At 56.0% G+C, this 130,554-nt stretch overlaps 7 protein-coding genes and 2 long non-coding RNA genes across 12 annotated transcripts; 7 read left to right on the plus strand and 2 right to left on the minus strand.

Moving 5' to 3' along the window:
• Positions 1-11,348: 11,348 nt before the first annotated feature.
• LOC100086048 (serine/threonine-protein kinase PDIK1L) lies at positions 11,349-26,363 on the plus strand. The gene is given in 4 exon segments (XM_001516191.4): positions 11,349-11,578; positions 17,231-17,394; positions 17,396-17,533; positions 22,429-26,363. Coding segments are annotated over 4 exon segments (1,182 nt in total). The 5' UTR covers positions 11,349-11,442; the 3' UTR covers positions 23,173-26,363.
• Positions 26,364-47,403: 21,040 nt separating this feature from the next.
• FAM110D (family with sequence similarity 110 member D) lies at positions 47,404-49,210 on the plus strand. The gene has a single exon (XM_029080433.1). It carries the CDS (start codon positions 47,612-47,614, stop codon positions 48,377-48,379), a length of 768 nt encoding a protein of 255 aa, XP_028936266.1. The 5' UTR covers positions 47,404-47,611; the 3' UTR covers positions 48,380-49,210.
• Positions 49,211-54,648: 5,438 nt separating this feature from the next.
• Positions 54,649-57,645, minus strand: C16H1orf232 (chromosome 16 C1orf232 homolog). Its single transcript, XM_029080295.2, has 4 exons — positions 57,562-57,645; positions 56,766-56,849; positions 56,451-56,548; positions 54,649-55,039 (listed from the first exon to the last, which is right to left on the minus strand). Exons 1-4 carry the CDS (start codon positions 57,643-57,645, stop codon positions 54,757-54,759), a joined length of 549 nt encoding a protein of 182 aa, XP_028936128.1. The 3' UTR covers positions 54,649-54,756.
• A 3,946-nt stretch (positions 57,646-61,591) lies between these two features.
• Positions 61,592-64,463, plus strand: ZNF593 (zinc finger protein 593). The gene is made up of 3 exons (XM_007656104.3): positions 61,592-61,927; positions 63,221-63,283; positions 64,163-64,463. Exons 1-3 carry the CDS (start codon positions 61,731-61,733, stop codon positions 64,284-64,286), a joined length of 384 nt encoding a protein of 127 aa, XP_007654294.2. The 5' UTR covers positions 61,592-61,730; the 3' UTR covers positions 64,287-64,463.
• A 5,159-nt stretch (positions 64,464-69,622) lies between these two features.
• CNKSR1 (connector enhancer of kinase suppressor of Ras 1) lies at positions 69,623-81,841 on the plus strand. 4 transcript variants are annotated; one of them, XM_029081362.2, is made up of 21 exons: positions 69,623-69,854; positions 71,849-72,006; positions 72,258-72,442; positions 73,234-73,318; positions 74,139-74,180; positions 74,279-74,398; positions 74,813-74,902; positions 75,228-75,299; positions 75,428-76,372; positions 76,470-76,504; positions 76,661-76,716; positions 77,008-77,111; positions 77,522-77,552; positions 77,755-77,930; positions 78,608-78,681; positions 78,844-78,915; positions 79,086-79,159; positions 79,502-79,563; positions 79,670-79,799; positions 80,039-80,220; positions 80,878-81,841. In XM_029081362.2, exons 1-21 carry the CDS (start codon positions 69,644-69,646, stop codon positions 81,055-81,057), a joined length of 3,084 nt encoding a protein of 1,027 aa, XP_028937195.2. In that variant the 5' UTR covers positions 69,623-69,643; the 3' UTR covers positions 81,058-81,841. The 4 variants fall into 4 exon arrangements, with proteins under 4 accessions (XP_028937195.2, XP_028937196.2, XP_028937199.2 ...); XM_029081363.2 differs by having other exon boundaries at positions 77,758-77,930; XM_029081366.2 differs by having other exon boundaries at positions 77,008-77,081.
• A 2-nt stretch (positions 81,842-81,843) lies between these two features.
• On the minus strand, positions 81,844-82,487 carry LOC114817455. Its single transcript, XR_003765314.2, has 2 exons — positions 82,320-82,487; positions 81,844-82,108 (listed from the first exon to the last, which is right to left on the minus strand). It is a non-coding gene; the product is annotated as an uncharacterized LOC114817455 (long non-coding RNA).
• A 98-nt stretch (positions 82,488-82,585) lies between these two features.
• On the plus strand, positions 82,586-93,109 carry CATSPER4 (cation channel sperm associated 4). Its single transcript, XM_029080296.2, has 11 exons — positions 82,586-82,683; positions 83,163-83,249; positions 83,726-83,869; positions 84,573-84,674; positions 86,035-86,132; positions 86,764-86,884; positions 87,947-88,080; positions 89,057-89,246; positions 89,977-90,188; positions 91,133-91,295; positions 92,585-93,109. Exons 1-11 carry the CDS (start codon positions 82,612-82,614, stop codon positions 92,639-92,641), a joined length of 1,380 nt encoding a protein of 459 aa, XP_028936129.2. The 5' UTR covers positions 82,586-82,611; the 3' UTR covers positions 92,642-93,109.
• Positions 93,110-99,636: 6,527 nt separating this feature from the next.
• On the plus strand, positions 99,637-101,152 carry LOC120638895. The gene is made up of 2 exons (XR_005660927.1): positions 99,637-99,833; positions 101,043-101,152. It is a non-coding gene; the product is annotated as an uncharacterized LOC120638895 (long non-coding RNA).
• Positions 101,153-108,198: 7,046 nt separating this feature from the next.
• On the plus strand, positions 108,199-115,798 carry LOC103167669 (pancreatic secretory granule membrane major glycoprotein GP2-like). Its single transcript, XM_029080297.2, has 7 exons — positions 108,199-108,555; positions 109,131-109,294; positions 111,358-111,603; positions 112,944-113,106; positions 113,704-113,785; positions 114,969-114,995; positions 115,461-115,798. Exons 1-7 carry the CDS (start codon positions 108,472-108,474, stop codon positions 115,517-115,519), a joined length of 825 nt encoding a protein of 274 aa, XP_028936130.2. The 5' UTR covers positions 108,199-108,471; the 3' UTR covers positions 115,520-115,798.
• The last annotated feature ends 14,756 nt before the right edge of the window (positions 115,799-130,554 follow it).

The following is a 130,554-nucleotide window of genomic DNA, read 5'->3' on the forward strand; positions in this document are numbered from 1 at the left end:
TCCGTGGCCTCCGGGCTCCCGCTAGATGCTCCGGGCCCTTCTCCGGCAGGCTGCCCGGGATCCGACTTCCCGGCCCTCTGGGGCTGGGACCGGGGGCTCTACCCGACCCCCTGACCCCCCGACCCAGGACGGGTCAGCCTGCCGCTCCCTCCCCTGTGCATCCCTCCACCCCAGCAGCCCTGTCTCCCTCTTGGGCAGGCATGACAGTGGAGGTGGGGGCTGGTGAATAGTGCTCCCTGCCTCAGTTTCCCCCCTCCTTGAAGAAGAGACCCCTTCGTCCAACCCAGTGGTCAGAGAGGTTTCTGCAGTGGGGTGGAGGGGCCCAAACCCACAGAGAGTGCAAAGGTTCTAAGGTCTCAGGCTACGGACACTTACCTCTCAGCTTTCCTACTACAACCCAACGCACACACTTTGTTCCTCTAAAGCCAACATACTCATAGAGAAGCAGCCTGGCTCAGTGGAAACAGCCCAAACCTGGGAGTCAGGGGTCATGGTCCGAATGCCGGCTCGGCCACTTGTCAGCTGTGTGACTGTGGGCGAGTCACTTCACTTCTCTGGGCCTCAGTGACCTCATCTGTAAAATGGGGATGAAGACTGTGAGCCCCACGTGGGACAACCTGATCACCCTGTATCTCCCCCGGCGCTTAGAACAGTGCTCTGCACATAGTAAGCGCTTAACAAATACCAACATTATTATTATTATTACTCGCTCACTGTACCTCCATCTCATCTGTCTTGACGTTGACTTCTTGCGTCGCCTATACACTTGGATTCGTATTTTTGGAGCACCTCTTATTTGCCCCCTCTCAGCCCCACAGCACTTATTTATATAATAATAATAATAATGATCACAATAAAATTGAATGAATGAATGATGGTATTTGTTTAGTGTTTACTAGGTGCAAGGTCTTGTACTAAGCACTGGGTGAACTGTTAATGAGGTGTCCATCCCCTTGATTCTATTTATTGCGATTAAGTTGTCTTGTTTTTGTCCCTCTGTCTCCCCCGATTAGACTGTAAGCCCGTCAGTGGTCAGGGATTATCTCTATCTGTTGCCAAATTGAACATTTCAAGCGCTTAATACAGTGCTCTGCACATAGTAAGCGCTCAATAAATACTACTGAATGAATGAATATCCTAGTCCCCCTGTCACTTTCCTTATCTATAATTTATTTTACTATCTCCCCTTTAAGTATAAGATCCATGTGGCCAGGGCTCATATTTACCAACTCTGTTGTGTTGTCCTCTCCCAAGCTCTTACTACAGTGCTCTGCGCATAGTGAGTGCTCAATAAATGCACCTGATTGATTGATTGAATAGCTGGTGAGGGAGGGTCGGGGCGGGACTCTCAGTGTGGTCACTCCCCAGGGCCCGGGTTTGGCTAATTCCTGCTGTCCAGTAGACCAGTTAGAAAATGTTTACGATAAGGAACAGGTCGCAGCAGGTGGGATTAAGGTTAGACCTAAAGAGCAGACAGGTTGGTAGAGAGCGGGACAGGTGGCCGAGGGTGTCACTCGGTGTCAAGACCGAAGTGCGATCCGGGGGCAACCTTGGGAACTCCACAAGTCAGGGTGACCGAGGAGGGTGGAAGAGCCAGAGAGAAAGTCCTTTAAGGGCCCGGGCCTGCGTCTAGGAAAAGCGGCTTCCGGGCCTGGCCTCGTCTCTTTCCTGTCAGGCCTGCAGGCCAGGGCGTCCGCCGGGCCCGGAGTCCAGGACAGAAGCGCGATGAATCCAAGCTCTTGCCCGGTCACCGAGCTGACCCGGAACCAGTGCAGAGGGAACGGGGAGGGAACACGGCCGTTCGATCGGGCCCAGGAGCTGGCTTCCTGGGTCCCCTGGATCTCCATCGAGAAGCAGCGGGGCCTAGTGGATAGAGCACGGTTCTGGGAGTCGGAAGGACCTGGGTTCTAATCCTGACTCCGCCCCTTCATTATAATGATGGTATTTTGTTAACCGTTTGCTATGTGCCAAACGCTATTATTATTAATAATAACGATAATAATAGTATTTGCTAACTACTTTCTATGTGCCAAGTACTGTTTTTCATAATAATCATAATCATAATGGTATTTGTTAAGTATTTATGTGCCAATCACGGTCCAAGTGACATGAAAATGGTACTTGTTAAGCGTTTACTACGTGCTAGGCTGGAGGATAAAAGCAAATTGAGTTGGATAGAGTCCCTGTCCCACGTGGGGCTCACAGTCTCAATCCCCATTTTACATATGAGGTGACTGAGGCGCAGATAAGGGGAGTGACTTGCCCAAGATCACACAGCAGACAAGTGGCCAAGCAGGGATTAGAACCCATGACCTGACTCCCAGGCCTGTTCTCTATCCACTACTCTATGCTACTTCTCTGTACCGGAGTAGATTCAAGCTAATCAGGTGGGACACGGGCCCCGTCCCACATGGGCTTCACGGTCTCGATCCCTAATTTACAGATGAGATAACTGAGGCCCAGAGAAGCGAAGTGACTTGTCCAAGGTCACTCAGCAGACGCGCGGTGGAGCCGGGATTAGAGCGCTCTGACTCCCAGGCCCGGGCTCTTTCTACTGTGCCACGTTGCTTCCCATTTGTCTGCCCTGCTTCTCTGCCCGCGGTCTGGTGGGAAAAGGCAGGCGTCCCTCCAGACTCTAAGCTTGCTGTGGGCAGGAACGGGTCGACCAATTCCGTTCTCCTTGTACTCTCCCAAATCCTTGGGGGGTGCCCGGGGGAGAGCGAGCGCTCGATAAATAGGAGGGATCGACTGAATTGCAAGGGGGGTCCCGCTCACGGAACGGTCAGAAGGGGGAGGTTGCTTCACGTAGGAGCTGGCCGTGCGGAATAAACAGGTCACTGCCCCCTTCCCTGTGCCACAGAGAACGTGGGAAATCCTGGCAGGGAAGGGCAGGGCAAGGGAGGGGAGAGTGGGGAGGGAGCGGGGGTCACACGGCTAACTTATATATCATGACTCAGTCTTGGGGCCTGGCGGAATAGAGCTTCTTGTCCTTAAGGGCCTGTCGCTTCTCAGAGGCGGGCGGCTGCTTAAAGGGGAAGCGAGGCAGCTCCGAACCCCTCTGAGGGGACCCCACCCCTCGCGAGAAAAGAGGAGAGGCCTAAGGGCGCCCAGGCCCTCTGTGTGATGGGGAGCCGGTCTCTCAACCTCTCCGAGCCCCATTTTCCAATCTGCAACGTCCACAGAGTGCTTCAGGTAAAGTTCCCCAATCAATCAATCGATGGCATTTATTAGGAGCTCACGAGGTGCGGAGCAGTCAGTCGAGCAATCGTATTATTGAGCGCTTACCGCCTGCAGAGCAGTCATGAGGCGATCGCATTTATTGAGCGCCTTAATGTGTGGCAGAGCATCGTACTAAGCGCGGGGGGGATACAACGGAACTGCCCATAATGAGCTGCATGGCTCAGTTTCCCCACCTGTCTTGGGGAGAAGGCCGGGGGGCCCAGAGATCAGCCTGGGAGGGCCAGTGCTCTAATGGGTTCACGAGCCACCCGCCTCAGGCCCAGCCCACTCACAGGCGGGCACATCTGCTTCCCGGGGGGCCGAGCTGGGGGTCAACTGAGAGCCAGGTGAGCAGAAGTGGAGCCGGGGAAGATTTCCCGCCTTTCTCCCCACCCCGGGCTGCGGGTTAGGGGTGAGGGGGCAGCGAGGACCCCCGGGCAAGGGCCTGGGAGGCCGAGGTCGCAGCTGACAAAAGGCAGGCACGCAGGGAGGGCCGGAGCTGGAGCCCTGCCCGTGGGATGGGGCAGCTGCAGGGGCTCCAGCTGCAGCGGCGGAGAAGCAGCGTGGCCAGTGGCTAGAGCACGGGCCTTGGAGCCAGAAGGACCTGGGTTTCTAATCCTGGCTCCGCCTCCTGGCTGTTGCCTAGCCTTGCCAAGTCATTTCACTGCTCTGTGCCTCAGTTTCCTCATCTTTCAAACGGGGATTAAGACCGGGAACCTGATGTGGGCTAACATGATTTACTTCTATTAATGTCTGCCTCCCCCGCTAGACTGTCAACTTGTGGGCGGGGAATGTCTGTTTATTGTTCTACCTAGTCTCCCAAGTGCTTAGTACAGTGCTCCGCTCACAGTAAGCGCTCAATAAATACGACTGGATGAATGAACACGGACTGTGTCCGCCTGATTACTCTGTATCTACTTCGGTGCTTAGAAAGCGCCTGGTACGAAGTAAGCACTTATCAAGTATCAAAAAAGAAAGAGAAAAAAAAAAGACACCCGCTTCCCCAAGCTCCCCCCGGGCCGAGGCCATCCCAGGGGCCGCGTCTTCCTCCCGGTCCGGACTTCGGAGAAGGGGCGAGACCTGAGGAGGCCTCCCCGGGAGGCCGAGGGCAGAGCGCAGCGACCCCGGATATAAATAACTCCTCTCCGGCTGCGATAAGGGTGGAATTTGCTCCTTTGCAGCGAGTTGGCGAGGGGGCCGCCGGGGGGTCAGCGGGGGCCGGACCCAGAGGGAACCCGGACGACCTGGTCGCCGGGCTCCACGGTCGGTCCGGGGTCCGGCCCCCGGGGCCCTCGGCTTCCAGGAGAGGAGCCGGGCCCGGCGGGCCGCAGCCTTCCAGGAAGCTCGAGCCCCCCGGGGGAGGGGAAATCTGGGCCTCGTGACGGCCGGGAGGCCCACGGCCAACGACGCCAAGGACTCCGGGCACCGTCCGAGCCCGGAGCCCGGGCTGTTTGTCCCCTGGGGAATCAGGTGACGGGAACATCTGTTCCCGCCTGGGAACAGTTCAGCTGACGGAGTGCAGGGCCCTGTCCCCACCCGTCCACCAGAGCGGAGCGTTCCAGAGTTCACCCGGGGCCCAAACACTCCCTGCCCTTCCTGCCGAGGGGCACGGTTCATTCATTCAATCGGATTTATTAAGCGCTGACTGTGCGCGGGAGCACTCTTCTTAGGCGATTGGGAAAGTATTTACAATAGACAGTGACACTCCCTGCCCGCGACGACCTCGCAGTCACCAGCCCCCTGTTTTTCCCATGCTGGGCTTGTCAATCAATCAGTCGTACTCGTTGAGCGCTTACCGTGTACGGAGCACTGCGCAGAGCTAATAATAATAATGGTGTTTGTTAAGCGCTTACTACGTGCCGGGCACTGGCTCAGTGGAAAGAGTCCGGGCTTGGGAGTCAGAGGTCATGGGTTTGAATCCCGGCAGCTGTGTGACTTAACTTCTTTACCTCATCTGTAAAATGGGGATGAAGACCGTGAGCCTCACGTGGGACAACCTGATGACCCTGTATCTCCCCCAGCGCTTAGACAGTGCTCTGCCCATAGTAAGTGGCTTAACAAATACCACATTATTATTATTACTAAGCGCTGGGGGTGGGTACAAGCCGATCGGGTTGGACACGATCCCTGTCCCACGTGGGGCTCACTGTCTCAGTCCCCAGTTTACAGATGAGGTAACTGAGGCCCAGAGAAGTGAAGTGACTTGCAAGGTCACACGGCAGACCAGTTGAGGCGGCGGGATTAGAACCCGTAATCTCCTGACTCCCAGGCCCAGGCTCGATCCACTACGCCTTGCTGCTTCTGAGTACTAAACAACAGAGTTGGTGGAAACATTTCCTGCCCAGGTGCAGCTCACAGGCTAGAGAAGCGGCACGGCTTAGTGGACAGAGCTCGGGCTTGGAGCCCGGCAACCAGGTTGTCTGCAGGTTGCAACGGAGCCCACCCTAAAACGCTCCACCTGGAAGGAGGGGAGGATAATAACGAATAATAATAGCGAAGAATAACCATAATTGGTTTGATTGATGGAGTACGTTGGAGCACTCAATGAGTATGATTGATTATTATTGTTATTATCATAACCCCCTCCCCACGCCCTCAAGCTCTCCTGCCATGTCCACCCCCTTTGCCATTCCCTGCCCAGTCTGGACATAGTACAGTGCTCCGAAGTGGGAGTTGTACTCTCCTAAGCATTTAGTATAGTGTAAGTGTACGGTAGGTACGACTGAATTAAATGAATATAATATAAAAGAGTCGACAGACACGTTCCCTGCCCACAAAGAACTTGAAGTGACTTGCCCAGGGTCACACGGCAGACATGTGGCAGAGCGGGGCTTGGAACCCAGGTCCTCTGACTCCCAGGCCCGGGTTCTTTGCCTTTGGCCAGGCCGCTCCGTGTGGCCTAGTGAAAGAAAAGAAAGATGTTACAAATACGGGGAAATTGAGAATGGAAAGGTGGCGTTCAGAGAGTTGAGTAGGTAAATCGATATTTACGAAACGCAACAGGTGATGGCACGGTGCCTAGGTTGTGGTTGGGCGAAGATAATCTAGGCTAGTGTTTAATGACGGTCATATTCTCTGCCCTCTCCCGCCCCGGTCACCCTCTTGGGGGAAAACCCGGCCTCTGTGCTGAACTTTCCCCGGGGCCCTCCCCTGATCCTGCCCCGACTCTCCCTCTCCGGGGAAAAAACCAGTTATTATTGTATTTTTTAAGCGCTTACTAAGTACCAGGCCCGCAATGGGCTCAGGGTACCCACTGGTGTTCCCGAAGGCAACGCCTCCTGCGACTATTATTATAATAATAATTATATTTGTTAAGCGCTTACTATGTGAGAAGAAGGAGGAGAATGGACCCGGGGGTCAGAAGGTCATGGGTTCTAATCCCGGCTCCGCCACTTGCCTGCTGTGTGACCTTGGGCAAGTCACTTTGCTTTTCTTTACCTCAGTGACCTCATCTGGAAAATAGGGACTGAGATCGCGAGCCCCCCGTGGGACCGGGACTGTGTCCAACCCGATTTGCTTGCACCCATCCCGGAGCTTAGTACGGGCGCCTGACACATAGTAAACGCTTAACAGATATCACAATTATTATTATTAGGGGAAAAGAGAGGTTAATCAGGGAAGACCTCTTGGAGGAGATGTGAATTTAGTAAGGCTTTGAAAGTGGGGAGAGTGGTGGCCTGTTGGATAGGAAGCGGGAGGGAGTTCTAGGCCAGAGGGAGGATACGAGCAAGGGGATGGCGGCGAGACAGATGAGATCGAAGTTCGGCGGGTAGGTTGGCATTAATAATAATAATAATGTTGGTATTTGTTAAGCGCTTACTATGTGCAGAGCACTGTTCTAAGCGCTGGGGTAGACACAGGGGAATCAGGTTGTCCCACGTGGGGCTCACAGTCTTAATCCCCATTTTACAGACGAGGTCACTGAGGCCCCGAGAAGTTAAGTGACTCGCCCACAGTCACACAGCTGACAAGTGGCAGAGCTGGGATTCGAACTCACGACCTCTGACTCCAAAGCCCGTGTTCTTTCCACTAGCCACGCTGCTTCTCATTAAAGAAGCGAAGTGCGCAGAGTGGGTTGTGGTAGTGTTGAAGCAGCGTGGCGTAGCGGACAGAGCACAGGCTTGGGAGTCAGAAGGGTCGTGGGCTCCACCGCTGACTGTTCTGCTGTGTGACCTTGGGCAAGTCACTTCACTGGGCCTCGGTTACCTCAGCTGTAAAATGGGGGGGATATAGACCGTGAGCCCCTTATGGGACAAGGATTGTGTCCAACCTGATTTGCTTGTATCCACCCCAGCGATTAGTCCAGGGCCCGCCCAGAGTAAGCGCTTAACAAATAGCTCAGTTATTATTATTATTGGTAGGACGTGAGCTGGACGCCCCCGCACCCTCTCCCGCCATAACAGCTTGTGTCCACTAGGGGGCAGACTTGTCCTAGTCAAACTACATTGGCGGCGTATTCATTCATTCAGTCGTATTTACTGAGCGCTCACTGGGCGCACAGCACTGTACTAAGCGCTGGGAAAGCACAATTCGGTGTCAGTTAGAGACAATCCCCACCCAACAACGGGCTCACAGTCTAGAAGGGGGGCAGGCAACAAAACAAGTAGACGGGCATCAATACCAACAAAATAGCTAGATAGTAATAATAATGTTGGTGTTTGTTAAGCGCTTACTATGTGCAGAGCACTGTTCTAAGCGCCGGGGGAGATACAGGGTACTCAGGTTGTCCCACGTGAGGCTCACAGTCTTAATCCCCCTTTTCCAGATGAGGGTAACAGGCACCGAGAAGTTAAGGGCCTTGCCCAAGACCACCCAGCTGCCAAGGGGCAGAGCGGGGATTCGAACCCATGACCTCTGACTCCCAAGCCCGTGCTCTTTCCACTGAGCCACGCTGCTTCTCTATACACAACATCATTACTAAAATAGAGTAATAAATAATATATACAAATATACACCAGTGCTGTGGGGAGGGGAAGGGAGTCGGGGCGATGGGGAGGGGAGGAGGAGCAGAGGGAAAGGGAGGGCTCGGTCTGGGAAGGCCTCCTGGAGGAGGTGAGCTCTCAGAAGGGCTTTGAAGAGGGGAAGAGGGTTAGTTTGGCAGAGGTGAGGAGGGAGGGCGTTCCGGGTCAGAGGTAGGACGTGGGCCAGGGGTCGACGGCGGGACAGGCGAGAACGAGGGCCGGCATAGAGGGCTGGCAATCTCCTTTTTATGGGCCCGGGTCAAATTCCGGGTGCTGCCGGGAAGAAGGGAGGATGGGCAATCAATGAATCAATCGGTGGTATTTATTGAGCGCGTGTGCAGAACACTGTACAGAACGTTTAGGAGAGTCCACCAGAGTTGGTGCCCACAATCCCTGCCCACAAGGAGCTTACAGTCTAGAGATAGGGCTAACGGGTCCCTCGCCGCCAAAAGAACAAATAACTGAGGCCCAGAAAAATCAAGCGACTTACCCGAGGTCCCACAGCAGACAAGTGGCAGAGCCGGGATGAGAACCCCAGGCCTTCTGACTTCCAGGCCTGGGCTTTATCCACTAAAGAAGCAGCAAGGCCTAGTGGCATGAGCCCGGGCTTGGGAGTCGGAGGTTGTGGGTTCTAATCTCGACTCTGCCACTTGTCTGTTGTGTGAACTTGTGCAAGTCACTTAACCTCTCCGTGCCTCAGTTACCTCCTCTTTAAAAAATGGGGATGAAGACTGTGAGCCCCTCGTGAGACAACCTGACTACCTTGTAACCCCTCCACTGCTCACTACAAGGTTTGGTACAGAGTAAGCGCTTAATAATAATGTTGGTATTTGTTAAGCGCTTTCTATGTGCAGAGCACTGTTCTAAGCACTGGGGGAGATACAGGGTCATCAGGTCGTCCCACGTGAGGCTCACAGTCTTCATCCCCATTTTATAGATGAGGTCACTGAGGCACAGAGAAGTGAAGTGACTTGCCCACAGTCACCCAGCTGACAAGTGGCAGAGTTGGGATTCGAAGCCATGACCTCTGACTCCCAAGCCCGGGCTCTTTCCACTGAGCCACGCTGCTGAACAAATACCATGATTTTATTATTATAGGCCAGGCTGCTTCTCACTCAACCCAGGATCCCCTCTCCAACAGCGGGAACAAGTCATATGGAAAACCACACAACAGCTGCCTTTCCGGACAAGGTCAGGAAGCACATAGTAGGCGCTCAATAAATACTACTGAATGAATGAATGGGCCATCCAACTTCCCCAACTTTCTTTCCCAGTAACCTATTCTGGACATTTCTACTAATGCAGATCCCAAAGTTTTAGGTGAGGGGGTGAAGGATGAGAGGGGGCAATAAATCACATTGATTGAGGGGACCACCCTTCATCCCTCTAATACTAACCTTCTCGCTGCGCCTCGATCTCGTCTATCTCGCCACCTGATTAAACCCTCCTCTCCTCTTCTCCCACTCCCTTCTGCGTCGCCCCGACTTGCTCCCTTCATTCATCCTTCCTCCCATCCCCCCAGAACATATGCCATTTATTTACTTATATTAACGTCCGTCTCCCCCTCTAGACCGTGAGTTCGTTGTGGGCAAGGAATGTGTTGGTTGTTCTGTGGTACTCACCCGAGCGCTTAGTACGGTGCTTCGAAGGACCTGAGTTCTAATCCCGGCTCCACGACTTGTCTGCCGTGTGAACTCGGGCAAGTCGTTTCGCTTCTCCGTGCCTCAGTTACCTCATCTCTAAAATGGGGATTAAGACCGTGAGCCCCACGTGGGACAGGCACTGGGACCAATCTGATTAGCCTGTATCTAGCCCAGCGCTTAGTACAGTGCCCCGGCACATAGTAAGCGCTTGATGTAACACCATAAAATGAAAAAAAGAGCATGGGCTGGTGAGAGGGGAAGGAGCCAGCTCCTCTGCAGGAAGGCGTGAAAGGATGAGATGACAGATGGCCTCTGATAGACGGGGCGGACTGGTGTCCGGGGTTTGACCCCCGGGCAAGGGGACCCGGGTGACTGCGTCCGGGAAACCCCCATTAACCCTCTTTGGGCTGCAGGAGCTGATTGTCCCTTCCCTCCTCCCAGCTCCACGTCATTCATTCATTCAATCGTATTTATTGAGCAATTCCTGTGTGCCCAGCACTGTACTAAGCGCTTGGAATGTACAAGTCGGCAACAGATAGAGACCATCCCTGCCCAACGACGGGCTCGCCGTCGTCACTCAGACAGGGGCATGGATCCGAACCAGGCCCTAGCCGGAGAACCAGCACGGCCTAGTGGCTACAGCCCCGGCCTGGGAGTCAAAAGGTCATGGGTTCTAATCCCCTCTCTCCCACTTATCTGCCGTGTGACCTTGGGCAGATCACTTCACTTCTCTGGGATTCCCCCATCTGTAAAATGGGGAGGGAGACTGCGAGCCCCTCGCGGGACGGGGACCGTGTCCAACCCGATAGAGAAGCAGCGTGGCTCAGTGGAAAGAGCCCGGCCTTGGGAGTCAGAGGTCACGGGTTCGAATCCCGGCTCGGCCACTTGGCAGCTGGGTGACTGCGGGCAAGTCACTTCGCTTCTCGGTGCCTCAGTCACCTCATCTGCAAAATGGGGATGAAGACTGGGAGCCTCACGTGGGACAACCTGATGACCCCGCAAGCAGCGTGGCTCAGCGGAAAGAGCGCGGGCTTGGGAGTCGGAGATCACCGGTCACCGGTTCTAATCCCGGCTCTGCCGCTAGTCAGCTGTGTGACCTTGGGCAAGTCACTTAACTTCTCTGTGCCTCAGTTACCCCATCTGTCAAATGGGGATTAAAATTGAGAGCCCCACGTGGGACCAACTGATCACCTTGTATCCCCCAGCGCTTAGAACAGGGCTTTGCACGTAGTAAGCGCTTAACAAATACCGCAATTTGATTTCTTTTTACCCCAGCGCTTAGTACAGTGCTCTGCACATAGTAAGCGCTTAACAAATGCCAACATTATTATTATTTGCTTGTATCCACCCAGCGCTTAGTACAGTGCCTGGGAGCAAACACCACCATTATTATTATTAGCGCTGAGCCCCAGGGGGCCTGCAAGTCTCCCATTCTGGAAGAACAATGGGAAACTGCCCCTTTAAGGGAAGATACCAACGCGCTCCCCGCGGGGGGGGGAGGAAGAAGGCCCTTTCCAGATGATCGCACCCTGCAAAGTGCCTCGCAGCCGCCTCAGGCCCCGAGTGGCGTGTGACCATGGCCCAGTGACAGGGACAAAAGGTGCAGTCCTCCCTGTGGGATGGGGGCCAATGCTCCCCCGTCCGGACTGCGCCTCCCCACCAGCCCCAGCCCCTCGGACGCCTCACTCCCCAGGGCGGAAGAAAATGCAAAAAGCGTTAAATTGCGGAGAACCCTGCAAAAGAGGCGGCAACACGGTAGGTGCGAGAAAAAGGGGGGAGGCTTTGTCAGGGAGCTGGGGTGACCCGTCTGCAGGCCCAGCTTGCTTTGTGCAATTCAAAAGAGCTCGGGGGGAGGCAGGCCTCGTTGCAAAGTGCAGAAGGGGCCCGTGGCGGTAGCCTCGAGGTGGGGCGGGGGGGGGGAGGCAGGAGTCGTCCGTCCCCCCCTCCCCCGCTTCTCTGGTCCTGTCCGGGCCTCCCCCACGGGAGGGCCCGAGTGGTGCATTCCGGCGCGCGTGCCCGGCCTCCCTCGGGTAGGCGCGCGCGGGCGCCGCCGGCCAATGGGGGAAGAGGCGCCGTCGTCCGGGGCGCGCGCCGCGGGCCCCGCTGAGCCACCGGGGGGCGCGCGGCGGGGGGGTGGGGAGGGGGGGGCGCGCGCCGGCCTCTGACAGGCGGCGCGAGGCGTCCGATAATGGCGGCCGGCAGAGCCCGCGAGAAGGAGAAGCGGCGGCCCTGAGGTAAAGCCTGCCCGCGCCCGTCGCTTCCCGGACAGAAGCGATACCGGGGAGACCTGCCGGGCCCGGGGAGGCCGAGACGGGGAGAAGAAGAACCGCGTCCGCAGCCTCACACCCCACCGGCCCTGTCAGGGAAGAGGGGCCTGGGCCTGTCAGGACTGGTCAGGGCCTTGTCGGGCCCTGTCGGGGAAGGGACTTCCGGTCATGCCAAGGGAAGGGGCTTCCGGTCATGCCAAGGGAAGGGGCTTCGCGTCATGCCAAGGGAAGGGGCTTCCGGTCATGCCAAGGGAAGGAGCTTCCGGTCATGCCAAGGAAGGGGCCTCTGGTCATGCCAAGGGAAGGGGCTTCCCGTCATGCCAAGGAAGGGGCTTCCGGCCATGCCAAGGGAAGGGGCCCCCGGCCTCCATCCCCCTCCATCTCCCTCCATGCCCCCTACCTCCCCCAGCCCGAGCTGGGCAGCCCCGTCAGTGCCCACTGAAAGCCTGGGGGCGGGGGGCAAGGGGGTGCCCACCCCGGGCACCCCCCTTCCATCAATCAGGGGCATTTATGGAGTGTTTACCATGGGCAGAGCAGCAGCGTAGCTCAGTGGAAAGAGCCCGGGCTTGGGGAGTCAGAGGTCATGGGTTCGAATGCCGCTTCTGCCCCTGGGCAGCTGTGTGACGGTGGGCAAGTCACTTCACTGGGCCTCAGTTTCCTCATCTGTAAAATGGGGATTAACTGTGAGCCTCACGTGGGACAACCTGATGAGCCTGTATCTCCCCCAGCGTTTAGAACAGTGCTCTGCGCCTAGTAAGCGCTTAACAAATACCAACGTTATTATATTAAGCGCCTGGAAGAGGACAGCTGTGCCTTATAATGGTGGTATTTGTTAATAACAACAATAACAATGTTGGTGTTTAAGCGCTTACTAGGTGCAGAGCACTGTTCTAAGCGCTGGGAGAGATACAGGGTCATTAAGTTGTCCCACGTGAGGCTCAGAATCTAAATGCCCATTTTCCAGATTGAGGCACAGAGAAGTGAAGTGACTTGCCCACAGTCACCCGGCTGACAAGTGGCAGAGCCGCTTGTTTTTCGGTGTTAAGGACTTACAGCGTGGCTCGGTGGAAAGAGCCCGGGCTTAGGAGTCAGAGGTTGCGGGTTCTAATCCCAGCTCTGGCTGCTGGGTGACTTTGGGCAAGTCACTTCACTTCTCGGTGCCTCGGTCCCCTCATCTGGAAAATGGGGATGAAGACTGTGAGCCCCACGTGGGCCAACCTGATTCCCTTGTCTCTACCCCAGTGCTTAGAACCGTGCTCGGCACGTAGTAAGCGCTTAACAAATACCAACATTATTATTCTTCAGTCAGTAGTATTTATGGAGCACTTACTGTGTGCAGAGCACTGTACTAAGCGCGTGGAATGGACAATTCGGCAACAGATAGAGACCATCCCTGCCCATTGACCGGGTTACAGTCTAATCGGGGGAGACAGATGGACACATTTTTACTATGTGTAAATGGTAAATAATGTGCACTTTACTATGTGCAAAGCACTGTTCTAAGCGCTGGGGTGGGATACAAGGTGATCAGATTGTCCCACCTGGGGCTCCCAGTCTTCATCCCCATTTGACAGATGAGGGAACCGAGGTCCAGAGCAGTGAAGCGACTTGCCCACAGTCACCCAGCTGATAAGCGGCAGTGTGGGGATTAGAACCCATGACCTCTGACTCCCAGGTCCAGCACTGAGCCACGCTGCTTCTCCTTTATGGCGGGAAGGGGTTAGGGGTACAACAACCTGGCCACTCTAGGGCTCTGGGTAATAAGCGTGGCTCAGTGGAAAGAGCCTGGGCTTGGGAGTCAGAGGTCATGGGTTCGAATGCCGGCTCCGCCACTTGTCAGCTGGGTGACTGTGGGCAAGTCACAACTTCTCTGGGACTCAGTTACCTCCTCTGTAAAATGGGGATTAAGACTGTGAACCTCAAGGGGGACAATCTGATTACCTTGTATCTCCCCCAGCGCTTCGAACAGTGCTCTGCACGTAGGAAGCGCTTAACAAATACCAACATTATTATTATTATTATTGTGGCATTTGTTAAGCTCTCACTCTCGGCCAAGCAGTGGGATGGATACAACGGAAGATCGGGCACCATCTTCTGGCCCGCCTAGGGGGCATAATCTAAGAGGGAGGGAGACTAGGTATCCCCATTTTTCAGATGCGGTAACTGAGGCACAGAGAGGTGAAGGGACTTGCCCCCACAGCAGGCAAGCGAGGGATCCAGGATTAGAAAGAGGTTTTCTGAGTCAGGCCTGTGTTCTTTCCACCAGGCCATGATGCCTCTCGGTTTAGCCTCCTAGGCCGAGCCCTCAGAGAAAGCCCCTGCCCACCCTTCTGGGTGTTACATAAACAGCTGGGGTTTGAACCGCTCCCACCAGGAGTCAAGACTCTGGTGTTGATCACCGCTTGGCCCTTGACTTGCATCATCCGAACGAGTCATCTGGGCATTATCTTTTGCCCATGACCCAGGAGCTCAGATCTGGGCTATTTTTCGGCTGGCAAAACGCCGCCGTCGCGAAGACGGCATTTGGAGTGGGGCTGATTCCTGATTGATTTGCTTTAGGTCCCGTAGAGTGGCAAGCCGGTTTAGGATCAACCAAGTATCCGTTGTGTGCTTAATTGGGATAGTCCAACAGAAGCCAGACCAATAAATCAATCAGTGGTACTAATTGAGTGCTTATTATGCGTGGAGTATTGTACTAAGCGCTTGGGAGAGCACAATACAGCAGAATTAGCGGACGAGTTTCCCTGACGGTCATAAGCTTGCAATCTAGAGGGTAAATTCAAATTACAAAGAGCGGGAGCTGGAGGGGAAAAAAATGGTTAGATCAAAAAGTAGGTGCCGAAGTTTAGGTTGGACCCTTCTAGGTAGTTGGGGGAGAATGGAAGAGTAGAGCAGCTCTCATAAGAAAGTCATCATCCTCAGTGGTATCTGAGTGTGTACTAGGTGCAAAGCATTGTACTAAGCGTCTGAGAGAGTACGCTGAGAAGCAGCGTGGCTCACTGGAAAGAGCGCGGGCTTTGGAGTCAGAGGTCATGGGTTCGAACCCCGGCTCTGCCACTTGTCAGCCGTGTGACTGTGGGCAAGTCACTTCTCGGTGCCTCAGTGACCTCATCTGTAAATTGGGGATGAAGACTGTGAGCCCCACGTGGGACAACCTGATTCCCCTGTGTCTACCCCAGCGCTTAGAACGGTGCTCGGCACATAGTAAGCGCTTAACAAATACCAACATTATTATTATTATTACAATGCAGCAGAGTTGTTCGGGACACATTCCCCGCCCACGGGGAGCTTCCAGTCTAGAGTCCCAGAGCAGCAGAAAATCTCTGGCAGAGCAAACGGTGGTATTTATTAAGTACTTTCTATGGGCGGAACACCTGGGAGAGTGCATGACAGTAGAGGTTTAGATACTATCCCTACCCTCAAGTAACTTACACTCAGGTGGGCTCGAACTAGGAGGTTGGAACTGGAAGATTCAGTAGCTTAAGCCAAAGAAAAAGAGGCAGGGAAGGGGGAAATTAGGCGTGCTCAGCTTCTAGCTGCTCCTTCGGGGTGTCCCAGCCTCATTTGGAAGGGTCATCCAATCATAAAAACAACTGTGGAAGAGAAGCAGTGTGGTTCAGTAGAAAGAGCCCGGGCTTGGGAGTCAGAGGTCATGGGTTCTAATCCCTCCTCCGCTGCTTGTCAGCTGTGTGACTTTGAGCAGGTCACTTCACTTCTCCGGGCCTCAGTTACCTCATCTGTAAAATGGGGTTTAGGACTGTGAGCCCCACGTGGGACAACCTGATTACCTTGTATCTTCCCCCCCCCCGCAGCGCTTAGAACAGTGCTTGGCACATAGTAAGTGCTTATCAAATGCCATCGTTATAAGGCTGTGGGTGCTACTGCTGCTTCCCGATTCCTCTCCCTTTCCCACCCCTGTGATCAGCTGCTACCGCTGGGCCTTCCCAAGATCTGACAGAGCGGAGCTAGCCTAGTTCACGACAACAGGGTTATATGAAGGTAGGGATGTGTCTGCTTACTCCATTACACTCTCCCAAATGTTTAGTACAGTGCTCTGAACACAATAAGCGCTCAGTAAACGCCATTAATTGATCGGTCGAAGGCAGCCTCTTGTTCGGAATTCTCTCGTGGCTTGCGGCCACTCTTTCTTATCCTTTTCTGGGGACACTCCTTGGGTTTTCCGGTCACTTCTGAGCCGTTTCTCACTTCTCCATCCGCTGCAGGTTATCTGGTATCGTCAGGTTGTGTTGGAGAGGCGCTGTATCGGGCGCTCCTTAGCTTGGGTAGGTCTGATCTTGCCCAAAATGCCCTGAAAAAGCCGTCTTTATTATTAAGCAAAGAAGGGAGGTAGAGTTATCACAGGGCATATTCACTGGCTGTCTGTTTAGAGAGGCCCCATCGCTTCCCCCCAAAAGAAAAATTCCACTTGAATGTCATTTGGGGATCCTAGAAATCCGTGCCAGAGTCGAGGGAGAAAAATAGAAATGCGTAGAAGTTGGAGCAAAGGCCTGGGAATCAGAAGGTCAGGGGTTCTAATCCCAGCTCCGCCACTTGTCTGCTGTGTGGCCTTGGGCAAGTCGCTTCACTTCTCTGTGCCTCAGTTACCTCATCTGGAAAGTAGGGATTGAGACTGAGCCCCACGTGGGAGAGGGATCGCGTCCAACCCGATCTACTTCTGTCCACCCCAGCGCTTATTGCGATGCCTGGCACATAGTAAACACTTAACAAATAACACATTCAGAAATCTGTTTTTCCTCCTGTGGCACGGTTTGCTTTCCGTTCACTTTAAGGAAAACGACCGAGCGGTTTCGTGTTCCATGAATAGGCAGTTTCACTTTCAGGGGCTCCAGGACTGAGCTCCAGCCAAGTATGTGCAGCAGAACTTTTATTCCGCTTCAGAGTGCCCCTTCGTGACCATCTCCAAAGCCGCCCCCCCGGAGGGAGACGGTTTCCCCACAGTCCCCCCCGGAGACAGCACATGGCATGGAATCAAGCAGTCTGGCCCGCCTGCATCAGGACCCCTCCCAGGAGGGAACCGGGAGATGACAGCCCGTGGCGGGGGACGGGCGGGGGTACCCGGGGCACCCCCTGACCAGGAAGGATCCTCCACCTCACCGGCCCCTCTCTTAAACATCCCCAGGCGCCGGGACCTTGAAGATGGTGAGCAGCCAGCCGAAGTACGACCTAATCCGGGAGGTGGGCCGAGGAAGCTACGGCGTGGTGTACGAGGCGGTCGTCAGAAAGACCTCCGCCCGGGTGGCCGTGAAGAAAATCCGCTGCCACGCCCCGGAAAACGTCGAGCTGGGCGCTGCGCGAATTCTGGGCGCTGAGCAGCATCAAGAGCCAGCACCCCAACGTCATCCACCTGGAGGAATGTATCCTGCAGAAAGACGGGATGGTGCAGAGGATGTCACACGGCTCCAGTTCTTCCCTCTACTTACAGGTACGGAATAACCGGGATAACCACAGAGTGCTCTGTGGGGAGGTGGGGCTGGCGGGGGGGGTGGGAGAGAAAAAGAGAGGGCAGGAGCATCGGGTGCGAGCCTGTAAGGAAGCTGCATGGCCCAGAGGGAGAGAGCACAGGTCTGGTAGTCAGAAGTGCTGAGTTCTAATCCCAGCTCCGCCCCTTGCCTGCTTGCTGTGTGACCTGGGGTAAGTCACTTCACTTCTCTGGGCCTCAGCTTCCTCATCTGTGAAATGGGGATCCAATACCCGTTCACCCTCCTATTTAGACTGTGAGCCCCACGTGGGACTGGGTCCGTGCCCAACCTGATCTAACCCCAGCCCTGAGAACAGTGCTTGACACATAGTAAGCGCTTAACAGATATCATTAAAGAATAGTCATCATAATAGTACCGAGTTCGGAGTAGTAATAATAATAATAATAATGTTGGTATTTGTTAAGCGCTTACTATGTGCCGAGCACTGTTCTAAGCGCTGGGGTAGATACAGGGTAATCAGGTTGTCCCACGTGAGGCTCACAGTTAATCCCCATTTGACAGATGAGGTCACTGAGGCACAGAGACGTTAGGCAGAGGGTTGGGTGGACCGTTTCGTAGGTCCGGTTTCGATCTGGTGGATCCCTGGTCAGTCAGTCGTACTTATGGAGCTCTTACTGCCTGCAGAGCATTGTACTAAGCGCTTGGTAGAGAACACTACAGCAATACAGGGACCCATTTCCTGTCCACAACAAGCTGACAATCTAGAGAGAGCTTTTCTGAGTTGTAGCCTCCTCGTGCCCCGACAAGACTAGCTTGCAGTAACAGTGCTATTTATTAAGTGCTTCTTCCCCCCCAGGTGGTCGGGCTGAAAGCTGGGGTACAGCGTGGCTCAGCGGAAAGAGCACGGGCTTTGGAGTCAGAGGTCATGGGTTCGAATCCCGGCTCGGCCACTTGTCAGCTGTGTGACTTTGGGCAAGTCACTTAACTTCTCAGTGCCTCAGTTACCTCATCTGTAAAATGGGGATGAAGACTGTGAGCCCCACGTGGGACAACCTGATTCCCCTGTGTTTACCCCAGCGCTTAGAACAGTGCTCGGCACATAGTAAGCGCTTAACAAATACCAACATTATTATTATTATTATTAGAGGCTAATCAGGCTCAGGCCCACTCCACATGGACCACACCAAGTGGAGGGGGGAGAGGTGTTGTGCCCAGTGTACAGGTGAGAAAACTGAGGCCCAGAGGTGACAAGCCCAGGGTCACTCGGCAAGGCTGGCATTAGAACCAAGGCATCTTGACTCCCCGGCCCGTGCCCTGTCCATCCTGAGACAAGGGGAGGGCTGGGCCGCAGGGGACAATCCCAGCGGAGCTCCTTCCCAGGGTTCTCCCCCCCGACCCCGTGATTCCCGTCCACTTCCCCGGCTTCGGCGTGGCTCGGTGCTTGAGCCCCTTTTTTAGAAATTTGGAAGCCTGGGTTAATCCCGGGAGATCGACGGACAAGGTTGATGGCCCCCCTCAGGGAGCGTCCCGAGGCCCAGACGTCCCAGCACCTTCGAACTGCTGAACTGACCCAGGCCGGTTAACTGAGCTCGAACTGCTTGTTCAGAGAGAGATTTTCAACCGCCAGCCGAGTTTGGGAAAAGGAAGGGACTCTCTTGGAGGAGAAGATCCTTTGGGAATCCGGTCGGGAGTCCCCCAATTTACTGACAGTGGGGGAGGGGGAGAAGAGGACCAAAGTCTGTTTTTCAAACAACCGGGAACCTTTGGCGAGCTAGCCAGAGAGCAAAAGCAAACACCGTCACCTGGGCAAATAGAAAGTCGCATGGCGCAATGGGGTGTCAACACAGCAGGGGCACACGGTGTCTCCCCCGATCCCGTCGCTCGTTTCGGCTTCCACGCGTCGAGGGGCCTCGCCCGGAGAAACGGGTCGGTGAGAAGGCCGTCCAGACTCGTCGCATGCTTCCCAGACCCTCGGGGGGAGGGGGGCTCTCAGGAATTGTGGGAAGTGATCTGACCCAGTGATTTCCCCCTCCCTCAGCCCCGGGGCAGAGCTCGCCCCGGGATTTAAAGGCCCCGAAGCGCCGGCCTTCGGAGCCCGGCCCCTGCCCTATCAGGATGGTGGAGAGGAGATCACTCCTGTGTTCTTCCCCAAAGGCCGGGCGCCTCTTGGGTCTCCGCAGACCTCTCCCGAGGCGCCCCTTGGTTCATTCGAGCATCTTTAGGGCTTGAGCAGGACGCAGGAGGAAGGGGCTGCCATCAAGGAAGGGCACCGATAACGTCTACCCCTCCGGCGGTGCGGTGCCGAGCAGTCTCTGCCCGGGTCTTTTCCGACCCCACCGGCCTCCATTCGCCAGAACCAAAGGAGGCCCGATTTTGGGAAAGGAGCTTGTTTTGGCGGGGCTCCATACCCTAGCCGGGCAGCTGCAAACCGGGATGTGAGCTCCCTTTTTTCTCCTCCCGTCCGTTCATCGCCGCCGTGCCACAGCGCTTGCTGGGAAGTGGAGACAAAAGGGCAGAGGGCAATCCAATCCCGAAGACTGACTGTCATCCACAGCAGCGGGAGATGCTGCCTTGGACATCTCGAGAAGCAGCACGGCGTGAGGGGCAGCCTGACTTAGTGGATAGAGCACGGGCCTGGGAGTCAGAGGATCATGGGTTCTAATCCCTGCTCCACCACTTGTCTGCTGGGTGACCTTGGCCAAGTCACTTCACTTCTCTGGGCCTCACTTCCCTCATCTGTAAAATGGGGATTGAGACTGTGAGTCCCACGTGGGACAGGGACCGTGTCCAGCCCTATTTGTTTTGTATCCAGCCCAGCGCTTAGTACAGTACCTGGCACATAGTAAGTGCTTAGCAAATACAGTAATAATTGTTATTATTATTATTAAGGGCCAGGGTCAGATGAGGAAGTGGCATTTCATCCAGAGGTGAAAAAAGGTCGCTCACTTGGCCAGTCGTCCAGTTTCTCTGCTACTTAGTAGCTAGCTGGACTAAAACGTGGCCTGAAGAACGGTTTTCTAGCGTCACTGCCCAAAATGTCAGGCTGCCGCAGTCTAGGTGGGCAGCTTGTTTTTTCACTGAGGGATTGTGCTGTGGGGTCAGAGGGGGTTGGAAGGGATGCTTCCGACACATCCAGGCCCGGTGCCTTCCCTACCCTAGAACGGCAACCACCGAAAGGGCTGAACCGGGTCCCCTGGGAAGCAGCTTGGCCTAGTGGCAAGAGAACGGGCTTGGGCGTCAGAGACCGTGGGTTCTAGTCCCAGCTCCGCCACTTTTCTGCTCCGTGACCTTGGGTGAGTCACGTAATTTCTCTGTTACCTCATCTGCAAAATGGCGATCAAGACTGTGATTCCCAGGTGGGGCAGGGACTGTGTCCAGCCTGATGCCCTTGTATCTACTCCAGTGCTTAGAACAGTGCTTGGCACATAGTAAGTGCTTAACAAATACCGTAATTGTCGTCGTTATCATCCAGGGCAGGATTTTTTCATCCTCCGTTGGCAGACACGCGAGGACTCCTTGGCCTCCCAGATTTGGGACGGAAAGGCCAAAGCGTGGGGCATAAAGTCATGCTCCCCCCCCAACGCACCCTGGGGATTGAGCAGACATCAGAGAGCATCTCCATTTCGCCCGCAGAAGTGGAGCCGGCCGGTAGGGTCACCAACCTCGGATCGGTCGGGCAGCTGGGGTCACCGGTGTCTCAGCCGGGTCCCTGCCACCGTAATGGCTGGGTCCTGCCCGTGACCCTCCTTGCCCCTGCAGGGTGCGAGCATCATGGCGATAACAATAGTCATAATACTAATAATAGCGGTATTTATTAAGTTTTACTACTATGTGCCGTAGTAAGTGCTAGGGTAGATACGAGCAGATCACGTCGGACACAGTCCCTGTCCCATGTGGGCTCACATCCCCATTGCACAGATGAGGGATCCGAGGTACAGGGAAGTGAAGTGACCTGACTAAGGTCACACAGCAGACAAGCGGTGGAGCCCACCCACGGCAAAATGGTGCAGGCAGAGCCTGGCTCGTGTTCCAAGAGGGCCGGACGCTTCTAGTGCTCGGGTTCAGTGACCCAGTTGAGCTGAGAAGGACGGGCGATTAAGAAACGGAGGTAGTCTGGGTGGGGTGTCTTTCCCAGTAAAGCGTGGGCAGCACGTTCCGTGCCCTGTTCGGCCAGGGACCCGACATCCGCGTGCCCTCATAGCCTGTGCCTCTCCTGCCGGGCTCTAGGTATAGCCGAGGGATGTGACCAGCCCCAAGCGCTACCTCAGCCCTAGAGTTCCTGGGGCAGGTCCAGGGGCACAGTCAGGGATGCCCAACTCCAGACCCCCGGGCCGGTTCCCCCCAAGCAGTCCCCGGGCTGAGTTTGGGCCGGCCCCGGGCATCAGACTGAGCCCAAGTGTGCATCCTCTGTGGGAGGCTTCTCCTCCAGGGGCAAGAGTGGAAGGTTCTGCCCCTGGAGTCTGCGCAGAGAGGGAAGGGGGGCACTTCCGGCAGCCACACACGTCTCTCGGGGCCCAGCCAAAGCCCCAGCTAACCGCCGGCCGGATCTCGCTGCTGGCGTTCGATCTCCGCCTGCAAGCCGGGAGCCCAGAGGGTGGGTGAGCGGGTGGGTGGGCGACTGGCAGGACCGGGCCGGCAACCCGGGGCTCTCCAGAGCCCGCGCCTCTCCCTAGAAATGACCCGCCTTCCCTCTCAGGTAGCCCTCGGCGGGGAGAGAGGCCCGTGGAGGGCGGCGGAACTCTATCGAGCCCTCCGAGTGAATAGAACAGAGGAGGAAGAATCGGTCGGTTTGGCCTGGGTGTTTGGGGGACTTTACCGGGCCCCGGGCCCGTGCCCGAACCGCGTCTCCCGGATTGGCGGCTGAAACCCCCTCTGTTCTGTTTTCCCCCGGCGGCAGCTGGTAGAGACGTCGCTCAAAGGAGAGATCGCCTTCGACCCCAGGAGCGCCTACTACCTGTGGTTCGTGATGGACTTCTGTGACGGAGGGGACATGAACGAGTTTCTGCTGTCGCGGAAACCCAACCGCAAAACCAACACCAGCTTCATGCTGCAGCTGAGCAGCGCCCTGGCCTTCCTGCACAGGAACCAGATCATCCACCGCGACCTCAAGCCGGACAACATCCTCATCTCCCAGAGCCGGGCGGACTCCAGCGACTCGGAGCCGACGCTCAAGGTGGCCGACTTCGGGCTGAGCAAGGTCTGTTCCTCCGCCTCCGGGCAGAACCCGGAGGAGCCGGTCAGCGTGAACAAGTGCTTCCTGTCGACGGCCTGCGGCACGGACTTCTACATGGCCCCCGAGGTGTGGGAGGGTCACTACACGGCCAAAGCGGACATCTTCGCCCTGGGGATCATCATCTGGGCCATGGTGGAGAGAATCACGTTCGTGGACACCGAGACCAAGAAGGAGCTCCTGGGCAGCTACGTGAGGCAGGGGGGCGAGATCGTCCCCGTCGGGGAGGCCCTCCTGGAGAACCCCAAGATGGAACTGCTCATCCCCGTCAAGAAGAAGTCGATGAACGCCCAGATGAGGCAGCTGATCAAGGAGATGCTGGCCGCCAACCCCCAGGACCGGCCGGACGCTTTCGAGCTGGAGCTCCGTCTAGTCCAGATCGCCTTCAAAGAGAGCGGCTGGGACACGTGACGGCCGGGTCGCGTGACGGTAGAGCCCCCCCCCGCCCCGCCCAGGCCGGTCCGGTCGTGTGACGTCGGACGCCCCAGCCCCCGTCGAACGGGGCTGACGATAGGGGTGAAGCCAAACTCCGCCTCCGGAGGGTCGAGTTGGCACGGCGGGGTGTTCTCTCTTTTGGTTTTGTCTCTCGATCTCGTTGCGGACCATCCACCCGTACACATTGGCCATTTTGCCCCCAGGACGTCGACGAGGGAATCCCCCCGAAGCGTTCCGCCTAAGGCGTGTAAATAGAAACGACCCCCCGGGAGGCCGCCTGAGGAAAGACAGGAGAGCGCCCCCCCGCTTCCTGGGAACAGAGCCTGAAGGATCTTCCACATTCCGCTTCCCCGTTGGTTCCCTGTCTGGTCCTCCCGCGGAAGAGAGTTGCATGCTGGCAATGCAGAACACGGGTCTCCGGGAGACGACAGACCCGCCTGTACATATTTGTGGATAAGTCGGCCCGGGGATGTGGGCACTGCGCATTCCCCAGGAAGAAAATGCCACTTCTGTTTAAGTTATTTGCCGTGGTGCCGTGGTGAGGCGTTTGGGATTTGCTGGTGAATTCGGGATGGCCCACCCACCTCCCGCTAAATGAAATTATTCTGAGTTTTTATTCTAGAGTCCCGAAGGATTTTGGAGGGGCTGAAAGGTCCAGATCCCCGGACACAGATGAATACGAAAGAGCTGCAAGGTCTCCGGACAGGCCAGAGGGGACCTCTCGCTGCTCGGCCTGCCGGAGAGCGAGGGAGTTGAATTTCAGAATCCGGCATCCGGGGGTGTGAGAGGAGGGGAGGGGTGCGGAGGTTAGGTAGGAGGCCGGCCAGGCTATTAATCATTCAGCCCGACTCTCTTTTGGGTAACCGGACACTTGTTTAGCCGATTAGACCCAGAGCCCGTCTTCACCCGTGGGCCCACGATCAGGCCGAAACCAGATCGCTGGAAAGTGGTCACCCCGGCGAAAACGGGCAGGTGAAGCCCTTCCAGGTCCCGATGCCACGACCCGGGGACCTGAAAACATTTCCGGAGGTGCCTCCGGGGGAGGCGGAACCCCGAAATGGCCCCGCTCCGTCTTACCCCCTCCCCCCGCCCCTTTTCCCTGGTCCCTTCTCTCGTTCCCCCTTTGGGTCTCCTCTGTTCCAGCTGGCGCTGCCGCTCTTTGGTGAACCGGCGATCGAGGCTTCCCGCCGCCTCCGTCAAGGAAGCCCCTTCCCCTAGCCGGGGAGGGCAGCGGGAGGCGCGCGTTGGGAACTGAGCCAGCGCACCACATCGCTCAAGCGGCACCCGGCCGACTCTAGCCCGCCACTTGGTCGACCGATAACATCGTCAGGGAGCGACTGTTGGGGTTTGGGGGTCGCTTTCGTTTTAACTCCAGAAGCGACGGGGTTGACTCTTGGCGCTAGGTAACCCGTATCTAACGAAAGGGAGCCGTCCCAGAGCACACTACTAGTCTTTTAAGATGGGCTCGGGGACCCGTCGGTGGTTGAGTCGGTCTTCGGAAGGCTTTGCTGTCCTAGGATAAGGATGTCGTAAAGGGATTTATCGGAAGGTGAAAGTGAACTTTAGTTTTGTCTTGTTTCCCCCGTTCTTTTTCAACTTCCGGAAGTTCTTAAGGACTTCCTCCCCAACCACCCATTTACCTGAAGTGGGCTCTGGTCTTGTGGTTGGAACAAGGCCCGGGAGCCGAAAGCATGGAGCTTTCAGGCATTTGTTCAGCGCTTCCTTTGCTCAGTGCACTGTACTAAGCACCGGGGTAGATGATATAAGCAGATCGGACACGGTCCCTGTCCCACGTGGAACTCGCAGTTCGGGAAGGAGAAGCGGGGACTTATTCCCATTTCGACAGATGAAGAAACTGATGCCCAGAGAAGTTAAGTGACTCACCCGGGGTCACTCAGAGGGCAGGCGGCGGAGCCAGGATTATCACCCAGCTCTCCTGACTCCCAGGCCCGTGCTCTTTCCGCTAGGCCTCGTGGCTTCGGAGCAGATGCGAGGTTCGGAGCAGTGAGCTTTGAATCCACCCCAACGAGCCCATCCGTTTGGAAGGACGGAGTGGTTGGCTTCTGTCGTCTCTTTAAATCAGTTCGAGGGACAGACTGGAAACGTCCGCGCCGTGCGTGCACCTGGGGCCGTTTCCCATTTCTGGCCGGGAAGGTCTTGAGGAGAATTTATCCCTGTCCCGAGAGTCCCCCGAGCCAGGCTCGGCACCCGACTCCCGTCGCCAGCCCCTTCAGACCTCCTCTCCCCCGACGTGGAGGGATGTTTTTAGCGCGTTAGTAAATTTGGAACGTGTTTCCCTGTGTTCAGAGATGACCCTGGTACGTAGCAACGGGCTTTCCTCCTGGGACGCAAAAGGTAGTCCTTGGAAACTTCCTGGTAGTTTAAGATAGAATCAGAACCGAGGCAGGAATGAGAGTCATTTTTATTGGTCTCCAATGAAGATGCCTGAGTCTTAGGAGAGACTTCTGGACTGACTCACAGAGGCCTGACCTCAAACCTCTTGGTGATAGCGATGGTATTTATCGAGCCTCCCGGGGGCTCGGTGCGCTGAATTGAAGTGCACCAGAAGCACTAAACACATTCCCTGCCCACAAAGAGCTTCCACTCCGAACGGGGGTGACTGTTACGGAAATCTTTTCCCAGAAATCCAGAATAAGCAATCGCGGATAACGGTGGCTACAGGCGAGGGCAGAGGGACGGTATGAATTCATTCTAGCGGGGTTGACGCGGCCCACGTCGAACCTGCGGAGACCCGAGATCGAACGTGGTATAAAGGAACCGGCCATCGGTGTGGGTCGTAGCAGTGGCGATGTCTAGCGTTCCTAGGGAATGGTAGATTCACGCCTGTGGAGTTTTTGCTTTCCAGTATTGAACAGCGTAGCCCGCCGAACACTTTTGCATCTGTCCTCCGTGTCTCCCCCCCAGCCCCAGAATGACGTTTCACAAATCAAACTATTGTAGCAGCTACAGAATATTTCACCAGCATGACAGAGCGGTCAAAAAAATAAATCAATCATCAGCACTTCAGAAATGAAACAAACTTTTGAAATTTTTCTTTCAAAGTTGTAAATTATATTTTATGAAGAATTTATAGAAAGGGATGGGAAATGATTGTAATTTATTGTTCATGACAGTTTTCTAAAATAAAGTCTGACTTCAAACCAAAACTCCTGAAATTCTCCATTCTTTCCCCTCCCCGAAGGCCAGAGGCGCGGGAGGGCTGCCCAGTTTTAATCTATTTACTGTTCGTAACCTTAAAAAAAGCCAACCAAACAAAAACAAACAAAAGATGGTTCAGGCTGATGGGCTCTCCTATCTTGAAAGATGGATAATAACTATAATGATAATATTCGTTCATTCAGTCGGGTTTATTGCGCGCTTAGAATGTGCCCGAGCACTTGGAAGAGTACGCTAGAATAGTAAACAGACACATTCCCTGCTACAGTGAGTTTACAGACTAGAGGAGGAGGCAGACGTTAATAGAAATAAATTACCGATATGTACATGAGTGCTGGGGGGCAGAGAAGGGGGATGATGATTGTGGTGTTTGTTAAGCTCTTACTATGTGCCGTGTACTGTACCAAACGGGTAGATACAAGCTAGTCAGGTTGGACACGTCCCTTTACCCCATGGCATTCACAATCCCCATTTTAAAGATGAGATAAGTGAAGCGCAGAGAAGGGAAGTGACTTGCCCAAGGTCACACAGCAGACAAGCGACAGAGCCGGGATGAGAACCCACGGCCTTCCGGCTCTAGGTCCGTGCTCTATCCGCTAGGCCGACTTGGCAGCAGAGAATCCGGGTGAAGGAATGAATTACGGTTCTAGTGGTTTGCACGCTGGTTAGGTGTTATCATCGGTACGGAATTAAGTACTTACGTGTCCACCTAAGCCCCCCGGGGTAAAGGCGTGATCGGGTTGGAACCAGTTTGTGTTCCCTCATGGGACTCCCAGTCCACGGGGATCTTATCCCCACTTCGCAGATGAGGTAAACGAAGCCCAGAGAGATTAAGCGACTTGCCCAAGGTCACCCTGCGGGTCCGGGGCCGACCTGGAACTAGATAGCAGCCTTTCTGTCCGGGGGTAAAAATCACCGACCAGAAAGTGGGCCGCTTCCTGAAATTTGGACAATTGAATCTCCCATCTGTGTTACCCTTGTGACTGCTTCCTTCTGGTCTCAGAATAGGCAAGCTGTGCTGACGTAGCATACGCTATCCGCCCATTGAGTCAGTGCCGTGTTTTTTTTTGTTTTGGCTTGGTAAACTGAAACCAGAGTTTTTCATCCGTGAAAGAAAAGTCCCGGGAACCACCCTCCCCGCTCTTTTCAAGTATGCACTAGCCCGAGAGGAGGACGGAGGCCTAGTGGAAAGTGCCCAGGTCCGGGTGTCGGGAGACCTGCGTTCTAATTCCGGCTGTTGCGTGACCTTGGGCAAATCACTTTACTCCTCTGTGCCTCAGTTCCCTCCTCTGTAAAATGGAGATCGACACTATGAGTCCCATGGGGGACAGGGAATGTGTCCAACCCGATTATCCCGTATCTACCTGAGCTCTTAACTACCTAGCAAGTAGTGAGCCCTTAACAAATACCAGATATATAAGCAGCGTGGCATAGTGGATAGAGTCCGGGCCTGGGAGTCCGAGGGCTCTGGGTTCTAATTCTGCCTCAGCCGCATGACCGCGGTGTGTCCTTGGGCAAATTGCTTGCTTATCTGGGCCTCAGTTACCTCATCTGTGAAATGGGGATGAAGAGTGGGAGCCCCGTGCGGGACGGGGATTGCGTCCAATCTGATTAGCTTGTATCCACCCCAGTGCTTAGAACAGTGCCGGGCACATAATAAGGGCTTAAAAAGTACCATTATTATCTATGTATATGTACATTTATTTATATCAAGTTCATCTCTCTCCTCTTCCTGTTGTTTTCGGATTAGGGATCTGTGAGATTGGCTTGGGTGGGCTAGAGGAGCTCTATCTGCCCTATCCACTATGTGCTTCTATCCACCTCACTGTTCAGTACAGTGCCTGCTACATAGTGAAGGCCTAACAGATATCGCAGATTATTATTATCATCGTTCCATCCGGCGCCAATTTCTCCATGATGCCCAGACAGGAGGAGCCCGCGGCCCGAGGAGCACTTGGCAACTGAACCTTTGCCCGGTTGCTTCATCTCCGACTCCCCTTTAACCCGTGTTTACTGACCGGGCTCCTCTGGGGGCGCGGGGTTATCTCGGCCGGGGAAGGCCCCGACTTGGTTTCTGCTTTTCCTTTTGATTCAAATGTTGCAGCTTCGGGCAGCCAATCGTGGGCACTCCGGAAACTGCAGCGTAATGGCAGAGGGCGTTGCGTGGTGAGATAAACGGGTCCTGTTTGAGGAACCCCCAGATAGGAACGCCCCTGGGCGGGAAAGTGCATCTTTTGAAGGACCGGGCGGACGATTCTTGTTTTGGCAGGAGGCTGTTCGCGCCACCCCCGATGAATCTGGGCCCCGACTAACTCTCTCTCGCCCTCCCGACTCATAATCCCCGCTCTGCCACTTGTCTGCCGTGTGACCTTGGACGAGTCGCTTCACGTGGAGAGGCCTCATGGCTTAGTGGATGGAGCACTGGCCTGGGAGTCCGAAAGACCTGGGTTCTAATCCACGATCCACCGCCTGTCCGCTGTGTGATCGCTGGGCAAATCACAACTTCTCTGTGCCTCAGTTACCTCTAAAATGGGGGTGAGGACTGTGAGCCCCATGAAGGACAGGGATTGTGCCCAACCTGATCAACTTGTATCTACTCCAGTACTTAGTACAGTGCTTGGCACACAGTAAGCGCTTAACCAGCGTCGTAATTATTCATTGTTATTCTCTGGGCCACAGTTCCCTCATCTGTAAAATGGGGAATAAGATGGGGAGCCCTTTGTGGGACAGGGACTCTGTCCAACCTAATTTGCTTGGGTCTACCCCAGCGCTCAGTACAATGCCTGGCACATAGTAAGCACTTAACAGATACCACTGAAGCCCGTGTGTGGGTAACCCGGACCGGAAACCGGCCTCATCGCCAAACCGATATTTAAAAATGCCACTCGAAAACTCCACTCCAGACAGTAAATTCCTCCTCCAGACTGTAAAGCCTCTGTGAACAGGAAAGGAGTCTGCTAATTCTGTTGTCTTGTACTCTCCCGAGCACTCAGTACAGTGGTCTGTACATAGTAAGCGCTCAATAAATACCACTGATTGATCTAAAAACTCCTCTCGAAAAATTACCGCCCCTCACGTCACAAAGCAGGTGGAGCCTTCGCTGGTGGAAACCTTAAAGGGACAGAGACTCCAAAACCCTGTAGGCGGAGGAGTAATCAATCGATCGTACTGAGCGCTCACTGTAGAAATAGTTATTAAGCACTTACTGTGTGTGCAGAGCACTGAACTAAGCGTTGGGAGAGAGTGTACAGGTAGGAATGGGACACACCGTCCCTCGATCTCTTACACACACAACAGGGGAGGCAGAAGTAAAGATATTTACAAAGATATGTACATGCATTGGCTAAAATTCAACTGAAAAACCAAGTCGGTGGGATATCGAGCCGCGCTTCCACTTGTCTCGTGTCAGGAAAAAAGAAACGATATCAACGTCACAGTCAGAATTCCATTTCCTGTTCAATTTCCTGTTGTCCTCCCGTTTCCTAAAGCTGTGAAGGACCTCAGGAATTCAGCAGTCGAATCCCACAGGGAAACTCAGAGGCTAAGGCCTGGGTTGTATTTTGCCGGAGCGTTTCGCTTTCTTGTCAGCTGGGCAAATGAAGTCGTTTCCACGTGGAGTCAGCGGGCCGAGCATCTGGCTCAGAGCAGCCTGGCCCAGTGGAAAGGGCCCGGGAGACAGAGGAGCCGGCGGAATGGCTTAGTGGAAAGAGCCCGGCCTTGGGAGACAGAGGTCGTGGGTTCTAATCCCGGCTCCGCCACTTGTCAGCTGCGTGACTTTGGGCAGGTGGCTCAACTTCTCTGGGCCTCAGTGACCTCATCTGTAAAATGGGGATTAAGACTGTGAGCCCCATGGGGGGCAATCTGATTACCTTGTACCTACCCCAGCAATTAGAACAGTGCTGGGCACACAGAAGGGCTTAACATCATTATCCCGGCTCCACCCACGTGTCTACTGTGTGATCTTGGGCCAGTCACTTCACTTCTTTGTGCCTCAGTTCCCTCATCTGTAAAATGGGGATTCACACTGTGGGCTCCATGTGGGACAGGGACTGGGTCCAGCGTGATTATTTTGTGACTGCCCCAGTTTTTAGAACTTAGCTTGGCACATAGTAAGTGCTTAACAGATGCCATTTATATATATACGTGTATATATATATATATATGGGGCCGGAGGGGCGTTTGTGTGTATATATATATGCATCGTTAGTCTCCTCTTTCTGTGGTTTTTGGATTAGGTATCTGTGGGATTGGCTTGTGTGTCCGAGAGGAACTCTATCTGTCCTGAGCGGACGATCTGCCCTGTGTATCTGCTGATTAGGGACCCAAGGGAGCAGTTTCTGTGAATCTGTTGAGAGCAGACACATTGGGAAGGGGCTTCAGGGTCCCTGCTGAGGGTAGGAGCATGGGGGAGGGTCCCGGGTAACTGCTGCAAAATCTGCAAGACGGGCTTTTAGTCGAGAGCCACGGGCAGCGGGGAAAGAGGTGGGTTTGGCCAGAGGCAGTGTGGCTCAGTGGAAAGAGCCCGGGCTCGGGAGTCAGAGGTCGTGGGTTCTAATGCCGGCTCCGCCGCCCGTCAGCCGTGTGACTTTGGGTGAGTCGCTTAACTTCTCTGGGCCTCAGTTACCTCACCTGTAGAATGGGGATTAAAGACTGTGAGCCGCACGCGGGACATGGACCGTGTCCAATCTGATTGGCTTGTATCTACCCCGGCGCTTAGTACAGTCTCTGGCACGTAGTGAGTGCTGAACAGATGCATAAAAAATGAGGAATCTGAGGCACAGAGACGTTAAGGAATCTGCCCAGGGTCACGGGGCAGGCAAGCGGCCGAGCCGGGATTAGAACCCAGATTCCCTGACTCCCAGCCCTTTTCTCTTTCCTTTAAGCCACTCTGTTTCCCAGTCATGTCCCTGGCTGAGATTTAGTCCAATAAACAATAATAATAATGCTATCTGTCAAGCCCTTCTGTGTGCCAAGCACTCTACTAAGCCCTGGGTACATAGAAGATAATCAGATCGGACACAGTCTCTGTCACACATGGGCACAGGGTCAAAAGAGAAGAAAGCCCAGCTACTTAATCCCCATTTTGCAGTACGCCGAGAAGCGGCATGGCCTAGTGATTAGAGCCCGGGCCTGGGACTCCAAAGGACCTGGGTTCTAATCCCGGCCCCTCCACCGGTCTACTGTGTGACCTGGGGGAAGTCCCTTCACTTCTCTGGGCCTCAGTTCCTTCAGTTGTAAAATGGGGATGAAGACTGTGAGCCCCGTGGAGGGCAGAGTCAGCGTCCAACCTGATTAGCTCGTATCCACCCCAGCGCTTAGTACAGTGCCTGGCACCTAATAAGCGCTTAACAAATACCATAAAAGAGGAAAGGGGGCCGGGACTGGGCAGTAGATGGCGCCTGGCGGCCACCGAGGACTTCGCAGGGGGACTGGAAATGGCCTCCTTGGCCTAAGGCCCTCGTCGTCGTCCCAACCTTCAAAGCCTCACGCCGCTACGTCCTGCTTTAATAATAATAATGATGTCGGCATCTGTTAAGCGCTTACTATGTGCAGAGCTCCGTTCTAAGCGCCGGGGTAGATACAGGGTCATCAGGTTGTCCCACGTGAGGCTCCCAATCTTAATCCCCATTTTCCAGTTGAGGTAACCGAGGCACCGAGAAGTGAAACTTGGCCACGGTCACACAGCTGCCAAGTGACAGAGCCGGCACTCGAACCCGGGACCTCGGACTCCCAAGCCCGGGCTCTTGCCACGGAGCCACGCTGCTTGTCGATAATAATGTTGGTATTTGTTAAGGGCTTACTATGTGCAAAGCACTGTTCTAAGCACTGGGGGGATACAGGGTCATCAGGGTGTCCCACGTGAGGCTCACAGTCTTCATCCCCATTTTACAGGTGATGTCACTGAGGCACAGAGAAGTTAAGTGACTTTAAAACAGCATAACCTAGTTGGTTACGAGCGGGGAAGAGGTCTGCTGATTCTCTTGTGCCGTCCTCTCCCAAGCGCTTAGTACAGCGTTTGGCACGCGCTCCCTTCTGCGTCGCCCCGACTCGCTCCCTTTGCTCTTCCCCTGTCCCCAGAGCACTTATGTCCATATCTGCCATTTTATTAATTTGTATCGCTATCTGTCTCCCCACCTCTAGCTCGATGTGAGCAGGGAATGTCAGTTTATTGTATTGTACTTTTCCAAGTGCTTAGTACAGTGTTCCGCACACAGTAAGCACTCAATAAATGTTGGTATTTATTAAGCGCTTACTATGTGCAGAGCACTGTTCTAAGCGCTGGGGGAGATACAGGGTCATCAGGTTGTCCCACGTGAGGCTCCCAATCTTCATCCCCATTTTAAAGATGAGGAAACTGAGACACAGAGAAGTGAAGCGACTTGCCTACGGTCGCACAGCTGCCGAGTGGCAGATCCGGGATTCGAACCCATGACCTCTGACTCCCAAGCCCGGGCTCTTTCCACTGAGCCTCGCTACGACTGGATGAACACATGAATAAATACCACCGATCGATCGATTGACTGATGGGCCCGATCCTGTACTCCTTCATTCATCCCTTCAATCGTATTGATTGAGCGCTCGCTGTGGGCAGAGGACTGGACTAAGCGCTTGTCTAGCTCAAACTCGGTGGGTTCAACCTTCAAGACGTCGCTAAAACCCTCCCTTTCCTCGACCTCAAACCGTTACCCCTTAATCCACAGTGAAGCGCCACAGTGGTGTTCATGTCAGGACGGAGGGGAGGCGTGTGAGGTGAGAAAGAAGGGGTGCTTAGCCCCAAAATCTCTGGAGCAAATCGTTACCAACTGTCAGATGACGATAACATTTGGTAAGCGCTTACTGTGTGCAAAGCACTGTTCTAAGCGCTGGGGAGGATACAAGGACATCGGGTTGTCCCACGTGGGGCTCACGGTCTTCATGCCCATTTTATAGATGAGGTCACTGAGGCCCAGAGAAGTGAAGTGACTTGCCCGAGGTCACACAGCTGACAAGCGGCAGAGCCGGGATTTGAAATCAGCACGCTAATCCATCTGTCAATCAATGGTATTTATTGAGCGCTTGCTGTGCGCAGAGCACTGGACTAATCTCTTGGGAGGGTCCAGTGTAACAGAGTGGGAAGACACACTCTCTGCCCACAAGATACTTACAGTCAAAAGACTTCCCAGATGGTATAAAAATATATATATTTATATATATAACATATATAATATAATGTATATATATAAATAAAAATGATATTTGTTAAGCGCTTACTATAGAGAAGCAGCGTGGCTCAGTGGAAAGAGCCCAGGCTTGGGAATCAGAGGTCATGGGTTCTAATCCCGACTCCGCCACTGGTCAGCTGGGTGACTCTGGCCAAGTCACTTCACTTCTCTGTGCCTCAGTAACCTCATCTGTAAAATGGGGATGAAGACTGGGAGCCCCACGTGGGACAACCTGATGACCTTGTATCCCCCCCAGCACTTAGAACAGTGCTTGGCACATAGTAAGTGCTTAACAAATACCATCATTATTATTACTATGTGCCGGGAACTATACTAAGCGCTGGGGTGGATACAAGCAAATCGAATTGGATACAGTCCATGTCCCACGTGGAGCTCACATATAGTAAGCGCTTAACAAATACCATCATCATTATTATTATTATTAAATGGGGATGAAGATCGTGAGCCTCACGTGGGACAACCTGATGACCCTGTATCTCCCCCAGTGCTTAGAACAGTGCTGTGCACATAGTAAATGCTTAACAAATACCAACATTATTATTATTATTATTATTATTATTATTACAATGGGGATTATGATCGTGAGCCCCACGTGGAACATGGACCGTGTCCAACCTGATTAGCTTGTGTATACCTCAACGCTTAGTACAGTGTCTGGCACACAGTAAATGCTTGACAGAGATCATTTTCAAAAAAGAAAAAGAAAGAGCACAGGACTGGGAATCAGGGGACCTGGGTTCTAATCTTGACTCCTCCACCTGCTGGATGGCCTTGGGCACATCTCTTGTCAACTCTGTGCCTCAGTCTCCTCACCTGTAAAATGGGGCCGAAATGCCCGGTCCCTTCCCCCGCCTTAGACCGTGAACCCCATGTGGAACAGAAACTGCGTCTGCTCCGATTGCAGCGTATCTACCCCAGGATTTATCCCACTCCTTGGTCCTTTATCAGCTCTTAACAAATGCCACAGTTATTATTAGAAAATTATGTGAGCCCTCTTCAGCTCTAGGGGAAGAAATTGAGTACAGAGGAAATGAGGCGGGGAGGGCCGGGGGAGGTGGAAAATGCTACTAATTGGCTTTTCCCGACAAGGGAAAGGAGGTGTGGGAGACCCTTGAGGTCTCGGCCCGGGCATGGGAACAGACAGCTTCCGCCCGCGGGCGGGAGAGACGAAGAGCCCGGAGTCAGGGCCAAAAAGGCGGAGGGTTCCACGCTAACGTTTCCCGATCTGCCCGGTGGTGCAGGCACGAGACACCCCCACCCTCGCCTCCTCCCGGGGCAATCCAACCACCTACGCGCCAGGGGATCCAGCCGGGCAGGCCCGAAGCTCTGTTGGGAGTGAGGAGGGGTGGTGCCCCTTGAGGTCAGAGGTCAGCGGGCTCCTGAGGGGGTGAACGGGGTCCCCCGCCACCCAGCCCAAACCGTCGAAACTTTTCTGAGAATCGAAAGGATCGAGAGCCACTTTCCTCTGTCTAGACTGCGTTGAGGGTGAGGGGCCCGCCCAGGGGCAGGAGGATGATGAGGATGACCCCCTCAAAGGCCCCAGAAGATTGAAGGGAAGTGTGGGAAAGCGGTCCGACCTATGAGCCCGTGAAGGAGTTAAAGGCCTGGGCCTGTGAGAGATGTGTTTGGTCCCGGGTTCGGGGAGCCTGCCCCGCTCCCCTCTCCCGCCTCCCTCACCAAGCCGCCCGCCCCCGGGGTGGTTTGTAAATAGCAGGAAATCAGTGGTGAGTGCTCCGGGCAGATTGGCTATTTTTAAATCTGACCTTTGCCCACAGCTTCTCCCGGGGATTCCGGTGATCCCTGGAGGGGCAGTCCTCTCCGGTGGCCACCGCAGGTTCAGACTGGCCCAAATGGTCCCAGGTGTCCTGCCCCTCAGCCGTCTTCCCAGTCTCCCGGACCTCCAGGGCCAGCGGGAAGCTGCGAGGCGTCCGCAGAGCGGGACCCCAGAGGGACCCCCAGCCAGTCGGACCCTAACTGAACTTAGAGAAGCAGCACGGCCTAGTGGAGAGAGCCTGGGCCTGGGAGTCAGACGACCTGAGTTCTAATCCTGATCTGCCAATTGCTGGCTGTGTGACCTTGGGCAAATCACCGACTTTCTCTGTGCCTCAGTTTCCTTAACTGTAAAATGGGGGTTCAATCCTACTCCCTCCTACTTAGACTGTGAGCCAGGGACTGTGTCCAACCTGATAACCGTGTATATCTACCCCAGCGTTTAAGAACGGTGAGGCAGCGCGGCCTAATGGATAGATCACAGGCTTGGGAGACAGAAGGACCCCGATTCTGATCCCGGCTCCACCGCTTATCTGCCGTGTCACCTTGGGCAAGTCACGTCACTTCTCTGAGCCTCAGTCGCCTCATCTGTAAAATGGGAATGGAGACTGTGAGCCCCATGTGGACTGTGCCTGACCTGATTGCCTTGTAGGTACCCCACTGCTTACAACAGTGCTTGGTGCACATAATTACATGATTACATTCCGCTATGGCCTGATCCCCTCTCAGGGTCGCACCTGGAGAATTTCCAGTACTCTTCCAGTCTTGACTACGGGAGGGAGAGTCAAGAAGAGGCCTACCCATTCCATTCCTAGCTTGGGCAGGGGCTAGGGAAGGCGATCTGCTACATGTCAAAACTCACCCGTGCTGGGCAGCAGCGGCATGGGAGAGAATCGAGGGCGGAGGCTCAAGTCGACCGCACGGAAGAAGGGGATGGTAAACCACTTCCGTATTTTTACTAAGCAAACTCTATGGATATGCTACCGGAACGATTGCAAATGGAAGTGGGACGTTCTGGGAGAGGTACGTCTATGGCGTCGCTATGGATCAGGCACGTCTCGACAGCATAAGACAACAACAGACGGCCTGATGGGGCTCCCAGGCTCCTGCCAGAAGGCTTCTGGCCATAACTGACTCACCCCGGTTCCCGTTGCTCTTGTCAGTGAGTCTGACTAATGGGGGGCCCAAACGAGTGTCCTCTAAGCCACCGTGGAAGCCACCAGGAAGGAAAAGACTGTCTGCCCCATGTGGGACGGGGACTGTGTCCGACCTGATTCACTTGTATCCCCCTCAGGGCTTATAAGTGAATAATAGATACCATTTTCCAAAAAAAAAAACTGGTCTACCGACCTCTCCCCCGTCCCAGTGCCCCCCCTCTGGTTCCATCCCGGCACACCAGGCCTTCCAGGAGAGCCGGATCCAGTCAGGGCTCCGGGAATTGCCGCCGGAGGAGCTGCCGGGATCTGGGAAGAGGGAACTCCCGGAGAGGGGTTTGGGGAGTGAAGGGACTTCTGGGAAGGGCCCGGGGGGTGGCGGGTGGGGAGGGGGCAGGGGATTCTGGCCTCTAGTGGGGCCTGGGGTTGGGGGGTGTCCTGTTGGGGCAGTACCCTCCGGCCTCTCTCACTTTTTGGCCTGAGGCAGCAGAGGAGCCCCCTTCCCAGCCCCTTCTTTTAATGGAGACATCGTGGGTATCACTCCCACTTATATACCCCGCCCCCCACCCCACCCGCCAGCTCCTTCCAAACAATAGCAACTCTGGCTCAGACGTCAAACACTTCCCTTCAAAGCGGGCTTCCTCTCTTCTTCTTATTCCTTCCTCCCCCCTCTCTCTCCTCTCTCGTCCCCATTTCCTTCTCCTCGTTCCCTCCTTCCCATTTTTCCCTTCCTCCTCTTCCCCTTCTCCCTCCCTCCTCCTTAATAATAATAATAATTATGGTATTTGTTAAGCGCTTACTAAGTGTCAAGCACTGTTCATTCATTCATTCAGTCATTCGTATTTATTGAGCACTTACCATGTGCAAGGCACTGTACTAAGCACTTGGGAGAGTACCACAATAAACAGACATATTTCCTGCCAATGGTGAGCTCACTGCTCTAAGTGCTGGGGCAGATACAAGGTAATCCAGTTGGACGCAGCCCCTGTCCCACATGGGGCTCACAATCTAAACGCCCATTTTCCAGATGACAGAACTGAGGCCCAGAGAGGTGAAGTGACTTGCCCAAGGTCACACAGCAGACAAGTGGCAGCGTCGGGATTAGAATCCATGACCTTCTGCCTCCTAGGCCCGTCTTCTGTCCACTACACCACGCTGGTGATTGGGGTATTTGTTAAGTCCTTACTATGTGTCAAGCACTGGGGTAGGTACAGATAATCAGGTTGGATCCAATCCCTGTCCCCGATGGGGCTCATAGTCTTCATCCCCATTTTCCAGATGAGGGAACTGAGGCCCAGAGAAGTGAAGTGACTTGTCTGAGGTCACACAGCAGACTTGTGGGGGGAGTCGGGATTAGAACCGATGCCCTCTGACTCCCGGGCCTGGGTTTTTTCCACTTCACCCCGCTGCTTCTCCTCCTCCTTCTCCTCCTCCTCCTCCTCCTACTCCTCCTCCTCCTCCCCCTCCTCCTCCGTATTCCTTCTTCCCTTATCCCCTGGTCCCTGCCCCTCATCCGGTCATCCTGCCCCAGCCGCTGGGGCACGCTGAGCCACCTGGGCATTTGGTTGGCACCGCTTGGGGTGGGTGGGCAGTGGCCAAGAGGTGGGCAGTGGATGGGTGTCCTCGGCCTAGCGAAACCCCAGGCTCTTCCCCTGCGGAAGGAACCGCAGAGTCCGGGCCGCAACAATAGCCCAGACCCCTGTCCGGCGGGGTGGAGCTTCCTGCAGGTAGGGGAGGGGGATCCCCTAACAAGCCCCCCGACCCCACTGCTAATAGCCCTGCCCCATCATTCATTCATTCGTATTTATCAAGCGTTTACTGCGTGCAGAGCACTGTACTAAGCAGCAGGGCGTAGTGGATAGAACATGGGCCAGGGAGTCAGGTCAGGGGTTCTAATCCTGACTCCGCCACACATAAGCATTCAGTAAGTGCCACCGCTTGATATAATAATAATAATAATGTTGGTATTTGTTAAGCGCTTACTATGTGCAGACCACTGTTCTAAGCGCTGGGGTAGATACAGGGTCATCAGGTTGTCCCATGGGAGGCTCACAGTTAATCCCCATTTTACAGATGAGGTAACTGAGGCCCAGAGAAGTTAAGTGACTCGCCCACAGTCACACAGCTGCCAAGTGGCCGAGTCGAGATTCAAACCCATGACCTCTGACTCCCAAGCCTGGGCTCTTTCCACTGAGCCACACTGCTTCTCTACTGATAGAGATCCGTGATAGAGTCAAGCCCTCTCAGCCCCAACCACCTTCGTGACTTCATTGAAATGTTAAAGGAGATAAGGGATCAGGGGGCTGTTTTCTGGAAATGGCGGGGAAGGGCCCAGGGAGCGGGGGAGACGCTTCTCTGGAAGCCTCAGCCGCCACCGGGGAATGGAAACTTCCTCCCGGGGCAGCTGAAACAATACGATACCGGGCGGATGGAGGAAGAGAAGCAGAGAAGCAGGGAGGGAGACGAGACCCATTCATTCATTCATTCAATCGGATTTATTGAGAGCTTACTGGGTGCAGAGCACTGTACTAAGCGCTTGGAAAGTACAATACAGTAATATTTCACCTCTCCACCCCCAAATGGACAGACACAGCCGCCCCTCTGCAACTCTGGGAGTGGGTGCGGGGAGTAGGATCGACCCTGTCTGACCTTATTCTGCCAGTCCTCTTTATTGAGCGCTTACTGTGTGCAGAGCACTGTACTAAGCGTTTGGGAGAGGGCACTGTAACAATAAACAGACACCTCCCTGCCCTCAACGAGCACTGGCCTAACCCTCCACGGGATCGCCCCCCAGCTTCACCCGCCCCCTCAGTTAACTGTCCGGATGTGTTTGTTATATCGTTCATTCATTCTTTCGATCGTATTGATTGAGTGCTTGCTGTGTGCAAAGCACTGTATTAAGCGCTCAATAAATAATAATAATAATGGTATTTGTTAAGCGCTTACTCTGTGCCGGGCACTCTACTAAACGCTGGGGTGGATACAAGCAAATCAAATTGGACACAGTCCCTGTCCCATGTGGGGCTCACTGTCTCAATCCCACTTTGCAGAGGAGGTCACTGAGACGCAGAGAAATGAAGTGACTTGCCCACAAGCAGACAAGTGGCAAAGTGGGGATTAGAACCCATGACCTTCTGACTCCCAGGCCAGTGGTCTCTCCACTATGCCATGCTGCTTCTAATGCAATTGATTGCATTACAATTACCTCCAGGCGTGTCCGCACCCCGAAAGGCCCAACATCTGTGGCCAGCAGCTCCCCTAACCTTTCATTCATTCAATAGTATTTATTGAGCGCTTACTAGGTGCAGAGCACTGTACTAAGCGCTTGGAATGAACAAGTCGGCAACAGATAGAGACAGTCCCTGCCGTTTGACGGGCTTACAGTCTAACCTGTTAGGCAGGGGCTGGGGGCTGGCATGGGGGACCAGGGAGGACCAGCTCCAGGCCTTCCTGGCAGGGGCAGGGGCTTCTGAACCAGGGGAGGGGCTTCCCAGTGAGAGCAGTCTCTCCGCCATGGCATTGATCGATCGACCGATCGATATCCCCAGCCTCCCTGGGTAAGGGAGGGACAATGGCGGGGGAAGTGGGCACCTCATCCAAATGGGCTGCCAGGCTCTATCAGCCCTGTGCCACCTTTGACCAATAATGACCAATATAAGAGTAATAACAATTTTGGTATTTGTTAAGCGCTTACTATGTGCCAAGCACTGTTCTAAGTGCTAGGGGAGATACGAGGTAATCAGCTTGTCCCATGTGGGGCTCACAGTCTTAATCCCCATTTTACAGACGAGGGAAGTGAGGCCCAGAGAAGGGAAGTGACTTGCCCGTGGTCCCTTAGATATGTGGGGGAGTCAGAATTAGAACCCACATCCTCTGACTCCCAAGCCCATGCTCCTGCCACCAGGCCATGCTATTTCTCTATAATAATAATAATAATAATAATAACAACAATGCTTGTGGTATTAAGCACTTACTATGTGCCAGGCACTGTACTAAGGGAAAGGGTAGATACAAGGTAATTAGTTCGGACACAGTCCACGTCCCACATGGGGATCACAATCCTTATCCCCACTTTACGGATGAGGGGACTGAGGCCCAGAGAAGTAAAGTGACTTGTCCAAGGTCACACAACAGTAAGTGGCAGAGCCGGGATTAGTAACCGGGTCCTCTGCCTTCCAGGGCCTGAGCTCTTTCCACTAGGCCACCCTGCTTCCCTGAATCAGTGCATACTCTATGCGGAGGGCGCTGTACTAAATCTTTGGAAGAGTACAGTACAAAAGAGTAGGTAGACAGGACCCTTACAGCAAGAAGCTTACAGAATAGGGGGGGAGGCAGTCATTAAGATAAATTACAGATACATATGTGCATAAGACCTGTGGGGGCGGGGTGAAAATCAAAGTACTTTAAGGGTTACAGACCCAAATGTGCAGTTAATGCAGAAGGGTGGGTAAATCCGGGAAATGAGGGATTAGGTGTGGAAGGCCTCTTGGAGGAGATGTGCTTTTAATAAGGCTTCCAAAGTGATCCTCTACTGGTGTTAAGAGGGAGGGAGTTCCAGGCCAGAGGCGGGAGTCAGCGAGGAGATAAGAGATAGGTCTATATCCATCTATGTAATAATAATGATAATGATGGCATTTGTTAAGCTTATACAATATTGAGGTACGATGAATAGTTTGGTGTTAGAGGAGCAAAGTGTGCAGGCTGGGCTGTAGTAGGAAATCAGTGAGGTGAGGTAGGAAAGGGCAAGGTGATTGAGGGCTTAAAAATGTTGGTATTTGTTAAGCGCTTACTAGGTGCCGAGCACTGTTCTAAGCGCTGGGGTAGACACAAGGGAATCAGGTTGCCCCACGTGGGGCTCACAGCGATGTCAAGGTCTCTCTCTCTATCCTGGGGGAAGGGGAAAAGGTGAAGGGGGATTTCTGGCCACGGGATCCCTGGGCCAGGAGGGCTAGTTTAATCTCCTCCTCTGCCTACATCCTAGGTTCTGATCCCGCTCGGCCACTTGTCTAATGTGTGACTCTGCTCAAGTTCATTCATTCAGTAGTATTTATTGAGCGCTTACGATGTGCAGAGCACTGTACTAAGCCCTTGGAATGAACAAGTTGGCAACAGATAGAGACAGTCCCTGCCGTTTGATGGGCTTACAGTCTAATCACTTCCCTTCAAGTCACTTCCCTTCTCCAGGCCTCGATTACCTCATCTGTAAGGTGGGAATTAAGACTGTGAGCCCCATGTGGGACAGGGACTATGTCCAACTTGACTAGCTCGTATCTATCCCAGGGCTTAGTACAGCGCCTGGCACAGAGTAAGCGCTTAACCAATACTATTATTATTATTATCAGTTTGCAGGAAGGGAATTAGGGTTCTCTTAAATCCAGATGGGTTTAATTTGATAAGGGGTAGAGGGAATTACCCTCCTGGCTGTGTAAACGAGATGAACTTCAGGATTTTGGAGGGGTTCTTGCCTTGACTTGATGCAGTCTGTGGCTCACTCTTGGGGGGGACAGGTAAACTCAGAAGCAAGTCACCTCTCCCCTTTCCCTCTCCTTTTTCCTCTCCGCTCTCGCTCTCCTCACTGTCCAATGGTGACCTTGGAAATCCACCCATTCGTTCATTCGCTCGTATTTACCGAGTGCTTACTGTGTGCGGAGCACTGTACTAAGCGCTTGGGAGAGTACAGTATAATGATAAAACAGATTCCCTGGCCACAGCGAGCTTACAGTCTAGAGAGAAAGACTTTAATATAAATAAATTACAGAAATAATAAATTGCAGATATGAAATCCTAATTCAGTCCATCAGGGGTGGGGGTCGGAGTCGTCCCCTCCCCCGGACCCTGTAGAGCCCAGCTAGAAGGTGGGTTGGAGGGCAGGGAGGGAGTGTTGAGCCCAGCCGCCCATTTCGACGGTCCATCCATTCTGGAGAGACCCCAGGAGAAGGCAAAGGTTGAAGAAGACAGGTGAGGGGGAGAAAAGGGGGGGCCAGATGTACCACAAGTGCCCCCTTGGGAGGGTATTCCCGAAGAGGGAATGAGGAGTCAGAGACATGGAGGGAGCGGAGCCAAAAAGACCTGGAGGGAGGGGCTCAAAAGGACAGGAAAGGGACAGGAAAGATCTGGAAATCTCCCCCTGGGCCCACTGAGTGATGAGGTGGAAAATGAGAAACAGCTGCGGCGCCCCTGACTTCCAAATGCTCCCTACCGGGAGGTGGGGAAGGGGCAGTGAGGTAGGGGCAGGGGGTCTGCAGGGCGGCGGAGGCCAGGCCCACCGAAGTCCAGGCCCGTTTAATGCCTTGTTAATTGAGGGGCATCTTACCCTGGCTCCGACATTTGGTGGAGACCGGCTATAGGTGGGGTTCAGTCTGACCATCCTCACCCCAACGGCATCCTCTGTCCCCCAGGTCCCCCCACCCCCAGACCCAAAGGGAGGGTAGCTGGGTGGTCGGGGCTAGTGGAATCTCCCCAGCCCCTTCTCTCTGCCCCTCCCACATGCAGCCCAGAGACAATGAAGCAGCAAGAGCCCACTCCCTACCCCCACCTCCAGCATTCATTCATTCATCCAATCGTATTTATTGAGCGCTTACTTTGTGCAGAGCACTGTACTGAACGCTTGGAAGAGTACAACAATAAACAGACACATTCCCTGCCCACGATGAGCTTACAGTCTAGAGGGGGGGAGACAGACATCACTACAAATTAAAAAAAATGACAGATAAGTGGTAAGTTAAGGCGGGAACCTTAAGAACTCGGGCGTCGAGGAGTGGGTGAAAGCATTCATTCAATTGATTCAATCGAGCCTTTACTGTGTGCAGAGCACTGTACTCGGCGCTTGGCAAAGTGCAGAAGGACAATAAATAGTGACCTTCCCTGCCCACAACGAGCTGAGAGTCAAGAAGAGGGGGAGACAGATATCCATACAAGGGACAGAAGGGATCTTGTTGGCAAAGAGGTGGGGGTTGGGGGGGAAGGAAGGGGTTAATGTAGGCTGGGCTGAGAGAGGAAGGGGTTAATGGGGGGTGGGGTGGGGCGGGGAGAGAGAGGTTTTCCTGCCGGCGGCCCTGGGGGATATTAGAAGGAGGAGGAGGTGGAGGTTGGGGGTGGCTGGTGGTGCAGGCTGCGGCCTCTGTTGTTCTTGTCCATTGCCCGGTGCCCTTGCCCGTGCCCACCTGCCCGGAGTCCGTCCCCTGCAGGTAAGTTAGTGGGTCCTGGGGCCGAACGGGGCAGCCCCGGGGGCAGATCTGGGGGGACCAGTGGTCCGGCTCCCCGCGGTTAAGGCGGGGACGGGTCCCCAGGGGCAGAGGGGTTTATTTTGGTGACTGGGTTTAGTAAACCGGCAGTTTGGGCCTTTTTATAGGCAGGGAGGGTCTCCCCGCATGGGCGGCGGCAGGGTCCAGGGGCAAACTTGGGACAGACGGCCAGGGACGGGACGGGCACCCCTTGGAGAGCGGCGGGCCGGCCAGCTGGAGGTGGGCACAGGGGGGACGGAGGGGCTGCCAACCGCAGTGCCAGGCTCCCGGGGGTGGGGGTGGGGGTTTGGAAGCCAGCGGGCAGCGACCCCCTTTCAGGGGGAGGTCGTCCGTCTCCTCCCCACCCCACGCCAGCCTGGAGATCTTAATAATCGTGGCCTTTGTTAAACGCTTACTAGATGCCAGGCACTGTTCTAAGCGCTGGGGTAGATACAAACTAATCGGGTTGAACCTAGCCCTGTCCCACTTAAGTCTCACAGTCCTAATCCCCATCTCACAGATGAGGGAACTGAGGCACAGAGAAGTGAAGCGGCTTGCCCAAGGTCACCCAGCAGACAAGTGACAGAGCCGGGTTTAGAAATCATGACCTTCTGACTCCCAGGCCCGGGCTCTATCCACTAGGCCACGCGTCTTCCCGGGCACCCCCTTTCCGGGGCAGAGAGGGTAGGTTGGCTCAGCCCCAACAGGCTGGGCACTGTCCTCATCTCCCGGCCACCAAATTCCCAGCCGGGCTGCGCGGGAACGGACTTCGAGATGGGGGACAGAATGGACTCCCAGCTGGGTTGGGATTTGGGGTTGGATCTGAGCTGGAGAGGTGGAAAGGAGAAAGTTGGCCACCCCTCTTTCCTGCCCTGGGATGAGCCAGGTCCCCCACCGGGCCTCGGACTCTCCCTCCACCGATCCGGGCAGGATCAGAGGGTCTGGCTGTCTCTGGGGGGGGGGGTCCCCCCAGCTGAGCCTTCTTAGCCAGGACTCGTGGGACTTGGGGGGTGGCTAGGGGTGGGGCAGGGAGCCACCCCCCGAAGATATGGACCCATGTTTCCCAGCCGGAGGTTAGCAGAGGAGTGCTCTCAGGGGCGAAGAGGTGGCCCGCTCGGCCAAACGGTGTAGGTGAGTGGCTAGAGCCCCGGCCTGGGAGTCGGAAGGACCTGGGTTCTAATCCCAACTTCGCCACTTGTCTGTTGGGTGACCTTGGGCAAGTCACTTCACTTCTCTGGGCCTCAGTTCCCTCATCTCTACGATGGGGATTAAGACTGGGAGCCCCACGTGGGACAAGGACTGTGTCCCACCCAATTATCTTGTATCTACCCCAGCGCTTAGTATTAAATCTTATATTAACAAAATACCATAATTATTATTATCAATATTGTTCTCCGTGCTTAACTCCTATGAAATGGGGATTAAGACTGTAAATTTACGTGGGACAAGGGCCGCGTCCAACCCGATTAGCTTGTAGCCGGGCAGCCTCGCTCGCCGATTCCCAATGGGAGGCCTGCAAGGCCCTGAGAGGGTTTGGGGTCGGGGGACACGGGAGGGAGGGGGCCGGGGACGGCCCCGCCGGCTCCTGACTCTGCCGTCTCTCACTGCTTTCTGGGTGGCCCAACCCGCCGGGCCCGGACCCTCAATAAGAGCCATTGTGGGGTCGGGAGCTGGGAGAGGTCTTGGGGCTCATCTCCTCCCCAGCCTCCAGCCTCACTGAGGGCTTCCACCATTCCCCAGCTCCAGGCGGCAACGGTTCTATTACTGGCCTCGTTTATGGAGGAAGAGAGGAGGGGGTGGCGGGAAAAGGGTCTTGAGGGTTGAGGCGGGAGAGCACCGCCATTGTCCTCTGTGTCCTCTGAGCTCGCCTCAGATGAGAGGGCCGGTGCTGCAGCAGGAGGGGTTGGGGTTAGACTCCTGGAAGGACTCCCCGGCGGGGCTGATGCTGAGGGGCGGGGAGACGGCTTCGAGGGAGACCGAGGGAGGTTGAAGACTTTCCCCTTGGGAGATGGTCTTATCTCTCCGAGCTGGGTGAGCTGTGCGGCTGCCCAAAGGTGGCAGGGGGATGGACCTGCTGCTCCAGGCCCTTTGGGGAGTGGGTCGGGTCGGGGGGTGTCTCTGATTACCTGGAACGGCCCCCTGGACACTCTCCCACCGGCTGGTTTCTGGCCTCCGGCCACCTTGGCTAGAATGGGGGTGGTGGTCGGGGGGAGGGGGTGAGCTGGCACTGGGCCCCGGGCAGGCCGGCGCCGCCCCTCGCCGCTGGGCGGTCCTCCTGGATCCCGGTGGGAAGGGGCCGGGTGGACTGGATGGTATTTTTTCCTGTCTGAAGCTACTCTGGAATTTTGGAGGAGCCGGGGACTCTCACAGGATGTGTCCTTCCCTGACCCCTCCGAGGTCAAGGGCGACTGCCTCACTTTCCCTGCCAGGGCCGGTCGTGGCACGCCGTTAGCGGGAACTGGCAGTCCAGAGAGCAGGGAGAGGGCACGGTGGGGGGAGACTCTCGGGCCCCCTGATTCTCCTAACATTCGTCAAAGCCTCCCTACTTCCCGTCAATTGTTTTCCAGGGATGGAATGGCCAGCTCGGGTTGGGAGGCCCTTGTAATATCTGTCTGCGGCAAACACAGCCCGGCCTTAGTTTTTGGAGGTGTTTTTTTCCCCCCTTGACCTTCCTGCTCGCCTCCCGGGGCCCAGAGAGGTTGAGTGACTTGCCTGGGGTCGCCCAGCACGCGTCATGGGGGAGTGGAGCCGGTGGGAGACCTTGGGGCCGAGGGACCTTGAAGGGTCCCTGGGTTGGTGACAGAGGAGGGGAGGAGTTGGTATCCTCCTCGTGCCCTCGGACGAAGAGGTTGGTGGATCGAGCAAGGGCCTGAGTCAGAAGGACCTGGGTTCTGATTCCCATGATCGCCGCTTGCCTGATGTGTGACGTTGGGCAAGTCACTTAACGTCTCTGTGGGGGATTAAGACTGTAAATTTATGTGGAAAGGGGACTGTGTCCAACCCGATTAGCTCGGATCTTCCCCAGCGATTACTACCGTACCTGGCACCTAGTAAGCAAGTGCTTAACAAATCAATCGTATTTATTGAGCGCTTCCTGTGCGCGGAGCACTGTTCTAAGCCCTTGGGAGAGTATAATACCTGGGAAATCAGCAGACCGCTTTCCCCTGCCCGTAACGAGTTTACAGCCAAGAGGATACTGTAAACTCGTTCGGGGCAGGGGAAGCGTCTGCTGATTCTGTCGTATTGTCCTCTCCCAAGCGCTTAGTACAGTGCTCTGTACACAGTGAGCGCTTACTAAATACCATTGACATAAAAGCTTCATCCCACTGACATCGTCTCTTTCCCGTTCCCAGGTAAAGTGCGAAGACCCTGCCCCTCCTCCTCCAGCGTCCCCCAGCTCTACCGACACCCACCCGGAGACCACCCCCTCCTCCCCGAAGACCCTGCCTCACCTCCTCCAGCGTCCCCCAGCTCTGCCGATACCCAACCGGAGACCCTCCCTCCTCCCCGAGGACCCTGCCCCACCTCCTCCAGCTTCCCCCAGCCCTACTGTTACCTACCCGGAGACCCTCCCTCCTCCCCGAAGACCCTTCCCCAGCTCTGCCGATACCCACCCAGAGACCCCCCTCCTCCCCGAAGACCCTCCCCCGCCCCCTCCAGCTCTGCCCATACCCACCCAGAGACCCCTTCTCCTCCCCGGAGACCCTCCCCCACCTCCTCCAGCTCTGCCCATACCCACCCAGAGACCCCCGCTCCTCCAGCTGTGCGGCCCCCCGGCCCCGCCCCCGGGCAGTGTCCCCCCGGTCCGGCGGGGGACGCCACGTCGTGCCGGGCGTGTCCCCCGGGGTCCGGGGGGGGCTCGGGCGCCATGCGGGCGTCCGTCCCTCGGGGGGCCCTGTGCCCGCTGGGCGTACTGAACCGCGGCCCGGACTATCTTAGACGCCACCTGGCCGGGGCCCGCGGCGCCCGCAGCCCCAGCGCCGTGGAGCGGCTGGAGGCCGACAAGGCCAAGTACGTCAAGACCCGGCGAGTCATCGCCAACCGCCAGGAGCCGGTCCTGCTGGCCGGCCCGCCCCCGGGACCCCCGGGGACCCCCCCCGGGACCCCTCCCGGGACCCCCGGGACCCCGGGCCTCGCCCGCAGGGGCGGCGTTGGCAAGAGGGGGCTGCGCCCCGACTCGCTCATCATCTACCGGCAGAAGCGGGACTGCAAAGCGCCCGACAAGGAGAACGGCAAGGGGCCGGGCCTGGTGTGGCGCCTCTTCCAGGGAGGACCCCGGGGGACCCCGGCCCGACGCCCGGAGGCCTCCCCCGAGGAGGAGGAGGAGGAGGAGGAGGCCGGGCCCGCCGGGCTGGTCCTGGCCGAGGACGAGGAGCGGTGGTTCTTCGAGTCGTGCGGGCTGGAGCGGGCCCTGGCGGAGGGGCTCTGGGGCGGGACGTCGGGGGACGGGGCCTCCGGGGGTCCCCGGGTCCCCAGCTCCGACGGCGGCAGCCGGCCCGACCCCAGCGAGCCCGGGGACGGCTCGGAGCCCCGGGGGCGACCGCCCGTGTCCGTGGTGGAGCGCAACGCCCGCGTCATCAAGTGGCTGTACGGCTGCCAGCGGGCGCAAGGACCCGCCAGGGAGGCCCACCCGTGACCCCGGGCGGGCCCCCTCCACCGCCCACCCGGGGAGGGGGCCCTCCCGGCCGGGCACGGGCCTGGGGGACTGTTGGCACGGGGAGGAAGGAGGGACGAGCTGGCACCGGGCCCTCTGCCGCCCACCTCGACTCCCCGTGGTCCCCTCCGAGCCGGACACGGGCCTGGGATGCTGTTGGCACGGGAAGGAAAGCGGGACTGAAGGAGGGACGAGCTGGCACCGGGCCCTCTGCCGCCCACCCCGAGGCGCCCGTGGGACCTCCCGAGCCGGGCACAGGCCTGGGGGGCTGTTGGCACAGGGAGGAAGGAGGGGAGAGCTGGCACCGGGCCCTCTGCACCTCAAGTCGCCCGTGGTCCCCTCCGAGCCGGACAGAGGCCTGGTATGCTGTTGGCACGGGGATGGAGGCGGGACTGAAGGAGGGACGAGCTGGCACCGTGCCCTCTGCCGCCCACTTCGACTCACCCGTGGTCATCTCCCCCCGATCCGGGCAGAAACCTGGGATGCTGTTGGCACGGGAAGGAAAGCGGACTGAAGGAGGGACGAACTGGCACCGGGCCCTCTGCCGCCCACCCCGAGTCGCCCGTGGGACCTCCCGAGCCGGGCACAAGCCTGGGGGGCTGTTGGCACGGGGAGGCAGGAGGAGAGAGCTGGCACCGTGCCCTCTGCCACCTACCCCAGCCGAGGGGCCGTGCCAAGTCGGCCGTGGTCCCCCCCCCCCGAGCCGGGCAGAGGTCTGGGAGCCCCCCAGGGAGGCTAATGGGGGACCCGGGGTGGGCGAGGGTTTGGCCAGCGGTGTCTCCCGCGGCGTGTAATAAAGTGGATTTTATTTAAGTGGATTTGCGTCCATTCATTCCATCGTATTTCTTGAGCGCTTACTGTGCGCAGAGCACTGTACTGAGCGCTTGGGAGAGGACAGTACAACAATAAACAGACCCATTCCCTGCCCAGAGGGAACTGAGGGTCTAGAGGGAGGGGGCTATGCGTTCGTCTCGGGTGGGAGAGGTTGAAGACAACGGTCCGAGGCTGGGGGGGGGGTCCCCCTTTTCCCGGACCCCCCTATGTAGGAGGTTCCCTAGGTCGAGGCCGGACAGAGCCGGGACCACGACGAAGCCCCCCAACCTCGCCTCACCCCCAAGGCCCACCCAACCCTACCTTCTGCTTCCCACCGACCACAGGACCCCGGGAGGGCCCTCTGATATAGTAATAATCATAATGGCATTTGTTAAGCACTTACTATGTGCTAAGCACTCTTCTAAGCGCTGAGGGATTTACAAGACAATCAGGTTGCCCCACGTGGGGTTCACAGTCTTCATCCCCATTTAACAGATGAGGGAAATGAGGTCCAGAGAAGTGAAGCGACTTTCCCAAAGTCACACAGCTGACAAGTGGCAGAGCCGGGATTGGAACCCACGACCTCTTGACTCCCAAGCCCGGGCTCTTTCCACTAAGCCGTGCTGCTCCTCATTAAACTCTCCCAAGCTGCGCACGTACTAAACGCTCAGTTCATTCAATCGTATATAATGAGCGGTTGCTGGGCGCGGAGCACTTTAATAATAATAATAACGATGGTATTTATTAAGCGCTTACCGTGTGCCAAGCATTTTTATAAGCACTGGGGAGCCTACAAGGTCATCAGGTTGTCCCAGGTGGGGCTCACAGTTTTAATCCGCATTTTACAGATGTGGTAACTGAAGCCCAGAGAAGTTGTGACTTGCCCAAGGTCACACAGCTGACAAACGATGGAGCTGAACTAAACGCTTAGGAGATTACAATGTAACTTAGTGGGTAGAGCACGGGCCTGGGAGTCAAAGGACCTGAGTTCGAATCCAGGATTCTCTCTATCTGTTGCCAAATTGTACTTTCCAAGCGCTTAGGACGGTGCTCTGCACACAGTAAGCACTCGATAAATACGATTCAATGAATGAATTGATAATCCCGGCTCCACCGTATATCTGCCGTGTGACCTTGGGCAAATCACTTCTCTGTGCCTCAGTTACCTCATCTGTAAAAAATGAGGATTCAGAGTGTGAGCCCCACGTGGGACAGTGACTGTGTCCAACCTGGTTAAGTTCTATTCATTCAATCGTATTTATTGAGCACTTACTGTGTACAAAGCACTGTACTAAGTGCTTCTACCTTCCCTGGTGCTTAGAACTGTGCTTGGCATATAGTAAGCGCTTAACAAGTACCATACTAATAATAATAATTATTTTTATCATTAGACAACAGCAATAGACACATTCCCTGTCCACTCCCCGGGGTGATGGAGCATAAGGAGGAGGAGTCCGGGCGCCCAGTTCGGAAAGAGGACCCAGGCGTGCGGGTCTCCGAATCTTCCCCGCCCCTCTGCCCTGGCCCGGCAACCAGCAGCTGGGAAAATTTAGGCCCTTCTAGACTGTGAGCCCCTTAATGAGTAGGGATAGAGAAGCAGCGTGGCTCAGTGGAAAGAGCCTGGCCTTGGGAGTCAGAGGCCATGGGTTCGAATCCCGGCTCTGCCATTTGTCAGCTGTGTGACTGTGGGCAAGTCACTTAACTTCTCGGTGCCTCAGTTACCTTGTCTGTAAAATAGGGATTAACTGTGAGCCTCATGTGGGACAACCTGATTACCCTGTATCCACCCCAGTGCTTAGAACAGTGCTCTGCACATAGTAAGTGCTTAACAAATACCAACATTATTATTGTTGTTCTTGTCTCTGCTGCTGCATTGTACTTTCCAAGCACTTAGTACAGTGCTCTGCACACAGTAAGCGCTCGATAAATACGGTTGAATGAACGAATGAAGTTTCCCCGTGTCCCCCCACAGCTCTGGCCACCCCTGGGGGTCGGTGGCCCCAGGCCCGCTTTTCCATCCGGGCGCCTGCCGGCCTTCAGGGTGACCCGCACTGAGGCCTTGACCTTTTCACCGAGGCCTGGGCGGGCTGGTACTGTTATGGTACTTGGTAAGCGCTGGGCGGCCTGGGGGGGTCTCCCCCAATACACATACACTCACCTTGCATGCTCCCCGCTTGCCCTCCCATGGGGTGACACTGCCCGGACTGTCCCCCCACCCCCCATGCAGGGGTACGGTCCTGTTGCCCTCCCGGGGAGGAATGGACCCTACCTCTCCATCCCACGGCTCAGAACAGTCACCCACAAACCCATCCATCCTCCACCTTTCCTACAACCCTCCTCGACAAAGCGGGTAACCTAGCGGGAAGAGCGAGGACCTGGGCCCTCATCCCGACTCGCCCAAACTGCTCCGCCACCTGCTTGCTCTGTGACCTTGGGCAAGTCATTCCCCTGTGCCTCAGTTTCCTCAACTGTAAAATGAGGATTCAATACCCGTTCTTCCTCCTACTTAGAATGTTGAGCCCCCTTGTGGGACAGGGATTGTGTCCCATCTAATTAACTTGTACCAACCCCAGCGCTTAAAACAGTGTTCGACGCATAGTAGACGCTTAACAAAATACCATAAAAACAAAAAAGTGGGGCGCGGTTGCCTAAATCTGTCTGGAGTCGCTGACGCTTTCTTCCCGCCCAGCTTCCTGCGGGAAGGGAACCCGGGCGTTCATCCCGCACTGGGGAGGAAACGTTTCCTCCGCCGTCCCCCCACGCCCCCATGGCCAGTCCCCTGCCTCCGGCCGGGTCAGTGCCACTGGAAGAATAAAAATTCGGGGTTTGCCCTTGCTCCCGGCCCGCCGGGGGGAGCTCAGTACAAGCACTCAGCACAGTGCTCTGCACAGCATAAGCGCTCGAGGAAGCGCTATCCTAATGGACAGAGCAGGGGCCTGGGAGTCGGAGGACCTGGGTTCTAATTCCAGCCTCTGCCACTTGTCTGCTCTGCGATCTTGGGCAAGTCACTTCACCTCTCCGGGTCTCAGTTACCTCATCTGGAAAATGGGGATTAAGATTTAAGACTGTGAGCCCCAGGTGGGACATGGACTGTGTCCAACCTGATTACCTTCTATCTACCCCAGCGCTTAGAACAGTGCTTGGCATATAGTAAGCACTTAACAGTTACCACTATCATTATTATTATTAACAAATACAACGAAAATAAATAAAATGAATACAAATGATAATGATAATCACCCTAAACTTGTCCCTGGGCTAAAACCACTTTGTCCTCTCCCGCAAACCACCATTCCTTTAGATATCTGTAATTTTATTTATCTCTTTGCTCTTCCTCCCTCCCAACCCCAAAACACTTACGTACATATCGGTCATTTTATTGATTTGTATTGATGTCTGTCTTCTCCCCTCTAGACTGCGAGCTCGTTGCGGGTGGGGAAACTCACTGTTTTTTGTTAATAATGTTGGTATTTGTTAAGCGCTTACTATGTGCAGAGCACTGTTCTAGGCGCTGGGGTAGACACAAGGGAATCAGGTTGTCCCACATGGGGCTCGCAGTCTTAATCCCCATTTTCCAGATGAGGTAACTGAGGCACAGAGAAGTTAAGTGACTTGCCCAAAGTCGCGCAGCTGACAAGTGGCAGAGTAGCCTACTCTCCCAAGCGCCTAGTACAGTGCTCTGCACACGGTAAGCGCTCAACACATACGTTTGAATGAATGTCTGAACCCCTTCCCCAGCGGATCCATCTCCCTCCGCTCACTGCCCCCGAGCTGGGGGGTTGCGGGGGCAGTGTCCGCTCCCGGGAAAGGGAGGAGCCTTCCTTCCCCCCTAAAAAGAACTTTTATTGATTTGAGAGACGCACCCCCGGCCCTAGACCGAGTCCATCCCAAGGGAGTGAGCAATCATCTGGTTATCTAGAGAAGCAGTGTGGCTTCGTGGGGAACGGCCCGGGCTTGGGAGCCAGAGGACGTGGGTTCTAATCCCGGTTCTGCCCCTTGTCTGCTGTGTGACCTTGGGCAAGTCACTTTAACTTCCCTGTGCCTCGGTTATCTCATCTGTAAAATGGGGATGGAGACTGTGAGCCCCACCTGGGACAACCTGATTACCTTGTAACTACCCCAGCACTTAGAACAGTGCTTGGCACATAGTAAGCACTTGACAAATACCATTATTATTATTATTAATAATAATTTGCACAGTGTAGACGGTTTCTCTCCTGCAGAGTTGCCCTTCAGGGGGTTGTGCGACCCGCTTCCGTCCAGGCTGGGCCTCGAGAGTCCCCGAGGGTGGACACCCCGCAAAATCCTCCTCCTCCCCGTCTTCCTTGGTTGGGCTCCAGGTGGCCGCGCTGACCCTTGCCGGTCCCTTCGTGGCCGCGCGGAGACGGGGTCCCCCTTCTTGCCCCCTCCTGTCCCTTGGGGGATTTGGGGAGACCCTCCCCACCAACCACGCTCCAGGTCTCACACCCCCAATCGCTCCCGGACTGGCCTGACTTAACCACTGTCAGTCTTGGGGAGAGAGGCGCGTAGCCCGTCTAAGGGATTGGGCTCCTTGTTAAGCGCTCACTATGTGTCAAACACTGTTCTAAGCACTGGGGTAGAGTACCAGAGAAGTAATGTGGCTTAGTGGCAAGAGCCCGGGCTTGGGAGTCAGAGGTCATGGGTTGGAATCCCGGCTCTGCCACCTATCAGCTGTGTGACTTTGGGCAAGTCACTTCACTTATCTGTGCCTCGGTCATCTCATCTGTAAAATGGGGATGAAGACCGTGAGCCCCACCTGGGACAACCTGATTACTTTGTTACTACCCCAGCGCTTAGAACAGTGCTTGGCACGCAGTAAGCGTTGAACAAATACTAACATCATCATCATCATCAGTTAATTGGCCACAATCGCCGTCCCGCATGAGGCTCACTCTAAGGAGGAGGGAGAACGGGAGAACCGTGGCCCGGAGAAATAAAGTGACTTGTCCAAGGTCACGTGCCAAGCATTTGGGAGAGCCACGATGAGAACCCAGGTCCTCTGATTCCCAGGCCCGTGCTCTTTCCACTAGGTCAGGCTGCTCCTCCCTCCCTTTCCTACCCAGCTGACTCCATTCGCTTAGCGGAAAAAGCCCGGGCTTGGAAGTCAGGGGTCGTGGGTTCTAATCCCGGCTTCGCCACCTAGCAGTGTGACTTTGGACAAGTCACTTAACTTCTCTGGGCCTCAGTCCCCTCATCTGTAAAATGGGGATGAAGCCTGGGAGCCCCACGTGGGACACCCTGATGACCTTGTATCGCCCCCGGCGCTTAGAACGGTGCTTGGCACATAGTAAGCGCTTAACAGATACCATCGCTATTATTGTTATTCTCCCCAGAGCAGCCCTCCCAACCCCGCCGCCGAAAGAAAACCCCCGAAAGCAGAGGAGGAAAGACACAGAGGACCATGCAGTCTCGGGACCCGCAGGAGGCTTTTATGGGATTTTGGGGTAGGGTCCGGGGAGCACGTGGCCAGCCCAGCCTCCCCCCCGGACAGGGAAAGGTTAGAGGACGAGGGAGCGACTTGCTAGCTAGGTCTCCTTGGGGTAGGCCTTGCTCCTTATCTCGGCAAGTTTGTTGGTCAGAAAGCCCCACTTAAAGCTGGGCTCCTCGGGGTCCCGGGCGTCCGCGGGGTCCCCGGCCTCCTCCTCGGCGGTCCCGGCTCCCGGCTCGGCCGGACCCTCCGGCTTCAGGGTCGCCGCCTCCGCCGCCGCCTGCTCCTGCTGCTGTTGCTGCCACCGGAAGGCAAAGGAGTCCCAGAAACCAGGCCCTCTCCTCTCCTCCGGACCCTCTGGGGGCTGCGTGGCCAGGGGGCTGCGGGGGTCGGGGAGGAGAGGGGGTTAGGGGAGGATTTGGAAAGGGCATCCAATCATAAGAACGACTGTGGAGGAGGAGAAGCAGCGTGGCTCAGTGGCAAGAGCCGGGGCTTGGGAGCCAGAGGTCGTGGGTTCTGATCCCGGCTCCGCCACTTGTCAGCTGTGTGACTTGGAGCAAGACATTTCACTTCTCTGGGCCTCAGTGACCTCATCTGTAAAATGGGGATGAAGACTGTGAGCCTCCTGTGGAACAACCTGATCACCTTGTATCACCCTGCAGTGCTTAGAAGAGTGCTTGGCACATAGTAAGCACTTAACAAATGCCATTATTATTATTATTATTGTTATTACCCCCGGGCTTAGAACAGTGCTTGGCACATAGTAAGCACTTAAATGCCATTATTATTATCCTGGCACTTAGAACAGTGCTTGGCACATAGTAAGTGCTTAACAAAGACCATCATCATTATTATTTGGTAAGCGCTTATTATACATCTGGCACTGTGCCAAGCACTGGGAGTAGATATAAGATACTCAGGCCCTGTGTGGGGCTCACAGTCTAATAATAATAATAATGATATTTGTTAAGTGTTTATTATGTGACAGGCACTAAGCGCTGGGGTAGATACGAGATCACCGGGTTGGACAGTCCCTGCCCCACCTAGGCTCACAGTCTTAATCCCCATTTTACAGAGGAGGGAACTGAGGCCCAGAGAAGTAAAGCGACTTGCCCAAGGTCACACGGCAGACAAGTGGCGGAGCCGGGATTAGAACCCAGGTGCTCTGGCTCCCGGGCCTGTGCTTTAGCTGCTTCCCTCCAATCCCTCTTCCCTCCTCCATGCCCTTAAATCCAGCCCAAACAGTGAGGAGGTTCTGTCTGTCCCTCTCCCATCTGATACCAGCAGCTCGCTCTTCTCCTCTGCCACCAAACCGGTCCAGGAGAGAAACAGTGGTGGCCCAGTGGATAGAGCACGGGCCCGGGAGTCACAAGGACCTGCGTTCTAATCCCGTCTCCCCCACCTGTCTGCTGGGTGACCTTGGGCCAGTCGTTTCACTTCTCTGGGCCTCAGTTATCTCGCCTGTAAAATGGGGGTTAAGAGTGTGAGCCCCACGTGGGACAGGGACTGGTTCTAGCCTGATTAACTTGTACCCACCTCAGGGCTTAGAACAGTGCTGGGCACATAGTAAGCCCTTAACAAGTCCCGTAATTATTATTATTATTAATCACTACTAGGAGCCCCTCCCGAGTTCCTACGCCCGTTCTCCCCGCTGCCCTGGGGGCTCGAGTCGGAGAATGGTGGGGAGGTAGACAGAGGCTTCCCTAGCACCCCCTCCCAACTCGGGCCCGAGCGAGAGAGGTATCCGGGTGGCCGGTGGGCACCCGTGCCCCCGACCCTGATCGCACATACTGGTCAGCGCGGGGCTCTGCGGGCAGCAGCTTGTCCTCGTCTTCTTTGCTGAACAGAGACGACATGGTTCTCCAGCCCTTGACCCCGGCCCCCTGAACCTGTGAGGGAAGGTTAGTGTTGGGGAGAGGGGGCTCCCCCAGGTTCCTGCCTCCTCTGCCTCCTCCCCAGCCCCCCCAGAGATGCTCCAGGAAGTCCATGACCCTGCTCGGCCAGCACCATGTCAGATATCGAGAAGGGGCCAGGTGCTGACTTCTTGGGGTCCCTTACCCGGTGAACCCCTTACCCAGTGGGCACCTTCCCCGGTGGACACCTTACCCGGCGGGCCAGCTGGGATACGGCATTGGCAGCCTCCTCTGCCAGTTCTGGGGCCTCCAGAGCCTCCTGCCTCGGGCCGTCTTTCTGCAGCACAAGGGGTGGACGTTGCGGGTCGGGGGGTAAGTGGGTGTGGGGACCCTGGGGGTGGGCAGAAGGGCTTGGGGGGCGGTGAGAAGGACACATTGCAGGGGTCCTTGCGGGACTTGCTAGATTTTGAAAGCCACCTGCCACCTCCACCCTCCAAACCTCACGTTAATTCCCATCCCCGTGGCAGGTCAGTGTCCTAGGCTGGCCGCACACGTGCTATGCTCACACATACATGTACACACACATAACCACACACCTGTACACGTACACCCTTAGACCCACACACATCTCATTTCTACTGAGCAGGAAGCTTCCTCCCAGAACGGTCCCCTCCCTCCCCAGCCTCTTTCTCCCTCACTCCAGTTAGTAGGTGTTGAAGGGGGTCCTGGAAGCAGGAGTAACTGGGAATACCCCCAAGATCTGCCCCCGGGGAAGGAGGTGGAGTCCACCTGAGCAGCCCTCTCACCCCCGGGACAACCTATTTCATTCAAGCGCATTTACTAAGCGCTTACTGAGGGCCGAGCCCTGTACTAAGCGCTTGGGAGAGAACGATACAACAATAAACAGGCCATTCCCCTCCCACAGCGAGCTGACAGTCTCTTGCCTCCCTGTCCACTTCTGCGACAGGGAGGCAAGAGGGGTCCTGTGCTCTGGGCCAGTCTCACCGGGGCCTTCTGTGCTTCTGGGCCCACTGGCGACCCCCAACTACCTCCTCAGCTGGCACCTCCTCCGTGTCGCCGCCCAATGTCTGCAGGACCTTGGACCTGTAGGTCTTCCAGAAGGTCTGGTTCATGATGGTGAGGGCCGGCCGGGGCGGGGGCACGGCTCCGGGCCCGGGCGGATCCCAGCAGGCGGCTCAGCGGCGCAGAGGGCGTGTGCCCATCGCCTGGGGATGCCCGGCTCCGCCTGGGGACGTCTGGCAGGGCCCCGGTCCCCGCGGCTCCCACTCGCCGGATCTGGTGACTTCATTAAAGATGTAGAAGGTCCCTCGCTCTCTGGCCCGGGGCCCGAGGCGAACCTGATCGCACAGAGCCCACCCGGTCTCTCGCCCCTAGCTCCCCGCCCCACACGTGCCCAGTCTTCCCAGAAACCCCGGCTCTGCCTGCGCCCGCCATGGCTCTCCTCAGCAGTCCGAGGCTGGTCTCCTGGATCTCCGCTCGGCTCCCGCCCTCCGAGACTCCGACCTGGTGCCTGTGAGGGGCAGGGGCAGGGCGGCCTGGTACCTCGGCCCCCGGTTTTGCATTACGTGGCTTTGTCTGGGTCGGGGAAACTGATCCCCCCGATGCCGGCGGAGACCATGACCCGGTCTCCAGGCAACCGGCTGGAAATAGCCTCGGTCCCTGAATTATTCCTGAACTCCAAGCCTGCCCCACCACAACTCATTCATGGATTAGATTTCGGGTAGGGAGGAGCAGTCGACATCATCATCGTCAATCGTATTTATTGAGCGCCCGCGGGGTGCAGAGCACTGTACTGAGTGCTTAGGCGAGTACGACGCAACGACGGGACACATTCCCCGCCCACACGAATTTACAGTCTAGAGGGGGAGACGGGCATTAATACATAGAAATAAATAAATTACGGATCCGTACATAGGTGCTGTGGGGCTGGGGAAGGTGTGATGCAGGAAGGAGTGGGAAAAGAGGAAATGAGGGCTTAGTCAGGGAAGGCATCTTGAAGGAGATGGGCTTTAAATAAGACTTCGAAGGTGGGGAGAGTAATCTGGAAAAATGCGGCCTAGCGGAAAGAGCACGGGGCTGGGAGGCAGGACACCGAGGTTCTAACCCCAGCTCTGCCGCTTGCCTGCTGTGTGTCCTTGGGCAAGTCACTTAGCCTCTGGGCCTCAGTTTCCTCATCTGCAACATGGGGAATAAAGGGATTAAATTCTTGCTCTCTCCCCCCCCCCATTTAGACTGCCCATGAAAGATAGGGACTATGTCAGATCTTTTTTTTTTAATGGCATTTGTTAAGCATTTAACTATGTGTCAAACAGTCTTCTAAGCGCTGGGGAAGATGCAAATGAATTAGTTTGGACAGTCCCTGTCTCACGTGAGTCTCACGGTCTAAGTAGGAGATCTGATTGCATTGTATCTACCCTAGTATTTAAGTCATAGTAAACGCTTAGCAAATAGCAATTATTACTATGGGGGGGCCAAGGGGAGGGTCTCAGGGCTGTGGAGGTCCTGCCTTGTGGACTCATTCTCTGCCCACCACCCATAACTACCATTTATTAATTCAATCATATTAATTGGGTGGTTTCTGTGTGCTTTGCATGAAGCACTTGGGAGAGGACAGTATTAGAGAAAATTAGAAAATATTAGACAAAATTAGAAAAGCAGCGTGGTCTAATAGAAAGATCCTGCATCTGTGAGTCAGAGGACCTGGCTTCTGATCTCGGCTCTGCCACTAGTCTGCCGTGTGACCCTGGGCAATTCACTTCACTTCTCTGTGCCTCAGTTTCCTCATCTGTAAAATGTGGATTAAGATCGTGAGCCCCATGTGGGACATGGACTGTGTCCAACCCGATTATCTTGTATCTACCCTAGCACTTACAGTGCCTGCCACATAGTAAGCGTATACCAAATACCACAATTAATAATAATAATAATAATGTAACAATAGGCAGATGCATTCCCTGCCCACGAGTTTGCAGTCTAGAGGAGCAGCATAGAGTAATGGATATAGGATGGGCCTGGCAGTCAGAAGGTCATGGGTTCTAATTCTGACTCTGCCGTTTGCCTGCTGTGTGGCCTTGGGTGAGTCATTTTACTTCTCTTGGCCTCACTTCCCTCATCTGTAAAATGGGGATGAAGACTGTGAGCCCCATGTGGGACAGGGACTGTGCCAACCTAATAGACTTGTATCCACCCCTGTGCTTAGTACAGTGCCTGGCAGAGTAAGTAAGAGCTTAACGAATACCATAATTATTATTATTATTATTATTAGAGATTGGGCTTGGGCCCCGCTGAGGCCCTGACTGAGGCCTCTCCCCACCCCTCCAGGGCAGCACCTTGCAGTGCTGCCCATGAAAGATAGGGACTATGTCAGATCTTTTTTTTTTTAAATGGTGTTTGTTAAGAATTTAACTATGTGTCAAACACTCTTCTAAGCGCTGGGGCTTAGCCAGTGTGGCTTCCACAGGGCCGGACCAAGGGTAGCCCTGATCCCTGGGGCCTGGAGGGAGGAAGAGTGGGAAGCCAGGGAAGAGCACGAATCCCAGTTGTAGTTGTATTAGCATTTATTGAGCCTCCACTTGGTGCAGGTCATTCATTCATTCGATCGCATTTATTGAGCGCTTACTGTGCCCAAAGCATTGTACTGAGCGCTTGGGAGAGTACACAGCATGGCTTAGTGGAAAGAGCCCGGGCTTGGGAGTCAGAGGCCATGGGTTCGAATCCCGTCTCGGCCACTTGTCTGCTGTGTGACCTTGGGCAAGTCACTTAACTTCTCTGTGCCTCAGTTACCTCATCTGTAAAACGGGGATTAACTGTGTGCCTCATATGGGACAACTTGATTACCCTGTATCTACCCCAGCGCTTAGAACAGTGCTCTGCACATAGTAAGCGCTTAACATATACCATAATTATTATTATTATTACACTGCACCAATAAAAAGATGCATTCCCACCAGGGAAGTACAGAAGAAAGGGGTGGTGCCGGCTAGGCTGGGGTCGACCCTGACTATCCGTGGCTCAGTGGAAAGAGCCCGGGCTTCGGAGTCAGAGGTCATGAGTTCGACTCCCGGCTCTGCCACTTGTCAGCTGTGTGACCTTGGGCAAGTCACTTCACTTCTCTGGGCCTCAGTGACCTCATCTGGAAAATGGGGATTAACCGTGAGCCTCACGTGGGACAACCTGATGACCCTGTATCTCCCCCAGCGCTTAGAACAGTGCTCTGCACATAGTAAGCGCTTAACAAATACCAACATTATGATTGTCATTAGGAGGCCGGACGACCCAGCGGGCCCCGGAAGTCTATCCTTCTCTCCCCTCCCTTGCCTTCTCCGCGGTCGCCGCCAGGGGTCGCGCCTCCGCGGGCCTCTCGCGCGCGGGCGCGGGCGCCTCCGGCGGGTTCTCCCCCCCTCCGCTTTCTTCGCGGCCGCCGCTAGGGGTCGCGCCTCCCTTGGCCTCTCGCGCGCGTGCGCGGGCGCCTCCGGCGGGTTCTCCCCCCCCCCGTCTCCGCGGTCGCCGCAAGGGGGCGCGGCTCCCTCGGCTTCTCTCGCGCGGGCGCCCCCGGCCGGTTCTCCCCCCTCCCCCGCTTTTCTCCGCGGCCGCCGCTAGGGGTCGCGCCTCCCTTGTCCTCTCGCGCGCGTGCGCGGGCGCCTCCGGCGGGTTCTCCCCCCCCCCCCGTCTCCGCGGTCGCCGCAAGGGGGCGCGGCTCCCTCGGCTTCTCTCGCGCGGGCGCGGGCGCCTCCGGCCGGTTCTCCCCCCCTCCCCCGCTTTTCTCCGCGGCCGCCGCTAGGGGTCGCGGCTCCCTTGTCCTCTCGCGCGCGTGCGCGGGCGCCTCCGGCGGGTTCTCCCCCCCCCCCCCGTCTCCGCGGTCGCCGCAAGGGGGCGCGGCTCCCTCGGCTTCTCTCGCGCGGGCGCGGGCGCCTCCGGCCGGTTCTTCCCCCCTCCCCCGCTTTTCTCCGCGGCCGCCGCTAGGGGTCGCGGCTCCCTTGGCCTCTCGCGCGCGTGCGCGGGCGCCTCCGGCGGGTTCTCCCCCCCTCCCCGCCTGCTCCGCGGCCGCCGCCAGGGGTCGCGGCGCCCCGGCCTCCCACGCGCGTGCGCGGTCGCCTCCGGGCTGTTCTCCCTGTGGTCGGAGCGGGGCTGGAGGCCACGTGGGTGCGGAGGGTGGCCGGTCCTGTCCCTTGTCCCCTGTCCCTTGTCCCCCGTCCCCATGGGCCGCTCCCGCAGGACCGGCGCGCACCGGGCGCACTCGCTGGCCCGCCAGCTGAAGGGGAAGCGGCGGCGCCCGGACCTGGACGAGATCCACCGGGAGCTGCGGGCCCAGGGCGCCCGGCGCCGCCCGGCCCGGGACCCCCAACCCGACCCCGACCTGCCCGGCAGCGGCCAGCACTACTGTCCGGCCTGCGCGTAAGCCCCCACCCCTCCCTCCTTCCTACCGAACGCTGCCCCCTAACCAGGATGGCACCGCTTCAGCGCGGGCTGTGTGCCAAAGCACTGTTCTCAGCGCTGGGCCTTGGGGGGGGGGGGTACAATGCTAATGAGGATATTTAAGCGCTTACTTTGTGCCGAGCACTGTTCTGAGCGTTAAAGGAGGGGGCGGTACTAATGATATTTAAGCGCTTGCTTTGTGCCAAGCACTGTTCTGAGCGCTGAAGGGGGGTGCGATGCTGATGACATTTAAGCGCTTACTTTGTGCCCAGCAATGTTCTGAGCGTTAAAGGAGGGGGCAATACTAATGATATTTAAGCGCTTACCTTGTGCCAAGCACTGTTCTGAGCGCTGGGGCTTGGGGGAGTACAATACTAGTGATGATTTTTAAGCGCTTACTTTGTGCCCAGCACTGTTCTGAGCGCTGAAGGGGGGGTGCGATACTAACGATGTTATTTAAGCGCTTACTTTGTGCCAAGCACTGTTCTGAGCGCCAAAGGGGGGTACGATACTAATGATGATATTTGTTAAGCGCTTACTATATGCCAAGCACTGTTCTGAGCGCTGGGGAGGGGGTACAATAATAATGATGCTATTTAAGCGCTTACTAGGTGCCAAGCACTGTTCTAAGCACTGAAGCGGGGTACAATGCTAATGATGATATTTGTTAAGCGCTTACAGTGTGCCAAGCACTGTTCTAAGTGCTGGGAGGAGGTACAATACTAATGATATTTGTTAAGCGCTTACTGTGTGCCAAGCACTGTTCTAAGCGCTGGGGTAGATACAAGGTCATCGGGTTGTCCCACGTAGGGCTCACAGTCTTCATCCCCATTTTACAGATGTAAAGTGAGGCACAGAGAAGTTGTGACTTGCCCGAGGTCACCCAGCAGGCAAGTGGCAGAGGCGGGATTAGAACCCAGGTCCTCTGACTCCCAAGCCCGGGCACTTGCCACTGAGCCACACTGCTTCTCGAGAAAGCGCTCAATACCTGTGTTTCTAGGGGGTGCTTTTATTACCAAAGCGCCTTACGTTAGTTATTTACTCCTCACAACACCCCTGCAAAGTAGCATTTAGGTCTTATTACCCCCAATTTACAGCTGGGGAAACTGAGGTATTGGGGAGGTTAAGTGACTTGCCCAAGGCCACCCAAAGAATGCGTGTCAGAGCTGGGACTTGAACCCGGGACCTCCCCCTTTCTGGCCCGCGGCTCTTCCATCGTGCCACACTGCCTCCCCGCCCCCTTAACTTCCCTCTCTTTCCCTTCTTCTCCAGGAGATACTTTGTGGACGCCAAGAGTCTAAAGAGTCATTTTAAATCCAAGGATCACAGGAAAAGGTAGCGAGGGGCAGGGGAGGGGCAGGAGCACAACAAGCTGGGTGTGGGCAGGGAACGTTTATGGTTGCACTGTATTTTCCCAAGCACTTAGTACGGTATTCTGCACCAAGAAGCGCTTTATAAATACGATGGAATGAACAAAGAAAGGAAGAGCGTGTGGTCTAGGACATAGAACGCTGGCCTGGAAGTCAGAATTACTATATTAATAATTGTGGTATTTGTTAAGCGCTTACTATGTGCTAGTCACTGAATTAAGCACTGGGGTGGATACAGGCAAATCGGGTTGTACACAGCCCCTGTCCCACGTGGCGCTCACGATCTTAATCCCCATTTTATGTGTGGATCTGGGTTCTAATTCCAACTCCGTCACCTTTTTTAATGGTATTTGTTTAGTGCTTACTACGTTCCAGGCACCGTACTAAGCGCCGGAGTAGATACAAGCTAATCGGGCTGGACGCAGCCCCTCTCCCAAATGGGGCTCACAGTATTAACCCCCATTTCACAGCTGAGAGAACCGAGATCGAGAAAAATGAAACGGTTCATCCAGCTGACTAAGGGGCGGAGGAAGGATTATAACTCAGGGCCTTGTCCGCTGCTCGAGCTAGGGCAAGTCACTTAACTTCACTCTGCCTCAGTTAACTCATCTGTAAAGTGGGGATTAAGACCGAGCCCCACGTGGGGCACGGATTGGGTCCGATTAATTTGTATCTACCCCAACGCTTAGAACAGGCCTGGCGCATAGTCAGCGCTTACTACCGTTAAGCAAGAAGGGAGAGAGAAGCTGCTGCCCCTCCTCACTCGGGATGTGACCCTTCTGCCCCTCGAGACTCTGGCCTGACCCTTTCGTGGTTCTCACGTGGCCCCTTCTCCCCCTGCCAGGCTGAAGCAGCTCAGCGAAGAGCCCTACACCCAGGAGGAGGCAGAGCGGGCAGCGGGCATGGGCTCCTATGTGCCCCCACGCCGGGTCGAGGTGCCCGACCAGAAGATGGAGGAGTCGTCCTGACATCACACACCCTCTTCCCGGCGTGCCCGGCCGGACGGGGTTGGCTCCGCGCCCCGTCGGGCTCACGGAGAGACACTGATTCCACGGATGCCAGGCTTGGCCGGCTGGACGGTTCCCCCCGCACCACCTGAATAAAGGAGCCGGGCAGCCCCCAGACTGCCCGCCTCAGAGACCGCCCCCCTTGCCTTCCTCTCCTTGAATTGTGCCCCGAGCCCTGCCAACCGCAGCCTGCCGATTCAGCTCCGGGTCTTCTGGCGGGCGGCCGCGAGCTGTGCCCCCTCCCCGGTCCCCGCTCCCCGTCCCACCAGACAGGGCCCGGAAAGAGTCCGAGCACCGAGTGACCCTGGGCTAGAGAAAGAGCCACAGTAGCCGCGATGGTGTTTATCGGGGACCCCCTGGGGGCAACGCGCTGTATTCAGCTCTCCAGAAAGGAAGAAGAGAAGCACTACAACTGGTCTCTACGTTTCCTGGGTCTGGATGGGCCGGGGCAGCCTGGGAGGAGGAGGACGAAGAGGAGGAATTTGAAGAGGGACTAGTTATGGGAGACTAGAGTGTCCAAGCCGTGGGATCGAGGGGCTCCCCGGGCCCCGCCTGCCTCGGACCACTCGGACCCTTGCGGTGGGCCCGGTTGCCGAGGACCACCCGAGGCCAGGACAAGGGAACCGAGGTGCCCGCGAGCGGAGGTGCCTGCATCCCTTTAGGCCTCCCCCCCGGCCACCGCCACCCTGCTCCGTCACGGGGCCGGGGGCACCCGCCCCTGCTCCGCCAGCCGCCGCGCGCTGTAGAAGGAGACGCTCAGCCCCAGCACGGCCAGCAACGCCGCCACGTGGTTGACCATCTGGTCCCTCGGTTCGGCCTCCAGCTCCCCGGCCACTTGCATCTGGAAGAGGGTGGGGCGGGAGAGAGAGCTGCCCGTCAGGCCCCACAGGGGCGGAGGGGGAAGGGCGCAGGCTGGGGTCGGGCCCCCGCGTCCTGCTCAGCGGAGCGAGAGAGCCCGGGCTGACCGGCTCCTCACCCGCCGAGGTGGAGCTTCCCGGAATACTGGCCCCGTAGCCGAGCGGCCCCTCACCCTGGAGCCGGAGCTGGGCTGCTCGGGCGGCAGGGAACGTGCTTGGCCCACGTGGTCCAGGATGCCCGCCCGTCCCCTCCCCACCCTTCCAGCCCCAGGGATCCTGACTGCGCAGCTGTGGCCGGGCACTGGCGGTGGGGGCGAGAGGAGGAAGCCTCCCCATCTCCAGCCGAGGCCCAGGACCTATTGGGGAATAGCTGCCCCGATGGAGCGGGGAGGTCCAGAAGGGCGGGAGGGGTGGGGGGCGCACGGGGCTGGTACCTGGAGCACGCGGAAGTAGCCAGGGGTCAACCGGCCGAAGCGCATGGTCACTGCGGGCCAGGCTGCTGTGGCCTCTGGCCGTCAGTGTGGAGCAGAGCCTGTGGGGCAAGTAGGGCATGGAGCTGAGGTGCCAAGTTCCCCTCTCAGGGCCTTCGGGGCCCAGGGGGCAGGGAGGTACGGTTCCCAGGGCACAAATTCCCACAGTGCTGAGCCAACACCCAGACTCCCCAGCAGCCCGGGTCCCCGCCTCATCTCTCGGCTCCCTGAATCCCACCCGGGACCCCGTCCTCTCCGTCTCCCCTTCTGCTCCCCGACTCCCACACCCCCATGGCTTTCCCCACTCCGGGCCCCCCCCCAGCCAGAGATGCTCACCTGCGCTGGGCCAGTCCCGCCCGGGGCCGCCCCCTCCCCACGGACCAGCGGGAAGCCGAGCTGTGAGTCCTTCAAACCGCGCCCCCGCCCTCTGCCCTCCGCCCGCCCCTCGCTCCGTGCTTCCCGATGCAGCTGTCGGAAGGGATCGGCGTCGGCTGCTCTGCCAGGCGAGAGCGCTGGGATCCACCGCTGCCGGGTTGGGGGGGGCTGGGCACCGGGCAGGGGAGGGCAGGCGCCGTGGTCCAGGCCGGGCTTCATTGGCCTCGTCTCGGGCACGGGCCTCGGCCTCCAGGAGGGGATTTTTGTCGCCGGGCGATGTGGACGAGGGGTGGAGGGGCCCAGTGCTGTATGGTTCGATGCCCCGACCGGTGAGAGGCCAGTTTGGGCAGTGAGCTGTCTCCCCTCCCAGCTCCATGCAGATCGCTTTCCCTCCTGGAGGCCGGGAGCGTCCCCGCTCCGTGAGCCGGATGTAATCGGATAAAAGCAGTCAGCTCCCAGGCAAATCCGGGGCAGTGGCTGGAATGGGGCGGGAGGGCCGCTCTGGGAGGATGCGGGCAGGGAGTGTGGGGTGGCTGCGGTTGGCAGCACAGGGTCAGGCGCAGTGGGGCCTGCACAGGGCAGGTGGAGGGGGGATGCGGCAGACCGCCAGGACAGCCCCCGTATTTTTCACCCTTCTCCACCCCCTACCCACCGTGAATCTGCAATCCCAATGGACAAACAGCATGGCCTAGTGGCTAGAGCACGGCACTGGGAGTCAGAAGGACCTGGGTTCTAATTCCTGCCCCACACCTTGTCTGCTGTGTGACCGTGGGCAGGTCACTTTGCTTCTCCGTGCCTCAATTCCCTCATCTGAAAAACTGGGGATTAAGACTGTGAGCCCTACGCGTGACAGGGACTGTGTCCAACCTGATTAGCTTGTATCTACCCCAGCGATTAGTACAGTGTCTGGCAGCATGGCTCAGTGAAAAGAGCACGGGCTTGGGAGTCAGAGGTCGTGGGTTCCGATCCCGACTCCACCACCTGTCAGCTGTGTGACTTTGGGCAAGTCACTTCACTTCTCAGTGCCTCAGTTCCCTCATCTGTAAATTGGGGATTAAGACTGTGAGCCTCACGTGGAACAACCTGATTACCTTGTATCCCCCCCACCCCACTCCCTGCGCTTAGAACAGTGCTTGGCACAGAGTACGTGCTTATCAAATACCATCATTATTATTATTATAGTAAAAGCTCAACAAACCCCATTACAAAATAAAAAGGAGTGTGGGGAGTGGGACTCTAAGCTCTTGGGCAGGGAGCAAGCGTGGCTCAGTGGAAAGAGCCTTGGGAGTCATAGGTCATGGGTTCTAATCCCTACTAGGCTGCTTGTCAGCTGGGTGACCTTGGGTAAGTCGCTTAACTTCTCCAGGCCTCAGTCCCCTCATCTGTAAAATATCGCCAAGATCCGCCCTTTCCTCGCCATCCAAACGGCTGTCATGCTGGTACAAGCTCTCATAAGATCCCGACTGGATTATCGTGTCAGCCTTCTCTCTGATCTCCCTTCCTCCTGTCTCTCCCCACTCCAGTGTATTCTTCATTCCACCGCCTGGATCATCTTCCTACAGAAACGCTCTGGGCATGTCACTCCCCTCCTTAAAAACCTTCAGTGGTTGCCTATCGACCTCCGCACCAAACAAAAACTCCTCACTCTTGGCTTCCAAGCTCTCCATCCCCTTGCCCCATCCTACCTCACCTCCCTTCTCTCTCTCTACGGCCCACCCCGCACGCTCCGCTCCTCTGCCCTCACCTCCTCACTGTCCCCCGTTCACGCCTGTCCCGCCGTCGATTCCTGGCCCACGTCCAACCTCTTGTCTGGAACGCCCTCCCTCCTCACCTCCACCAAACTCACTCTCTTCCCTTCTTCAAAGCCCTACTGAGAGCTCACCTCCTCTAAGAGGCCTTCCCAGACTGAGCTCCCCCCTTCTCCCTCTGCTCCCCCTTCACCTTCCGGTCCTCCCCTTTCCCCCTTCACCTCCCCTCAGCTGAGCGCCCTTTCCCTTTCCTCCCCCTTCCCCTCCCCTCAGCACTGTGTTCATTTGTATATATGATTTATTACCCTATTTATTTTGTTAATGAGGTGTCCATCCCCTTGATTCTATTTACCTTGATAATGTTTGTCTTGTTTTTGTTTCGTTCTGTTTTGCTCTGCCGTCTGTCTCCCGCGATTAGGCGGTGAGCCCGTCATTGGGCAGGGATGGTCTCTCTCTGTTGCCGAATTGTCCTTTCCAAGCGTGTAGTACAGTGCTCTGCACATAGTAAGTGCTCAATAAATACTATTGAATGAATAAAATGAGGATGAAGACTGTGAGCCCCATGTGGGACACCCCGATGACCTTGTATCCCCCGCTCCGGCCCCGGTTTTTAGAACAGCGCTTGGCACATAGTAAGCGCTGAAATGCCAACATGATTATTATTCTATATGTCCTTTATGCTCACCCAAGCGCTTAGGACAGGGCTCTACACACTGAGAGCGCTCAGTAGATAGGATGGACTGACCCCGAGCAGCTTCCGCCCTGCTGCCGGGCAAAGGGCCGGGCCAGTGGGCGGGCCGGGCCGGGATATGCGCTACTGTGTGACTGTGGGCAAGTCACTTAACTTCTCTGGGCCTCAGTTACCTCATCTGTAAAATGAGGATTAAGACTGGGAGCCTCACGTGGGACAACCTGATGACCCTGTATCTACCCCAGCGCTTAGAACAGTGCTCTGCACATAGTAAACGCTTAACAAATACCAACATTATTATTATTATTGAGAGGTCACCTCCTCCAAAAGACCTTCCCAGACTGAGCGTCCCCTTTTCCCTCTGCTCCCTCCCTGCTCCCCCTCCACCCTCTGCTCCTTCCCCCCTTTCCCTCTGCTCCTCCCCCTCTCCCCTCCGCACTGTGCTCATTTGGAGATATTTTTATGACCCTATTTATTTTGTTAACGAGGTGTCCTTCCCCTTCATTCTATTTATGGTGATGATGTTGTCTTGTTTTCATCCATCTGGCTCCCCCCCCCCCCCCCCCGTTAGCCTGGGAGCCCGTCACCGGGCACGGCTGGTCTCTCTCTGTTGCCGAATTGTCCAGCCCGAGCGCTTAGTCCAGTGCTCTGCACAGAGTAAGCGCCCAATAAATGCGTGGCTCAGTGGCAAGAGCACGGGCTTTGGAGTCAGAGGTCATGGGTTCGAATCCCGCCTCGGCCACTTGTCAACTGCGTGACGGTGGGCGAGTCACTTCACTTCTCTGGGCCTCACTTCCCTCATCTGGAAAATGGGGATGAAGACTGGGAGCCTCACGTGGGACAACCTGCTTCCCCTGTGTCTACCCCAGCGCTTAGAACAGTGCTCTGCACATAGTAAGCGCTTAACAAATACCAACATTATTAGTAGTAGAGAAGCAGAGTTCGAATCCCAGCTCTGCCACTTGTCAGCTGTGTGACTGTGGGCACGTCACTTAACTTCTCTGGGCCTCAGTTCCCTCATCTGTAAAATGGGGATGAAGACTGTGAGCCCCATGTGGGACAACCTGATTCCCCTCTGTCTACCCCAGCGCTTAGAACAGTGCTTTGCACATAATAAGCGCTTAACAAATACCAACATTATTATTAGTAGTAGTAGTAGTAGTAGTAGTACGATTGAATGAATGAATGCAAATTAGGGCTCGCCCCCTTGGTCACGTGGGCTCAGGTGTGGGCCGGGCCTCTGGACGGGGTCACGTGGGCCCAGGTAAGGGCCACCCCCCCCCCCCCCGGGGTCCGCCCAGTTTCCACCTTCCCGCTTCCGCGGGCGGAGGGCGTCATGGAGGCGGTGTCCGGCTGGAGCCCCGGCACGGTGGCGGCCTGGCTGCGAGGTCGGTGGGGGCGGGGAGAAGATGGGGGTCCCCCCTCCCGGGGGTGGGAGTTGTTCGCGACCCCCCAAAGTTGGGGGCACCCGGGCCTGTCGTCTTTCCGCAGAGGTGTTCCCCGAGGCAGGAGACTGGCCCAGTTGACCTCTCCCAGTTGACCCCCCCCCCCCGGGGTCATTCATTCCTTCAATCGTATGTATTGAGCGCTTACTAGGTGCAGAGCGCTGGACTGAGCGCTTGGAATGGACAGTGGGGCAACAGATTGGGACCGGCCCTGCCCCACCAAGGGCTCCCAGTCGAAACGGGGGAGGCGGACCACAGGACGAGGAGTCTGGCCACCGAACAAGGAGTCCGGCCGGTGACCCCCCCCCCCCCCCCCGCTCCGCAGCAGGAGGCCAGCCGCCGGAGAGACGGGGGAGGGGGACGGACAGGAAGGCCCATCCTCTGGGTCGTCCCCGGGAGGAGGGTGGGGGGTCCCGGCTCTTCAGGCCGTACCCCCTCGAGGGGCCCCACTGACTCGAATGAGAATTTTTAGGGCGCCCCGCGTCTTCACTCTGTGGGTGTAGGTGGCGTTTCCCCCGTACGCGGGGGCGGACTTCATTCGATGGTATTTCCTGAGCCCTTACTGTGTGCAGTAAGAGAGTTACAATTCTAATTCTCTTCCCCTCTTCAGATCCCCCCTTAAAGCGCACCTCCTCCAAGAGGCCTTCCCAGACTGAGCTCCCCCCTTTTTTCCCTCTGCTCCCTCTACCCACCCCCCCTTCACCTCTCCGCAGCTAAACCCTCTTCTCCCCCCTTTCCCTCTCCTTCCCCCTCCCGTCCCACCCCCTCGGCACTGTACTCGTCCGCTCGACCGTCTATATCTTCATCACCCTATTTATTTTGTTTAATGAGATGTACGTCACCCTGTTTCTATTTATTTGCCATTGTTTTTATGAGATGAGCTTCCCTTTGACTCTATTTATCGCCATTGTTCTCGTCTGCCCGTCTCCCCCGATTAGACTGCAAGCCCGTCAAAGGGCAGGGACTGTCTCTATCTGTTGCCGACTTGTCCATTCCAAGCGCTTAGTACAGTGCTCTGCACCTAGTAAGCGCTCAATAAATACTACTGAATGAATGAATGTGCGGAGCGCTGCACTAAGCGCTTGGGAGAGGACAGTGGAACAATAAACAGGTAATTTCCCGGCCCACAAGACTTAGAAGGCACATCCCCATACCATAATAATAATAATAATAATATTATAGCAGTCCTTATCCTCTCAAATTTCATTCTCCTTAGTTCATCCATTCATTCAATCGTATTTATTGAGCGCTTACTATGTGCAGAGAACTGTACTAAGCACTTGGAATGCACAGTTCGGCACAGATAGACAATCCCTGCCCAACAATGGGCTCACAGCCTAAATGGGGGAGACGGACCACAAAACAAAAGTAGTCTGGTGTCAATATCATCAAGATAAATAGAATCGTAGATATATGCACATCATTAACAAAATAGAGTAATATCAGTTGGAGGGAAATGTTACCATCCTCAGTACACCTACGTCTCTTGTGGAAAACGTTAGACCGTGAGCCCCCTGAGAGACAGGGACTGTGTCCAGCCTGATTCAGGTATCTCAGTACATAATTTGGTGCTTGAAACGTAGTAAATGCTTAACAAATGCTACGTTAATAAGCTTAGCCGGATCTGTGGCTGATAAGTCCGAGGTGTGGGGGGTGGTTAGGGAAGGTAGGATGACCTGCGAGGACGAGTGGGTGTGGGGGGGTGGTGAAAGAGGTCACTGAGGGCAGGAAATATGTCTATTTATTGTATTGTACTCTCCCAAGCGCTTATTACAGAGCTGTGGAAACAGTAAGCTCTCAATAAATACGATTGAATGAATGAGTGACCTATCCCGTGGTTCTCTGGGGGCAGGGTCCTCAGCCAGCGGTGGTCTCCATAGCAATTCCTGTCCTGGGGAGACCCTGTGTTAAATCAATCTGCCCTCCCCTCTCCCCAGGGCTGGACGAGTCCGTGCAAGGCTACCCCTTTGAGCAGTGGACATTGACGGGCCAGACCCTGCTCCAGCTGACCTACCGTGACCTGGAGACCCTGGGCGTGCATCGCGTCGGCCACCAGGAGCTCATCCTGGAGGGGGTGGAGCATCTCTACGCGCTGGTGAGCGGCTGGCGAAACGTGGGGGGACCGGTCCCGGGGTCCGGCCTTTGCCCCATGGCTGCCTCCACTGTGCCTGTCTGCCGTCACCCTCGTGCCCTCGGGGTCCCTAGGGTCCTCTTGGCGGGCTCGTTGGGAACCAAGCCGGGGTGGGCTCTGCCCCACACCTTTCGTTCACCCGGTGCCCGTGGGGAATGGGGGAAGTGGGGAAGGGGCCCTGTCCTGGGGGTGACCCTGGCTTGTGTTCCTCTCAGAGCTCTGGTCTGGAGACGGAGAACCTGCAGAGCCTGACCACGCACCTGCGGGTGGTCACCCATACCCTCCATGGCCTGGTTCAGAACCCCAGTGAGGGCAGCGTGGGCACGCTCCCGCCCGCCATCCTCTCCTGCGTTGTCGAGCTGGTGCGGGCTGCGTGGGATCTCTTCTCTTGGCTCAATAGGTACTGTGTGGGGGTCGTGGGGTGGGGGGCACTGCTCCTCAGTGCCCCTGACCACAGCCTGGCCATGAAGGATGACCTGCCCCCTCCTGATGACACCTTGCCCTCTTTCCGGTCTGGCCAGGCAAACCTGTTCACCACCCCCGTCACCCCCTTTCTCCTGCCTCCTTATTTCCCCATCCCCACTCCTGGAATGCCCTCTCTCATCCCAAATGCTAGAAAAATTACCTCCACTAGAAGGTCTTCCCAGATTAGCCCCACTTGTTCTCCAGGACACAAACCCCCGTGCACCTCCCCCCCCCCCCACCCCAGCGTTTTTGTCAATTCCTGTTTCTAGGGTTTGGGATCTTGGGTTTCGTAGGGCTCAAGGGGGGCCCAACCTCTGCTCTGTGGTTCTGGGTGCCCGGGGGTTTATTGCTTCTGCCCTTTGGGTTTTGCATTTACTTGTCTGTCTGACTCGGTCCATCTATCTATGTGTATCTGATCTGTGTGTGTGTGTGTGTGTGTATCTCTTAAAGTGCCAGACCCTCACCACCCCTGTCCCCAAAGACTGATCGTGACTCTTCCTCTCCCTGTGTCTCTTGCCCCAACTCAGGTCAGGGCTGTGTGCCTAGCGGAGGGAGGGAGCCAGGAGGATCAAGAACCCAGTCAGTCATATTTATTGAGTTCATACTGTGTGCAGGGCCTTGTACTAAGGCCTCGGGAGAGTACAATATAACAATAAACAGACCCATTCCCTGCCCACAGTGAGCTTATAGTCTAGGGGGGCCCCCATTTTGTTTCCTCCCCCCCAGGTATCTTTTCTGTCAGCTCAATGACTACTCAGCCTGCCAGGAGATAGTGGGGCTGTGTGCCCAGCTGGAACAGACCCTGCACGAGGTGCGTGATGGCCAGACTGGCAGCGGGGGCGGGGGCACCTGGGGGGCTCTCTATGGACCAGAGTGGGTGGGCATGGGGGATACCCAGGCGGGTCGGGGGAGCACCTGGATCCTGCTGACTGGATCCCAGCCGGAGGGGGAGGAGAGGCGAGGGTTGAATCAGGGCACAGGGCGTCTGCTGTTCTTATTATAGCCCGCCTTTGGCTGGGGTTTGGGTCGGGGGATCAGGTGGCGGAAAGGCAAGGGACTTGTAGGAGAAGACCACCCTCCTGGGCCCAGGTTCGGAGTTGGGGTCAGAGGGGTTGGGGGGCCTTAGGGGAAGGTGCAGGGTGGAGAGCAGAGGGGGGCAGTGAGGCCGAAGTGGGACAGGGGATTGATCCAGCGGCGGGGAGGAGCCCGGAATCAGGAGGAGGGTTTTGAGGCCTGACCCGGTGGCCTTTCCCTGAGCCTGAGACTTTCTGGGTCCAGTCTGGTCAGCTCAGGGACAGGGAGAGGGAGCTGGGAGCTTGTTCAGCATTCACCCACTGATAAGAGGGGAGGGAGCAAGCGAGGGGGTGGAAATGGGCTGGAGGCTGGGGAGGAAGCCACTAGTTCTTGACTGGAGCATGCCCCAGGCCTCTTAGGGTCCAGGAGAGAATCTGGGCCCGATGGGCAGAGCTTGGTAGGGGGTGGAAGCCCCTGGGAGCAGGCCCTCTCCCCGCCTCCCAAAGTTTTCCGAGTGCCATGTTGGGGAGAGGCTTCAGAGAGGGAGGGCACTGGGATTTGGGGGTACCCTCCAACCCAACTGGTCACCTCGCTTAGCCGGGACTCTTCCATTCCAGGACTCTCCAGAGGCCGAAAAGGAAACTCATATCCTGACGATTGTACGTGGCCCCGGGGGCGGGGAGGAAGTGGGTTTAGGGCTGGGGTGGGGGCAAGCCGGGCAGGCTGGCTCTCCTGTCCTGACCCTCTTCCCCCTCAGTGCAGCCACGTGGCCGCCATCTGCGACACCATCCTGGGCTGGAGCCCCGAGGAGCTGCTGCGTCAGCGGGCCCAGCTGCAGCCCGTGGCACTGACCCCCTCACGGCCCCTCGCCTGCCTGGTGAGACCTGGGACCCTCCCAGCGGCCCCTCGTCCCGCCCCCTGGCTCCCTGGGGGGAGGCTGAGGGGGGAGGCTGTGAGGCTTCCCTGGAGGGGTGGGACACGTAGCTCAAAGGGAGGGAAATCAGGAAGTGGGTCCCCTCTTTACCCCACCTCCTCCCGAGGCCTTCCCGGTCATCCCCTCCAGCCAGATGTTCATTCTTTGCCCTCCAAAGCTGTCTCCACCAGCTCACTTGCTGGATCCTGGGCTTCTCAGGGTCTTCTGAACCCGGACCTGGGGGCGAGTGGGGAGGGACCTGCCTGCGTACTTTGAGGTCCCTGAGGGCAGAGCAGGGCCAGACACTCATGGGAAGCAGCTGGTCGTGACTGGTTCTCTGCCTAGTCTTCCCGCGTGACTCTTGGGGCGTGGGGCCAGGGTCTGCAGGGCCAGGGTCTCTGCGGCACGGGCATCGAGATCCACAGCACCAGCAGTGGCCGGCATTTCGTGTCTGGGATCAGCCCTGAGGTGAGACTCTCCAACCCCAACCTCTCCCATCCAGATGGCTCAGGGCTTGGAGCCTTCTCCCCTCATCCCACCAGGAAGCCGAGACCACCCAGATCCCGCGCACTTCTCTGTGTGTGTGCGCGCGCATGCCTCTCTCTGTCCTCCCCAGCCATCTGGCCATCCGGCCCGCTGCAGGGCCGGACAGTAACTGTATAATCCCGCTCAAGGCCCTCAGCTGCTCCAGAGAAAGCTCCTCCTCTGATACTAAACCAGGTGTGGGGCAGGCCTGGAGGCAAGCGTCCTGACTGCCCCCCTCCCACTTCTCTCGCTCCCTTCTTCCCTGCAGTTTCTGGCTGGAGACCACTGCCCACAGCTCCTGCCTGGTGACGAGATCATCCAGGTCAATGGGCAGGTGGTGGTGAGTGGGACTTGGGGTCCCCGGGCGGGGTTGGGCTTCCCTATCCTGCCTCTGCCCCCCGCCCCCACCCATCCCCCTTTCTTCGCACCAGGGCCCACCTGACCCTCTTTGCCTCCCCCTGGCCCCAGGTGGGCTGGACCCAGTCGAACCTGGTGAGGAAACTTCTGGAGGACCCGGCCCACGCCCATCTGCTCCTGAAGAACGTCCCAGTGCCAGACCCGGAGTCGCCTGCCTGCTGCCCTTTGCCCGGGCCTTCTTCCCGCTCTCCTTCATCTGGCCCTGAACCGCTAGCCCACTCCCCTCTACCCAGCTCTCTGCTCTCTGCCCACTCCCCTTCACCCGAGCCACCTGCCCGTTCCCTTTCTCCCAGCTCTGAGCCACCTACCCGCCCCCCTTCACCCGGCTCTGAGCCATCTGCCCGCTCCCCTTCACCCGAGCCACCCGCCCGCTCCCTTTCACCCGGCTCTGAGCCACCTACCCGCTCCCCTTCACCCGGCTCTGAGCCACCTGCCCGCTCCCCTTCACCCGAGCCACCCGCCCGCTCCCTTTCGTTTGGCTCTGAGCCACCTACCCGCTCCCCTTCACCCGGCTCTGAGCCATCTGCCCGCTCCCCTTCACCCGAGCCACCCGCCCGCTCCCTTTCACCTGGCTCTGAGCCACCTACCCGCTCCCCTTCACCCGGCTCTGAGCCATCTGCCCGCTCCCCTTCACCCGAGCCACCCGCCCGCTCCCTTTCACCCGGCTCTGAGCCACCTACCCGCTCTCCTTTACCCGACTCTGAGCTACCTGCCCGCTCCCCTTCTCTCAGCCCCAGGTCCCCTGCCCACGCCCCTTTGCCCGAGCCGCCTGCCCGCTCCCTGTCGTCTGGCCCCGAGCCGCCTGCCTCTTCACCTTCACATGACCCTGAGCTTCCTGCCTGCCCTGCTTCTCCTCTCCCCGGGCCCCCTTCCTGCTCGCCTTCTCCTGAGCTGCTTGCCCGCCCCCCTACACCTGGTTCCAGACCGTCTACCCGCTCCCCTTCGCCCGACCCCAGGCCTCCCATCTGCTCCCTATCGCCTGGCCCTGACACACAGGTGGGTCCTCACTGAGGAGGATACCCCCGGGGAACGGGGGTGGGAGGAAGGGTCGAGACCGGACACTGACCCGGCCCCTCTCTCTGTTCTTTCCCAGGCTGCCCTCGGCCCTCCAGCCTCGCCGACGCCTAGGTGACTGCCCCTCTTGCAGAACTCTGGGTGGGGATGGGAAGTGGGGGTATGGGGGTACCTGGGAGAGGGAGAAGATCCAGGCTGGGCCAGCTCTCCGCGGCACCCCCTCCCCCACAGCCCCAGGCCGGGAGTAACCGACTGGCTCTGCCCCCTCAGAATCTTCATCTTCGACCAGTGTCTGTCACCGGAAGACCCCGTCTTCTTCGGGGAAGGTAGGAGGGGCTGCCCCTCTCTCGGCCTTAGGGGAGCTGGCCCAGGCCGGGGCATCGTGGAGGAGCCTGGCGTTGCTGATCCCTCAGTCTGTCCCCCTCCCGGAGCCGGGCTCCCGAGTTCTAGCCCCAGGACGGGGTAGACCGGGAACTAGTGGCCCCGCCTTCCCCCTTCCCTGCCACGACCGCTCAGTTGGACCCACAACGGACTTTTTGAGAATGGGGAGGCTGGCCGTTGCCTTCCCTCCTCACCGAGCAGCTCGGGCTGGGACCCGGGGGACTTTCTCTCTGCAGACTCCAGCCTGCCTCCAGAACTGGGTGCCTTGGTCTTTGACACCGAAGTCAACAGTCCTGACCCAGAGACCAAGGTGGGCACCGAGCCAGAGCCACCAGCCGAGGTAACCCCTCCACTCCTGCCTCCCCCCGCCACCTTCCCTGCCGTCCCCCACCCAGCCTCACCAAACCCCGCACCTTCTGCCAAAGTTCCTTCTTCCAGATGTGGTATCCCATCAGCCGTCTCAGACAGACTTCTCTGGCTGGTTATTTGTCCCAGATCTGTTTATCCACCTCTGGGCCCTCCCCCTACTTCTGCTGTCCTTCCCGTGGGACAGGGATGGACGTTTATAATTCTGTGGGGACCCAGCTCTTCCTGAGGGGTGACGGGTCCAGCGGGCCAGGTAGGCCCGGGGGGCCGGCGAGCTGGGGGCCCTGGACACAAGCTGGGGGGTGGGGGTCAGGCCTCTCCCTGGCCCTCAAGCTTGTCTTCCCCTCTTCACTGCCCTCCTCTTCCCATCTCTTGGTCACGCAGACTCTAGGCTCAAGTCGGAGGAAACCCAAAGGTGAGCGAGGTACTAAATGAGGGTGACTTTGGGGGTTCCCCACGGAGACGGAGGGTGCCCGGTGGGCTCAGGGAAGGTGGTCGGTGGGCTTGACCTAAGTCCCCTGTCCCCGTGCCCCCAACGCAGCCCCCCCACAGGGAGCTGAGCAGGCCGAGGCGGGGCGTCCCCGGGCCTGACCCTGAGCCCCCCGTCTGCCCGACAGCAGGGGTGGCGACGCGGCTGAGCCGCCGGCGGGTCTCGTGCCGGGACCTGGGCCGGGCCGACTGTGACGGGTGGCTGCTGCGGAAGAAAGACCACGCGGGCTTCATGGCGCAGAAGTGGCGACGCTGCTGGGTGGTGCTGAAGGGGCACACTCTCTACTGGTACAGCCACCCACAGGTCAGGGCACCGGGCGGTGGGTATCGGGCTGGGAGCCGGGGGGACCGGATGGTGGGGCTGGGGGTCCGGGCAGTGGATGCCAGTGACTGGGGGGGGGGGGGGGTGAAGGGTAACGAGTGCCAGATCAAGGCCCAAAGCTCTGCTTGGGGACTGGGCTGTGGCTGCTTCCTTCTCTGTAATGGTATTTGTTAAGCTAGGGAAGCAGCGTGGCCTAATGGATAGAGCCCAGGCCTGAGAGTCAGAAGGACCTGGGCTCTAATCCGTTGCCTTTCCTCCTTGAAAGACCTGGGTTCTGATCCCGACTCCGCCACTTGCCTGCTATACGACCTTGGGCAATTCTCTTGTAACTTCTCTGGGCCTCAGTTCCCTCATCTGTAAAATGATAGCCCCATATGGGACATGGACTGTGTCCAATCTGATTAGCTTGTGTCTACACAGCGTTCAGTACAGAGCCTGGTACGTAGCGGATTCCGATTGAAAAAAAGAAAAGCGCTTAATATGGATCAAGCACTGTTGTAAGAGCTGGGGTAGATAGAAGTGATTCGGGTTGGACACAATCCCTGGCCCACATGGCGCTCCTAGGCTGAGGAGAGAGCCTCTTTTTTCTGGGAAGGCGTTTGTGTTTAAAGATCCTCTCTCCACTCCCAAATCTTCCCCCCCCATCCATGGTTCTCCAGGACGAGAAGGCCGAGGGCCTCATCAATGTCTCCAACTACAGCCTAGAGAGCAGGCAGGAGCAGAAAAAGAAATAGTGAGTGGCAGCGGCGGGGGGAAGGGTATTCGATTGAGGAGGCTGGGCGTGGTGGGAATCCGAGAAGCACTGGCAGTGTTGCCGGGCTGGGGGGGCGTTGGGGCAGGGGTGGAGAGTTATGGGCAAGGGCAGGTGGTGACGGGCATCTTCCCCGGGTGGCAGCGTGTTCCAGCTTACCCACGAGGTGTACAAACCGTTCGTCTTTGCCGCCGACACCCTGGATGACCTGAGCATGTGAGTGAGGGTCAGGGGTTGGGGGAGGAGCGGGATGTCCGCGGCCCACTTGGTGGGGGTTGGAGGCGGGGGGTGTCCCTCCCTCAGCCCCGGGCTGTAAGCTAGGAGGGTCCCCGCCGCTGAACCAGCCACCGCCCCCGGTCTCCCCTCCCCGTGCCCGCTCTCTGCAGGTGGGTCAGCCACTTGGTCACCTCTATCTCCAAGTACCAGGCACCCAACCTGGCGGTCTCCCAGAACGAGGAAGGTGGGTGCAGCTCCCAGGACCGAGGGTCTCGCCCTGCCCCCCAGCACTGGATGCCCTGTGACACATCCCTCCCCTGTGACCCCCTCCGCTCCTTACACCCCCCATCGCTCGACACCCCGTCCCTTGACCCCCTCTGCCCCTGACATCGCCCATCTCCTGACATCCCCCGGCCCCTGACTCTGTGACTCTCTCCACCTCTTAACATCCCCTCCCCCTTGACATCCCCCGCATCCCAACGTTTCCCCACCCCAAGCTGGTCCGTGCTGGAGGGGCCGCCGCTCCCCAAGCCGTCTCCGGTTAGAGCTCCTCCCCGCCCGCCAAACCTATGACTTGTGCCCCCAGACTGTTACAGTGAGACGGAGGCCGAGGACCCGGATGAGGAGATCAGGTCCAGAGCGGGTTCTGTGAGTGCCGGCCTCGGGCGGGACGACGGGGACGGGTGCTGCGGGGGCGGCTGGGCGGATTCGTGAGGAGGGGCGGGGGGTTCACGCCAGCCTTGTGGCCCCACAGGCCGCCTCGGGGCGAGCCCAGCACCTCCCCAGGGACGACAGCCCCCCTGCCCTCAGGACCCCGCGGGGCAGCCCCGGGCCCGGCCACAGGAGAAGGGGCAGCCCGGGGCACTCCCAGACGTGGTCCATCGGTGAGTGAGTTGGGGAGGACCGGGCCGGGCCCTTATCTTCTCCTTAGGTCCCGCTCCCTCTCCCCACATCAATCCCTAGTTTGTCCCCCGATCCTTTCCTGTCCCCATCTTATCCCTGGACTGGGGTGGGGTGGGGTGAGTGGTTTGTGAGTGCCCGCGCCCCTCTTCCTCCCTGTATCCCTTCTCCCGCCGCCACCGGTCCCCCCACCGCAGACAGCGGCACCTCCCTGTGCCCGCAGATAGCAGCGACGTGGCCATGGAGGCGCTGGTGCAGGGCCTCCGGCAGGGCGGGGTCTCGCTCATCGGGCAGCCGCAGCCTGTGACCCACGAGGAGTACCGCAGCTCCTTCGTCCGACGCAACCGCGACCCCCACATCAACGAGCGCATCCACCACGTGCGGGCCCTGCAGAGCACCCTCAAGGTCAGCACGGTGCCCGGCGGGGGCAGTCGAGGGGGGCGGCCACTAACGCCCTCAGGGCACCCGCGGGCCAGGGAGAGGTCAGCCCTCCCCTCCTCCTCCCTCCCTCTCTGTTCCTTCCTCCTCCTCTCCCCTCCCATTCCCTCCCTTTTCCTCCCTTTCCTTCCCTCCTCTTTGCTTCCACCCAGACTGAGAGGAGAACGGAGCTTGCAATGACGGTAATGGTATTCACTGGGAAAATGGCACTGTACTAAACGCTTGGGAAAATAATAATAGCAATAATGATGGTATTTGTTAAGCTCTTACTGTGTGCCAAGGACTGTTCTAAGCCGTGGGGTAAATACGGGGTAATCAGGTTGTCCCACTTGGGGCTCACGGTCTCATCCCCCATTTTACAGGTGAGGTAACCGAGGCACAGAGACGTTAAGTGACTTGTCCAAAGTCACAAAGCAGACAGGTGGCAGAACCAGGATTAGAACCTGAGAAACCTGAGTTGTATTTCCCTGACCTCGAGGAGCTTACCCGTGGGGGACACCCCTCCGTCTTCCCCCTGCAGCCCACCTGCACAAAGCAAAGCACTGTGGAGGGGCCCCAGGGTTTGGGGGGCTGGGGACTACTCCAGTCCCATCGCGGCCCCTCCCCTCCCCACTCTTCCCGCAGGCCAAGCTGTGTGAGCTGCAGGTTCTGGACCAGGTCCTGCAGGACCCTGCCCTGACCGGGGAGAAGTTTCGTCGCTGGAAGCTGCAGCACCAGGAGCTGTACGCCGAGGGGCCCGGGGGCTGGGTCCTCGCCGGAGCGGGGGCCGGGGGCCCGAGCAACCCCTCTCCCGCTGCCCCGTGACCGCCGGGGGCCCGGCTGGTGCTGCTGATCCCCGGCCCCCGCCGAGGGCAACCGGGCCTTAGGGCATCGGACGTTCTTGGTCCTCGGGGTTCCTGTGGCCCAGAGTTCTCGGTGGTCAGGGTGACCTTCGTAGGGGCAGGAGGGCCAACCCTCAGGAGCAGGAAGTGCAGGTGACCGACTTCCCTCCTCTGCCTCCCTCAGGGGCCGGGCCCGGGGGCTGGGGACAGGCCTGCTGGGGTGAACTGGACCAGCCTGCCCATGCGCCTCACCCAACCCCCGCCCCGTTGCCCACTGCCCGCAGCCAGGGGTTGGCCCAGGCCCCCTCCCCAGTTGTCTTGCTAGGATTGACCGGGAAGCCTCCCCCTCCTCCCCTCTAATCATAATTTTGGTACTTGTTACGCGCTTCCTTCCCCCATGTCCCCTTCTCCCCAACCCGCACCATTTCCAGCCACCCTGGGCACCGCGATTGGCCCTGGGCTTGACTCTGTCCCGTGGGGACCGGAAAGCGGGTCAGGGTCAACTTTGTCTCCTGGGATTATCGCTGCAGTGATGGTAGGGGACTTGTGTGGGTCTTGGACCCCAACCTGCAAGGCATCACTGGCCACACCTCCACTGGAGCATTTCACCCTTCCCCGCCACGGCCCCCCCGTGGCCATGGCTCTCTGGGCTGACGCCCCTCCCCTCCCCTCACGCATCCTGGACCAGAGGGGAGGGGGCCCGAGGAGGAGGGACCCCAGTAGAGAGGAGACGGGGGACTCCTGCAATAAAAACCCAGGTTCAGGCACCTCGCTGTGGTACATCTTGATGTCATTTCAGGGGCGTCAGGGAGGGGAGGGAGGTGGCGCTGAAGGGAGGAACTGGGAGAGGGGGTGTTGGGTCCAACCAGCCTCCCCACTCCCATCCCACGTGACCAGAACCTGGTTTGCCGGAGGTGAGGGAGAAAGCTGGGTGTCTCTGGCCCGATGTGAGGGGGTCCCTCGGGCTGCTCAGCTCTTCCCTGGGTTGCGGTGCTGGGCGGGGCGGGGGAGGTGGCTGGAGCCGGAGGCAGGATCTAGACAGGCAGGAGATCCCCGCCTGCCTGCTCTTTTGGCGCCCACCATAAAGGGCCAACCTGATTTCAGCCATGCCCTCCCTCCTGCCCGGCCCTCATCGGGACTGCTGTCGTGGCCGGGGGACCCGACCCTCAAGACCCCCCTTTGAGGGGGGACGTGGGGGTCACTGCCCTCCCTCCTCCCGCACCCAGAATCCCAGCCACACGCTACCTTCCCGGCTCCGCTCTCCCATCTGAATCAGGACTTTGGGGGTCCCCGGGGTGGGTTCTGGAGGTCTGCCATTATGAATTTCCCATCATTCCCCAGGTTTGGGCCCCTGAGACCCAACCAGTCTCAGAAATGGGTGGGGAGCATGGCGGTGGCGGGACAAACCCTTTCTCCCGCCCCCACCCTCAGCCCGCCAGCCAGAATGCGGAGCTGCGAGGTCACAATGACCCGGCGGGGGCAGAATCAGCGTTCCGTCGGGCGTGAGGCCTTGGCACCAGAGCTGAGAGACGCAGCCATGAGCAACTGGAGGTCTTGGTGGCGCCATTGGACGGACAGCAGCAACATCCAGCCCTTGACCCTCACCCGGGTGTGCTGTCCACTCCGCCCCCGACCCCAGCCGGCTCTACCCCTTGCAGGCCACGATCGTCCCGGCCTGGCTTCCGTGCCCACTTTTCACCCCTTTCAGTGTGGGGAGAGAGGGGAGCGAGGGGCAGGGTACTATGGGGAAGGGGGGGGCGTGAGTGAGGATGGAGAGAGAGAACGAGAAGCAGCTAGTGGACTGAGGGTTGGGGGTCTGGGCGTGATGGGGTATGGATAGGGAGATCAGATTAGGGAATTGGATGTGGAGCCTGGGGGTAGGAGGTAAACAGACACACTGAGGTGTTGAGGGAGTGGACGGGAGGTTTGGGTGGTTTGGGGTGGGGGGACAGGCAGAGCCAAGTCTCTTACAGCGTGCCATCATCGTCATCGACGGTACTTATTGAGCGCTTACTGGTGCAGTGTACTTTACTGAGTACTCCTACTAAGCTTGTCCCTTTTGCCTCGCTGTTCACCACCTTCCCCCAGTGGAAGCGCCAGTGGGAAGGGAAGAATGCTCAAGGAGAAAATGAAAACCAGAGTTTCATCAACCGGCATGACATCGTCTTCTCTCGAGTGAGGCCTTATTTGGGATGCCCCGGCCCTAAACCCGGGTACCATTTTCACCCACTTGGGCACCCTCCCCACCCTGACCGCCCCCCGGCCCCACGACCCACCTGGGCACCTTCCCCACCCTGGACCCTCCTGGCCCAAACAGCCATGTGCTCCAAACACTTCCTTCCCCAGAAACCCTTACCTTCCAGGCAATTCCATCAGGGCAATTATTATTATTATACCCGGCCACCCCTCCACCCCAGCTCACCCCCTTCCTTCCCTCCACCCGGGCACAACCCCTGCCTCTCCTCCACCCTGGCACACCCTTGTCTTCCTCCTCCCCCTCTCTGCCCCTACCTGCCCTGGGCACCAGCTAGACCAGGAATAGAAGTTGTCTGAGCAGTGCAGCCCAACTCTTGTCCCAGCACAAGCCACTCCCTCTATGGGGGGGGAATGCCCACTCTCCCTGGCACAGATGCCCACTCCCCTGCCCGCAGGATGCCTGGGACATGCAGGAGTTCTTCGCCAAGATGTGCATCAGGCAGCTGCTGCAGCACCCGGCCTTTCAGGCTCTCCTGGCAGTCCTGCTGGTCGTCAACGCCTTCACCATCGCCCTCCGCACCGATGTCTCGCTCAGCCAGGTCGCCCCGGCGCCCCTCCGGCCTGTCGTGCCCTCCCGCTGGCTGCCCTCCGCCTTCCGCCCCCTGCCTCCTTGCATCCAGATGCCCGTGGGGCAGCTAAGAGGTTTCAGCGCAGAAAGCGCTGTCGACCGAGTGGGAGGGCCTGGGATGGAGGGATTTGGGGCAGGGGCTTCTGCGTTCCCCCTCCCTTATTCCCTCCCACTCCTCACCTGGAGCTTTCTTATGGTCCCATCCCCGGACCAAGTTTCGGCCGGGAGAGGAGGGGACACGGTTGGGAGGTGGCGGGATGGGGTTTGGAGATGCAGCCGATGCCAGAGAGAGTCTCGATCTGGGGTCGTCTTGTCCCCCTCGAGAATTCTCGGGTCTTGTTAGAGACCCCAGGTGAGCGAGGCAGGCTGGAGTCTGGACTGACGGGCCTGGAGGGGCTGTGGTGGGGAGGGGGATGAGAACCAAGGGTTCTTCCCCCTGGCTGCAATCTCCTGGGACCAACCAAAGGCCACCACCAAGGCCCGACTGATATTATACCACTCTGCCAAAGTCTTGGGTGATTTTATCCCTCCTTGACCAAGGCCGAGGTGATTTTTGTCCCTCTCTCCCCGAGGCCGAGATGATTTTATCCCTCCCTCTCCGAAGCTGGGGGTGATTTTTATCCCTCTCTGAACTAGGTCGGAGTGATTTAATTCTTCCCCATCCTCTCTCACAGAGACACTATGAACTGTTCTCCGCCTTGGATGACATTGTGCTGACCATCCTCTTCTGCGAGGTCTTGCTTGGCTGGTTCAACGGCTTCTGGATCTTTTGGAAGGTTTGCCGGCCTTATCTCGGAAGTGCTCCCGTCTGGTCTGCCCAGTCCCAGCGAAATAGAGCAGCCTAGTTAAAAGAGCCCGGGCCCAGGAGTCGGGGGATCTGGATTCTAATCCCACTAATAATAATAATTGCGTTATTTGTCAGGAACTGTAGTGAGCCCTGGGGTAGATACAAGATGACCGGGTCCCACATAGGGTTCACATTCTAAGTAGGAAGAACCACAGGTATTCGATCCCCATTTCTCAGATGAGGGAACTGAGAGAAGTGAAGTGGCCTGCCCAAAGTCACACAGCAGGTACATGGTGAAGCCAGGATTAGAACCCAGATCTTCTCACTCCGAGCCCTGTGCTCTTTCCATGCCGCTTCTCTGCTTGCAGTGTGACCTTGGGCAGGTCCCGTCACTTCTCTGGGCTTCAGTTTCCTCATCTGAAAATTGGGGATTCAATACCTGTCCTCCCTCCTGTCTAGCCTGTGCACCCTATTTGGGACAGGGATTGATAATCTCGTAATCTACTCTAGCGCTTAATACAGTGTTTGGCACATTAGTCAGCGCTTTACAGATACCACTGTTGATAGTAACCCATTCATTCCCACTGAAAAAGTAGCTGTGACAAATGTGATTTTCCCATAATCCAAGATTCTTGAAGAGCGCAGCCCCCGTGTCCTAGGAGAACTGGTTTGTATATTTAATTATTCATCTATTCCATCCTGCCTTATCCTTCCTACCACCCATTCTTTCCTTGTTCCTCCCGCTTCCACCGTTAGTAAGTAATTTCCATCTATCCGCCTTCCCTGTTGGGAGACCCCGAGAGCTGCTGGAGGGCTGGGAACCGGGGTATCACGGCGTCTGTTTATTGTTGTATCGTACTCTCCCAAGCATTTAGTACTGTGCTCTGCACACAGCGTCCGAAAAATGCAATTGATTGATAGAGATCGGTCTTGGGAGACCGAAGGTCATAGGTTCTAATCCCGACTTTGACTTTGAGCGAGTCATTTCACTTCTCCGTGCCTCAGTTCCCTCATCTGTCAAATGGGAGTCAGACTGTGAGCCCTGTGTGGGTCAGGGACCGTGTCCAACCCAATTAGCTTGTATCTACCCCGGCGCTTAGGACAATTCCTGGCACATATAGTAAGCGCTTAACGGATATCACAATTATTACTATTATTTTTGTTATTATTACTGCTGTAATTAATCAATCAGTGGCTTATATGGTGTACTTACTGTGCTCAGAACACTGTACTAAGTGTTCAGGACAGGGTCCGGCATGCTTCAGGTGCTCAATGAGTGCCCCGATTGGTTGATCTTCCTGCTTCTGACCCCCCCACTTTCTCCCCTCCCACCCGTCTCCCTCTCCCAGGATGGCTGGAACGTCCTGAACTTCATCATCGTCCTTAACCTCTCCCTGGCGCTCTTCTTTGACTCGATGAAGAGTAACGCTTTCCTCTATACCCTCAGGTGAGGGGTTCATCGCCAGCACCCCCAGATTTTCTCCCCGGCCCCCACCTCACGGCCCTAAGCTCCTCCCCTTCTAGACTGTAAGTTCGTTGTGGGCAGGAAATGTGTCTGTAGAGAAGCGGCGTGGCGTAGCGGAGAGAACCTGGGCCTACGAGTCAGAAGGTCATGGGTTCTAATCCCGGCTCCACCACTTGTCTGCTGTGTGATCTTGGACAAGTCACTTCACTTCTCTGGACCTCAGTTCCCTCATCTGTAAAATGGGGATTGAGACTCGTGAGCCCCACGTGGGACAGGGACGGTGTCCCACTCGATTTGCTGGTATCCGCCCCAGCACTTAATACAGTGCCTGGCACATAGCGCTTAACAGATACCGTAATTATGATTACTCTCCTTGTGATAAATTGAACCTCGAGCTTGACTCCTTGGAGTTGCACCCATTTTACAGTTGGGAAGGCTGAGGCCTGGAGAGAGAGCGGTCCGGCCCGGCTGGGGGTCCCGGTGGGTCAATCCGACGCTCGCAGGGGCTGGGGGGAGGTGGGGCAGAGCCAGAGAAGGCCGGCTGGTGTGTCTTGCGGGGAGGGGGCACAGCTCCATGGGGAGTCCTGAGCCGCTCGCCCCCACACCCCCCCAGGTTGGTGCGCCTGGTGCAGGTCTGCATGGCAGTGGAACCGCTGGCCCGGATCATCCGCGTCATCGTGCAGTCGGTGCCGGACATGGTCAACATTATGGTGCTCATCTTCTTCTTCATGCTGGTCAGTCCCGTCCACCCCCTCCGCGGCCCATCGGCCCCGGACACCCCGCACCGGGGCATCCAGTCCGCCGGGCCTCGCTGCCTCTCCTGGATGATGGTCCCAGGCTTGTGCCTGTACCCCCCCGCCCCCCTTGGCCTGCTGGGCTTAGTGCCAGAAGCCCCTAGGGGAAGCACTGTGACCTACTAGATAAAGCCCGGACCCAGCAGTGAGGAAGATCGGGGTTCTAATCCTGGCTTCGCCACTTGTCTGCTGTGTGACCTTGAGCAAATCTCTTCACTTCTCTGGCCTCAGTTCCCTCATCTGTAAAATGGGGTTTGAGACTGTGAGCCCCACGTGGGACAGGGACTGTGTCCAACCCGATTTGCTTGTATCTATCCCAGCTCTTGGTACAGTGTCTGGCACATAGAGTTTATCAAACACCACCTTTATTATTTATTATTAACCCTGTGCGATCGGTGTCCGTGGGGGGCAGGGGGAAGACCCCCTTCCCGCCTCCCTTTCGGGCATTCCCCAGGCCTGTGTTCAGGGGAGCTCTGGAGCCCTCCCCTTGCCCATCCAGGCAGGGTAGACGGGGGACTGGGCCAGGGGACGGGCCTCCCAGTTCCGAGTCAGACTCTGGGATCTGTTCCGGGAACAGTCCCAACTTAATGGCTGTCAGCACACCTGCGCCGAGGAAGCCAACGGCACCATCCTTCATTTCCATGTCATTTGCATGTCACCCACACCATCTTCATGTCCCCTAATGATTAATAATAATGATAATCGTGGTATCTGTTAAGCACTTACTATGTGCCAGGCACTGTTCTGAGTTCTGGGGTAGATACAAAATAATCAGGTTAGACACATGGGACTCCCTGTCTTCAACCCCAATTTACAGATGAGGTAACTGAGGCCCAGAGAAGTTAAAATGACCTGCCCAAGGTCACAGAGCAGACAAGTGGTGGGCCCAGGACCTTCTGACTCCCAGGCCCACGCTCCATCCACGAGGCCACGCAGCATCCCTCCCTGCGCACCGGCCCCGGCCCCTCCTCCGCAGCCCCGCCTCTCTCTGTCGCTCCACAGGTTTTCTCCGTGTTTGGCGTCACCCTGTTCGGCAACTACATGCCCAAACACTTCCAGAATATCCAGGTGGCCCTCTACACGCTCTTCATCTGCATCACGCAGGATGGCTGGGTGGACATATATAACGAATTCCAGTGCGTACCCCAGGGTAGTGGAGGCGGGAGGGGGTTGGGGGGTGGTCCGTCCCGGGCCTCCTGCCTTCCGGGATCTGGAAACGGGTCAGCTCACTGTGCTGGGGGGTCGCGGCTCGGGGACCCAGGCGTGGCACCGGGACCACCACAGGCCGAGGCCGGGGTCTGGCCCATGAGACCGAGGGTAACCCTTGGCCCCAGGCCCGACCGATTCCAACTGGATTCTGTGCAACTGAAAGGGAAGGTGGAACTTCATTCGTTCATTCATTCATTCATTCAATAGTATTTATTGAGCGCTTACTAGGTGCAGAGCGCTGGACTAAGCGCTTGGAATGGACAATTCGCTTCACCCTGAAGCCTTCCTCTTTTTTCTCCTGCTGCCTCGCTTCCATCCATATAATAACAACAATAATGATAATAACTGTGGTACTTCATTATTCTTCTTATTATTTGTTAAGTACTTGTTCTGTGCCAGGCACTCTTCTAAGTGCTGGGGTGGATACGATCAAACCGGGTTGGACACAGTCCCTGTCCCATGTGGGGCTCACGCTCTTAACCCCTATTTTCCAGATGAGGGAACTGAGGCCCAGAGAAGTGAAGTGACTTGTCCAGGGTCACAAGTGGAGGAGCCGGGATTAGAACCCAGAGCCTCTGACTCCCAGACCCGTGCTCTCTCCACTAGATCGTGCTGTTTGGGGTTGGCTTGAGTGTGATGCCCAATTCCTTTTCACCCCCTTCCTGTTTATTTATTCCTCTGCCCGGTTTCTCTTCCGCTACCCCACCTGGCCTTGGCCCCGCTGCTTGATTTTTTTTTTCTTTTCTCTTCCACCCGCTGCCTGATTTTGATCTTCAAACCACCACCCTCCCAGTCCGAGTTCACCGCGGGTGGCTCGCTTGGGTGCTACCGTTGTTCCGAAGGCGGGGTCCCCGGGACTGGGAGACCCCTGTCTCGGGTGGTGACGCAGCCCACCCTCCCCAGGATGGAGCGGGGCCAGTACAGCCTGCAGGTTGGGAGCGCTCTCTACTTTTCCATCTTCATCACCGTCGGCGCCTTCATCGGCACAAACCTGCTGGTGGTCGTGGTGACCACCAACCTGGAGCAGATGATGAAGATGCAGGAGACGTTACTGATGCAAAAACAGCAGCAGGAGCAATTTGCCAATATAGAGGTAAGGCGGAGAAGCAGCGCGGCCTAATGGGTGGAGACCGGGCCCGGGAGTCAGAGGGACCTGGCTTCTAATCCGGCTCCGTCGCTTGTCTCCCGTGGGACCCTGGGCAAGTCACTTTTCTTCTCCGGGCCTCCGTTATCTCATCTGTAAAATGGGTATTGACCGTAAGCCCTACGAGGGATACGGAATGTGACTGACCTACTTAGCTTGTCTTTATTCCAGCACTTGTTCGGTGCCTGTACACAACACAGCACAACGATATAACCGACGCATTCCCTGCCCACAGTGAACTTACGGTCTAGAGGGACTAGTAGGTTGGATGGAGAGGAAAGATTTTAGCGATTAAGGCTACCTGGCATTTATCAGGCGCCAAGCACTGTGCTAAGGTCTGGGGTAGATACACCGTGATCGGATTGGGCACGGTTCCCATCCTACCCAGCTGTGACAGGGAGAGCAGATATCATCTCCCCATTTGACAGATGAGGAAGCTGAGGCCGAAAGAGCGTGGTTTAGTGGCGAGGGTCCGGGCCTGGAAGACGGAAGGACCTGGGTTCTAATCCCGGCTCTGCCACTTGCCTGCTGTGTGACCCTGGGCAAGCCATGCGGTGCCCTCTCCTGTCCTGGCCCAGGTATTTCCTGAGCGCTTAATGTGTGCGGAGCACTGTACTAAGCACTCGGGAGGAGACAATATAAAGAGGATGGGACCTCACCATCCCCACCACCCCTGCAGTTCAGCATGGACGACGACGGAGCCCCAGAGCTGCAGCTGGTCCACTGCAAGGACGTCCAGGAGGAGTCCGCCCAGTTGCCCACCAAGATGCCCCTGGGGACCAGGCCCCTGAGGAACCTGACCGACCACACGATCGATGACTTCTGCCTGGTGCTGGAGGCCATCCAGGAGAACCTCTACCAGTACAGGCAGATCCGGGATGAGCTGAACAGGTAGGACCCCGTCTGCCATCCATCCTTCCGTCCGTCCGGGGCCGGACCCTGTGAGGGGACAGGAAACGTTGGCGTCCGAGGGCGGAAACCCCCGCCCGTCGATCTGCCGGTCGATGGTATTTACTGAGTGCTTTCCTGGACTAAGTGCCTGGGAACTTGTGGACAGCCGTGGGTCTACCTACTCTACATTGCACTCCCTCAAGCGCTTAGTACAGAGCTCTACATCCAGTAAGCGCTCAGTAAAGCCATTGATAATGCCGGAGATAATGGGCAGGATCCCATTACCCATGGTCACTCAGTCATATTTCTTGAGTGCTTACTGGGTGCAGAACACTGTACTGAGCACTTGGGAGAGTACAGTAGAACAATAAACAGACACATTCCCTGCCCCCAACGAGTTTACGGTCTAAAAGAGCTCACCGTCTAGCAGACCCTGGAGTCAGGGACGGTCCGGGCCTGGTCCTGGACCCTGCCGGGGAGGGAAATAACCTTCGGCTAGGAGGATTGATCGATTGGTTCATTCATTCATTCAATCGTATTTATGGAGCGCTTACTGTGTGCAGAACACTGTACTAAGCGGTTGGCAAGTACAATTCAGCAATAAAGAGAGACAATCCCTGCCCACAACGGGCTCCCAGTCTAGAAGGGGGGGAACCAGACATCAAGTTCTCGCCCCCTTGGCTAGCAGGATTGGTCGATCGACTGATGGATTGGCGCCGGAGGCTGGGGTGGTCTGGAGCAGGACCCGCGGTTGGGAGGAGCCTCAGGCGGGACCTGACGAGGAGAGTTTGCCAACTCTTGTAGCGTCCTCTCCCAAGTGCTTCGTGCAGCGCTCTGCACAGCGGAAGCGCTCAGTAAATCCCACTGATTGATGGAGGAGATCCGGAGGAGGGGAGGGAAGGAGAGCTAGCCACAGGCCCTGCTCTCTGTCCCACTCCTTGCAGGATTGTGGAGGAAGTGCGCTCCATCCGCTTCAACCAGGAGCAGGAAGAGGAGGTAATGCAACGGCAGTCGACCCCTCTGGGCCCCACGGGCAGCGCCATCTCCATAAACGTCGCCGGGGACACCAAGACGGACCTCATCACTGCCCTCATAAACTTGGACCGGGTACATTGGCCTTACCCCCGCACCCCCCTCCCGGCCACCCACCTCCTTCGACCCCAAACCGGGAGTGACTCTGCGGTCAGCTCCATGCCCGGCCAGCTTGGGCTGGTGCCACGCCATCAGAGAGAGAGACACCACCCCCCGTTATGGGGAGAGGGCACCGGCGGACGGGGGGGCTCTATGAGGAAATTCTCCAATCCAGTGCTTGTTGGCGGGGGGTGGATGAACTGGCCTCTCCAGTCACCAGAGGTGTTTCTTTTATGGTGTTTGTTAGGCCCTTACTATGTGCCAGGCACTGTACTAAGCGCTGGGGTAGATACAATCTAATTAGGTTGGACACAGTCCCTGACCCACACGGGGCTCACAGTCTTAGTCCCCATTTTACAGACGAGCTAACTGAGGCCCGAGTTCACACAGCAGATAAGCGGCAGATCCGGTATTAAAACTCGGGTCCTTCTGATTCCCAGACCTGTGTCCTATCCATTAGACCGCACTGCTTCTCTCTTGGTGTGATAGGATGAGCCCAGAAACCCAGATGCTGCTTTCGGTCGTGCCCCCGGCCTGTGGCGTGACCTTGGCCGAGCCACTTGACCTCTCTGGCCCTCAGTTTCCTCATCTGCAAAATAGGGGTGATAGCCTTTCTTCCTCCCTTTTAAACTGTGAGCATGGGATGGGGAAAGAGACAGGGACGGTATCCAATCTGATCACCTTTTATCTAACCCAAGGTTTAACCTGGCTCTTGGCACACAGTAAGTGCTTAATACCAACATTGAGAGAAGTGAGAGGGATGCAGGTTAGACCCCATTGTGATGGTGGTGGTGAAGGGGGTGGCGAGTAGGGGTCAGAGGCAACCATAGGTAGGACGTTAGATGAGATCAATCAGTTTTATTGTGGTAATTGTTAAGCGCTTCCTACGTGCCTAGCGCTGTTCTAAGTGCTGGGATAGAAACAAAATAATCAGGTCTTACACGGGTCTCACATTCTAAGTAGGGTGGACCACACGTATTGAATCCCCATTTTACAGATGAGGGAACTGAGTCACAGAAAAGTGAAGTGACTTGCCCAAGGTCCCGCAACAGGTAATTGGCGAAGCCAGGATTAGAGCCCAGGTCCTCTGCTTCCCAGGCTTGTGCTCTTTCCACTAGGCTATGCTGCCTCTCTAAGGGTATTTATTCTCAGTGGAGCGCTTACAGTGAGCAGAACACTGTACTAAGCACTTAGGAAAATACAGTACAACAGAGTTGATCACTGGAAGACCCCCCCTCCTCACTCTCTCCTGCCTCACTTCTCAGGAATCTTCCTCCACCTTCCCTCTTAAGGGAGGAAACCTGCCTCGGAAGCAGAGCTGATGGAAGTGGAAAAGCCCCAGGCTCGTCTAGCGGCTCACTCGCCGCCCTTCCCTCCCTCCGTGGTGCCCCCTCGCCCCCGGGCACGGCCTGCCCCGTGAGCTGGTCCCGTCTGCCCCCTCCTGCGAGGCCTCCTCCCCACGTGAGGTCGGCTTCTCCTCGAGGCCGTCGGCCGCGAATTCTGCCCAGATGGAGAGCGCCAGCGGGGTGAGGATGAGAGGAGGAGCTGGACCCGGAGGGGCCGGAGCCAGGGCCCGCGGGAACCGAGAAGAGGGTCCAGCCCGGCGACGGGCACCGCCGGTGGCGGTGGCTCCTCGGTGGGGCATCGGGCGCCTGCCAAGAAGCTGGGCCCTAGGGTGGGCTGGACGCAGAGCCCTGGGAGGCGCAGGGGCCGCTGGGGAGGGAAGGCTGGTCCTGCCAGGCTCGTGTGTTGGAAGAATAAAGCGTTCTGAGACCTGCTGCTCCCCAGCACCGCCCAGCCTCTCTCTTCATTACCACTGGGCCACTGTGCCCGCCTTAAGGCTCGGAGGGGAGAGCTGTCCTTCTGCGAGGGTACAGAGGGACGGGAGGGGGTGGACTCTCTTTGGGGCTGGTTGCGACGCAGGGCTTGGGGTGGGACGGAAGCGGTAAATAGAATGATGGTTGAGGTCTGAGGAGGACAGATTGTGAAGCACAGGGCAGGAGCTGCAGCTGGAAGCAGATCGCCTTCGGTCAGTGACAGCAACTCTGAGCCGGGACCACAGAGAGAGACATCGGATGAGGAAAACCCTCCTCCACCCGCCACCCTCAGGGTAGCTCAGAGTTACCTAGGAGACTGACTTAAAGGGGAAGAAATCCACCTTCCCCCAGGGGCCTGGATATCCTCCCAGAACCCCCAGGCCCAAACTGTGAAATGGGAAAACCCACCTGGAATGGAGCCAGAGAGGATTAAGGGATATTAATTAATTCGTTCAATCATATTTACCGAGTGCTTACTATGTGCAGAGCACTCTACTAAGCACTTGGGAAAGTATAACACTGGAGTGGGGAATGGGGACTTGTTGTGCAGTGACTTGTCTGCTGGTTTGATTGATTAAAAAAAAAAATTACGGTATTTAAGTGCTTACTATGTGCCAGGCACTGTACTAAGCGCTGGGGTAGATATGAGATAATCGGGTCGGGCGCAGTCCCTGTCCCACATGGGGCTCCAGGTCTTCATTCCCATTTTACAGATGAGGACACTGAGCCACAGAGAAGTAGAGTGGCTTGCCCAAATGACTCAGAAGGCAAGTGGTGGAGACAGGATTAGAACCTAGGTCCTTCTGACTTCCAGGCCCATAGTCTATCCACCAGAGAAGAAGCATGACCTAGTGGAAAGAGCCTGGGCCTGGAAGTCAGAGGACCTGGGTTCTAATCCCGGCTCTGCCAATTGCTTGCTGTGTGACCTCAGGCAAGTCACTTATCTTCCCTGTGCCTCAGTTCTCCCCTTCTCCTTTCTACTGAGACTGTCAGCCCTATGTGCGGCAGGGACTGTGTCCAACTTAATTGACTTGTATCTCACCCGTGAGCTTAGAACAGTGTTTGACGCATAGTAAGCACTTAACAAATGCCACAAAACAAACACTCTCTAAGGAGAAGCAGGAGGATTGATTGATTGAGGCGTTGACAGAGGGTAATCGATCAATAATATTGATTTAGGGCTCAATGAGGTCGGAGTCCTGTGAGTGCAGAACACTGAACTGGAGAGAATAAGGGAGGGAGAAACCCCGAATTCAGCCCAGAAGGAATTGAGAGCCTGACCGAAGAAAGGGACACCTGGGAGAGCGGAAAGGAGGAAGAAGGGGAGGAAAAGAGGGTCCCGAGACCCCTTTCCGCCCACCTTCCATTCTTACAGACTGTGATCAAAACTGGGAGTCCCTAGCTGTCCAAGCTGCCCCGGGGTGTGGCAATAGGAAGGAAAAATGACAGCAGTGTCGCTAGTGATTAGAACATGGGTTTGAGAATCAGAAGGACCTGGATTCTAATCCTGGCTCCGCCACTTATCTGCTGTGTGGCTGGGACAAGTCACTTCACTTCTCTGGGCCTCAGTTACCTCATCTGTAAAATGGGGATCAAGACTCTGAGCCCCAGGTGGGAGTGGACCGTGTCCAAACCGGTCAGCTTGCATTTACCCCAGTTCTTGGTACAGTTCCTGGCACGTAGTAGGCGCGTAATGCCATGAAAAATATAGATCTGCCTGCCCACAGTGGGTAGGAGGGTCTAAGATGGGGCAAAGTCTCTGAGACCAGCTGTGCAACGTACCCCTGGAAGAGTGTGATTGGCAGGGAGGGGTGGGGAACTTAGTCTTACCAGACTATATATTAGATGAAGAGGGGGAGGCGTCTAACTGGCCAATTCCTGCCCAATTGAGAAGCAGCGTGGCTCAGTGGAAAGAGCACGAGCTTGGGAGTCCGAGGTCCTGGGTTCGAATTCCTGCTCTGCCACCTGTCAGCTGTGTGACTCTGGGCAAGTCGCTTAACTTCTCCGTGTCTCAGTTACCTCCTCTGTAAAATGGGGATTAAGACTGTGAGCCTCACGTGGGGCAAACTGATTACCCTGTATCTCCCCCAGCGCTTAGAACAGTGCTCTGCACATAGCGCTTAACAAATGCCAACATTATTATTATTAATTCAGCACCCGTCCTGGCCCCTGTAGCCTCCTCATCGCTGACTGAGGGGTGTCCTGACCGTCAGGTGCGGCCTATTCTGGGGTCCATGGGGAATCAGGGAGTCAGGAGGTTGGGGGTCCCCAGGGCCTCTGCAATTGCCACTCGTGGGACAGGTTATCTGTCAGGTGGGAGGGGCTTCAGGCCCCCACATGGCCCCTGAGGGACTCCGGGTCGCCCCACCTCCCTCTCCCCTGGGATGGGCAGCCGGGCGGCCGTGGGAAGGACCGGGAGGGTGAGGCGGTGTTGCCACCGGGACAGCTCAACTGCTTCCGCCGGCCGGTGTTTCCCGGGCCGTGGACACGGCCCCACCACGACCGTGTCCAACGTGCCACATCTGAGGGGACTCGCCCAGCTTGCCCACGACCCGGCTCCAGGAGATCCCAAGGCCACCATTTCTGTGGCTGCTGCTCTTCAGAGCCTTGGAGACCCTGGGCAGTTAGGTGAGCGCCCCTAACTCGCCCCAGTGGGCCATCCCTCAGTGGGCCACCTGGTACTAGCTAAAGAGAAAGGGGGGCGGGGCGGGGATTCTCTCAGGAGGAGGGAGAGGGGCTCTCCAGGGGTCACGGGCACTGAAATGATGCCGCCACGAGCAGCTGAGTGGGGGTGACAGCCACGAATCACGGGGCGAGCTGACCTCCTCCCCTCCCAGAGGTCTGCCTGCTTGTTTGTCTGTCTGCCAGTCTGTCCCTGTCAGTCTGTTTATCCACTTTCTCTCTGTGCCATTCTGTGTGTCAGCCAGTTGCCTCAGCTTGAGTTCCCTCTCTGGAGCCCTTGGGGCTCTGGGCAGGGAGCAGGGAGGAAGAGAGGGATGAGGAGCTGAGGGGTGGGGGCCGAGACCAGTCCCGTTCACTCTCTCCCTCTCCCGGCTGAGGGGAACGGGGCCAGGGAGAGGGGACGGAACTGAAGCCCAGCCCCAAGGGTCCGGTGACAGCCGTCCGATTCTGTCCCCGCCACCTGCCCGAGGTGAGAGGGTGGTGACTGGCTGGACAGCCCTTCTCTTGCCCGCCGGAGTCTCCGCCGGGAGAGTGAGGCGATTGTTGGGCCTGGCCTGGCTCAGGACAGGGGGAGTGGGGCGGGGGGAAGGAGGGATGCAGCCAAAACTCTCACTTTCCACCCAGGATGCAGAATGGTCTGAGGTTTCATTTTCCCCCATTCTTAGAATGTTTCTTCTGCCTCCCTTACTTGCGGTTTCCCAATTTCAGCTCATCGTTCAGCGGCTGTTTGGTTGTCCTGCTGTCGCTCATTCTCCTCACGAGTGTCCACTCTAGACTGTAAGCTCATTGTGGGCAGGGAATGTGTCTATTTATTGTTTTACTGTACTTGCCCAAGCGCTTAGGACAGTGCTGTGCATACAGTAAGCGCTCAATAAATATGAATGAAGTGTCTCAACCAGCGTAACTTGTTGAAGGGCATCATAGCTTCGATGCCAGGAGACAGACTTGGATCCAGAATATAATCGTTCGTGACGTGATCTGGCCTTCTGTGACTGAGTAAGGCCCATAGGTGGCTCGGTGGAACAGCGCAGGGCTCTGCACACAGTAAGCGCTCAATAAATACGATTGAATGAATGAATGAATGTGAGCAGCCTTAGATCTCCCAGCCTTAGTGTCCACCTTGGTAGACTTCTATTTTTTGGCCTAGAACGGGATCCCTCGTTGCTGCCCAACACTTGTTGACCATCTTCTGAAGGATGTGCTGGCCTTCTTGATTCAGTTTTCTACTTCCTTGTCTATCATTCTATCACTGGCCAGAGAGCTGGTTATGCAGCTGATTTTTGGGGGGAGGCGGACAGTGTTTGCTAAGGATTTACTATGTACCTGGCACTGTACTAGGCACCGAGGTAGATAGAACTTAATCCGGTTGGACCCAGTCCAGGTCCCGCGTGGGGTTCACAGCCTTAATCCCCATTTTACAGATGAGGGAACCGAGGCCCAGAGGAGATAAGTGACACGGGTCACACGGGAGGCAAGTGGCAGAAACGGGGGCAGAATTTAGGTCTTGGGTCAACAGAAATTTTTGGCTGTGTGTAAAGCTTTCCTAGTGCAGGCTGACTGATCACTTTGGTTTTCTTTAGACTGATCGCCGGTCTGTAAGGCCCGGCTGGTTCCGTAAAGCAGTTTATTGTCATTTGTATGTCTTCTTGGGTATGTGCTTCTAGGTCACCGTCATCTACATACAGCAATCTTTGTGTAATAGTAGTAATGATAGTTTTTATTAAGCACATACTGTGTACAGAACATTGTACTTAGTATTGGGAAAGAATATACATTTGGGAGTTAGATGCGGTCCCTGTCCCTTGGGGGCCTCACAATATAAAAATAAAAGGGGGGGAGAGGGGACTGGTGAAAGACCTGTAAGGAGAGATGATGCAAAACACTAAAATGACATGAGGACACAATGGCTAGAGGAGCAGAATTTCAGGCTGTTGCAGTTTAAAATCCATCTGTGGCCACTATGACTGCTATGATGGCAACCACCTCAGGCCGGGCAGCTATGTCAAGGCTAAACTGGAAAACTTCCCTAGCTCACACCTCAGTAGCTCGGCTCCATCTCCGAATGATAGAGTTTTTGCCCTATTAGCCAGTCCCTTTCCAGAATATTCCTGGCGAGGAATGGAAAGAGATAGAGAGGTTTAGTCATTCATTCATTCATTCAATCATATTTAATGAGCGCTTACTGTGTGCAGAGCACTGGACTGAGGGCTTGGGAAGTGCAGTTCAGCAACAGAGACAATCCCTGCCCACAACGGGCTCACAGTCTGGATGCGGGGAGACAGACGTCAAAACAAGTAAACAGGCATCATTATAAATAAATAGAATTATAGATATAGCCACATCATTAATAAACAAGTCGAATTATAATGATAAATACGTACATATATACACAAGTGCTGTGGCACGGGGAGGGGGCTAGAGCAAAGGGAGCCAGTCAATTTGTAACTCGCCCACAGTGTTTCCACATACAACGGTTTGTGTTTATAACAGTGTGCATCTGTGTAAAACTAAGTGCCTTTGTGGAACGGGGTTTGTGTAGCTGTGCATGTCTGTGCATGTGAGTGTACGTTTGGACCCTGCTCTCTCTGCCTTTCTTGTTTCGGCGGCGCTCTCTCTGTCTTGTGCTGTCTGTCTCAGTGTGTCTTCCTCCGATGTCGTTGGCTCCGGCTCTCTCTCTGTCCCAACTTTCCAAGCCTGTGCCTGGCCCTTCCCCAGCCCTCTCTCTGTGCTCCCGGACTCTGGTCCCCTCGTCCACGCAGAGCTTTCTGGGAGGTGACGTCTGGGGGCGGGCGACCTCCTGGGGGACATCACGGAGGAGGGTCACTGCAAGTCACTAATGCCCCCTGCCCCAGCCAGGGGACACCAGCAGGCCTCCGATCCCTCTGACCCTGGTCTTCCCCTGGCCACAGCCACAGTACCATTTACATCATCGGGGTTGGGGATGCCACTGTCAACATGATCATCTACGCAGACCCCGAACACTGGCAGCCCCTCAAGGAAGACCACATCACCTTCAACACCCCTGTGTACCTGCTCATCCGGGCCAGCGGGATGGATCTGGATGCCCATGACCCACCCTTGGAGGAAGAGATTTACCACTCTGTGGAACAGAGGTAAGGTCGCGGCCTCTCCCATTGCCCTTGGCCCAGGGCTGACGTGGAAGGGGTCAGGGTTGGAACTGAAGGGTCCTGGATGACCTTCTCCAGGCCTGGGCCTCACCTCAAGAGCCCCCCTACTAGAGAGACCCTTCCTTTTGTCAAAAAGGGCTCCCTCCCCAGACCCGGTGCTAGTGCCCAGCTGTGGCTAAGCTCCATCTGATTGGTTCAGGGCACCCTGATGCCCCATGGCCCACACTGGTCACGGACCCCAGCGAGGTCCCCTACTCACTGGGGGGCTGATGCACTAACCCCACCCTCTTGGGTCTCCCGTTTTCCAGCATGGACCCCCGGGGGGGGGGGGACCCTGTGTGTTTTTGGGGCTCCCGGGACCTGGCCGGGGTTCGCACCCCTGGGGGGCCATTAACTCTGCGGCAGCTGTTTGATCAAAGACAGGGAAGGCACAAAGATCATCGCCAATGGGAACCTCTTGGAGGTGAAGATGGTTTTCCAGATGTTCCACTTCCACTTCAGTGTCATCCTGTACCTGCACAGAAGCATGAGGATTTACGATTTATAGGCAACCGTCAATACAACAAGGTGGGTGGACTGAGAGGGGGAGGCCCAAGCCTCCTGGGTGGGGCTGCCGGGGGCAGAACTTCTTGAGTCAGGGCTCCGGCTGATTGGTTATGTCATAAAGGCTGGGACTTCTGCTATCCTGCCTCCCCCAGGAATAGGTAGCTGGTCCTGGAGGCTACAGGGGGAAGCTTCAATTCCCATACTTCTGGCCCCACCTTGATGACCTTGTGGAACTGGGGAAGGGGAAGTGGTCATCTCCTGGAGTCCGGCCCCTTCTCCCTTGGAGGACCGGCCCCCACCGACCGAGCCAAGAGCCATGAAAACAAGAGCCGGGAAAGCTGGTGAGTGCGTGCCCCCAGCAATTAACAGTTCCATCGGCACGGATTCATTCCGTCATATTTATTGAGCACTAACTGTGTGCAGGGCACTGTACTAAGCGTTTGGGAGGGTACAGTACAGCAGTAAACAGACACATTCCCTGCCCACTGTGAGCTTACAGTCTATCTCCTAAGCCGGGTTGGAACGTCCGGCCTGCTGACTAAAGTCCGGGACCGGGCGGAGAAAGTAGCCGGCCCACTCCGTCTCTGGATTTCCCCCAGGTCTGCAGCGTGGCCTGGGGGCAGCGGGGACGTGATCGGCCAGCAGCCGACGACGTACGGACACAGACGGGAGAAAGAGTAGAGGAGATGAGGGCTTAGCCAGAGAAGGCCTTTTGGAGATGTGATTTTTAATAAGGCTTTGAAGGTGGGGAGAGCGGGGGGTCTTTATTATGAAGGGAGTGGGAGTTGCAGATCAGAGGCAGGGACATAGCCGAGATCGAGGTACAGAGAGTAGGTCGGTAACTGTGCCCCCCAGCGAGGACGGGAGGGAACCAGCCCTCTCAGTCCACCAGTCAATGGTATTGATTGGGCGCTTCCTTCCTCTGTGAATCCTTTCCAAGCACGGTCCAAACCCCAGACAGACCACGGCCGTTCGGGACCCGCAGGCGGCTCTGCCTTGGCCCAGGGCCGGGAAACAAACTCCCTCTTCCCCTCCCTCCCGTCTCCTCCAGGAAGGCCTCGCTGAATATGGGGGGCGGAACTAGGGGATCCTGGCCAACGCATATTACGCCGAGGTAGTGTCTCCTTTGTTAGAATCGGTCAATCGATGGCATTTGATTGCCGAGAAACTCAGTTTCACTGAAGCTTTATTCAGACAGCCTCCTCGCTGTGTGTCGTCCTCACCTGGTCTGATGCCGACATTGTCCTCCCTGCCTCCCTCCTGCCTGGAACTCCTTCCCCCGCCCAGCTGTCAGGCCCCAGTTCTCCCCAACTTCACTGTTCTTCTGAAATCACATCTCCTCCAGGAGGCCTTCCCTGACTCACCTCTCCTCTCTCCCCCTTGGATCCCTCCAACTGCCGCTTCAGTTTTTCCTTCCAACTTAGCACTTAGTTTCCATAATGCCGGAGCACCTGGAATGGAAGCTCTTCAAGGGCAGGAACCCTGCGGCCAGGGTACGCTCTGTAAAGTCCGGGCCCTGTGGACTCAATCACAGATCCTTGTCGTTTCAGGCCCCAGGGATAAAGGAAGCCCAGCGGGTCTGTACAGATTTATGAATCTGGATGCGATGTTTCAACCAGTACTTTTGCGTCGGGAGGAGTAAAAGCTGTGGGATGCAGGAGACCTGGGTTCTAATTCTGCTCTGCCACGGTCTTGCAGTGTGATGCTGGAGAAGTTACTTGACCTCTCGGGGCAAACCTTTCCCCACTCCCTGCAAATTGGAATGATGATCCTTCACCGTGTCTTTTGCTCCAAAACTGTTGGTGAGATGTTCCAGTTGGCTAAAGCCCCCGCCCCATTCCCATCTCTCCCAACCCCATTTCAGTTTGGGCTACATGTAAGGGTCTCTGCCTAAGCCTGCGTCCGTGGCCTCTTCTCCTCGCTCTCTCCCGGAAGTGTCTCCCTCTCCCCGCACCTTCTGGCTGCCTTAAATCCAATTTGGGGAATGACCTCAAGGAAGTCATCCAGTCTATCCCCCTGCCTCCAATTTGGTTACACTTCCTTTATTTTTTTTCCCAATCTAGGATCCTTGCCTCTATGGGTGCTCATCCTCATGGGAACGTTCATGGTGCACCTGAGATAAATGCCTTTCCCCCAAGAGGGGTAAACCACGCCCATCCGTTTCTCGCCTTTAAAAGCCAGAGTGACTCCTGGGTAACTTGGAAGACTTGGTCGGGGGTGAGCTCCAGGGGTGGGGCAGGTGTGTATGAGTCCTCTGGGTTCACAGCAGAAAACATTGGCCTCGGGGCCATCGGCTTTCTAAGTCCCCACAGCCCCGGCCTGGTCTCCTGTTCACCCACAAATCCACCTGATGCCGATGTCTCAGCATTGCATCCAGTAAAGTCCTCGAGCCCAACCACCTCTGTGTCAGATTGATATTTTGATGCCAACGCCAGGATCGCCATCTGGCCGGGGACTGCTTCATCTCCCCCAGATCCCTTCCTTGGGGATTCTGGGCATCTTACCGCTGCCCTGGCTGCTGATGACCACGGGCTCTGTGAGGCGGCTCGAGGCGCCAAAGGGGCCCCGATGGACAGAGATAAGCCACCTTGACGGCCTCTTCTCACAGCCAGAGTCCCCGAAGTTAGTCACAGCCCTTGATGTGGCCCTACCACGGCGTTACCCCCGGCCCCGCCACACACACACACACACCCACACCCAGGGAACCACTCACTGGCAGGTCCGGGCTTCCTGTGGCGGAAGGGTCAGGTCATCAAGGGTCCCAGGAGAGGCAAAAAAAAGTCAGTCCCCCAAGCAGGGTGACCAAGGGAGCACTTCTGAATGTTAAGGGACATTCTTCCCACCACACCAGGCTGTTCTAAGTCCCTCAATCAGTTCCCCACCTCCTATCTCATTTACCTTGCTGATCTATTACAACCCAATTCACCCACTTCGCTCCTCTAATGCCAATCTACTCACTGTACCCCCATCTCATCTCTCTCACCACTGACTCTTTTCCCTTGCCCAGTAGTTCCCTCTGGTCTGGACCTCCATCCCTCTTCTAATCAGGCAGAATATTGTCCTCTTCAAATTCAAAGCCTGGCTAAACTCACAATTCCTAGCCACGCTAGAGAAGCAGCGTGGCTCAGTGGAAAGAGCATGGGCTTTGGAGTCAGAGGTCATGAGTTCGAATTCCAGCTCTGCCACTCGTCAGCTGTGTGACTGTGGGCAAGTCACTTAACTTCTCTGTGCCTCAGTTGCCTCATCTGTAAAATGGGGATTAAGACTGTGAGCCCCACGTGGGACAACCTGATTCCCCTGTGTCTACCCCAGAGCTTAGAACAGTGCTCGGCACATAGTAAGCGCTTAACAAATACCAACATTATTATTATTATTATTATTATTATTAATTCCTCCAAAAGAACCTTCCCAACTAAGTCTTTATTCCCCTACTCCTTCTCCCTTCTGCATCACCTGTGCACTTGGATCTGTACCCTTTAAGCACTTGATATTCACCCCACCCCTAGTCCCACGTCACTTCTCTTCATAAACGTAATTTATTTTTATGCCTTCCTACCCCGCTGTACACTCCTGGTGAGCAGGGAACTGGTCTACCAATCCTGCTGTGTTGGAGTCTTCCAAGTGCTCAGTACAGTGCTCTGCACCCAGTAAGTGCCCAATAAGTGACGCCGATTGGGCGATTGATCGCTTGATGTGCTATGCTGACCGCCTGGTACCATCGGGACTCTGCGTTTGCCTTTTTGGTAACGTTAACAGGATTTATTACGGCTAAATAACAGGGAAGGGGAAGACTATCAGTCAGTCATTGGTATCTATTGAGCACCTACTGAGCTCTATATTGAGCACTTGGGAGAGTACAATTCAGTGGAGTTCATCGACTTGATCACTGCCCCCGGGGAGCTTACAAATTCCAAACTAGTTTACAAACTACTTTCCTTAAAGGCTTAATACTTCGGATCGATTGATAGCACAACGTTCTTCACTCAGTAAGCGCTCACTCAATACAATCGATTGATTGGGAAACAGACATTACAGAACTCATCTCTAATTTCTTTTAAAGCTTTCCCCGAGGAATGGACAGAACTCCAGGAATCTGAGTGGAAAATACCCCTCAGTAAATGAGTAGAATTTATCATGCCCCATTACTGTGTGCGGAGTTTCTCATTAAGCTCTTTGGAGAGCCGGTAGGCCCCATCCCTGTCTCCAGAGATTGCATCATCCATCGGCATTGACAGACAAAGGAATAATTCCCGGAGAGGAGGAAGATGTGATTAAGTATAAAAGTTGCTATCTAGGTAGGAGAGGGTGCAAATAATTACGTTCAGAAGTGCTCGGGGGTGCTGTGAGTCCACAAATATGTACGGGTTGCAGCAGTGTGGAGGTGGGGGCTGGAGAAAGTGAAATTCACCTGTTTTTTCAGCATTCAGTACCCCGGTCATGGGAGAGAACTCGGCATTTCTAGATGAGGGGGTAGAAGCTCATATTCAGACTAGTCCAGCCCCTTATATTTGGACAGTATGGCCCTGTCTTGCCCACCGTAGTCACCTTGTTGCTTACTGGGGCGGGGAAGTGTGGGGAGGGTCTCCTGATCCAACACGTGAGGCCTCCGAGGGGAGAGGGGTAGGAGATGGGGGGGTCCCCAGAGGCCCTGTGATTGCCACTCTCGAGACGGGCTGCCCATCAGGCAGAAGGGGCTCCAGGCCCCCACGTGGCCCCTGGGGGACTATGGCCCGTCCCCGCCACTCTCCCCCAGGATGGGTGGCCCAGGGGCCATGAGTAGATGAGGGCAGGCGAGGCGGGGTGCTACTGGGAGACCTCAGTTCCTTCCACCGGCCGGCGGTTCCCGTACCGTGGCCGCAGCCCCGCCGCTCCTGCGTCCAACGTGCCAGATCTAAGAAGACTCCCCCATTTCGGGCCATGACCCAGCTACAGGGTATCCTGTGGGCTCCGTTGCCCCTTCTGCCGCCGCTGCTGCTGCTGCTGGTCAGGGCCCGGGAGCCCCTGGATGGCTCAGGTGAGCACCCCAGATCTGCCCCGGGGCCAGTTGGCTCCCCTCACGGGTGGCCCTCCTCTGACCAGAGAGAAGAGAGAGCGGAGATCCTCTGAGAGGGAGGGAGTGGCCGGAAAGGATCCCCCCGGTGCTGGGGTCCGCCAGTCTGTCGGCTTTCCCGGCCGCCGGTCTCCCTGACTGCTCGTCCATCTGCCTGCCTCTCTACCTCCGTTGCCCCAACGTGGCATCACCTCTCCCGTTCCTCTAGGGCCCGTGGGCAGGGAGTGGAGTCGGGGAGAGGATTGAGAGGCTCGGGGGTGGAGGCTGAGGCCCGTCCCGGGCTCTCCCTCCCCCCACCCCAACTGCAGAGGCGGGTGTGAGGTTAGGGGCAGGTGAGAGAAGGGAGGGAACTGAGCCCCGGGGTGGGGCTGGGACCCTCTGACTCTCGAGGTCCGGTTCTGTTCCCGTGAACTGCCCGGAACCACCGAGGTGAGGGGAAGGAGCGGGGTCTGGGTTTTGGATGGCTGGACCCACCCCCCACCCCTTGCCCAAATATCGCCAAGATCCGCCCTTTCCTCTCCACCCAAACGGCTACCTTACTGTTACGGGCTCTCGTTATATCCCGGCTAGACTACCGTGTCAGCCTTCTCTCTGACCTCCCTTCCTCCTCTCTCGCCCCGCTCCGGTCTATTCTTCACTCCGCTGCCCGGCTCATCTTCCCGCAGAGACGATCTGGGCATGTCACTCCCCTTCTTAAACAACTCCAGTGGTTGCCTATCGACCTCCGCTCCAAACAAAAACTCCTCACTCTAGGCTTCGAGGCTCTCCGTCACCTTGCCCCTTCCTACCTCTCCTCCCTTCTCTCTTTCTACCGCCCACCCCGCACGCTCCGCTCCTCCGCCGCCCACCTCCTCGCCGTCCCTCGGTCTCGCCCGTCCCGCCGTCGACCCCCGGGTCGCGTCCTCCCGCGGTCCCGGAACGCCCTCCCTCCTCACCTCCGCCAAACTGATACTCTTCCCCTCTTCGAAACCCTACTTAAAACTCAATCCTCCGAGAGGCGTTCCCAGACTGAGCTCCTCTTCTCCCTCTACTCCCTCTGCCATCCCCCCTTTACCTCTCCGCGGCTAAAGCCTCATTTTCCCCTTTTCCCTCTGCTCCTCCACCTCTCCCTTCCCATCCCCACAGCACCGTACTCGTCCGCTCAACTGTATATATTTTCGTTACCCTATTTCTTTTGTTAATGAATTGTACATCGCCTCGATTCTATTTAGTTGCCATCGGTTTTTACGAGATGTTCTTCCCCTTGACGCTGTTTATTGCCATTGTTCTCGTCTGTCCGTCTCCCCCGATTAGACTGTAAGCCCGTCAAACGGCAGGGACTGTCTCTATCTGTTGCCGACTTGTTCATCCCAAGCGCTTAGTACAGTGCTCTGCACATAGTAAGCGCTCAATAAATACTATTGAATGAATGAGCGGGGAGGGTGTTGGCACTGATCTGGCTGTAGGGCAGCAGAGGGAGGGAGAGAGGGATAGTGGAGGGCAGCCTGCCCAGCAACTACCTCTGCTTTCCTTTGACCAGTACTGCCAGAGACTCCAGCTCTGGGGACCACCCGGACCCCCACCGGGATAGGCCCGAAGCAGACTGCGCCCGAGTGGGCCACCGCGCCGGAGGGACCGACGGGAATCACCGCAGCCCCTCCGGCAGAGCCCGGGACCACCGGAACTGAGAGCGAGGCGCCTGAGAGGGCCACGGCCCCTTTGCCCCAAACCCTCCCTTTGACCTCTATCCCCTTGGCGCAGACAGACGTAGCTCCCGTGCCCTCCACCCTTCCAACTGCCCCCAACCCCACGGCACTGACAGGGACCGCTTCCGCGCCACCCGCCCTCCCTTCGACCCCAACCCCCACGACACAGACTGACACGGCCCAGACCACCCCCACCCTACCGGATGCCCCCCTCTCCGTGGTTCAGACGGGCACCCCCCCTACACTACCCACCCTCCCTGTGACCCCAACCTGCCAGGCACAGACCGGCACCATTTGGATGACCACGACGGAGAAGGTCTCCGAGTCAAGCCAATCTCCAGTCCCGACTCCGGAAGCGTCCTCTCCAGCGTCTCCCAGAGCCACCGACCCTGCCGGGACCGGGACACTTGTGACCAAACCGGTCATAGAGTTAACGGAGGAGTATTTCTGTCAGCCGGATGAGTTTATGAGCTTCGTCCCTGAGCCACACTGTGCCTGCAATAGCAGCTACTATTATGGAAAGGGTAAGTGATAATAATAATGATTATGGTATTTGTTAAGTGCTTATTATGTGTCAAGAATTGCTCTGAGTGCTGGGATAGGTACAGGCTAATCAGGTTAGACACTGTCCCTGTCCCATATAGGGCTCTCAGTTTAATTATCAATCGACTATTCCATTGTATTGCAATGAGTTGTATTTACTGAGTACTTACAGTGTGCAGAACACTGTACCCAGCACTTGGGAGAGTACAGTTGAACAATATTATAGACATTTTCCCTAATCATAGTGAGCTTACAGTCTAGAGGTGGAGACAGACATTAATATAAATGAATAAATGATGGATATTTACAAATGTTCTTTGGGGCTGGGTGGGGGGACGAATAAAGGGAGCAGATCTGGGTGACGCAAAAGGGAGTGGGAGAAGAGGAAAGAAGGGCTTAGGGAAGGCCTCTTGGAAGAGGTGCGCCATCAATTAGGATTTGAAGGCGGGGAGAGTCGTTGTCTGTCGGAGCTGAAGAGGGAGAGCGTTCCAGGCCAGAGGCAGGATGTGGGCGAGAGGTCGGCAGCGAGATATAAGAGATCGAGATAAACTGAGTAGATCGGCATTAGAGGATTGAAGTTTGTGGGCTGGGTTGTAGCAGGAGAGTAGCGAGGTGAGTGAGGTAGGAGAGGGTGAGGTGATTGAGTGCTTTAAAAACCAATGGTTAGGAGTTTCTGTTTGAGGCGGAGGTGGATGGGCAACCACCACCTGAGGGTCTTGAGGAGTGGGGAAACGTGGCCCGAATGTTTCTGTGGAAAAATGATCTGGGCAGACGAGTGAAGCACGGACTGGACTGGACTGGGAGGCCAGCGGGGAGACTGATCTCGTAATCGGCATGGGCTAGGATAAGTGCTTGGATTAACGCGATAGTTGTAAGAGTGGAAGGGAGAACAGGTATGGATGCCCCATTTTATAGTTGAGGAAACTGAGGCCAAGAGACGTGAAGCGACCTATTCAAGGTCACACAGCAGACGAGTGACGGAACGAGGTTGAGGACTCTGGTCCTCGGACTCCCAGGCCCGTGCTCTTTCCACTAGACCTGGCTACTTCCCTGTAGGTAGGTTTCCGGGGAAAGCATCCAGGGTCAGACCGCGGCACCCAGCTTCCAGGGAAGATCCCAAGCTCACCAGACCATGGGTTAAGCGTCTGGGGAGCAGGTGGTCCCAAGGTGGGACCTCCAAGCCCTGCTCAGGCTTTGGGGAGCCACCAGGTGAAGGATCCAGAAGGATCGCGACTGACAGCCACCCCTCTTCTTTCTCCTCCTCTGCTTCCTCTTCCTCCTCCTCTTCCTACTTCTCCTCTTCCTCTTCCTCTCCTTCTCCTTCTACTCCTCCTTGGCCTCCTTGTCCTTCTCCTCTTCTCCTTCTCCACACCTCGCCCTCCTCCTTCTTCTCTTGGTCCCCCAGGAAACTGGGGGCCTTTCTGGATGGTGCCCCAGGGCTGGTTAAGAAAATGATCCTGAGATGAGAGTAGACACCAACTCACTGACAGTTTCTCAGGTTGCTGGGATTTGTAAGGCAAGCGGAAGGCCAGAGTCTGTGTAAATGCCCTTGTCATAATCCTGCTGATCTCCTCTTTAGACATTTCAGAAATTCTATACAGTTTTCATTGCTACAGTGAAGAAATAGAGGTGCAGCTGTACCTGTGTTTCTTAGAGATATTTAACTTCAGCCTGAATTCCCCACCCTTCCCGGACTGTCATATGGAGAAAGGGAATTTTTATGGGATGAAAACCATCACCTTCATTATGGAGAAGAAGAAAGGAGCATGTGGACTTGTGTTACAGGTGACTGTGGGCCAAAGGACAGGTGGGTCTCCTGAGCGTAGGCCATGGAGGGGAAGGCGGGAGGGTCCATCAGGGCTGGGCATCTGGGGGAATGTGGGCTGCGTTGATCTTCTAGGAAGGTGAAGGAGAAGGTGATGAGGCGGGAGCGTCCATCTGGTCTTGGTCTGGTGTGGAAGGTGGGGAGGGAGGGCCCAATTCTGTCTGCTTGGACAGAGTCCATCTGGCCTGGGCTCCTGGGTGGGGAGGGAAGGAGGGCAGGAGGTGGGGCAGGTGGGTTCATCTGGACGGGGTCGTGGGGGGAAGGCAAGGTGGGAGGATCCACCTGGCCCAGGTCCTGGGGGGAAGATGGGGTGGATTGATCCACCCGGCCCAGATTTTGGGGGGAAGGTGAGGTGGAAAGTTCCACTTGGCCCAGGTCCTGGGACGGAGTCGGGGTTGTGAGAGCAGGAAAGGAGGTTCCACCTGGCATCGACCATATGGGTGATTGGGCGGGGAAGGACTGGGTGGGCGGGTTGGGCCACTGGGCTGGCCCATGGCTGAGGTCTGAGAGAGTCTGCTGGACATGTGCATCACAGAATAATGGCACCCACATGCTGTACACCCTGACCTTACGGCTGCCCTCCGCCCCTTTCGGATCCACCGCCAATACGCTCTCCAGCAAGTTGAGGATCACTTGTGCCTACCTGCTGGTGATGGTGAAACAGACAGAGACAATTCCCAGAATGCTCACCCCCTTCACGTGAGTCCCACCTTCTCTCCCCCTCAGCTCATCTCTCTCCTCCTCCTCCTCGAGATGCAGTGTGGCTTAGTAGAAAGACCTCGGGCTTGGGAGTCAGAGGTCGTGGGTTCGAATTCTGGCTCCGCCACTCAACTTCTCTGGGCCTCACTTACCTCATCTGTAAAATGGGGACTAAGACTGTGAGCCCCACGTGGGACAACCTGATAACCTTGTATCTACCCCAGTGCTTAGAACAATGCTTGGCATACAATAAGTCCTTAACAAATACCATCAATATTATCCTCTCCTCCTGCTCCTCTTCCTTTTCCTCAGACTATGTTGCACAGGACATCTGTCCTGCCCAGCCAACGTGTCTCCAAAGAGGGCAACCATGACATTCCTCTGCACCCATCTTCCTGAGACCCCCCCCCCCCCACCACAAACACCAAATCTCCCTTGTCCAACCCTGACAGTGGTCCGGCATGACCCACCCAAACCCTCCCCTCTTCTCTTTTCAGACTCTTCTCCAGTGACCCAGCAGGCTCCATCCATCACCCCCAACCTTTCCCTCCAGATCCTAACCTTCTCTTAGGGGTCGTCATCCTTCTCCTCTTCCTCACCAGCCATTGTTTTGGCGTTCACTCTCTGTGCCCAGAACTACGCTAGGCGGCACGGGGAATCACCAGAGGGGAATAGGACACTGTCCTTAAAGTTCACATCTCCTTGTGGGGGAGATTGGTCTCCCCAGAACCAGATCCTGTAGCCAGATGAGAGGGGCCAAAGCCTGAGATTTCAATCCGAGCCGCTCAGATAGGAGAAATCCAAACGTGAGATTCTCTGGAACATGTCAATCAATTCAATAGTATTTTTTTGAGTGCATACCCTGTGCAGAGCACTGTACTAAGCACTTGGGAAGGTACCATAGACTTAGTGGAGCGTGGTCCCTTCCCGCAAGGAGCTTTTGACCCGGCAGGGGATACGGGCACTGAAATGACTGACAGGAGAAAGGGCACTCACACCCCAAACATCAGCCCGGTCTGGGGCTGAGGCCAGGCACCAGGTGCAAACCGTCCACGGGGGCGACGGGGGTGGCGGGGATCTACGGCTACGTCAACCACTGTGTCTCTGGATGAGGGTATAATTGCATCTATGTCTACGTTTCCATAACTGTATGGATACCTGTATGAGTGTGTTCCCCATCCGTCAAATAGTCCATCAGTAAGTGTACCCCTGTACACTGTACCCCTGGGAGCGTACAACAGAATTGGTAGAATCATTTCCTGTTCACAAGGAGCTTATAGTCTAGCGGGGAAGACAGGCATTAATATAAATTATGGACATTTATGAAACTACCATGGGGCTGAGGTTGGAGTGAGTGTGATTGCTTAAAGGGTACGGAGCCAGGTGCGCGGGCGACACAGAAGAGAGAAGGAGTAGGGGAAATGAGAGCTTAGCCAGAGAAGGCTTCCCGGAAAGGATGAGATTTTAATAAGGCTTGGAAGGTGGGGAGAGCGTGGGATCTGTATTACGAAGGGAGAGGGAGTTGCAGGCCAGAAGCAGGATATGGGCTAGGCGATGACATAGATGAGATCGAGATACAGAGAGTAGGTTGGCGTTGGAGGAGCAAAGCTTACGGGTCAGGTTGAAGTAGGACATCAGCAAGGGAGAGGGGGAGAGTTGACAGATAGGTCTAAACTCCAACCGTAAGGAGTTTCAGATTGACGCAGAGGGGGTTCATCCCTCTCTTTGCTCCCTGCCCCCCGTTGTTTCACTCTGCCACACTCTCCCTGTCTCGTACTGTCTGTCTCTGCGTGTCATTCTCCAGCGACCGTTGGCTCCATCTCTCTCCCCGTCGGGCCTTTCCAAGCCTGCGCCTGGCCCCGCCCCAGCCCTCTCTCTGTTCTCTCAGACTCCGGTCCCCTCATCCACGCGGAGCTTTCTGGGAGGCGACGTCTGGGCGTGGGCAGCCTCCTGGGGGATGCCCCAGGGGATGGTGGCTGCAAGTCACCGATGCCCCCTGTCCCCTCCAGAGGACCCCAGAGGCCCTCTGATTCCTCTGACCCTGGTCTTCCCCCCACCCACAGCTACATACAGACCTTCGTCATTGGTTTGGGAGGTGTCGTCATCACCATGAGCATCTATGCCGAACCTGACTACTGGCAACTCCGGCAGAATGACAACATCACCCTGAACACCCCCGTGTATCTGCTTATTCGGGCCAGCAGCGGCTCCCCGAAGGATTTTGTCCTGGTGGTCGAATCACTCTTCATCAGCAATCAGTCCACCTATGAAAGTTTGGAAAAAGATGTTTACTACTTTTTGAAACAGAAGTAAGGCCTCAGGCAAACAATCCACTGTCTATACTGAGCACCTGGAGCATACAGAGCTCAGTACTAAGGGATCCCTCTTATGTAGGCTGCCCCTCCTTTTTAGATCTTTCTCTCTTAGGCTGAGATACAAGATAAGTTGGTTGGTCTCTGTCTCACAAAGGGCTCACGGGGTAAAGCGAAGGGAGGAGAATGTAATCCCCATTAATGCTGTGGAGGAAAAACCAACGGGTTTGGATGTAACTTGTGAGTGGGGAATCAAGCATAATCAGTTAATGGAGCAATCAATCAGTGGTAACTATTGAGCACCTTTACTACCCTTTACTAGTCCACCTTCGACCCTAAATCACTTAACTTTCATATCCATAATTTCTTGACTTAAATTCCTGTCTCTCTGCCTAGACTTTAAGGGCCTTGTAGGCAGGCAACATGCCAACCAACTCTATTGTAAGGCCCTCTCCTAAGCGTTTAGTATAATGCCCTGCAAACAGTAAGCACTCAACAAGTTCAGTCGATTGATTGAGCACAGTACTGTGTACTTGGAAGAGTATAGTGCGACAGAGTGGACACGTCGTCCGCCCGCCCATATTGTCAGCCCGCAAAGAGCTTCCAGTCCAGAGGAGGAGCCCACGTTGCTGGCTTCAGAAACAGGAAGGATGATGGTGTCGGCAGCGGGGATGGGAGAGCTGAGTGGAGGAGAGGTTTGGAGAGGGTCAATTAGAGCCAGCAGGACACCCCCATGGAGAATCGGAGGCGAAAAGGAAAGATTCCAGATGGAGGGCCTGGCGGCGGGACCTGGTGGATAGAGCATGGGTCAAGGAGTCAGAAGGACCCGTATTCTAATCCCAAGTCTGCCCTAAGTCTGTTGTGTGACCTTGGGCAAGTCACCTAACTCCTCTATGCCTCAGTAAAATGGGGATTAGGACTGTGAGCCCTATGTGATACATGGACTCTGTCCAACCTGGTTACCTTGTATCTACCCCAATGCTTAGAACAGTGGCTGGCACGTAGTAATCACCAGACAAAAACCTTAAAAATAAAGCACCTAATTTTCCCACTGCCAAACCGTATCCCAAGGGCCCCAAGGGGAGAGACCCCCCGATTTGTCAGGAGGGTGCCCCAGACCCCCGTGACTTGAACCGGTGTCCGGATCACGGCTCCTCGGCCTGGCCCCATCCGATTAGCCGAGAGTGCCTTGATCCCTCCTGGCCTACACCCAGGATGGACCCAGCGGGGCTTGATATATAGGTACGGAGGCGGGGGGGGGGAGACAAGCCAGGCCCACCCCCACAGGCCTCCCATTTGTCAGCTCACACCCTCAGGGCCATTGTCTCTGCTTGCAGCTGCCCCATCAAAGGCAGGAAGGATATAATGTTAATTTCCAACGGGAACTCCAAGGCGGTGAAGATAGGCTTCCGGATGATCCGCCTCCACTCCAGCGACTTTCTGTACTTTCACAGCAGAGTGAGGGTGTGTGTTGAAAACGAAGCCCTTCAGTGTGTGAAGGTGAGCAGAGCAGTGGATCGGGAGAAGCCACGTGGACGTGGAAAGAGCAAGGGACTGGGAGTCAGAGGACCGGGGTTCTAATCCCAACTGCCACTTGTCTGTTCCGTGAATTGTGGCCAGCTGCTTAATTTCTCTGCGACTCATTTGTAAAATGATGGGTATTCAATCCTATTCCCTCCTACCTAGACTCTGAGGCTTATAGGGGACAGGAACTCTGTCCATCCTGATTATCTTGGAATCTACCGAGCACTTTATACATCGTGTGGTACATAATAAGTGCTTAACAAGTCATCAATTATTAGGGAGGGCCAAAATTCTAGAGAGGGGCTTCTGGGGAGGGAACTTTCTGGGCCAGAGCTCCGGGTAGTTGTCTTTAGTGATGTCTACGGGCCGGGGTCTCTGGCTCTCCTATCCCTCCCCTGAGAGTGTCAACCTAGCCGAACCGAAGGGCCACTCTGGGGACCTGGAGGCCGCGTAGAACGAGGCAGGGACCGGCCTATGAGGACCGGCCTTCATTTCCCGCCCGGAGCTTGGCCCCAGAGCCTGGGACCAGGAGGGAGAAGGAGCCGGCTGACCCTGTCTCTGGATCTCTCCCAGGACTGCAGCAGCTCTGATCATCCCAAAAGGAGCATGGGCAGTGAAACCTCCCTGCTGAGCTACGGACCGGTGTGGGTCGAAGGTAACTGTGCCCGCCGGCAAGGAGGGGCGGGAGCCGGGCCTCTCTGCACACCTTAATCAATCCATCAGTCCATTAGCCAATGGTGTTTATTGGGTGCTTCCTCCCTCTTTGAATCTTTTCCAAACACTGACCAAACCCAGCCAGGCCACAGCTATTCAGCTCCTTCAGGCAGCTCCTCCTTGGCCCAAGGCAGGGGAACAATCTCTCTCTTCCCTTCCCTCTCGCCTCCTCCTCGAAGCCCTCACTAATTAGGGCAGTCAGGGACAGTGAATCCTGCCCAACACATACTATGCTGAGGAATTGTTAAAATTAGTCAACCAATGGTATTTGGATGCCGAGAGACTCAATTTCACTGAAGCCTTTCCAGACAGCTTCCTAGCTGTGTCTCTTCCTCACCTGGTCCAATGCCAACATCAGCGTGGCTCAGTGGAAAGAGCCTGGACTGGGGAGTCAGAGGTTCGAATCCCAGCTCTGCCACTTGTCAGCTGTGTGACTGTGGACAAGTCACTTCTCTGTGCCTCAGTTACCTCATCTGTAAAATGGGGATTATCTGGGAGCCTCACGTGGGACAAACTGATGACCCTGCATCTACTCCAGCACTTAGAACAGTGCTCTGCACATAGTAAGCGCTTAACAAATGCCAACATAAACATCATCATCATCGTCCCAGCCTCCCTCCTACCTGGAACTCTCTCCCCTTGCTCAGCTGACAGGTCCCAGATCTCCCCAGCTCCAGAGTCCTTCTGAAATCACATCTCCTCCAGGAGGCCTTCCCTGACTCACTTCTTATCTCTTCCCTTTGTATCCCTCCACCTATTTCAGTTTTTCTTCCCAACTTAGCACTGACGATTCCACGACGCTGGGGCACCTTGGTGCTCCTTAGAAAGGAAGCTCCTCAAGGAATGAATCATTCATTCATTCGGTTGTTTGATTGAGTGCTTACTGTGTGCAGAGCACTGTACTAAGAGCTCGGAATGTACAATTTGGCGACAGACAGAGACAATCCCTGCCCAGCAATGGGTTCACAGTTTAAAAAGGGGAGACAGACAGCAAAACAAAACAAGTAGAGAGAGATCAATACCATCAAGATAGATGAATAGAATCCCGCTGGCTGGGTGGGCTCTATGCCGTCCAGTCCCTATGGACTCAATCCACAGTAAATCACAAATTCTTGTCATTTCAGGCTCCAGGAACAAAGGAAGCCCAGCAGGTCCGTATAGACGTATGACTCTGGATGTGCTATTTTAACCAGTACTTTTGGGTGGGGAGGAGTAAAAGCAGTGGGATGCTGGGGTCCTGGGTTCTACTTCTGACTCTGCCACTGTTTTGCTGTGGGATCCTAGATCAGTTACTTGACTTCTCTCTTTTCCCTCCACTGGAATTTGGAATGATGACCCTTCACCATGTCTTTTGCTCCAAAGCTGTTGGCAACCTATTCCAATTTGGCTGCGGCCCGTTCCGCTCCCATCTCTCCAAACATCATTTCAGTATGGGGTGCGTGTATGGGAATTTGCATAACCCGGCCTCCACAGCCTCTCTCCCAGAGGTTTCTCCCTCTCCCTGCACCTTCCGGGTGCCTTGAATCCAATTTGGGGAATGACCTCGAGGAAGTCATCCAGTCTATCCCTCCTGCCTCCGAGTTGGTTACACTGCTTTAATTTTTTTCCCAATCCAGGTTCCTTGTCATTGTGGGCCCTCATCCTCACGGGAACCTTCATGATGCACCTGAGATAAATACCTTTCCCCCAAGAGGGGTAAACCACGCCCATCTGCTTCTCGCCTTTAGAAACCAGAGTGACTCCTGGGTAACGTGGAAGACTTGGTGGGGGGAGAGTTTCAAGGTTGGGGCAGGTGTGTGTAAGTCCCCTGGGTTCAGAGCAGAGCACGCTGGCCTCGGGGCCACCGGTTTTCTTAGTCAATTCCCCACAACCTCGTTCTGGCCTCCCGGTCACCCCCAAATCTGCCTGGTGCCAGGATCTCAGCGCTGCAACCAATAAAGTCCTCAAAGCTGAACACCGTAGTGTGAGATTGGTATTTTGATGCCAACGCCAGGATCTCCGTCTTGCCAGGGGTTTGGGGGCATCTTGCTGCTGGCCTGGTTGCAGATGCCCCCGGTTTCTGCGAAGCTGCTCGAGGTACAAAAGGGACCATGATGGGCACAGTCTCGCCACCTTGACCTTCCTTCCCTTCTTACATACCGGAGTCACTGCACTTGGTCACAGCCCTTGGCCCGGGCCTACCACAGTCTGGCCCTGCCGTCCCCACCACAAACACCCAGGGCACCACCCCCTGGCAGGGCCAGGCTGCCCGTGGAGGGAGGGGGGTCAGGTCATCCAGGACCCAAGGAGAGGCAGATGGCACATCAATCTCCCACAGAAAGTGGCCAAAAGGAATGTTTCTGAAAGTTAAGGATTGTTCTTCGCACCACACCACTCGGTTCCGATATAAGGCCTTCAATTAGCTCCCCACCCCTTGCCTTACCTACCATGCTGATCTACTGCAACCCACTCCACATATTTTGCTCCTCTAATACCAACGCACTGCACTCCCACCTCATCTCTCTTCCCACCTACCCCTTAACCACATCCTCCCTCTGGTCTGGAACTCTCTTCCTCTTCTAATCGGACAGAATATTGTTTTCCTCAAACTCAAAGTTTTGCTAACCTCAAAATTCCACCAAGAGGCCTTTTTCAACTAATTAGTCCCCTTATTCCTTATTCCCCTACCACCTCTCCCTTCTGAGTCGTCTGTGCATTTAGTTCTTTACCCTTTGAGCACTTGATATTCACCCCATCCCCAGTCCCACAGCACTTCCGTTCGTATATGTAATTTATTTTAACGTCTCTCTCCCCCTCTAGACTATAAATTCCTGGTGGTCGGGGAATAGGTCTACCAACTCTGTTGTATTTAGTCTTCCAAGCACTTAGAACAGTGCTCTGCACCCAGTAAATGCTGAAGAAATAACACTGATGGATCACTACATTGCTTGTTGTGCTATGCTTCCCAGCTGACTGCCCGGTACCACTGGGACTTTGTGTGTGTCATTTTGGCAATGTGACAGGATTTATTACAGTGAAACAACAGCGAGGGGGAAGACTGTCCATTAGTCGTTGCTATTTATTGAGCAATTGCCGAGGTCTACGTCATCGAGCGTTTGGGAGAACAGAATACAATATAATTCGTAGACACAATCACTGCCCTCAAGGAGCTTACAAACTACAAGCTAGTTTACAAACTACTTTCCTAGAGGCTTAATACTGTGGATGGATTGATAGTACAGTGTTCTCCACTCAGCAAGCTCTCAATAAATATGAATGATTGACTGGGAGACATTACAGAACTCATCTAATAATGTTGGTATTTGTTAAGCGCTTACTATGTGCAGAGTACTGTTCTAAGCGCTGGGATAGACACAGGGGAATCAAGTTGTCCCACGTGGGGCTCACAGTCTTCATCCCCATTTTACAGATGAGGGAACTGAGGCACAGAGAAGGTAAGTGACTCGCCCACAGTCACACAGCTGGCAAGTGGCAGAGCGGGGATTCGAACCCATGACCTCTGACTCCAGAGCCCGTGCTCTTTCCACTGAGCCACATCTCTAATTCATTTTAAAGCCTTCCACGAGGCATGGAAATAACTCTTTAGGAATTTGAATCGAAAATACCCATCGATAAATGAGCGGAATTTATCGTGCCCCCTTACTGTGTGCAGAGTACCTTACTAAGCTCTCTGGAGAGTCAGTAGACACAATCCCTGTCTTTAAGGATTTCACCATCCATCGGCAGCGACTGATAAGGAAATCAAGAAGCAGCGTGGTTCAGTGGAAAGAGCACGGACTTGGGAGTCAGAGGTCATGGGTTTGAATTCCGGCTCTGTGTGACTATGGGCAAGTCACTTAACTTCTCTGTGCCTCAGTTCCATCATCTGTAAAATGGGGATTAAGACTATGAGCCTCACGTGGGACAACCTGATTACCCCCTGTCTCTCCCAGCACTTAGAACAGTGCTCTGCCTGTAGTAAGCACTTAACAAATACCAACAGTATCATTATTATTAATTCCCAGAGAGGGGAAGAAGTGAATTAAGTGCAAGAATTGGTATTTAGGTAGGAGAGGGTATAAATTGTTATGTTCAGAAATGCTAGGGAGGGCTGTGAATCCAAAGATATGTAGGTGGTGCAGAGCCGTTGAGGTGGGGGTTGGGGGAAGTGAAATTAACCTATAACACAGGGTTGTTTCAGTACTCAGTCCCTTGGTCATGGGAGAGAAGTCTGCATTTTGTTGTTGAAGAGGGAGAAGCTCAAATTCAGACAGTTTCAGTCCCTTATATTTGGACAATACAGCCCCGTCCTGTCAACCGTAGCCTCCTCTTTGCTGATTGGAGGGGGGTGGGGGGGCGGTGGCTCCTGTTCCAACAGGTGCGGCCTCTGTGGGGAGTCAGGCAGGAGTTGGGGGGTCCCCAGGGGCTCTGTGATTGCCGCTCTTGAGATAAGCTGCCCAACAAGCAGAAGGGGCTCCAGGCCCTCGTGTGGCCCTTGGGGACTACAGGCCGTCACCGCCCTCCTCCCCCAGGATGGGTGGCCCAGGGGCTATGGGTAGGGATGGGTGGGTGAGGCGGTGGCATCTAGAGATCTCAGCTGTGTCCGCCAGGAGTTGGTTCCTGTGCCGTGGCCACAGCCCCGCCGGTCCTGTGTCCAACGTGCCGGATCTGAGAGGACCGTCCCGGCTCGGCCATGACCAGGGCGCAGGGGATCGCGCGGGCTCCACTGCCCCCGCTGCTGTTGTCCCCGCTGCTGCTGCTGTTTGTCAGAGCCTGGGAGACCCTGGATAGCTCAGGTGAGCACCCCAGATCTGCCCCAGGGCCAATTTGCTCCTCTGCTGGATCACCCACTTCTGACCAGGGAGAAGACTGGGGGAGAGCAGAGATTCTCCTAGAGGAGGGGCTGGGGGGAAGGGACCTCTCCCTTGCTGGGGTCTGCCGGTCGGTCTGCTTTTCTGCCCGCGCGTCTCCCTGATCGCCTCTCCGTCTGCCTGCCCGTCTACCGGTCCGTTGCCCCAGCTTGGCGTCGCCTCTCTTGTCCCTCTAGGGCCCGTGGGCCGGCAGCAGAGGCGGGGAGAGGATCGAGGGGCTCTGGGGTAGGGGAGGATGCCAGGGTGAGAGGATAAGGGAAACGTGAGGGAAGGGAGGGAATTGGAACCCGGGGTGGGGCTGGGACCCCTTGACTCTCGAGGTCCGGTTCTGTTACTGGGAACTGCCCAGAACCACCAGAGATGAGGGGATGAGGGTGGTCTGGGTTTTGGAACTGCCCAGAACCACCAGAGATGAGGGGATGAAGGTGGTCTGCGTTTTGGAACCGCCCAGAACTACCAGAGATGAGGGGATGAAGGTGGTCTGGGTTTCGGGCCGACCGGACCTACCCCCCGCCCTTGCCATCTGGAGCCTCTGTGGGTGGGCGGGGTGGGGGTTGGCTCTGGCCTGACTCGGGGAGGCAGACAGAGGGAGAGAGGAAGTGGGAAGAGCAGCCCGCCCAGCAACTGCCGCTGCTTTCCTCTGGCCAGCACTGCCAGAGACCCCATACCTGGGGACCACCCAGGCCCCCACAGGGACAGATGAGATGCAGACCGCTCCCGAGTGGACCACCACGTCGGAGGAACAGATGGGGACCACCGCGGCCCCACCCGCGGACCCTCCCACAGACCTCATGACCAGCGGACCTGAGCCCGAAGCAGCAGAGATGGCCACATCGCCCGTGCCTCCTACCCTTCTTAAGACCCCCGTCTCTGCGACACGGACGGGTACGGCCCCATTGTCCCCCACCCTCCCTGTGACCCCCATCTCCATGGCACAAACAAGCACAGCTCCAGTGCCCTCTACCCTTTCGACCACCCCCCTCCAGGAGGCACCAACAGGAACTGCCCCCCTATCACCCACCCTCCCCGTGACCCCAACCCCCAAGGCACAGACCGACACAGCCCCTAAACCCCCAACCCTTCCAACGACCCCCATCCCCACGGCTGAGACAGACACCACCCCCGCGCAATCCACCCCTGCTTCGACACCAACCCTCTCAGCGCAGACAGGTACCATTCGGATGACCACATCGGAGGAGGCGTCCAGGTCAGGCACCCTCTTGCCATCAAGCCAGTCTCCAGGCCCGACTCCGGAGACATCCACTCCAGCATCTCCCAGAGCCACCAGTCCAACCGGGTCCGGGACAACTTCTAGTCACGTATCCTTAAACACTGACGGTCCAACGTTTTGTCCGTTGGATAAGTATCTGAGCCGCGTCCCTAAGCCGCACTGTGCCTGCAACACCAGCTATTACCATGGAAAGGGTGAGTAATAATAATAATTATGGTTTTTGTTAAGCTCTTACTATGTAGCCAGCATTGCTCCAAATGCTAGAGTAGATACAGGTGAATCAAGTCAGACACCATCCATGTCCCATACGGGGCTCACCATCTAAGAGAGAGAACAGGTATTGTAGCCCCATTGTACAGTTGAGGAAACTGAGGCACAGAGAAGTGCAGTGACTTGCCCAGCATCACACAGCAGAGAAACGATGGAGCCGGTATTAAAACGCAAGTCCTTTGACTCCCAGGCCCGTGCTCTTTCCACTAGGCCTTGCTACTTCCAGGTAAGTCGATCTCCCGGGAAAGCATCCAGGGTCAGACTCAACTGTATATATTTCCATTACCCTATTTATTTTGTTAATGAATTGTACATTGCCTTGATTCTATTTAGTTGCCATTGTTTTTACGAGATGTTCTTCCCCTCGACTCTATTTACTGCCATTGTTCTCGTCCGTCCGTCTCCCCCGATTAGACCGTAAGCCCGTCAGACGGCAGGGACTGTCTCTATCTGTTGCCGACTTGTTCATTCCAAGCGCTTAGTACAGTGCTTTGCACCTAGTAAGCGCTCAATAAATACTATCGAATGAATGAATGAATGCACCCAGCTGCCAGGGAAAATTCCAAGCTCACCAGACCGGGAATTGTGCCAGGGGAGTAGGTGGTCCCAGGATAGGACCGCCAAGCACTGCAGAGATTTTGGGGGAGCCACCGGGTGAAGGATCCCAAGACCACAAATTTCAGCCACCAGTTTTCTTTCTTCTCCTCCTCCTCTTCCTCCTTCTTTTCCTCCTCCTTCTAATAATAATAATGATGGTATTTGTTAAGTGCTGACTAAGTGCCAGGCACTGTACTAAGAACCGCTTCTCCTCCTCCTCCTCCTCCTCCTCTTGGTCCCCCAGGAAGCTGGGGGCTTTCCTGGTTGCTCCCCCAGACCTAATGAAGAAAAAGATCCTGGGGATCAGAGTAGACCACAAGCTAACTTACCGACCACAGGGTGCTGGGATTTGTAAGGTAAATGGTAGGTCAGAGTGTGTGCAAATGGACTTCGTCATAACCCTGCTTATCTCCTCTTTAGGCATAGAAAAAATTCTATACAGTTTAAATTGCAACAGTGATGAGATTATTGTGGAACTGAACAAGTGCTTCTTAGAGATATATTACTTCAACCTGAGTGCCCCACTCTTCCCAAACTGTCCCGGGGAGAACGTGACCGTGTATGAAAAGCAAACCTACTTTAAAATCGAGATGAAGAAAGGTGTATGTGGACTTCAGTTACAGGTGACTTTGGATCCGGGGACAGGTGGGTCCCCTGAGCCCCGGCCACGGAGGGGAAGGCGGGAGGGTCCATCCGGACTGGGCGTTTGAGGAAAGGTGGGCTGCGTCGGTCCCCCAGGCCTGAATCGTAGAGGGGAAGGTGATGAGGAGGAAAGGTCCCCGCCTGGCGGGGAAGGTTGAGCGGGAGGACCCATCCGGCATGGACAGAGTCCGTCTGACCTCAGCTCCTGGATGGGGAGGACCTGAGGGTAGGCGGTGGGGCAGAAGGGTTCGTCTGGCCTAGGTCGTGAGGGGAGGCAGGGCGAGAGGTTCCAGCCGGCCCAAATCCCGGGAGGAAGGTGAGGTGGAAGGTTCCACCTGACCCAGATCCTGGTGGGGAGGCGGCAGGAGACGGGGGGTTCCACCTGGCATTGACCGTATGGGTGGTTGGGAAGGGAGGGACTGGGTGGACGGGTTGGGCCGCTGAGGCGGCCTTTGGCTGAAGACTGAGAGAGCCTGCCGGACTTGTGCATCGCAGAATACTGGCACCCACTTGCTATACACCCTGACCATCCGGCCGCCCCCCACCCGCTCCGGCTCCATCGCCAACACACTCAACAGCAAATTGAACATCTCCTGTATCTACCCACTGGTCATGAATGAGTTTGAGATAGAACCCAGGATCCTCATCCCCTTCAAGTGAGTCCCACCACATTTCAACTGTCAATTCATCCACCTCCTCTTCTCCTCCTAGTCCTTCTCCTTCTCCTCCTCCTCTTCCTCTTCCTCAGACCGCGTCGCCCAGAGGATCTGTCCTGCCCAGCAACCTGTCTCCAAAGAGGGCAATCATGATACTCCTCTGCACCCATCTTCTTGGTTCATCCACCCACCTCCCCTAACTCTTCTTTCTCCACCCCTGACTCTCCCCACAATGGACCCAAATCCTCCCCTCTAATTATTTCTAACTCTCCTTCAGTGGTAGAGGAGCAGCGTGGCTCAGTGGAAAGAGCACGGGCTTTGGAGTCAGGGCTCATGAGTTCGAATCCCAGCTCTGCCACTTGTCGGCTGTGTGACTGTGGGCAAGTCACTTAACTTCTCTGGGCCTCAGTTCCCTCATCTGTAAAATGGGGATTAAGACTGTGAGCCCCACGTGGGACAACCTGATTCCCCTATGTCTACCCCAGCGCTTAGAACAGTGCTCGGCACATAGTAAGCGCTTAACAAATACCAACATTATTATTATTATCATTCATCACCCCCAACCCTTTCCTCCAGAGTCTTACTTCTAGTGGTCCTCATCTTTGTCCTCTTCCTCACCAGCTTTGGGTTTGGAGTTCACACTCTGTGCCCAGAAATGTGCTAGATGGCATGGGGAAGACCCAAAGGGGAATAGGACACGGTCCCTGAAGTCCCCATCTCCTCGTCAGGGAGACCAGTCACCCCAGAACAAGATATCGCTGCTAGATCAGACGGCCCGTAGCTGGAGTTTTCCATCTGAGCCACTCAGATATGAGAAATCAATTCATTCGATTGTATTTATTGAGTGCTTACAGAAAAGGGAAGAAGAAAAAGGGAAAATGCACGCCTCCCCGGCCAGGTCTGGGGTTTAGGCTGGACACGAGGTGAAGACCGTCCTTGTGAAGGGTCCATGGCTCCTTGAACAACTCTATTTTCATAAGGCTTTGAAGGTGGGGAGGTTGAGGGGGTCGGTCAAGCATGAGGGGGTGGGAGTTCCAGGCCTGAGGTGGGATGTGGCCTAGGCGGTGAGATATACCAGATCAAGGCACAGAGAGAACATGGGCATTGGGGGAGGAAAGAATACGAGCTGGATAGTAGTAGGAGATCAACGAGCAAAGGGGTAGAACCTATAGAGTCCAAAGGTAAGGAGTTTCGGGTTGATGCAGTGGGGGATCAGCCCTCTCTTTGCTTCCCGCTCTCTGCCCGCCTTGTTTAACTCTGCCACACTCTCTGTCTTGTACTGTCTGTCTCCGTATGTCTTTCTCCAACATCGTTGGCTCTGGTTCTCTCCCTGTCCGGCCTTTTCAGGCCTCCCCCGGCCCTGCCCCGGCCCTCCCTCTGTGTTCTCCGACTCCGGTCCCCTCGTCCGCACAGAGCTTTCCGGGAGGCCTCGTCTGGGGACGGGCGGCCTCCGGGGGGACATCCCGGGGGGAGGGTGGCTGCAAACCGCCACCGCCCCCTGGTCCGTCCAGGGAACCCCAGCGGCTCTCCGTCCCCTCCGACCCCGGTCTTCCCCTTTCTTTCCGCAGCCACAGAATCATCAAGGTCAGTGGGGTCGGAGAAGCCATCGTCACCATCAGCGTCTACGCGGACCCCAGATATGAACAACTCCTGCAGAACAACAGCGTCACCTTCAACGCCCCCGTGTACCTGCTTATTCGGGCCCACATTGAAAACGTGAAGGATTTTGTCCTGGTGGCTGAATTTTTCTTCATCAGCGATCAGTCCAACTCCACACTCCAGAACAAAGGCACTCACTACATTTTGAAACAGACGTAAGGCCTCAGGCGATCAATCGATTGTCTTTACTGAGCACCTAAAGCCACGGAGTTCTGTACCAAGCGTTCCCTCTTACGTAGATTGTCCTGCCTACTTAGACTGTGTGCCCCAGGTGGGACAGAGACTTTGTCCTACCCGATTAACTTGTATTTACACCAGCACTAAAGACAGTGTTTGGCACGTTGGAAGCATTTAACAGGTACCTTAATTATTGGGAGAGTGCAATAGAAGACACCATCCTTGCCCATAAGGAGTATATCATTACCGTTGTCTTCGTTCATCATCTACTATGTGTCCATCACTGTATTAAGCACTGGGAGTAGATAAAAGTTAATCGGGTTGGACACAGTCCCTGTCTCACATGGGGCTCATAGTCTGAGTAGAAACGAGAACAGGTATTTATTCCCCATTTTGTAGTCGGGGAAACTGTGGCCCCAAGAAGTGAAGTAACTTTTTCTTTAATGGTATTTATTAAGCACTTATTATGTACCAGGCCCTGTCCTAAGTGCTGGGGTAGATACAAGCTAATCGGTTTGGACACAATCAATGCCCCACATGGGGGTCCCAGTCTAAATCAGATAAAGTAACTGAGGCCCAGAGAGGCTAAATGACTTGCCGGAGGTCACACAGCAGGCAAGTGGAGAGCAGGGGTTAGAACCCAAGCCCTTTTGGCTCTCAAGCCCATGCTCTTTTCCCTAGGCCAAGTTGCTCCCTCTAGAGTTTACAATCTAGAGGGAGAGACGAACCTAAAACTATTCATAAGCAGGGGGAAGAAGTGCTTTCCTGGGGCTTTTCATGGTATTTATTGAGCGCTTATTAAGCGCACCATTCTAAACGCTGGGGTAGCTACCAGATCGTTAGGTTGCATACAGTCCCTGTTCCACAACAAGCTTGTAGTCTAAACTGGAGGGAGGAGGAGTTAATCACCATTACACAGATGAGGTAACCGAGGCACAGAGAAGTGAAGTGACTTGCCCAAGGTCACGGAGCAGATAAGAGGTGGAATTAGGATTAGAAATCAGATCCTCTGATTCCCAGGCCTGGGCTCTTTCCTCTAGGCCACTTTGGCTAAGCTGTAGCGTACCTCAGATGGTATGTACAACAACAGCAAGGGAAATACAGCAAGAATGTTGCTACGATAATAGGGAGAATTGTGAAGGAGGAAGGAGAAAAATTAATCAGGGAAAGCCTCCCGTAGGGAATGAAATTTCAGAAGAGTTTGGAAAATGGGGATGGAGCCCCAGGCAAGATCGAAAGCAGGAGCCTGGGGGAAGGGGCGGGAGAGTTGAGAATGAGCCATAGCCAGAGGGTGAGCTAGGAAGGATGGAGTGTCTGAGGAGAAGAAGAGAGTGTCCAGGTAAGAAGGAGAGAATTTAGGAAGTGCCTTGAAACGGCAGATCTGGGAAATGCCGTGGAGGAAAAATCAACAGGTTTGGATGTAGGATGTGAGTGGGGAATCGAGACCGATCAATCGATCGATTGACGGTATTTATTGAGCACTTATTTACTGTGTGCCGAGCAGTCTTTACTACCTTGTTTATTTACATTAATGTCTGCCTCCCCCCAGACCGTTAGCTCCTTGTTAACAGGTAATACGTCTCCCTACTCTGTTTTATGGTACTCTACCAAGCATTTCATTCTGCACGCAGTAAGCGCTCGTTCATTCTTTCAAACATATTTATTGAGCGCTTACTGCATGCAGAGCACTGTACTAAGCACTTGGGAGAGTTCAGTAGAACAATAAACAGACACATTCCCTGCCCACATTCCCTGCTCAGTAAATAAGATTGATTGAGTGAGTACTGTGTTCAGACCCTTAAGAACTTAGGGTGCCGGCAGGACAGCCCCATGGAGACGTGGAGGAGGAAACGAAACATTTCAGATGGGGGAAAGCAGCCCGTGCTAGTCGAAAGGGCACGAACCAGGGGGTCCGAGGACCTGAGTTCTAAGCCCGACTCCGCCACGTGCCGGTTGTATGAAGCCACTTGGCTTCCCTCTGCCTCAGGTTCCTCTAGTGTAAAATGGGGATTCGATACCTGTTCTCTCTCCTACTTAGACTGTGAGCGCCATGTGGGAAAGGGATTGTGTTTCAGCTGATGAATGTGTATCTACCCCAGCACTTAGAAAAGTGCTTGACGCACAGTACCGGCCCAACAGATACCATTACGAAAAATAAAAAGAGGGAGGGGGCGACTAGCAAGATAGTTTTGGACATCATTCATCTAGAAAGAGTAGCTGAAGCTGCGGAAGCGAATCAACTCCCAGAGAGAGCGAATACAGAGAGAAGAGTAGGAGGAATCGGGTAGGGTCTCGACTGTCCCACACTGAGGGGGTGGGAGGCCGTGGAGGAGCTGACCAAAGAGGCTAAGAAAGAGCAGCCAGAGAGATAGAGGTCAACCGACTCTGTTAGACTATACTCTCCCAAGCCAAAGTTTAGTGCTCTGCACACCGTAAGTGTGCGTTTATTGACTGGTGAGAGGAGAATGAGGAGAATCTTTGTCAGGGACACAGTCCCCACGGATCAGCACCGTTTCCCCCTGCCCTCGGCCCAAGGCTGACATGGAAGGGGTCCCCAGGCCCGAGTGCCCTGAGCCAATGCCCGCATCCGCATCGCCGAACCCGGCTCTACCCGACTGGTCCAGGGTGCCCCGACACCCCGTGGCCCACATCCAGGATGGACGACGGCGAGACTCCTCTACCTTGGCAGGGGGTAGACGGGCCAGCCCCACCCCCCTCAGGCCTCCCCGGGGGGTGCCCTGAGCGTTTGCGGGGTTCACGGGGCCGGTCAGGCCCTGCCGGGGCACAGCACCCCTCAGGGCCACTGTCTCAGCACCCCTCAGGGCCACTGTCTCCATTTGCAGCTGCCTGATCCGAGACGGAAATGACATAATATCCATTTCCAACGGGAACTCCCTAGAGGTGAAAATAGGCTTCCGGATGGTCCGCTTCGGCTCCGGCAACCTCCTCTACCTGCACACCACAGTGAGGCTGTGTGACATCCACAATAACCGTTTCTGCGTGAAGGTGAGCAGGGCAGTCGATCGGGAAAGGGAGCGTGGCCCGGTGGATAGAACACGGGTCCGGGAGTCAGAGGACCTGGGTTCTAATTCCCACCGCCACTGGTCTGTTCCGTGATCTCGGGCAAGTCAATTAGGTTCTCCGTGCCTCAGTGTCCTCATCTGTAAAATGGGGATTCCATCCTATTCCTTCCTTCTCAGACTCTGAGCCCCATGTGGTATGGGGACTTGATCCGTCCTTATTATCTTGTAACCTCCCCTAGTGCTTAATAGAGTCCATGGCACATGGTAAGTGTTTAATAAGTACCCCAAATATAAGGAAGGGTCAAAACCCTAGAGACGGGCTTCTTGGGGAGGGAACTGTCTGGGCCAGGGCTCCAAATGATTACCTTTAGAGATGTCATAAAGGCCGGGACCCCTGCTCTCCTACCTCCCCACGAGAACGTCAACCCCGTGGAGCCGAAAGGCTACTTCGGGTCCCCGGGGCCGTGGGGAGAGAGGCGGGGCTGAGGACCGGCCTTCATTTCCCGCTCGGAGGTCGGCCTCGGGGCCCGGGACCAGGTTGGCGGAGGAGCCGGCCGATCCTGTCTCTGGATCTCTCCCAGGATTGCAGCAGGTCCGGTGGCACTGACAGGAAGAAGGAGGTCGTAGCCTACCCGCTGAGCTACGGACCGGTGCGGGTCCAAGGTAACCGGGCCCGCCGGCGAGGAGGGGAGGGAGCCAGACCTCTCTTCCCACCTTCCTCGGTCAGTCCAACAGTCAGTGGCATTTACTGGGCGCTTCCTTCCGCTTTGAATGATTTCCAAGCCCAGTCTAAAACCCAGACATACTACAGCTGTTTGGCACCTGCAGGCAGCTCCGCCTTGGCCCAGGGCAGGGCAACAGTCTCCCTCTTCCCCTTCCTCCCACCCCCTCCAGGAAGCCGTCTCTGAATTGGACAGGTGGGGCTAGTCGATCCTACCCAATGTAGATTACGTTTAGGGATTGCCTCCGTTGTTTGAATCAATCAATCCTTGGTATTTGATGGCCGAGAGACTCGGTCTCATTGACGCTTTTCCAGACAGCCCCCTCTCTGTATCTCGTCCTCACCCGCTCGGATGCCAACGTCTTCCTCCCAGCCTCCCTCCTCCCTGGAATTCCCTCCCTTTGCCCATCTGACAGGCCCCAGCTCTCCCCAGCTCCAAAGTCCTTCTGAAATCACATCTCCTCCGGGAGGCCTTCCCTAACTCACCTCACCTCTCCCCCTAGTATCCCTCCAACCGCCACTCGAGTTTTCCTCCCAACTTGGCACTCGAGACGCAGCGTGGCCTAGTGGATAGAGCACCGGCTTGGAAGTCAGAAGGACCTCGGTTCTAATCCCAGCTCCGCCACTTGTCTGCTGTTTGACCTCGGTCACCTTATTTCACTTCTCTGTGCCTCAGTGAGACTGTGAGCCCCATGTGGGACGGGGACTGTGTCCCACTTCATTTACATTTGTCTAACCCAGTGCCCGGGACATAGGAAGCACTCAACAAATATCATTTTTTAAAAAAAGTTTCCACATTGCTGGAGCACCTAGACGCTCATTAGAATGAAAGCTCTTCAAAGGGAGGATCCCTGCTGCCTGCGTATCCTCTATACCATCCAACCCCTCTGGACTCAATCACAAATTCTTGTCATTTCAGACCCCAAGAATAAAGGAAGCTCAGCAGGTCTGTATAGATTTATGAATCTGGATGTGATGTTTCAACCGGTACCTTTGGGTCGGGAGAAGTAAAAGCAGTGAGTGGGATGCAGGAGATCCTGACCTTGCAGCGGGGTGATCCCGGACAAGTTACTTGACCTCTCTGGGCAACCTTTCCCCGCCCCCTGGAAATTGGAATTATGATCCTTCACCATGTCTTTTGCTCCAGAGCTGTTAGCGACCTGTTGCGGTTGGCTAAAGCCCCCTCCACTCCCATCTCTCCCACCCCCATTTCATTATGGGATGCACATATGGGGCTTTGCCTAATCCTGCCTCCGTAGCCTCTTCTCATCTCTCCCAGACCTCTCTGCCTCTCCCTATACCTACTGTCTATCCACAGAGAAACCCACTCACTGCTCTAAGTCCAATTTTAGGAATGACTTCAAGGAAGTCATCCAGTCCAACCCCCCACCTCCAAGTTGGTTATATTGCTTTTATTTTTCCCCGATCTAGATTCTTTGCCATCGTGGGCATTCGTTCTCATGGGAACATTCATGGTGCACCCGAGATAAATGTCTTTTCCCCAAGAGGAGTAAACCACGCCTATCTGCTTCTCGCCTTTAGAAGCTACAGTCAATCCTGGGTAGCATGGAAGACATGGTGGGGGGAGACCTCCAGAGTGGGGCAGGTGTGTGTGAGTCCCCTGGGTTCAGAGCCGAAAACACTGGCCTCGGGGCCACCGGTTTTGCTGTCAATTCCCCACAGCCCCAGCCCGGCCTCCCGGTCACCCCCAAATCCGCCTGGCGCCGGTAACTACGTCCAATAAAGTCCTCGTGTCTGACTGCCGTCGTGTAGGTATTTTGTTGTGGTCAATGCCAGAATCTCCATCTTGGCGGGGGCTTCTTCCCTCCGCCCCTCCCTCCCAGGCCCCACCACTCGGACCTCTGTCCTGGAAATCTGCCGGAAGCTATTCCCGAGTCTTGCCGTTGCTCCAGCTGCTGCTCCTGGGGCCAAAGGGTCCGCGATGGGCAAGGATGGCCCAGCTTTTTGACCACCACATCCCACATCCCAGTGTCACCACAGTCGATCACAACCCTGGACACTCCCCCTACTCCCCCGGGCACCAGTCTCTAGTGCGGCCTAGTGGATAGAGCACGGGCCTGAAAGTCAGAAGGACTTGGGTTATAACCCTGATTCCACCAGTGTCTGCTGTGGGATCTTGGGCAAGACACTTGACTTCTCTGGGCCTCAGTTCCCTCCTCTGTAAAATGGGGATTAAGACTGTGAGCTCCTCATGGGACAACCTGATGACCTTGTATCTACTCCAGCGCTTAGGACAGTGCTTGATACATAGTAAGCGCTTAACAAATACCATAATTATTATTATTATTATTATTATAATGTGATCCACATGTAGGTTGAAGGCAGAAACAGAGTGTAAGTGTACTGCCTGAGGGCCCAGTACCACACAGGACTATGTGTGCCTCCTTTTCGGTAACGGGGTAAAATGGCGACGAGTAACAAACCTGACAAAAGTTCTGCTAATGCTGGACCTAAAAACTGAAGGATTTAAATCAACTGGCCATGAGTACCTACTGTGTGCAGCACAATCAATCAATCATTGGTATTTATTGAGCCATTACTGTGTAGAGTAATGCTAGGGAAAGGACAATCCAATACAGTTTGAAGACACTTTCCCTGCCCCCAGTGAACTTTCAGCCTAGAGGGGGAGACGGACATTAATATAAATGAATAGAGAGCACTATATTATGGAATTGTAGGGGAGTCCACTAGCTGTACTAGGCATGCATCAAGGACCTCAAAATCTAGCAAGGGTAAATGATGAAAGAATTCCCATATAAGAAGAAGAAGATGATAAGTATAAGAGTTGGTGCTTAGGTAGGAGGGCATGTAAGTCAGTATGATGATAATAATAATGATATTTGTTAAGCACTTACTATGTGCC

The sequence above is a fragment of the Ornithorhynchus anatinus genome, chromosome 16 (assembly GCF_004115215.2).
Source record: "Ornithorhynchus anatinus isolate Pmale09 chromosome 16, mOrnAna1.pri.v4, whole genome shotgun sequence".
Taxonomy (NCBI): Eukaryota; Metazoa; Chordata; class Mammalia; order Monotremata; family Ornithorhynchidae; genus Ornithorhynchus; species Ornithorhynchus anatinus.

Excerpts from the sequence above, each read along its gene's own strand:
- CNKSR1 (XM_029081362.2), top strand. The coding sequence starts at position 69,644 with ATGAATGAATGCAAATTAGGGCTCGCCCCCTTGGTCACGTGGGCTCAG. Across the intron at positions 73,319-74,138 it reads TGGAACAGACCCTGCACGAG|GACTCTCCAGAGGCCGAAAA; the intron begins GTGCGTGATGGC and ends CTTCCATTCCAG. Across the intron at positions 77,112-77,521 it reads AGCCAGAGCCACCAGCCGAG|ACTCTAGGCTCAAGTCGGAG; the intron begins GTAACCCCTCCA and ends TTGGTCACGCAG.
- C16H1orf232 (XM_029080295.2), bottom strand. The coding sequence starts at position 57,645 with ATGAACCAGACCTTCTGGAAGACCTACAGGTCCAAGGTCCTGCAGACA. Across the intron at positions 56,850-57,561 it reads AGGAGGTGCCAGCTGAGGAG|AAAGACGGCCCGAGGCAGGA; the intron begins GTAGTTGGGGGT and ends CTTGTGCTGCAG. Across the intron at positions 56,549-56,765 it reads TATCCCAGCTGGCCCGCCGG|GTTCAGGGGGCCGGGGTCAA; the intron begins GTAAGGTGTCCA and ends CTTCCCTCACAG.
- FAM110D (XM_029080433.1), top strand. The coding sequence starts at position 47,612 with ATGCGGGCGTCCGTCCCTCGGGGGGCCCTGTGCCCGCTGGGCGTACTG.
- ZNF593 (XM_007656104.3), top strand. The coding sequence starts at position 61,731 with ATGGGCCGCTCCCGCAGGACCGGCGCGCACCGGGCGCACTCGCTGGCC. Across the intron at positions 61,928-63,220 it reads CACTACTGTCCGGCCTGCGC|GAGATACTTTGTGGACGCCA; the intron begins GTAAGCCCCCAC and ends CTTCTTCTCCAG. Across the intron at positions 63,284-64,162 it reads TCCAAGGATCACAGGAAAAG|GCTGAAGCAGCTCAGCGAAG; the intron begins GTAGCGAGGGGC and ends TCCCCCTGCCAG.
- LOC103167669 (XM_029080297.2), top strand. The coding sequence starts at position 108,472 with ATGGAGAAAGGGAATTTTTATGGGATGAAAACCATCACCTTCATTATG. Across the intron at positions 109,295-111,357 it reads AGAATGCTCACCCCCTTCAC|CTACATACAGACCTTCGTCA; the intron begins GTGAGTCCCACC and ends CCCCACCCACAG. Across the intron at positions 113,107-113,703 it reads AAGCCCTTCAGTGTGTGAAG|GACTGCAGCAGCTCTGATCA; the intron begins GTGAGCAGAGCA and ends GATCTCTCCCAG.
- CATSPER4 (XM_029080296.2), top strand. The coding sequence starts at position 82,612 with ATGAGCAACTGGAGGTCTTGGTGGCGCCATTGGACGGACAGCAGCAAC. Across the intron at positions 86,133-86,763 it reads GCTTTCCTCTATACCCTCAG|GTTGGTGCGCCTGGTGCAGG; the intron begins GTGAGGGGTTCA and ends ACACCCCCCCAG. Across the intron at positions 89,247-89,976 it reads AGCAATTTGCCAATATAGAG|TTCAGCATGGACGACGACGG; the intron begins GTAAGGCGGAGA and ends CCACCCCTGCAG.